Raw genomic sequence first — 144,179 nt, 5'->3', positions numbered from 1 at the left:
TATTCTGTGTGCATGTGATTCTTAAAGTGTGAGATGTCATGAAGATGTCATGAATTGAGGAACCCGTCAAGTTGATTTTCCAGAAGTGAATTCACAGAAGTCTTCAAGGACTGGGGGACACCTGAGTCCATCATGGCTCCTCACTAGACAGCTCGTGACCTCCCCCACCACAGTCTCCTTGGGAACAGCAGCCATGTCAACTTTATATTGCTTCTCCAACATCCAACACGGCACCTGGCAAACAGTGGGTGCCCAATAAATGCTTGCTCTTGAGCAGATGGGTTGTGAGCGAGCGCCTTTATCCCGCTCCGCATTTCGTTCCACAAGCATACTATTTCCTCAGCTCTTCATTGTTCTGTCGGCCTCTGGGAATATTTTGGCCTATTTTTAGTGTGGCAAGTCTTACTTCCCCATTAACTGATCAAATGGTGATACACCGAGCAGCCAAGGCCACATTTGGGAAGTCTTTATGACAAAGAAATGAGTTGGGTCTGCCTTATCTGACTCATAACGTGTTCACCATGAGCAAAACCCCAAATTTCATGAAATGATGTAATCAAAGCAGATTTTCAAATAGATTTTACTTCCCATAAAAGACTCCTGTGACAAGCACTCCTTTTCGTACATGGGAATCTACATGGCTTCAAAATACCCTCAACTTTGAAGGGAAACTTTTGTACAGTCAAATGACAAATGCTTTTTTTTTGCGAGATGTCACTATTATTCCAGTCTTAGGGGGTAGGCCCGGGAATGAACGCTGTTTGTCAGAGAGCAATCTGTCTCCCAAGTGACACATGGTTTCTTTGACAGACTCTGTCATCTGGCTGCCAGTGACAGGTTTGTTAAGGAAGTTAAACTGTGACTTTCCATGCTTCCTTGCCATTAGGAATCTGACAGTGAATTTGCTAATTTATTTTCCATATAAAACATTTATCTGCTCTTTACGAACCGCGGACTTCATTTCTTTCAGGCTGGCCTCTTTGGGGGATTAACAAACTGACAGTGATTTTCGGTACAGTGTTTCCACCTGCCAAGGTCTTGTTATGCTCAGAGAACTTAACACATCATGAAACTACCCGGCTCTTTTCACCTCTGTGATTGCTCAAAAGCAGTAAGTGGTGTTCCTACATTTAGCAAATATTTATTAGGAACATTTATTAGCAAGGCACCAGAGAGGACTCAAGAGAAGCGTATGAGTCTCTGCCCTGCTCATGAAGAGGAACGTAGTTCCGGAGCAGCGTGCAGTGAAACGTGTAGGTAGTGCTTGGAAATCCCAAGACCGGAAAGAGCAGGTGCGGCCTGAGTGACTGGGGAAGGCACCTTGGAAGGGGTGTATCAGATTTTCCTAAGTCCTGGGGAGCTGCAAGGTATCAGAGACCAGTAGAGACCCATGAGGAGGAGGAGGAGCCGCCCAAAACAGTGCATTTCATACAATTTTAAATTCAGGAGTGATGGCCTTGGGAATAAACCCGGCAACTAACAGGGTGCAACGTGATCTAAAAATAAATTAGCGGCCGCGATCCAACTGACGGTAAAGGTCATAAAGTGACTTCAGTTCACACTTCTCTGAATTCCTCGGTTTCAGCCCTCTTATCTTTACTCCATTCTTAATATTCTTTGGAAGGAGAACTTGTCAGGGGCCTGAAGTGATTCTAGGCCCAAACTCGGAGTTAGGCCAAATGGGGCCAACCCCGGTCCCACGGTTAGCAGCTTGAGAGTGATAAGCTGTGTAAGGCTCAGCTTCCTGATACTTAAAATGTGGGTAATGAGGGGGCGCCTGGGTGGCTCAGTTGGTTAAGTGCCCAACTCTTGATTTTGGCATCAGGTCATGATCTCCCGGTTGCGGGATCGGGCCCCGTGTCTCTCCCTCTCTCTGCCCCTCCCCAGCTTGCTCATGTTCTGGCTCTCTCAGAATAAATAAACTTTAAAAACTGTGGGCAACGGGGCCCCTGGGTGGCTCAGTCGGTTGAGCGTCCGACTTCGGCTCAGGTCGTGATCTCACGGCACGTGTGTTCGAGCCCCGCGTCGGGCTCTGGGCTGACAGCTCGGAGCCTGGAGCCTGCTTCCGATTCTGTGTCTCCCTCTCTCTCGGTGATGCACCTGCTCCCCTGCTTGCAGCCTGTCTTTCTCTCTCCCTCAAAAATAAATAAAGATTAAAAAAAAATTTTTTTAACGCGGGTAATGATAGCATAACTAGCCAGAGTGCTCGGAAGATTAAATAAAATCACGTTATGTAGAATCCTTAGCACAGAGCTCTACATAGGCTGAAAACATGGCAGCCGTGATGACACGGTTTGAGTCCTCTGGTTTAGCAGTAGTGTTCGTGACAGGAAGATGTTTCTTCCAGTGCGGGCATGCGACAGGCATGCAAGACATGTTTGCTGAATGACTGACTGAATTAATTAAACAAGGGTCCCGCCACATCATTTAAAAGCTGCTACTAGGGGCGCCTGGGTGGCTCAGTCGGTTGAGCGCCGACTTCGGCTCAGGTCACGATCTTGTGGTCCATGAGTTCGAGCCCCGCGTCGGGCCCCTGTGCTGACAGCTCAGAGCCCGGAGCCTGTTTCAGATTCTGTGTCTCCCTCTCTCTCTGACCCTCCCCCATTCATGCTCTGTCTCTCTCTGTCTCAAAAATAAATAAAAACGTTAAAAGCTGCTACTAAATCAATACGGCATTCATTTTCTCTTCCAGTGATTCTCGAGCTTTATCGTTCTGAAGAAAACCTGTGACAGAAACTGCTCTTCTCTACTTGACCTCAGAGAAGATGAGCGAGTAGCTCTGGTTCCGGTCTTCCTCAAACGCTGCCAAGAACTGCCGGTGAGGCCTTCCGTAAACGCGCAAAGCTAAAAATGTGCTCAGGAAAGCACAACGGCTATTTTGCCAGAACAAACAGTGGCTGCGGAATTCAAACACGAAGAATTAGGAGCTGTTGCCCTTTTTCCTCCGGCAGGATCTGTCTGGGGCTTTCCAAGAAGGGGAGTCTCTCTCCCTCCGAGTAGGAGCAACAGCAGGTAAATTTTTAAAAATGCAAACCATAAACGTGTTTAAGATAAATTTGCTTTCTTGCAAAGGATGATGCATCACCCAGCAGAGGGTACAGTTTCTGACTCTCCTTCTGAAAAAAAAGAGCTTTGTAAGTTGCTTTTTATACGTGAATGTTGAGAGTTTCAAAGAGGCATTTCAAGCCCTGGGCATGCTGTCACCTCATTGGCGCAGTTTGGGAAGAAAAGTATCCGTAAAGATGTCAAAAGAAGGGAGATGGTGGGGTGCCTGGGTGGCTCAGTCAGTTGAGCGTCTGTCTTCGGCTCGGGTCTGATCTCGTCGTTCGTGAGTTCGAGCCCCGCGTCGGGCTCCGTGCTGACAGCTCAGAGCCTGGAGCCTGCTTCGGATTCTGTGTCTCCTTCTCTCTCTGATCCTCCCCCACTCATACTCTGTATCTCTCTCTCAAATAAAACATTAAAAAAAAAAAAAAGAAGGAAGATGGAAGGCCAAGGGATAAATAGATTATATAGCACAGAGTATCAGAGTATGAGGGAGACAGAGACAGAGAGAAAGAGAACACGAACATTGGCAGTAAACCTATCCCAGGCCTGATTCCTTGGCATTCTGGATACCACGTGGGTCAAACGAACTTCCCGGTTTAAGGGATAGCCTGTTTTCTGAGTCTATTGTGCTGTGGCCAATTTTGGAGCGTCCACTGGAAGTAAAATATACCTTGTTCCAGCTCACTTGTATTTTTTGAACTTTGCCTCAGCAAGCAAAGTTCAACCCTTCAGATGGGTTCTACATAACCCATTGGCGGTGGTAGAGATTTGATAAAAGTTGATAGTCTCCAAGAGAAACAAGAGGCTTCTACTTCCAGCCACTTTTCTGGAAAGGAAGAGTAGTTGGGCAAACATTAACAGCAACCATCAGGTCCACAGGGCCATGACTGCCCCGCACCTCCCAGGAGCAGGCCCTACTCTGGAAATGTTCTATTTTCCTGACTTCTTTTCCTACTTAGATTTGTTCTCTGCACATTTGCAGCAAAGAAACTTTCAAGATGGCCAAAGACACATATTCTCCGACACGCAAGAGGAAGGAGTGAGGGACTGACTACCTTCTAATCAGGCCGCTTCTCTCTACCTAATGCGTGTGTTACCTCCATGAATGAGTTTTAAAGGATTCAGTGTGTGTGTGTGTGTGTGTGTGTGTGTGTGTGTGTGCGCTAAAATGCCTGACTTTAAGGTATACAATCAGAGATTACACCTGAGATTAGGAAAAAACAACTCGAATGTACACGGTATTTCCACCTCAGAAAACCTTTATAATTAGGGGACAACAGTCATGTGCAGTCCCCAGAGGCTGTCTGGCAGACTACCTAGTAAGATTACAAAAAATTTTTCTTTTCCCTTTTGGGAAAGTACAGGAAGAGAAAAGTAAAGACTAAGTCTGAGTTAACAACATAATTTACCTTTTAGGGTTATTCATGTTGGCCTGGATGAAATATCACTTCTATTCTTTGCTTTAAAATGTTATTATGGCTAAAAACATTAAAAAAAAAAAATAGAGATGCCTATGCCGGTTTCTGTTAAAATATGTGTAAGTTACTATTTTTCAAGAAAAACATAAAGCCTACATAAGCTGACTTTAGTTACATGATTCTATTTGCAGCTCTGAATTCCACGATAGAAGATGGCAGAAATGTATTCCCTATTCTACCCAAGCTTGAGCTTGACTTGTTAGAGTTGAGGAAATTCACCCCTAATTAATGTCAAATGATCAGCTTCAATTAGTTTTGATAAATAATACTGTATAATTAAATTACCACCAAGTCATCTGGCAGTCCTGCAAAATCATCTACAATGTGAAACTATTTTTTTAAATGTAGCCCGCAAAACATTTCAAGGTCAACCACAGACTTAGGAGAATAGCCATGAAAAACGAGGGTCTTCGTGTATAACATACAGAGAGCATTCAAATTCATAAAAGAAACCTTGATGCTGATAGATAAATGGGCAGAGAATATTAACCACAATTCACATATAAGAGGAGAGATGAATTCCCAAACATACAAAAAAAATATGTCCTCACTTACAATCAAAGAAATACACATTAGAGCACCTCCTCGCCTGCCATGATTTTTATACCTACCTGCCCAAGTAACATCTCTTGAAAGTAACAACATCCACTGCTAACTAAGGTGAAAGAGACTGGTTCTCTTCCTCATTGCTACAAAGATTATCCACCATTGCAACTCCCTCAGAAAGCAAAATGGCTGGGTATAGAAAGAATCATAAAGACTTTTTTCTTCTCTAGAAATTGAATAATAAAGGAGTAAAGGTAGGGGCATGGTAGCCTTCATCGTTATGTTACAGCAACTGAGAACACTTGGGGGCAGGACCACCTCCCTGTGTCTGCCCCCCCCCCCCCCCCATCAGACTCATACCTCAGTTTTCAGTCCGTAAAATGACATTATGAAAAATCCACCTTCTAGGGCTTCTGGATAAGCCTTAAGTGAAATCCTACATACTTAAAGTGCCTAGCATAGTTCCTGGCACAGAGTAAGTGCTTAATAAGTGGCAGACTGCATTATCATTACCAATTAAAGAGCAAAAAATAACATGGAAACAACTTAATTTTTCATTTGCAGATGCATGGCTTAATACATGGCGGTAAATCAGTAAAACGATTTGCACAACCATTTTCTTAGGATGAAGTCTACTAGAATCATGAGGTGTGTATACAATAACATATTGAGTAAAGTATAACATAACATGCGTACTCTTACTGAAACTATTCATGTGACTGCATTATTCGAAAACCAAAAAACAGTTGTATGAGGGTTGGGAGATTGTGGTCCATTAAACATTATTTTAATGTTGTTATACTTCTAGTGATAAAATTAAATAATGTACTAAAATTAGGCCACATGAGAACGATTCCACACTTTAACATGTGGTCAGTGTATTTAATAAACCAAATAAATGCACTGTGTAGTAAAGAAAAAAGACTAAGTCACTTTCCTCATCAATCATTCACAGCTACTTAATTCAAAATATTTTTACATTAAGAGGCACTCCATTTCTATCAAACGAGTTCTTTCAAAGTTGACTCATTCTGGCATAGATACATATGGACTATTCAGAAAAGGCAAAAAGAAAATCTTGGAGTTGCTTTGACCAGACATGGGGGCATAAAACTTTTTTTGGAGCTAGAATATAACTTTTCAGTCTAATCGGCCTTTTGCTTGTTAGTTCTAGTAAAAAGCACGAGAACAATGACACATTTTTTTCAGGAAATAAATATTTAGAATTTTACTAGCTAATTGACCGATCCTCCTGGATTTCAGTTTCTTGATCTGCAAAAAGGAGCTGATCATATCCATAACTCAGAATTATTCGGGAAATAAATAAAACACATAAAGCACTTAGTTCAGCTCCTGGCACTCAGAATAACTTTTCCTTTTCTTCCGCAATCCCACCAATTCCCTTTCTGAGAAAGGATAACATACCTCTAACTCTTTCGATGTGAGAAGAATAAAAGAAAGAAGTATGCAAAACCCAAACGCTTTGAAAAATAAAGAAGCACTCTCCAAACACAGGGTATTGTTACAGAAGCAAAAACAAAAGTAGAGTGCTGAGGGAAACAAACACGCATCTAAAAACACTTTGAACTCTAGCAAAGCTTTTAATAATCACTGAAAATAAGTAAGGACATCAGAGTCAAAGAGCTCTCCATGAAAAGCTTTCATTGCCACTGATGAAAAGCTATTTATATATTAATTTCCCCGTCCCCCTCTCATTCTCTCTTTCTCTCTTTCATATTTTGAACACATTATTTTCCTTTTGGTTTCACTTTGTTCACATCTACTTTCTCTGGTTTATGACCTGGATTTCAGTTAGCTTTATTTCTTCCGCCGCTCTCATTTCCTCCGGTTGAACAGAAAGATAAATAAGAAAGTAGTGCCGTGACAAAAGCCATGCTGAAGCTTGAGGCGAAAGGAAATGTCAGTGATACCATCTCTTATTTAAATTGTGGATTACAGGGGCGCCTGGTGGCTTGGTCGGTTGGGCGTCCGACTTTGGCTCAGGTCGTGATCTCACGGTCCGTGGGTTCGAGCCCCGCGACGGGCTCTGTGCTGACAGCTCGGAGCCTGGAGCCTGTTTTGGATTCTGTGTCTCCCTCTCTCTCTGCCCCTCCCCTGTTCATGCTCTCTCTCTGTCTCAAAAATAAATAAACGTTTAAAAAAAGTAAAATAAATTGTGGATTATTTATTCGCCATTAGTTTTCTGGTGTTAATTTTGATTTTTAAAAATATGACATCAAAGTGCGTCCCTTGATGACTGAGATTTTTGGCACCTGCCCCCGAAATTTTATGCACGAGGCAGACACCTCACTGACCTCACCCTAGTCCCAGCCCTGTAAAAAAGAGGAGCTCAGAAAGCTAGAAGAATTCGTAACAGAGGTGATGAAGGAGATGCGTTCACAAAGGGTGTGACGCACACGTGAACCTAACGTGATTCTCCCCCTTACATGAGGAAGCCTGTGTGTGACAGTCCCACTTTCTAGCTTGCCAAAGAGGAAAAAAGGAGGAAAGAGAGACAAAGATGGGCGAAATTCCTTTCCACGTCCTTTGCACATGCCTTTCTGGAGAAATTACTCGCACATCCTGCATTTGGTCTCAGGTCGGAGTGTCACCCAAGAGCAAAACGAGTGGTTCGGGGCACAAGAGGCAGAAAACCTCTGTGCTGCACGGTGTAGATCGGCCGCAGAGATTTGTCCCCCAACTCTGATTTGGGGGACAGGCTGGAGACAAGGCAGGCAGAACAAGACGGAATCTGAGCAAAGAGCACAGGCTGAAATGAAGGGAAACCTTGTAGCACAATGTCTGGGTCAAACGGCCTCCTTTTGATCCTAAGGGCGGAGTGTTTACACTTGGCTCCTTCATTTTTTTTTTTTAATTTTTTTTTTTTTAACATTTATTTATTTTCGAGACAGAGAGAGACAGAGCATGAACGGGGGAGGGGCAGAGAGAGAGGGAGACACAGAATCTGAAACAGGCTCCAGGCTCTGAGCAGTCAGCACAGAGCCCGACGCGGGGCTCGAACTCACGGACCGCAAGATTGTGACCTGAGCCGAAGTCGGACGCTTAACCGACTGAGCCACCGACGCGCCCCTACACTTTGCTCCTTCAGAGGGCACATTGAGTCACTCGGTTCTACTAAGTGGAGCAGGCTGGCCTAGCCTGGAATCTTTTTGAACCAGGAACACAGCCTTTCATTCCACAATTAGAGACAGGGCCCCAAGTACCAGGAGGAAATGTCGAAAATGAGAGGCCATGAGTGAATATGCTTCGTAGACTGTAAATAAATGCAACCCATGTAAAAAGCACCACTGTCATTGACCGAAGACACCTCAAATGTCCAGTGCTAATTCCAGGTATTTTCTTTGCACGCTTCAGCCCAGCTGGATTCGGAGCTGTGTGCGACATACGTTCCAAGGAGAACTTACGGCAACAGATCTTTCCATTTTTTTTTTTAATTTTTTTTAATGTTTATTTATTTTTGAGACAGAGAGAGACAGAGCATGAACAGGGGAGGGGCAGAGAGAGAGGGAGACACAGAATCTGAAACAGGCTCCAGGCTCTGAGCTGTCAGCACAGAGCCCGACACGGGGCTCGAACTCACGGACCGCGAGATCATGACCTGAGCCGAAGTCGGACGCTTAACCAACCAAGCCACCCAGGCGCCCCCAGATCTTTCCATTTTTAACCACAGTGCCACCTTCCTCTAGGCTCAACCACCGGAATCTCAGCTCAGGGGTGGGGGTGGGGGGCGCTGGACGCAGAAGGAAAGCGGAGGGGAGAAAAAAAACATTGGAAATGCGTTCTCGCTAAGACAGTGAAGGCTTACGTTCCAGAAGAAGCCGCTTGACATGAGTGACCACAACTTTGATGAAACCAGCCTCACCTGTTTGATTGACGGCTTGTGCTCATTCACAGGTGAACAAAAGTTAGTGAAATCCTGACTCCGCTCCTTACCAGCACTGTTACGGAGTCCCTCTCTCTGTTTCCTCGCCTGTAAAATGGGTATAGTCATAACGCCTGCCCCACAGTGTTGCCTCGAAGATGAATCAGCATGTATCAAGCGCTTAGCACAGTGCCAGGTACATAGTAAGCACTCAGAAATGTCAGCTATCGTTACCAAGTAGACTCACCGCTTTGGTGAAGGGCAACTGAGCACTAATTCTCATAAGACGTTTACAAAAGTCTTTAAAACCTCAAACGTGTATTAGCCCCAGCCCTACCCATCAAAGATACCATTTTCTCTCCTCTGATACACCTTCCTCCCTCACAGCCAGTATTTTCCAGGCTGGGGACATGAGCAACGCAAAGTGGCCAATAGAAAAATCTTAGCAAAAAAAAAAAAGAGAAGACTACATTCAATTCGCGCTCATTTTCTCAAGACCTAACCAAGTGAGAGGCGATAGCTTAGATAGGTCTTCACGACCACGAGTGACGGAAGCGTCCGAGTGTCTGTGCCACATAAAACCCAGGAGGCATTACAGGTCTGAGGCTGTTGAGTGTCTCGTGCTGACGAATGTCTCACACCCTGCAGCTTCTGAGGAGGACAAAACCTGTCCCAGACCATGGCCTGCACTGCTAATCAAGGCTGGCTGCCTGGGCCCGTGTCCAGGGGGTCAAACAAGGGTGGTAGGGAAGGAAGAGGAGAAACACGGGGACCCATTGCCTGGAGGGGGAAATCCCTGGTCCTGACCCCATCTTTGCAAAGAGGGGTTTCCACTTACTTGCGTTAACATCCCCAGCGGGAAGGCTTTGTCCTGCGGAAGGGCCTGGCTCCCACCTGTGTCTTTGGCTCTGTTGTCCGAACTGCACCCAACTTCTCGTCAGGCCCCCACTGGCCTCTCTGCCTCCGAGAGAGACACGTTGCATCCACTTCCTGCCCCAGGAGGAGTAAAATACCAATCAGAGCTCAAAGTGCCTACCGCTGACCTTAAAGTGACAGGTGTGTAAGCAAGAAAGAGCCGCAGGACAAGGCTCACCAGACCCCCCCATTCTCTCCCTGTGGCCTTCACTTGACCTCTCCAGGCTTCAGTTTCTTCGTCTATCGGATGCAGATAACAAGTTGCTGGAAGAAACCAGCAATAATTTTGTCAGCTCTAAAGTCTTACAAAAACGGAAGGTGTTGTGTTGTGATTCCTGTCACAGCTGCAGGGGTTGAGGGAAGATCACTCAACAAAGCTCTTGTCTGGTCCAGTCTGGCACCTCGAGGCCAGACTCAGCCGGCTGGTGACAGACCCAGCAGCTTTCTGGGTCCTGTTCTAGTATTGCATCATCTGGGGAGGAGGGAGGCTGAGCTAGGAGAATCCAAAAACAGCTTCCAGACTTTTACTGCCAGGAGGACTTACAGCATGTGTGGGGTTTCGGAGAGACAAGTTGGTACGTGGCTTTGATCTTTATCAGGCGAGAGAGTTTCACACAAAATACAAAAAGGGCAGATTTGCCAGTGTGTGTGTGTGTGTGTGTGTGTGTGTGTGTGTGTGTGTGTGTGTAAAAGGGCTGGGTGTAAGAGAGAGAGAGAGGGAGAGATCCCAACAGTGTCAACTAGCAAAGAACGAATTTCTAAACGCCTGCCCCAGCCTTGTGAAACCCTTCTTCGTAGAGATGAGTTTCCAAGACAATCAGAGAAATCCTCCCACTGAGAGATTTCCAGATGCCTTCTTTGCTCTAAGGGGACAGGAGGCCTTTGTATTTGCCCACATCCCACCACTGCCTGCCTCCAGCCACCGCAGCGGAAAGGACACTGGAACAGGACACATATTACCCCATGTAGGCTCTAGGCCTGATTGGAAACCAGGCAGCTCAGGCTGAACTCCCCTTTAGAGAAGGCCAACCCCACACTGTCTTCGTGCAGTTCTGGGTCTTTTAACATTCGCTCGACACCTGCTGGTGCAGGAATAACAACAAATAAAAGCCATTCCTGTCCGAATGCTCTCCACTTCTCCCACCTCCGTTTGTCTGGCTGCTCCTGGCCTCATCATCGCCTCCTCCTGGGCCACTGACCATAGCTTGCTTTCCCCCACTGCTGACCTGGGTGCTGTGGGAGCACTGACCTCCTGCCATGAACACCTGAAATGGGTGCCTCCCCCCCCCACCCCCCCCCCCCGGGCCCCAGTTACCCATTTGCTGCCAGAATGTGGAGCCTATGCTAATTTTACAGGAAACTTCCATTTGGTGAGCAAAAGAGCTGGTCCTGCCTCTGCACTGGCTTGCAGAAGCTGCCTGCAATTCTCACAGCTACTTTCCAAGTATCTGACTCCGTGGTGGATTGCTTTTTGTCATTTCAATGGACAGTTAACCTTCGTGACACTCAGTGACCACGACCGTCCAAGAGCTGACACTGGGGCCTCCAGAGCACATAGTTTCTTTTCATTGGGCCTTCCCGATGGATCTTGGGCTTCTAACGGAAATATAATGGGTGCTAATTTAACGGCTGTGGGTGTACTACCTAAATCCTTATTTTGCATTGTGGACTTTCCTCCTGATGCACTTTAAATGGAAATGTATCGAGTAAAGGGACATTAATGTTTTTAAATGATCACCACAATCCCTAGAGAGTGGACAGCCAGCAGCACCTGTCTGCGTGGGGCAGCTGTTTTCCTTGGCACAATACTTCAACAGCAGTAAGTGGGCAAGAAATAATTGGGCAGCTCCTCTTGGCCTACGATGTGAGCGACCAGATTGGCGCGCAGAAAGCAGGGCCTTCCCAAGGAGCCCACCCGCGGCGTGTCCTCCCTAAAGGGCTCTCGGCCTCCGCAGCTGGGCCTCCTCCCGTGTCGCCGGTGCCACGGCTCCGCAAAGCCTCCTGCAGGAAGCGAGGGGGGACCTCCTCTCGGCTCCCTAAGCCTGGGGGACACTCAGGGGAGGCGCGGGCGGGAGTGTGGGCCGGTGCCACTGAAGCCTGCGGGGCGGGAGGCGGGAGCCCGCACCCCGGCCCCTTCCAAGTGACCCCCGGCGTCTGCCCGCCTATGAGGCCGCCGGCGAAGAAGGCCTCGGGCAATGGGCGAGGGCAGCGCGGGCCTGGGCGCCCAGGCGTCCCTCGACCCCCCGCTCTCGGCTTTTGGGGCGCGGGGCAAGAAAGCGCAGAGAATTGCAGCAGCCCACGACCCCCACCTCAGCCTCCAACCCCCGGAAAGGGCCCTGAGGCCCAGAGCAGCTGCCCTCCCCTCCCTCGGAACCCGAGTCCTTGTCTACTGCGGGGGTGGGGAGCTCAGGGGCACAGGGAGGGAGCCCTCGGGGCAGGAGCGGGTTGGCGGGGCGGTGGGGCAGAGGGCCCCCGACATGGAGGGGCACCGGCTAGGCCGGGCCGCAGCGCCCTTCTGGGACCCTTCTGCCACCCGCAGGCCTCGCCCCGAGCCGCCACAGGTGCCTTCGGGTCAAAGTCAGGGCGAATCCCACCCCTTCCAGGGGCCACTCCTTTGTGCCGAGCTCCTCAGGCGATTGCTTTAGTAACAGGAGGTCTGGAAGGAAGAGAGGCGGGGTCCCCTCGTGGCAAGGAGAGACGCAGGAGCCCCGAGGCGGCCCGGGATGCAGGCGACCGATGAAAAAGCCAAAGGGCGTCAGCTCGAATCTCTCAGAGGGCGATTTTAACTCGCAGAGAGGCTCAGCATATGGTTTCCATGTTGGGCGGCGGATACAAAGAACCACTGGGAGCCAAGGGAATCTCCTGACATCGCAGGCCCAGCCATCCCGATCTATGGGGCCTGAGTGGCAGCGGGCTGGATGTTTGGTTGAGTTGCAATTAAATCGAGATCATTACGCCGAGCCTCTCAGCTTGTTAATATGTATCGCTGGGAGCGACAGGACTCCGCTCCCTCGAGGCGGACTTTGCAGGCCCGGGAGGAGCGGAGCCCGGTGTCTCTGGGCCTGGAGCTTCACCGGTGACCCGGGAGAAGAAAGTTTGGTGGGTAAAATGGGAGTCGCTCGCCTTCTGCGTTTCTGCTAATAACGTGAGCGGGGAAAAGTCTGGCGGGGATGCGGCCGCGTCCTGCGGGAACCTCTCTGTCCGTGCGTCCTGAGGGCGGCCGAGCGGCGCCCAGCACCTCGCAGGGCCGCCCGCCGGGTCCAGGGCGGCGAGCGTTTCGGAAGCCCCGTTATTTGCTCTTTATTAATTACCCAAACATTGCCTTCCTGCAATATGTTTCCAGTTCCTGGGACAGACGGCGTGTTAGGAAGTGTTCCAATAATTAGGACTCGGGCAGGATTTCTTTTATGCTGCCTCCCTTGTCTTTGAGAGCCTGTAGGGCAGGGGCGAGGGATTAAATGTGGCCCTCGCTCCGGGGAGGTTCCGCAAAAACGCGCACGTCGGGCCTCTTTCTCCCTCCGAGGGTCCCTGCAGGGTGCGGGGGCGTCGGCGAAATCCTGGACCCGCGGGAGGAGCGCTCAGCGCCCGGGATCGCGCCCCGGGCCCGGAGCGGCGGGGAAGGGGGGCTGCGCGGGCCGGCGCAGCGGCCTCCACCCGTGGCTGCGCGCCCGACCTCGGGGCTCGTGGGCTCGGAGCGGTCGGCTCCCGGCCGGCGGCCGCGCTCCCAGACACGCGGCAACGCTTTAGCAAGGGTCTGCAGGGCGCACACGCCGCTGCTTTCTGCTGTCCCGCAGGGGTGCTGGGGCCGGGGGCAGGGGCGGGGGTGGGGGGAGGGAAGGCGCGTCCCTCGGCCCCGAGGGCGGGGGCAGCGGCGGAGCCGGGGGATTCTCCGGTCACAAACGCGCGGTTCCGCGGGCGCGCAGCTGCGGTTCCCATGGCAACGCGGCGCCGCGAGGCAGCCGGCGAGTCCCCGCGGCCCGAGGCTGCGCTGCGAATGGAGCTCTTCGCTGTGGCCGCCGCGGCCGCCAGCCTCTTCCTGCTCCTGGTCTTCCTCATCTTCCTCTCGGTCTACGTGGGCTCGGGGCCTCTCCACCAGCCTCTGCCCCAGAACTGTTAGCCGAAGAAAGAGGAATTTGTAGTCGCAAGGCGTGTTCCGGATGGAGCTGCGCGCCTCCAAGGAAGGCTCCTGCTCGGTCCTGTGGGTACCCTGTCCCTGGCACCCGGGTCCAGATGTGGCGCCACCAGACAGCGCTTCGCGGATGTGCTCGGCCCGTCCGAGCCGCTCCGAGGGCGGGTTAGCACTGACCCCAATAAATGACGAGGGAGACTCCCTGTTTGTTAAAAGGGGGCCCGACGGGATTTGATTATGATGGTTTGGGGTTACAGCATAAAGGCGAATTTTAACCAAGAGACGTAGCTGGCAGTGGAAGCGAGTTTTCTTCACACATCTCTCTCCATACACACACGCACGCCTGGCAGGCACGAAATGATTCTGTTTATCCACGTAAAGAAAGTGTGTTCACCCACGGATGGTGGCGTTTAGCAGCGCGGAACCGTGGCCCTAGATCATTTACAATGAGGAAGAGGCGACCTCAGAACTAAAAGCAATCCTGTTTATCCAGTCCATTGCCATTGCTCTGTGTACAGCTCTTTTTGACGTTAGCCCAGTTTGAAAAAACAGTGTGGTCATGATGACAATCTTCAGTTTTATCACGGGAAAGTCAATCTGATAGAAGGGTAATCTATTAGATGCTGATTTCCGGTAGACAAAAACGCTTGCTGTTTGGGGCATATTTACACTGGCTGCTTCAAATCGATACTGTATACCGATATTTTCTTTTTCACTTTCTTGACCTTCCAGTAGTGTCTTGGGTAACTGCCATATTATCCATTCCCCAACCCCCTTATCCTGCTTGTTGCTATTTTTTAAAATAAGCTTTTTCAATTTCAGAATGGGTGTAGGCTTGCCGAAAAGTGGCAGAGTTTTCCCACACTCAGCCCCCAGTTTCTCCTATTAACATCTCACATCAGTGTGGGACATTTGTCACAACTAATGAACCAATACTGATATCTATTATTAACTAAACGCCATACTTCATTCATTTGGAGTTTCTTCATTTTAACAATTTTCCTCTTTCTGTTCTTAGATCCCATCCAAGATACCACATTACATTTAGTTCTCATGTCTCCTTAGGCAGTGACAGTTTCTCAGACTCGTTTTTGATGACCTTGAAAGTTTGAAGATCTGTTTAAATTGGGAGATAACTTACCTGTAGTGAAAGCAGAGACCTCACATAGTTTTATGAGTTTCAACAACTGTATACACCTGACACAACCCACCTTTGCATAAAGAACAAATCTTATATTGGAAATCTTGTCACACAAATATTGCAAATGTATCTGTATAGATACACAATTTGCTAAAAAATTTTCCCACAGCCTTTCAACTCTACCTTAATATTTTAAAATTTGCAGTTCCAAAGGATGTTAAAGAGGTATCAGCCTAGTGTTATTTTTAATGGTTTGTTGCTCATTTAGTTCAATAGTCTTTTGGACACAACTTAAGCTACTAATTGTTCTCTGTTCTAGAACATTTTCTTCTCTATGGAGAGTACGATGCAGGCATGCTCCTTAAGAAATCAGACAAATTGGGGGATGAGTCAGTCTGGGAAGCTTACTGGGGGTGGCTTAGCAATTTTAAAAACACTTTGTTTTTAAGTTCTTAATATCGAAGCAATAATTAATGCACTCATTCATGCCTAGCTCTTGGGGGAATTGTTTCTCAGCAATTTTGTCATAGATCACTGATTCTCCTAATTGTAAAAAAAAAATTGTTCCACACTTGAGAATTTGACACATGATGTAACCCCCAAACGTATCTTTTTAAATGATGTTAGCAAACAGGAAAAAGGAAACAAAGGTCTTACACCATTGTGAACGTGGATTCTATAACCGAGAACTTGGTGCACACATATATATTTTAAATCAGTGAGTAAAGCATTCAATTAATAGACTCTAATTTCCTCTTGCTTCTGTGGTGTTTTATCTGGCAGGCTCAGTGGATCACGTATTTATGGCTGGTAATACAGAGGTGTGGATAGGAGAGAGAAAATGTAAAATTTAAAGTCACAGTTCTCCTCTTTGCCATTCACCATTCATGCACAACTATTTTTGAGAAACCCACACACTTGTCCAGTGGGGTAAAGACCTTCGGACCGCATTTAGTTGATGCTGATCACATCCAAGGACACTTCTGTCCATAATTCCAGGACCGGCCTCTCAGAAGCAGTTTTTGGCTAACACAGCTTTTCAGGTCAGACTGTTTTGTGCCAACACAATTCGTGTTATCTTCCCTAGTCTACAAGTAAAACCCAAGTCAGTGAGGGTAGAACACCGTTCAAAAAGTGTGGGTGACAACAAGCAGATGATTATCGTTCTTCTATCACAACAAAAGAAGATTTAAAAAGTCTGTGTCATCAAATATATTTTCTGCCCATTGTAAAAAAAAACTCAGTCGCTACTCAAACCACATAATATGAACAAATATCAATCTAGAAAGATAACTCTGATAAGCATATTAATTTTTGAGGGGTAGTGCCTTTCTAATGAAGGCCACCTTTAATTACAGCTGAGAAAAGACAAAATGGTTAAAGAACTTAGCATGTGTGCTATTTGAAATTATTTGCCTGAGTTTAGGTGAGCTGTGACCATTGGCAAGGATGTCAGAAACAAAGATCTGTGTTTTGCTACGTGCGTTATGAATCGCATGTCAGCAGCTGTCACTCATTGGCTGAGGGCTCAGCCTGACTGAGTCACATCTGCAGTGTTCCAGGCAGTGGAGACGAACGAATGTGATCTCTGAAATTAGACAGCCAGGTCCATACCTGGTGCCATCACAGGCTCGCAGGTAACCTTAGGCAGGTCACTTAACTCTGTGCCCTCAACTGTAAAATGAGGATAATGCCAACTTTGTAAAATTGTTGGGAAGATTAAGTGAGATATACGGGGGTGCCTGAGTGGCTCAGCTGGTTAAGCATCTGACTTGATTTCGGTTCGGGTCATGATCTCACACTTCGTGAGATCGAGCCCCGAGGTGGGCTCTATGCTGACATCACAGAGCCTGCTTGGGATTCTCTCTCCCCCCCTCTTTCTGCCCCTCTCTCTTTCTCAAATAAACATTAAAAACATAAATGAGATATACATACCAGTCAGAATGGGAAGCGCATAAGGAACATTCAGCAAATGATAAATATCACTGTTTTTGTTGTTGCTAAGTTTTGACCAGCTACTGAAGCCTATTATATGCTGTATGTATATGTAGTATATTATCTGCTGGGTTTTCAGGAATGTGGAAAACAGAGGTGTTACTTCGGGGAACCTAAAAACGGAATCCCTAAATTTGTGCCCCGTTTGTCCTGTTTTAAGAAGCACTTATTTCTGACCTAGGATCTAACCATTCTGCTAAATGGTTCACGTTGCCGTGTTCTTGTTCATTATCACAAAAGAGTTACAAACGAAAAGGAAATGCAACTCTTGGCCAGCCTATCCAAGCCCCTATGTAATCACACACAGATCCTGACCAGATTCCCCCAGCAACACCAAAGACTGGATCGACTGTAATGTCTCCATTTACTCAACAGACATTAGCGAGCAGTAAGCAAGTGCCAGCCGCTGTTGGGCACTGGCTATTATTCATAAATAAGATCCAGTCCCCACCCTCCAGATGCTTAGGGTGCAGTGGGCAAGATACAAAATTGAACATACAGTTAGGGTTCCCAGATTAAGTGTCGCGACAGACGTGCAGGAGATGTTGTGGGAACACCTGGGGACACCTAGCCCTGACCGAGGGGTGCGGATAGGCAAGAGGAATCTCCCAGAGAAGATGCCTGATGTGAGCGTTGAGAAAAACCGGGGCCCTGATCCAGCTGAGGAATGAGGAGAGCTGAGCTGAGAATGGACTGCGGATGGAGAGAAGGGATCTGGTTCTATAAGGAGAAGAGGCAAAGCCTGGTTACCAGCTGGATGTGAAGAACAAGGGAGAGAAGACAGTGAAGGAAGATCCCAGGTTTCTGTTCAGGGGACTGGATGGATGGTGGAGCCATTGACCAAGAGGGAATTCTGGAGAAAGAGCGGGTTTGGGGAGGCAGATCTCTTATTTGATTTCAGATACAAGGGTTTGAGGTGTTCAGGGCACACGGCAATAGAGATGCCCAGTCTACAGACCGTTACAAGGTTCTGCAGGTGTGAGGGTCGATGGGAGGGCCGGTCAGAGTCCATCCCTGTGTCCATACGAATGAGGGGCCATCTACCCAAAGTGGTGAAGCAGAAGACATGCTAACGGGTGCCACCGTCATATGCAATTCCCAGTTCTAGAAGGTACAATAAATGTTCACTCCAAAGAAAAACCAGACTTTGAGAAGCCAACCAATCTTCTGGGGTGAAATCCCTATGGCCTAAGAAGAGGGAAGATACAACAGTAGGAAAATGGGATGGAGAGGTGATACCTGACCTGGGAACATGAAAGACTGCTACCAGATATTCTAGGGTGTCCTGTATGATCATTTCTATAATCTCAATCCTTTTAGGCCCGGATAATTTCCTGTGAAAAATAGACTTACAGTTTTCCATGGGAAATTAGCACTCACTCTGGCGAAAGTCACTTTACAACCAAATTGAACACATATTCCGTTCCTAAATAAAGGATGTACAGAACTATAGGTAGTTCTCTTATTTAGCTTAAACTGTTTATTACAGGGTGTCTGTGTGGCTCAGTCAGTTAAGCGTCCAACTTTAGCTCAGGTCATGATTTCACGGTTCATGAGTTTGAGCCCCACATCAGGCTCTGTGCTGACAGCTCGGAGCCTGGAGCCTGCTTCCGATTCTGTGTCTCCCTCTCTCTGCCCCTCCCCAGCTCATGCTCTGTCTCTCTCCGTCTCTCAAAGTAAATAAACATTAAAAAAAAAAAATTTAGGGGCGCCTGGGTGGCTCAGTCGGTTGAGCGTCCGACTTCAGCTCAGGTCACGATCTTGCGGTCCATGAGTTCGAGCTCCGCGTCAGGCTCTGGGCTGATGGCTCAGAGCCTGGAGCCTGTTTCCGATTCTGTGTCTCCCTCTCTCTCTGCCCCTTCCCCGTTCATGCTCTGTCTCTCTCTGTCTCAAAAATAAATAAATGTTAAAAAAAAAAAATTAAAAAAAAAATTTAATGTTTAACTATTATAAAATTTCTCAAGGAGTTTTAAGAATTGTGAAAATGGATTATAAAAAATACATATCTCCCCTGCCAATTCCTTTGTTTATCCTTCCTGGCACACTGCTAACCAAAATACGAAGTTCTAATACCTATGAACAAAGAAGTCATTCTCACTGATTCAAACGGCCTGACTGGGGTGGGTGTTGAGGGAGAGAATAATTGGTAACTTCGAAGAGATAATGTGGCATGGCAGATGAGAGCCTGGCCATTGGGGTGATGGGGAATTTGCATCCTGCCAGGCTTTCCCTCTTGGTAGCTGCCAGGCCTCGGGCCGGGTCATAACCTCTAAATTGGATACCACACCACACTTTTCACACTTGTTTTGAAGATTCAATCAGGTAAGCCATGTAATGTCCTTAGCACAGTACCTGCGACATAATAGTCTCAATACCTTTAGCTCTTAGTGATAACTCACTTAACCACTTTGGAGCCAACTGTTGTTAGCCTAAGTTGTTACTTCTCAAAGTCAGGTTCTTCCAACAAGCCACCCCAGGATTCGCTATTGTCCATAGACTCATGGCTGCACTTACGATAAATGATACCACAAGGAATGGTCCTTACCTATTCCGGGACCTGTAAGTTTTCGTCGGTAAAAACAAACACAAAGTTTTAGGTGTCGCTTCTTAGGTAAAACTTTAGGTAAAACTGAAACCTGCCTCTACGCTTCTCCCGAAAACTGTAACGGCTGCGGCAACATAAGCCTTTTTCCCTCTCTGATGAAGGCAGCGCTTTCTGGCTTGTGGTTCAGTTGACTTTTCCAACCGTCCTCCAAATGTTTCTCAAAGAGACCTGAAGGGTGAACACGGCAGACTGGAAAACTAGACTGGCCCTGTGTCAATGACTTGCTCTAGCATCACAGGTTTATTAGTGAAACGCATGTGTAAACGCTGCCTCTCTGAGGGCTCCGGAACTAGCACACTAAAACTCCACTGCGAGACGGAGCACAATTGTCGATGTTTCTGACAGGGGTTGCATTTAATCTAGCAGAAAGTTACCTTTGGCCAACATCCCGCCCTGCTCCTCGTCCAGCCGACAGGGGGTCTAGGGCCAAAGGCCAGTGGGAGGTTGTGCCTTGTAGGAAAGCTGTTAGAGCCTTTCCAGCGTGGGGCGAGCTCAGGAGAGCACCTTGGGGATGCAGGAGATCCGGGGAGGGTGTTGCATTTTGTTCTCAAGGCTTTTGGCATCAACACAGCCTACAGGCCTGTGAGCGGGCAGCAGACAAGCTTCCCCTCCGCGCTCAGGAGGCCGTCACTGTGACTTCTGCAGTTCCAAAGCTTTTTAAAAATATTTTTTAAATGTTTCTTTATTTTTGAGAGAGATACAGAGACACAGTGCAAGCAGGAAAGGTGCAGAGAAAGAGGGAGACACAGAATCCAAAGCAGGCTCCAGGCTCCGAGCTGTCGGCACAGAGCCCGATGTGGGGCTCGAACTCACAAGCCGTGATGAGATCATGAGCTGAGCTGAAGTGGGACGCTTCACCAACTGGGCCACCCAGGCGCTCCAGCCAAAAATTTTTTGTACACTCAGTATATGTATTTTTCAATTGCCTGGTTTTTTTTTTGTTGTTGTTTGTTTTTTCCCTTGAGTAAGGAAAGAACTCTACGGACGCCTGGGTGGCTCAGTTGGCTAAGCCCCAGACTTCTGATTTCGGCTCAGGTCATGTTCTCACACTTCGTGAGATCAGACCCCGCGTCAGGCTCTGCATTGACAGCACGGAGTCTTCTTGGGACTCTCTCTCTCTCTCCCCCCCTCTCTTTCTGCCCCTCCCCCACTTGCTTTCTCTCTCTTCCAATAAACAACAACAACAACAAAATTCCAGAGTGAATCAAGGGGTATGGGGTGAGGAAGGGAAGGGCTCAAGAACCTGGAATCACATCCACGGCTATTTTTTAGGCAGAAGCGTAAATATCAAATAAATATTTGCTGAATGCTGAACCACTGCATAGACACATGTCTGTATCTCCTAAGCATTTACTGTAGTGATGAGTCAACATCTTTTCCTGTGGGGAACCCTCATATATTATCCCATTTGGGGCAGGTTAAAGTGAGCCACACCGAATTAAGCAATTTCTTAATGACAGCAAAAAAGTCAGCTGAAATGGAATTTCAGATCCTTTAATCATGAGTTGCACCAACACACGTCACTTTCAGTATTAAAAATACCACTTATAGGGGCGCCTGGGTGGCTCAGGCAGTTCGGCGTCCGACTTCGGCTCAGGTCATGATCTCACAGTTCTTAAGTTCGAGCCCGCGTCAGGCTCTGTGCTGACAGCTCAGAGCCTGGAACCTGCTTCGGATTCTGTGTCTCCCTCTCTCTGCCCCTCCCCTGCTCACACTCTGTCTTTCTCTCTCTCTCAAAAATAAACAAACATTAAAAAAATTTTTTTGAATACCACGTCTAGAATCTTCCTTAACAAAAAATGCAGAAAACAGCTGATGAGTGACATACACGTTAAGTGTTAAATTGCTTCCTATGTTTTTATATTAAGTGAAAAGGGCAGAGCAGGTGACCAGAATTCTGATTTTTTTACATAGTGCTTGCCGAGGATTATTCTCGTTTCTCAGGAAACAGCTTGAACTACACTCACTACACAGTTGTGTTCTTCAAAAATTCATTTTCAGTGTAATTCTAGCACACATCTATGAGCTACTCACGTTTAGAAAGAAGCAGAAGCTTGTTAAGACGGACAAGTATGAAGCCAAGGCACGAGTCTAATACCGTTAACAGCTCATTATGTACATTATATTTTCCAAACCAAATCCTGGCATCTGATCTGGAAAATGCATGTGGGAACAATATGGCAAATATTTAAAACCAGAGCAGTTTCAGAGAATTTGGATGATCTTCTGACTGTATTATTAAACGTGAGGAACATATTTTGGGATAACTTGGAAATACATGAACATTCGATTAATATTGACCTTAATTGTACCTTTTCAGTCCTTGTTCTCATTTGCCCACCTCTTACAAACCTAAAATAACTATTAGTAATGACACTTCAACTTCAGAATGTTAAATATTAAAATATCGAATGTTAAACTTCACATAATAGACCCTTAATTTTTCCCACAATAAACTCCAAAGACTAGATCTATAAAGGCACTGGAAAAACATACGTTGAATAATGTCCATGTGGGCAGACCTACTGGAAAATCAGGCAACATCTTTCCCCTTGATTTAAAAATCTGTATTTTCTCTGATTTGCGGGGCAGCTTTTATTTATTCTGAATTTCCGTCACGGCCGGACACATCGTTATTTGCCTGATTTGAAAGAAAACGAAAAAGAACTCAGAGAATTACAGGTGCCTGGATGGCTTACTTGGTTGAGTGTCCAACTCTTGATTTTGGCTCAGGTCGTGATCTTACGGTCATGGAATCGAGTCTGGCGTCAGGCTTGTGCTGAGCATGGAGCCTGCTTGAGACTTTCTCTCCCTTTCCCTGTGCTCCTCGGGAAATTATAAGATCTGGAAAAACTTACTGAGCATTTACTGTCCGCCAGGGTCAGTTCTCAGATACAGAAAAAGAACCAACAGCCAAACCAACATATGGCCGATTGGCTCCTGGCCTCAAGGAGCCTCTAAGGAAACACACCAATAAGGAGGTAATTGTAATACAATGTGGCAAGGTTTGGATGGGGCTAGGGAACCACCAGGACCTGGAGAACAGCTACTTACCCTCCGTCCCACAGCCAGAGGTGGTTGGACAACATCATCCAGCATGGTGGGTACCTCTCAGCACTGCCTCTCAAGTAGTTTCCATTGAAGCAGAGTGCTTAGGATTTCACAGAATATATAGAACACTTGAAAATGCACTTATGGAAATAAGATCGGTAGTTGTCCTGAGAAGAAGTCTTAAATCACCTAGCATGCTTCACAGTGATCTGTGTCTGCTCAGTAAGGTTTAATGTCCAGTCTTATGAGTAGGTACAGAAATGGGGAACGCCTGGCGGGCTCAGTCGGTTAAGTGGCCGACTTAGGCTCAGGTCACGATCTCACAGTTCATGAGTTCGAGCCCAGCGTCGGGCTCTGTGCTCACAGCTTGGAGCCTGGATCCTGCTTCAGATTCTGTGTCTCCCTCTCTCTCTGCCCCAGCCCCACTCATGCTCTGTCTCTCTGTGTCTTAAAAATAAATAAAGCATTAAAAAATTTTTTTAAATTAAAAAAAGACTAGTGCTCGCTTCGGCAGCACCTATACTAAAATTGGAACGCTACAGAGAAGATTCGCATGGCCCCCGCGCAAGGATGACGTGCAAATTCGTGAAGCGTTCCATATTTTTTTAAAAAACAGAACAATCTGAGGGTTGATGGGGGGTGGGAGGGAGGGGAAAGTGGGTGATGGGCATGGAGGAGGGCACCTGTTGGGATGAGCACTGGGTGTTGTATGGAAACCAATTTGACAATAAATTTCATATTAAAAAAAATAAAATAAAATAATTTTAAAAAAGAGTAGGTATGGAAATGCAAAGTACAGCCAAGCTTGATAAGCTACAAATTGTAAGCTCACTGCACAGTCATTTCGATGGTGAGATTAACTCTGATTGGGAACGAACAACGATGCGTTTGCTCATTTACACATTCTAAGAGTTTGATGTTGGCCAAGTCACTAACCTCACTGTGCCTCATTTTCCTCATCTGTAAAATGGGATAATATTAGTATTGACCATTCAAGGCTGTTGTGAGCATTAAGTGGCATAATTTATGTAAAGTACTTGGAATTTTGCCTGCTACATAGTGCGATTCTAACTGAAGCCAAAATATAAATAGTGTCTGAAGTAGAGATATTAATGAAAGGGAACAGATTCAGTTTAAATAATTTGGTTTGAGAGAAAGGCAGAATTTATATTCTGAAACCTTCCTTTATGCCTAGGTTTTATTTATTATTCATGTGAGAATCATTTGTTAAAAATGGAGTCCTTAGCTTTCAGAGATTCATACTGAAATATTTGTGGATGAAATTATGTGATAGCCGGGATTAATGTAAAAATAACACAGTGGGTAAGGGCTGGAGAAGGAGGGAGTCTAAAAATGAAACATGATTGGTCGTACGTTGATCATTGATGAGGCTGGCAAGAGGCACATGCAGCTTAGTTAGACGTGTCTTTATTCTTGTGTATGTTCTAACCCATACAAAAAAGTCAAAAAATAATAATAAGGTCGGGATTCATAGCTAGTGTCTGTTCCTATGTATAGATTCTCCGGTGGAGATCGAATGTCCAATTTTTCTTTACAAATCAGGCAAGCATGAATTTATGTCAACCCGGTGCAGAAATCATGTTGCTACGGCAACTCTTCACCACATTAAATAACTGTAGAGCCAAAATGGCACCAGGTTTCCTTCAGGAGGTGATCTGAATATCAGAGAGAGAAACCTACCCCAAAGCCTCCCCCCCCAGCCTCCGTCCCCTGCTTACCGTAAGGGACTGAGGGGTGTGGATGCCAACCGAGTTTGGAGCTCAGAAGATTAGGGGATGGGGAGCCTACGGTACAGACTCCTGGAAGAAGTCACCTACATTCAGAGCTCTCTGTGACTGGACTTCCGGTGCAGTCCACACAGCCCCCGGCGGGGGGGGATGGCCCCTGGTTGTCAAGCAGTGAGATCTCCCTAGGAAGACAGACCATCCGCGACCATTCTTTTCTTTTATGACCTTTCCCAACATTTGGGAATGAAAACTGCCCAAGGACAAGAAATGGAGCCCAATCCCCACTTCCCGCACAGGGGACTGTTTCCAGAGAGGCTCACTGTGCGTTTTTAGGATCACAAGTGAGCCACGATGTGGCCAAGGACGTCTGGGCATCAGTAAGTCCATGCCCCTGGCTTCAGAAAGATCTTCTCTAAACATCCCATGTGGGGACTTGAACAGCAACGTGAGAGCAGAGGGACCCCGGCAAGAGGCACGTGGGCACATTCCACAAGGCACAACAGGCTCTCTCGGCTTTGATCATTAGGATTGGCTGTGGTCCCCACTCCTTCACCTGTTTGCCGGGTCATCCTGGGAAAGTCATTCAATCTCTATGTGTTCATTTCCTTGCTAAAGAAAAAAAAATACATATAAAAACTCTAAAATCCCAAGGTTCTGACAAGAATGAAACAAGATAAAATCTGAGGAATGTATGGGTGGTTGCGGAACCTGTGAACTGGGAAGCAAACCTCATTGCTTTTCCCTGTTTTCCTTCCTCCTTTCCTTTCTTCTTTCCTCTGCCTTCTTCCCCTCCTCCCTCCCTTTCCCTTTCTCTCCCTCCTTCCCACTTCCCTTCCCTTCTTCTTTTTAAAAAGTCCTACAGGGGCGTCTGGGTGGCTCAGTCAGTGAAGCGTCAGACTTTGGCTCAGGGCATGAGCTCACGGTTTGTGAGTTCCAGCCCCACATTGGGCTCTCTGCTGTCCACGCAGAGCCCGCTTTGGATCTTCTGTCTCCCTCTCTGTCTGCCCCTCCCCTGCTTGCACGTCTCTCTCTCTCTCTCTCAAAAATAAACAAACATTAAAAATAAATGTTTAAAAAAATAAACAAAACATGCTACAAACCAGCCTGAGATTTTTTTTTTAGCATGTGCCCTGGACACAGTCCTCTCACATTTCCAGCAATTAGTTTCATTTGAAGCTTCTGGGCATTGTCAGGAAGCAACTAGTCCACTGCACCCGAGCCCTTGGGTTTAATCGTCCAACACATTCCGGGATAGCACCTCGTACCCTAACTCCCAGTGCTGTCTTTCTCCTTTAACCTCCGTCCAGCCAACTGAATTCAACACTTTCTTATGCACACGGCTGGGAAGTGTCTCTGAAAAATTGCCTACACGGTACGACCTGGAAAGCTAGCTACCTGGAATCTCATCCGCTCGATCAAGAAGTTGTCTTTATTATGGGAGTAATGGAATGTTTATTTTGGCTGAGTCAACGTGGAGGGCGTTTTTTTGTTTTTTGTTGTTTTATGTTTTCCCAACACTTGGTGCTGGCTGCCAGAAGCCCCCAGCATCCTGCTTGGCATCAGGGATTCAAAACATTTTTAAAGTGACAGAACGTCTGTGCTGGTGTGTATTTTAATATAGCTCAGTGGTTTTGAACAGGCTGTTTTTCACGAGGCTGCTTCTGTTCTGTTTTGTTTTGTTTTGTTTTTCTTTTTTATTACAGGTAGAAATGCTGGCAAATGTAAACAGTCCTCATTTAAAGCTTTTTTATTTTTCCTTCTTTCCTTTCCACCCTTGAAAACGGTAATTCCAAAGCCTGTCTTTGGTTTTCAGAATGTGTGGTGCCCGTCAGGCCACTGAATGGTGTGTTAATTACAAAGTGATTGAGCGTGTCTTCATTTGGTTGCCACAGCGGGCTGGCTGTGAGAAGTGAAGTACATTTCACCTTGTGAGCTCCCCACGGGGTCGAGGCCCCTGGGCAGACAGGGGCTGAGGCCTGAAACGCAGCACTCGAAGCCAGGAGCCTGCGTGAGGGAGGGGAATAAAAGCGTAGGCCAAAAGTCTCAGTGGACTCAAAGGGCAATGGGGAGCCACGGCAAGTCCTAGAGCACGACACAATGACACCCATTAAGAACCATTTGTCTTGCAGTCTCTGGTTAGTCTGGTAGTCTATTAACCATCAGATCAGATCGTAAAGCAATCTACTTGATGGCCAAGCAGTCAAACGACAGATAATGGTCTAGATGGGGTTGAAACCTACTAAATCTGTGTCGGTATTAGACAAAGGAACCGACACACGGTGAACATACTTAACCCAAAGATTTAAAAATAGCTGTGGAACATCTTCCTCATTTCTAAGAAAAACATGCCAAGGATTTGTTAAGAAGACGGTCCTCTGGAATTAAAGAGCTTCGTGAAGAAGATCCCTATCTCTTAGCCATATTCGCCATTGTCGTCAAAAACAGGCATTGAAATGTATGCCCCACGTTGCAACATCCTACACGAAGAAACAGGTCAAATCTCCTCGTGAAAGAAGGTTAAACTCCAACTCGGAAAATACCTACGTAGAAGATGCAAGGCCCATCTATCACACATACGGACTATTCATATACCGTAAATGTAAGCCCTATTCCCAGGTCCACCGGCTCGGGAGGAAAAACAGTGTCCAATCAACAGTCACCGTCTCATATTTCTCGGGACACGGTGTTACTCACTCAGCGGGAGCTCTGGCCCTCCCCTCAGATCTCCAGATTCCTCGCAGACGCTTCCAACACTTGGGGAGGAAGGGATGGTTGGAGAGAGTGGAAGCTGTCTTCCTTGGTTTCCATGTCTCTGTGCAATGTGCCTTCTCTCCTGCCCCAGCTCACAGCAGGCTGTCATGTACGGCGGAGAGTGGGACAAACAGAGCCTGCCTCCGTCCCCATGGGGCTAGCTGAGGCTCCGTGTTAAGTGGAAGTAGGCCTCCCCCTCCACGGCCACTGGGACTGCCTTTTTGGCTCTCCGTGTTCCACGGAAATTTTAGTGAAGGTGGCACTTTGGTTTTTTTTCCTTTCCTATTTACCCAGTCTAATTATTATAAACAAGCACTCTGAAGTCAGACGCACTTGGGATTTGGGTCTCAGAGACTCTTCTCTCCAGCTTGGTGGCCTAGGACAAGTCACCGAGTCTCCGTTTTTCCAGCTGCAAAATGGGAATGATCACAATGGCACCTCTGTAATCGGGGTGTCCTCAAGACTGAACTAACTGATTTCAGGTAAAAGGCTAATCCTGGTCCTTGATCTTGGTCAGGCACTCAGTGAACGGGTTACCTGTTTCCATCAATGTTTCTGTAGTTGTCACGGTTGCTACTGTTGCCTACAGTCCCCTTCGTACCGGCATTTGGCCGTGAGTCCGTGGAGACAAGGCAAGGGAACGGGGTGCGTGATCCACACAAAGCTATTGCAAGAAAACCTGGCCCCGTAAAGAACCTAACGCAATGTCTGGCACATGGCACCTCTTCAATAGTGTGGCTTTCCCCTGTTGAAAGAGTCCTTCCCATCTTGAAACGCATGTCTGTCACCTGCGGTCTGAAGGGCGCACTTCATTATATCCTGTTCTTGGGTGTTTCTTGTGCTCATTTTGATCTGAAACAGTATACCTCTTAGTGTTGTTCTTGTAGTTAACCTTCGAGTGCCCGGGCGCACCTAGCTTGTTTCCCTTTCCACCTGTTGGAAAACTCCTCCCACTCCTGGACACAGACCCGCTCAGCAGCTCCGCACCGTGAGAGCCCCTACCTTTCTGCTCTGTCACCGTCACAGGAAACTCGAGGAGTCCTCAGCCCCCCCGGCGCGGACATCAGCTGCTCCCGCCTCTCCTCCTCCCCAGATTTTGTTCTGCTCAACAAGCCTCGAGAGTCTTCATGGCAGTGAAGGAGTGCTTAGACTATGTTAAATAAACTCTACACCCAACATGGGGCTCGAACTCACAACCCCGAGATCAAGAGTCACATGCTGTACTGACGGAGCCAGCCAGGCGCCCCTAGACTATTTTAAACATTTCATAAAATCTAACAATAGTCATGGGTGGGTCTGCTGTAAAAGTCCCCGTGTCTGATTAAATTGCCATGACCCAGAGGGGGCGCCTGGGTGGCTCAGTTGGTTAAGCGTCTGGCTCAGGTCATGATCTCACAGTTGGTGAGTTGGAGCCCCGCATCCCCCTCTCTTTCTGCCCCTCCCTCTCTTTCTGCCCCTCCCCTGCTCTCCCTCTCTCTCTCTTATAAATGAATAAAGTCATGACCTGTGGCATTAGGCAAGAAGTACATCAGCAGTGTGAGGCCATACTGCTGATCAGATGCTCTGAACTTAAAAAGTGGAAAACCAATAAATGACACGTCTCTTTTCCATCGTGCAAGGCAATAGAAAGAGTTCTTGGTGGTAAAAGGTTGGACGCCTCTGCCTTAGTCAATTCCATTTTACCAATAACACACTTGCATGAAAATTACACCGAAGAGGGCAAAACAGATTATACAAGACTGTAAGGATATTATGAGCCTTTAAGGGCCAATGCCTGGTTTCCCTGAAACCCAAAAGTCTGGCTCCTTTTAGGCTAGAGGCACCCAGGCAGCCATGCTTCACTTCATGAGGGCAACGCACTGGTGCTTTTCAAGAGAACCATACCCTAAAACCCTTTGTAGTTTTTTGACCACCCAACAGGTAAAGGGAAGAGACACCTGGAGGAATATTCCGGCGCTTTTCCATTGCTCTTCCACCCTAGATCCACTCCTGCCTCACTCTTTGCTGTCAGCAGACCCCTGTGATTGGCCACTTATGGTGAATGAGTAGAAATCCTCTTTTGCCCCAGAGCCTGTGGGGGGGGGGGGGGGGGAGTGGCGGGGCGGGGGGAGGGAGGGGGGTAGGACTAGACTCCTCATCCCTCCCTAAACCAAACAGTCAGGCACAGAATGAACTATTGTGACCAACTTGTAAAAGAACTTTCATTATATCTTTATATTTTTCCTGTGATGATTCTGGCCACACGGCTTCATGGGGCTTCCCAATCCAATACCACCCTGAACCCGCAGGAGAGAGGTGGAGCCTGGAGAGACTTTTTCACGGTTTGGGCGAGGCCTCATTAACTCTCATTCTTAAAGTTTATTGTTCTCTGAATCGATCATCTTAATACATAAAGCATATGGAGGGAAGAATCTCTCCTAAAAAAGGAGCTCACTCATCCTTGAAAGTTTTTGTTTGTTTGTTTGTTTTTTTTAAGTGCCTGCTTGGGGAAAATGCTGTGGTAGCATTAACAGACAAGACCATTTTAATTATGAATCTAATATATTTGTATCACAAAACCTGGCATTTTCAACCATAAAGCACCGTGATTACGCAAAGCATTTTCAGAAGTAATAAACCTCTGCTGAATATGCTCAGGAACCACATTAAGATTCAATTTCGGCTCTCATTGGTAATATCAACTAATATGGGTGGGCTGATTATTTTAAAATGTATTAAATGCAAATTGATTTTGTATTGTCATAAATAATACCGAGGGACGTTCTGTAGTCACTTTCATGCATCCTACCCCAGCCTCTGACCAGTAGGTTTCTTTCTTTTTTTTTTTTTTTTTTAATGTTTATTTATTTTTGAGACAGAGAGAGACAGAGCATGAACGGGGGAGGGTCAAAGAGAGAGGGAGACACAGAATTTGAAACAGGCTCCAGGCTCTGAGCTGTCAGCACAGAGCCCAACGCGGGGCTCGAACTCACGGACTGCGAGATCATGACCTGAACCAAAGTCGGATGCTCAACTGACTGAGCCATCCAGGTGCCCCTGACCAGTAGGTTTCTAATCATGGAAGATTTGAACAGCATTTTCATTGTTGTTATGTTATCCTGACTGCCTGAAAGCCACTTGCCATGCTTTGCTTACCACCAACCTTGGGTCCAGGATGGGCCAGGGTCCAGTTTGGGGATAAACACAGAGCACCAAGCCCAGGGCAGATCTTGGGGAGACCAGGGCAGCATCCCAAGTACAGGCTCATGAGGGAGCTGCGTCGTTTCCAGGTTTTTCCTCTTCCGGGACCACTGGCTCTGATACTACCGAGGCCGGGACCACGCCCCCAGTCACAAACATTAGCTTGTCATGCAAGAGTTCAGATGTTTTCGAATACGACTTTACTCCACTTTTGGCCGGATCATGAGGCACCGATTGCAAGGTTCCCTGGAACCTGCAGCAAGGGATCTGGGTACCCATGACTCCTTGGTTTGCTCATGAAATACATTTCAGGGCATGTTTAATAAATGTGCTAAGATAATCATATGCTTCCTAGGACATTTCATCTTCTGCCCTAGATGAACATGAAAAAAAAAAAAAAAGGAAGCACATGGAAAATTATAGCAGAATGCAAGGCCTTCACTGATTAGCTATATTGTGCAGAAAACACTTGTCAGGGAGGACTTGGGGGGGCACTGATGTGGAGAACAGAGAAGCATTTTCTGGGCAAAAGAGCAGAACATGCAAAGGCCTGGAGGCAGGATGTATCGGAGAGCAGGCTGGTCTGACAATAGCAAACCACTGTGGAGGTGGGAGGGAGGCTGTGCCTAGCTGGGAATTGCCTTAAATTTCAGGCTTTTGTCTAAGGACGGGAGTGGGGATTATCTCCAGGAACACATTTTATACATAGGTTGTTTTGTTTAAAACAAAACAGGGGGCGCCTGGGTGGCTCAGTCGGTTGAGCGTCCGACTTCGGCTCAGGTCACCATCTCACAGTCTGTGAGTTCGAGCCCCGCGTCGGGCTCTGGGCTGATGGCTCAGAGTCTGGAGCCTGCTTCCGATTCTGTGTCTCCCTCTCTCTCTGCCCCTCCCCCATTCATGCTCTGTCTCTCTCTGTCTCAAAAATAAAAAAAATTAAAAAAAAAAAAGTCAAAACAAAACAGAACAAAACAGAAAACCCCATAGATGTGGTTGGTTCTCCATACCCTGTGTTATAGCCTCTTTCTCACTTAGCTATATCTCATACACATGCTCAATGTTTTCCATTAGAGCCATTTTAAAGTGCAAGATGGCCATTCAACCATTCCCTTGTAATTACATGTTTAGATTTTTTTCAACATTTTTTATTACTATAAATTGGCGTAGTGCTGAGTAACTTGTCCATAAAGCTTTTCATCCTATTTAAAAGTGATTCTGGGGGCATCTGGGTGGCTCAGGTGGTTAAACGTCTGGCTTCGGCTCAGGTCATGATCCCACGGTTCGTGGGTTCGAGCCCCGCGTCGGGCTCCGGGCTGACAGCTCAGAGCCTGGAGGCTGCATGGATTCTGTGTTTCCCCCCTCTCTATGCCCCTCTCCTGCTTGTGCTCTGTCTGTCTCTCTCTCTCTCTCAAAAATAAATAAACATTAAAAAAATTTTTTAAGTAATTCTGTATCAGGATATGTTCCTAGACATCATACCAGCAATATGGAGCACTATTAATTTCCTTGCTAATGTGCCTAATTACGTGACGGGTGGAAAATCACTATCTTCTAATTTCAATTTACATTCCTTAGATGACTAGGAAGACTTAGTAGGTCTCCGTATGTTCCAACAAGTATTCTTAGAATGGTAGGTAAAGTCATAAAGTAATTTAGTGAGTAGATAAAGAGAACATCAGTTTGGTACCTCACCTCCCAGTATATCTATGGAATGCACAGACCAGCAAAACAACTTTAGACTAGGCTGAAGTTCTCTTTAAAGCTATATTATTGTTTTAAAAGCAATGTGCTTTTTAAAGGCTGAAGTATTCTTTGGAAGAAAGGTAGTAGGACAAGCTATTAAATTATATCTATAGGCGTGTACAGATAGTGAAATCCAGTATCCGCAAGGCTTAGATACCAGAGAAACCTGTTTATGTGGTTTAGGCACAAATCTATGCCTAAACCACTGTCCGAGCCTCTAAGAACTTGCCGTTTCTGTAAACAGAAACATCTTTCTACTTATTGGCCTCTGGACAAATCTGAAAAGATCTCATTGGAGGGGGGCGCTCCGGGAAACTCCAATGGTTTTATTTATTTATTATCATCATGACTATTTTATTACCATTGTGACCATTTTTTTTAAATTGAGATATAATCGACATATAAACCAACGGTTTTAAAGTAGTGACTTCAGGGGCGCCTGGGTGGCGCAGTCGGTTAAGCGTCCGACTTCAGCCAGGTCACGATCTCGCGGTCCGGGAGTTCGAGCCCCGCGTCGGGCTCTGGGCTGATGGCTCGGAGCCTGGAGCCTGTTTCCGATTCTGTGTCTCCCTCTCTCTCTGCCCCTCCCCCGTTCATGCTCTGTCTCCCTCTGTCCCAAAAAATAAATAAAAAACGTTGGAAAAAAAAAAATTAAAGTAGTGACTTCATCGAGCCACCCCACGCAGGAAAGCCGCGTTTTCCAGCCCATGAGGACAAACTCCCAAATCAATTTACAACTGTATTCACGAAAAGCTCAGAGCAAGATAGCTGGCGGAAGTCACTTCAAAGCTCCAGTTCTAAGAAGGGATTTCTCCCCCTCCGGCTGCCTCCAGGACTGGACCCTTCTCTTAAAAGATTTGTTTGAAATGTACGTCAGATCGGACCGGTTCTCCGCGAAATAATTACCACCGCTGAGCCCAAGCCGGGCCTCGGATGCCACAGACGCCTGAGGTCCGGCCATCACGGGAAAGCCTGTGGGCCGAGAGAGTTTCTGGCGGTGAGTGGGTCCATCCTCTTCCTCCTGGAGTTGTTGCCCACCGTTAAGCTGACACCCCCCAGAGGCCAGCCCTGGAGCCCTGGAGCCCGGGCACCGGAAGCCCCAGTAGACCAGGGCAGTTCTGGGCCCTGATGGCACAAGCTCTAAAACCCTGGGCATGGCCTCTCGACGGGGGGACTCGGTGACAGCACTGAGTCGTGGACACGGAAAGCTTTTGGAGTCCACAAATTGCCACCGCGCGACGTAGCCCTCGGCCCTGACATTAGCCCAGGCCGTGGAGAAATGCTTGTGCAGAAATCTCAGCGGGCCGTCGCCCCGTGCTGCCCGCTCCTTTCAGGTGGCGCGGGGCGGGGACTGCAGTCCCCGCCACCCACGTGTGCGCCCTGCAGTCAACGCCCAGCGTCCATTCAACACTTTGGGAAAGCCAGTCGTTTAAAACTGGTTTTAGAAAGGGCCGTGAGAACTCTGTATGAGCCTCCAAACGCCAACCCTGAAGGTAATGACTCCTCTAGGCCCAGCCGGCGTAAAGCCACTGGGGGGTAAGGTTTAGTTAGCCTCTTGGCCATGTTAGTTTGTTCTTACCTTGGAGCCTCCGACGTGCCGTTCTGGGCCACCTGCGCGTGCATCCGACGGCTGAAGGAGCAAGAGAATTTTTGCCAAAGCCCTCCTCGTGGAAAGCCAGCGTGACTAGACCCTCCTTGACTCAATTACTGTCTTCGGTATAGCCAACAAGTGGGGCGTGAGCGGAGGACCTGAGGAGGTATGAAAAGTCGCTCGAATGTACTTTCTGCCTCGGGACATAGGGACTGTTCATTTAGGGGACTTGTTCTCTTCCATACACCTGAAACTGGACACCGCTCTGGGGAGGGAGGAGCGTGGAGAGCTGGGGCAACACAAAGAAAAGGATAATTAATCAGGTCGTTCCTTGGCCCACAGCCATAGCTTCCTTGGCAACATGGATCCCTCAGCTGTAAGCAGTCAGACTACAGGCAACTTTCAATTATCAACGCTATGGGAGGGGGCAGTGATGTGGATAATCCAAAACAGCAGATAATCCCTCCAAATCATTTAATTTATCTTTTGAATGGTTTTCACACGTACACATATGCAAACACACGTGATTCTTTCCTTGCTCATTATGTTCTGCGCAGGCCAAAAATAAAATTGATGTGCTTTCCCTGGGCATACACCAACTGATAAGAAGGTTGACTGAAGGAAGCTAGTCCTCGGATTAAACTTTCTCTGTGGATCATCCACTCATGGATAATCAAGGGTTTAATATATTGATTTCATAGACTCATAGCACTGGAAGGAACCAGGAAATCATCCAATTCGAGCCCTTTGCTTTGCAGAGGAAAAAACGAAGTCCTGACGCATTTGCCTAAAACCCTGGGGCTAGCTGGATGCCCATGGGTTGTCATTATTCTGTTCACAAGACTTCTCCTTGACATTATTCTCTTCACAAGACTGTTCCTTTAACCAGTTTGTCGCACAACTGGGGACTATGGAGGAAGTGATAGGAACTGCTCGCGGCTTGCATAGTGTGATGCTAAGATGCCAGGCCCAGACCGGAGGCCCCCAACCCTGGCAGCTCGTTAGAATTGCCCAAGGAATATTCAAAAAAATTTCTGACCCGGTAAACTGGACCCTGGAATTGGGGTTAGGGGTGGGGTGGGGCACAGTGCAGGTGAAACCCAGGCATCAGAGTTTTAAAAGCTCTCCAGGTGAATCCAGAGTGTAATCGAGGTTGAGACTCACTGCCCAGAGCCAGGATCCTGACTCCCTCCCCTACCAGCTACATGACCTCAGACAAACCTTCTCACCAGTCTGTGCCTCGGTTGTCTCCCCTATTAAATGAGACAATGAGGATGAGAGTTTAATAGGGACCTGTCTGAGTTGTTGGCAGGATTAAATAGTTCCATACATGGAAAATACCTACAGCAGTTGTGTTACGGCTGAATGTATCCCCTCAAAGTTCCCATGTTGAAATCTTACCCTCCAATATGAGAGTATTTGGAGGTGGGGCTCTGGGGAGATAATTAAGTCATGAGGGTGAGCCCTGATGAATGGGATTAGTGCCATTATTAAAAGACATAAGAGAGGGGCGCCTGGGTGGCTCAGTCGGTTAAGCGGCCGACTTCGGCTCAGGTCATGATCTCGCGGTTCGAGAGTTCAAGCCCCGAGTCGGGCTCTGTGCTGATGGCTCAGAGCCTGGAGCCTGTTTCAGATTCTGTGTCTCCCTCTCTCTCTGACCCTCCCCCGTTCATGCTCTGTCTCTCTCTGTCTCAAAAATAAAGGTTAAAAAAAAACAATTTAAAAAAAAAAAAAGACATAAGAGAGCTTGTTGTCTCTCTCTGCTCTTTATCACGTGAGAATACGAGGCGAAGTCAGCCATCTGCACACCGGGAAGGGACCTCACCAGATACCAGATCTGTCAGCACCTGGGTCTGGACTTCCCAGACTCCAGAACTGTGAGAAATGTTAGCTGTTTAAGCCACCTGGTCTATGGTGTTCTGCGAGAGCAGCCCGAATTGACTAAAACAGGTTCCTAGGACATGAGAAACATCATGTAAATGTTAGTCGTTATTATGATTGTGGTGGTGGTTATTATCCCTACTGGTACTATTTCTGAGGCCCTCAAGAAGGAACATACTATGGCTACTTCTGGAAACCCTGAGCTAAAAGGAAACCCCTTTTGGAAAGTTGACTTGGAATCTTGAAATCGAAGTTGATTTCTCTAGTACCCAACATATCCCAGGAGGGGAATGTAAGTCACGGAAGAGAGAAATCAGCTTCTGGAAACAGATTTCCAGTTCAACTTGGTGGGAGAGGAAGAGCATTTAAACGGGCTGGATTTCAGTGCTGTCTCTGTTTTTGAGTTACTGCCGCATTTGGCCATTTTCACTTCACACTTAGCATATTCATTTTAATCACACAACGGTCTATGGTCAGAGTCTGAATTTAGAGCATTGCTGAGTCTGTTGCCTTAAAGTCACAGCTCCCTTTGAGTACCTGTGATGCACCTTGCATTGGTAGAAATGTCAAAATGAGTGTTTGCTTCCCAAGACCTACAGTGTCAGGGGAACAGTTTGCGTATCTGTTTACTTGTGGTTTTAAGAAGTTGTGTATTAAAAAATAATAATAATAAATAAATAAATAAAAAGAAGTTGTGTATTGTCATTTCACTCTGATGCCAGGAATTTTTCGATTTCCCATTTTATTAGCAAACTGACAGATTAGAAATTATCAGTGATTTGCCATCAGAAACGGACCTATTTACCATTCCCGAGCAGAGTGGTAATAAGTTTCGTTCTAAGGAAGTAAAACTCTAAAAGCAGTTTCGGGTTGGTGAAACTCACACGCTTCTCACTAAATGCTTCTTACAAAAATGCTGGCAAGTACGTTCCTTTTTAAACCGAGAACTACTGTTCTGTACAAGATTTTTGAGACAAATCGTTTCTAGTAACACAGAAAAACATCGTGATAGTTGTGTATTGTAAGTGCTACAAGGTTTCAGAATTTAGTTCCCTTCCCCTAGCAAAGAAGCAATGTCAGAGTTAACTCGTGATGGTGAAGACTTTTCTTTAAAGAGAAGTGTCACTCGTTGCCCATTGTGTTGGTAAATCATATTCATCTGTAACTTACATACAGAAGAGCAGACCTATCGTAAGTGCACAGCTTGATGAATTTTCACAAAGTGTACAAACCCGTGTAATGAACAGCTTTCTCAAGAAGCAGAAGGTGACCAACACCCCGGGGCCCACCATGCCCGATATTGCCCCCACATAATTATAATCCTGATTTCTTTAATTAATTAATTATTACTATTATTATTTGGGGTTTATTTGAGAGAGACAGAGACAGCAGGAGTGGGAGAGGGGCAGAGAGACAGGGAGCCAGAGAATCCCAAGCAAGCTTTCCACTGTCAGCACAGAGCCCGTCACGGGACTTTAACTCATGAAACGGTGAGATCATGACCTGAGCCGAAACCAAGAGTCAGACGCTTAACTGCCTGGACCACCCAGGCACTCCTACAATCCTGATTTCTAACACCATAGACTAGTTCGGCTTTAGAAAATGTTCTTCTTTTTTTTTTTTTTTTAGTTTATTTGCGAGAGAGAGAGCATGGGGGTGGGGGGAGAAGATGGAGAGAGAGAGAGAGAGAGAGAGAGAGAGAAACCCAAGTAGTCTCTGTGCTGTCAGCGTGGAGCCCAATGTGGGGCTTGAACTCACGAACCATGAGATCATGACCTGAGCTAAACCCAGAGGTCAGACGCTCAGCGGACTGAGCCACCCAGGTGCCCCAATGTTCTTCTATTTTAATATAAACAGCTACTTTTCTGGAAATGGAATCATGCCGTATGGATTCTCTTGTGCCTGGCCTCTTTTGCCCAACATGTGACAAACACACAGCCTTGTTGTGGCTGTCGAGTGTCCCCTTACAGGAAGATGCCACAACTTTCTTATCCATTCTGCTGTAGGTAGACATTTTGATCGCTTACAGTTTGAGGCTAATCGATTAGCGCAGGTCAGAGGATTCTAGTACATGTCTATACCCTTCCGTCGGCAATATGCCCAGGAGTCAAATTGCCGAGCCTCGGAGTATAGGGCTTATATGTGTTTAGTTCCAGCAGGTGTTCCCAGTTTTCCAAAGTGGTCACACTACTTTATACTCCTGCCAGCAGAGTAGGATCATTCTGGTGGTTCCACATCCTCACCGACCCTTGGTATCATGTACCTTTCTCATTTTAGCCATTCTCCCGCTGAATGTCTTGATAAAAGAAAACAACGAAGGATTTTATGAATGATGCTTTGGGGAAAAGCTGAGCCTGTCCTCACACTGGGCCAGATCCGTCAGCCTGCAGCAGAAGCGAGAAGGGCCTTGAACGGCATAATCGCAGCAGCAGGCCCGGCACGTTCCTGGCTGAGCTCCTTAGGCAACAGGAAAGAGAGAAGCTTACGAACAGGGCCCTGGTTCTCACTCAGGATGCCCCCTGGACGTCACACACCCTGAGCCGTGGAACAGTTCGCAAATATTTGCTTAGCTGCCCCCATGTTAGAGCCTTGTCAGGAACCCAGGACGTGCCCTCACGCAGTTTACGGTAGGTCACGTTGATGCCTTGGAAGGATGTCTCTGGCGGCCGGCCACGCTGGGCACGGCAGACCGGATCGGGGAGGAACTGAAACAGGGAGGTGGCACACGTCTAGGTATAGAGGAACACGTGCTAGAAACAGTGAGGCAAAATTTCCAATGGTTTCACCTACTCACTTTCCACCTCCCTAGAAGCGAGTTTCCTTTCTTTGAAAATTCAGACTCTCGCCTTAAAGTGAATTCACTTTCTTGGCTTTCTACTTAGAATGCTAAATACTGAGCTTCTCCTTAAAGACTTCTTTGGGGGTGTTGGGCCAGGCCTACATTCATGGTTTCCTCTACACCTTTCTAGGGTACGGCTCTTCGGTTAACGCTTAATGCTCCCCGACTTTTGCCACAGGAGCTCATTAAACACAAATCTACTTCCCTGATACTACTTACCGGCCATCCTTCCCTGGCGTAAAAACCTATGAGAACACGCCTGGGATTTGGAGTTCAGCAGACTAACTTCTGACACTTCCGTCTGCAAAATCACAGCTCTCTGTGCCTCGGGTGCTCCATTTGGTTCTCTGAGGATGAAACTAGATAAGTTGTGTAAAATATTTAGTACCGCCCCTGGCCGACATTGGGCATACGGTAAAGAGTAGATAATATTATTAGCTATTATTTAACATCTCACCAACAGGATGTATACAGAGAGAGAGACAGAGACAGAGACAGGGATGGAGAAATGGGGTGGAAAGGGGAGATTCATCATAACTGACTGGCTCACACAGTTAGGTAGGTTGAAAAGTCCTAAGAGCCACAGCCCGCAAGCTGGGCACCCGGGAAGGCCAATGGAGTAGTTCCAGCCTGATTCCAAGTCTGAAGGCAGGGGAAAACCAACATCCCGGCCCAAAGAGAGTCCATCAGAGAGAGAATTCTTTCTTCCCCTGCCTTTTTGTTCTATGCAGGCCTTCACTGGCCTGCATGAGGACCACTCATGCTGGGAAAGGCCATTTGCTTTACTCAGTCAACAGTTTCAAGTGCTAATCTCATCTAGAAACACCCTCACAGACACACCCAAAATAATGTTTAACCACATATCTGGCCCAGTCGAGTCGACACATGAAGTTAACCATCATATGCGTCAAATCAGAAGGCAGTTTGAATCAGGTGCCTCATTTCTGATGAGGCTGCTCTGACACCGTGGAGAAGGCCACCTCAGGGAAATACTCCGTTATGGCCACAGGAAGTCAGGCAGACAGCCGTGCGCCGGGGAAGGGAGTCCAAAGGAGTGGTCTGGTTGCATTTTTATCTTGGAAAATTCTGTCTTCCAGAAGCTCGGGTGTTGAGACTTACTCTCAGTATTCTAGGAATTTTCTTCCATGGCTTGTTAATGTCTCCACTTGTTCTGAAGCAAGACTGCGTAGTGAAGCCCAAACTGCATCAACCTTTCTGGTTGGCTTGTCATTTCCCAAATTTAAATCACTTTTTCTCAAGCTTGACCCTGCTCTTTGGCATCATTCCTTTTCCCACTCTCCCTGTGTAGTGGTTTTTTAAGTTTATCTATTTAATTTGAGAGAGAGAGAGAGAGAGAGAAAGAGAGAGGCAGAGAGAGAGGGAGAAAGAGAATCCCAAAGCAGGCTCCCATGCCTTCAGCACAGAGCTGGACTCGGGCCTCGACCTCACAGACTGTGAGATCACCGCCTGAGCCACAATCAAGAGTAGGACACTTGGGGCGCCTGGGTGGCTCAGTCAGTTAAGCATCTGACTTCGGCTCAGGTCATGATCTCACGGTCCGTGGGTTCGAGCCCCGCGTCGGGCTCTGTGCTGACAGCTCAGAGCCTGGAGCCTGTTTCAGATTCTGTGTCTCCCTCTCTCTCTGACCCTCCCCTGTTCATGCTCTCTCCCTGTCTCAAAAATAAATAAACGTTAAAAAAAAATTAAAAAAAAAAAAAAAAAAGAGTAGGACACTTAACCAACCCTAGGTGGTTAAGTCACCCAGGTGACCCTTCTTTGTGTAGTTTTAAGCCTTCAGCTGTGTTCGCAAACATTTTTCTTAAGTGGTTATTGGATAAGCATACATAATCAGTTCCAAGGGTAAGCATGGAAAATGTGGGCCAAGCACTTTCGGCTCCTGGCCTAAGGAGGTTACGACTCTATGACTCTGACACTTGGATGACTTGTTGAGATTATCTAACAAATATTTATTAAACATCCACTAGGATCAAGAAGCCATGAAGGCCCCAAAGACTAACGAAAGACTGTTCTTGCAGGGCTCACAATCTTGAGGAGAAAATAATTAAACGGGTCACAAGGGAAAAGAATATAAACCAGGGTAACCAATACTCATCGCCCTGCTGCCCTGCTTATAAGCTCAGTGACCTTGGACAAGTTCGTTTGTTTTTTTTTTATCTTCTCTGAGCCTTAATGTCCTCCTCTACAAAATAGAAACAGTAAAACTCTTCTTGACCGTGAATTGGGAGGACGAAATGAAAGAACATCTGAAAAACATGTTCACCGACATAGTAGACTTTCAACAGATGTCGGTTCTTACTCTCCACCTCCACTTCCCAGTTATACAGCAACATTCATGCCAACCATAAAAAAAAAAAAAAAAAAAAAATCTCAAGATACGTTTAAAATAGAAATCGCTCTAATTAAACTGAGAAATATTTAAGTTAAACTTGCGCCGGTAACATTGCTATATCGATCAAACGTACACACTTAATGTCAACCCTCGGTCCTGGGGACTAACTGATTCAGTGTCCATAAATCACCGGGTGAGAGTTCCAGGTTGGGGGTGGGGGCGGGGGGGGGGGGGGGGGCGAAGCGCAGGATAATAACCCCTCGTCCTCAGATTACATTGGGCAAGTCTGACAAAAGAAAACACAAGTTTTGATGCATAATCCTTAAGTCTTAGAAGATATTTATCAGAAAAAACAGCTCGGGCCATGTCAAGTTGAAGATACAGATGATAAAATATTCTTCCTACGTAACCCGTAGGGTGCAAACTGATTAAATTAAGCTTATGTTTTTTGGGTTTTGTTTTTCAAAAGCACTGCTTTATGGCTATCACCACACCTTGTTTAACCACACCGATAAGCACCCTTGGAAACTCGCTGTTTAACTCCTAGAACTTTGGACTTTGCGGAAACGAACAAACTTCAGAATCTACTTCTTGCTCACCCTGCTGGTGACTGTGTTTGGAAGCCATTTTCCCAAATTTGCTTTGTACCTAAAAGCTGTCTGCAACTGGGAATAAGAGTAAAATACTTAAGCTTATTAGTTGGTAGACAGTTGATAGATTCAACTACTAGTATACATGTCCCTTGGAAAAAACACGCGTTTCTAACAATTGGCTAAGAAAGGGAATGTCTAAATACAAAGACTGTTTTTCTAATGGGTTTTACTTATTTTTATTTATTTATTTCAAAAAAGTTTTTAATGTGTATTTATTTTTGAGAGAGAGAGAGGGAGAGAGAGAGAGAGCACAAGCAGGGGAGAGACAGAGAGAGAGAGAGGGAGACACAGAATCTGAAGCAAGTTCCAGACTCTTGAGCTGTCAGCGCAGAGCCTGACGCGGGACCCAAACTCACAGACTGTGAGATCATGACCTGAGCCGAAGTTGGACACTTAACCAACTAAGCCACCCAGGCGCCCCTATTTTTATTTACATAAAGATGTTCCTTTGGACAATATTCTGGCACAAATAAATAATAAAAGCGCGCACATGCACGCATTAAATTTTACAACTTTTTCACATTGGGGTGAGGAATCGTTTTAATTGTTATTAACATAGTTATTGTAGCATACGATGTGAATGTGAAACATTAAAGGTTTTAAAGAATGTTGTGTTATTTTTAAACAATGCAATAAAAATTCAAGCATACAGGGGCGCCTGGGTGGCTCAGTTGGTTAAGCGGCTGACTTCGGCTCAGGGCACGATCTCACGGTCCGTGAGTTCGAGCCCCGCGTCGGGCTCTGTGCTGACAGCTCAGAGCCTGGAGACTGCTTCGGATTCTGTGTCTCCCTCTCTCTCTCACCCTCCCCCGTTCATGCTCTGTCTCTACCTGTCTCGAAAATAAATAAACGTTAAAAAAAATTAAAAAAAAAATTCAAGCATACATAAAAAGAGGTATATGGGTGACTCTTCCTGCGTCCATCACTCAGCCTCAGCCACCACCAACCCCGTGGCGACCCCTGCCCATTCACACTCTCATCCACTTCCTCCGTCCTGTAGCATTTTGAAGCAAATCCCAGACATTATATAACCTCACCTATAAGCATCTCAGTGCTTATCTCTAAAGTAGAATGTCTATTCTCCTTGCAAGTAAACACACTATCATTATCACGTCTAAAACAATTAATAATCAGCCCTTAAAGTCATCGAATATCCCATCAATGATCAGATTTCCAAAGTTTCATACCTTTCATAATTGAATATTTAAAAAATCAAGATCTAAACGAAGTCCGTGCTTTGCAAGTGACCTGCTAGATCTTTTAAGTCTCTTATAAATTATTGGTCCTCCTCCATCTCCTTCTTCCACCCCCCCCCCCACCCCCTTGCAATTTATTTTTCAAGAAACCGGGCTTTTTATCCTAAAGAGTTTCGTCTCTCAGAATTTTGCTGATTATATCCAGGTGGGGGCCGGGGGGGGGCGGGGCGCGCATTTGGCATCTTTTTCTGCCCTCGATTTTCTGTAAATTGGTACTTGGAAGCTTGATCCATATGCATGATTTTTTTTAAGTGTTTTCTTTGGTTTTCATCCCCTTTTTTATTCATTCGGTTGTTACTGAATACCTACTACGTGTCCATCATCACTGGTTGTCATGGAAACAAAGATGCCTCAGGAATTTAGATGAGAATGGAGGAAATGCATGCAAACAGAATTTGAATCAATGTGTTCCGTGTTTTTTAAAAAGTGTGAAATAGCTGCTCAAGAAGCCCCAAAGAGGTAACAAGTAGCTCACTCAGGAAGGCTCCTTGAGGAGGTGACTTTTGAACTAGGTTTTGAAAGATGAGTAGGAGTTTTCCAGGTAAAAAACGCAGGAAAAGAGGAAGAGGAGGAAATTTCTAATCTAACACATCAGCACAGGTGAAGGTAGAAAATTGTATAAGAAAATAAGTACAACTCAAAGATCTACCTGGCCAAAGTAGGAACACTGAGGGCCGTGTTCCTGAACTGGACAAAATATCTTTAACTCACTCCCCCTATTTCTACTTCAGGAAAATCAGCTGCTAGTTCCTGCCTCCTCAGTCTCTGGAGAAGTTTGTGGCTTTTACAGAGTTGATCTTGCCCAAGGGGAGAAGGAGCAGTGTATGGAAAAGATGCCAAGAGCAGCAGAGAGGAGATAAGAGATGAGAGGTCGGGGGATCTGAGCACTCACAGAAAACTCTGGGTGGTGCCCAGCTAGCCTGGCCTGTGGCTGGGGCCTTTGGCATAATATTTTGTACACGTGTTCTGAGTCAGTCTTTGGGAAGAGGGTCAGGTGGGTGAAGTTTACTCTTGTCATTTCCTCAGCCCCCTTAGCACACTGTTCTCATCTCTTCTTGCTCCCTCCATCACCCAGCCCCATTAATATAAGAGCAGAGTCTGATTCACACCCGAATTAAAATAAAAAATAGAAAAAATAAAACACCTACAAAAAAAAGATATACGTATTCGAAAAATGGGGAAATAACAACCCCGAACTAAAATGAAGAAAAACCCAAGCTTCAGAAATCTATCAGAGTGATGTTCCCTTGAAAAAAACTTCTGTTGCTGAATCATTCTGGTGTGTGTGTGTGTGTGTGTGTGTGTGTGTGTGTGTGTTTTGGTAACTAATTGCAAATGTGACTTTATGTGAGCGAGAAGTCTGGATTCCATCCACAGTGGAAGTCCATAGTTCTCTGTGTAAATGCTCGAGATCAGCATTACTTAATAATACAGGGCATTATTGGGGCGCCTGGGTGGCTCAGTCGGTTGAGCAGCCGACTTCGGCTCAGGTCATGATCTCGCGGTCCGTGAGGGCTGTGAGTTCGAGCCCCGCGTCGGGCTCTGTGCTGACAGCTCGGAGCCTGGAGCCTGTTTCAGATTCTGTGTCTCCCTCTCTCTGACCCTCCCCTGTTCATGCTCTGTCTCTCTCTGTCTCAAAAATAAATAAATGTTAAAAAAAATTTTTTTTTAAATAAAAAATAAATAAAAAAAAATAATACAGGGCATTATTGGATAAGCATATCTGATAAATGTCTGGGACACTTTGGACAAGGTTTAAAGTCATTTTTTTCTGGGTAAAGACAGTCTACTAAAGATAGAGAATGGACTGTATTCACTTTTTCAAATTTTCTAGGTATGTTTTGACTTTTGCATATTAGCATAGGTTGCAATACTATGCATTACTATTTCAAGTCTATCTTACTCTACGGAGCACTTTATGAAAGCTAGCAATAATTTTTACTTCAGCCTGAAAGGTGGGTTTGTTAATTTAGAAAAAACCTAAGTAAATAATGTTTCATTTTGTGCCATAGCTCTCCTTGTCCTTGTCCTTTCCCACCGATACCCTCCTAGATAACCCAAAGATACTATGCGGACAACAGACGCTGTGACATAGCTCTTTTCTTTTTTCCCTACGGTGTTCAGTTCTCTTTATAAATATTGCTTCATCTACCTTTATTTTAGACAGTGACTTATGGAATAGTCATAGGAACTTGTCTATAGTCCCTCAGAACTAGAAACAGAGCACAGAACTCTTGCTCTTGACTTTTGACGCTGACTACTGGACCCTAGAATCTTCTGGAGTGCTAAGGGATGCTGATAGCTCTCATGGTCCAGCTCTCATTTCCAGACATACTCACATGTGAATCTCAGGGAAACAGAGGCCCAGGGCATCCTTTACCCCAAACTTCTAAGAGGCTGTGGGACAAGCGATAGGAAGACTCTGGTCAGAAGTCTGGGTTCCAATCCTGGTTTTGTCACTAATTAGCAGAGAATCCTTTGGCAAGTTCCTCTTTCCAGGCCTTGCTGGGCCATGGACGAGATGGTCTTCAAAGGTTCCATCAGATCTCAGATCTCAGTTGTCAGGTACAGCAGACTGTTTCTCAAGATAATCACTAAGTCTCTTCTACTTCCCATTTCCTGACCTTTTAAGACAATAATTTACCTAATAATTATACTAAAATGCACACATTTTGACAAATGTATACACCTATGTGTACACCACCACAAAGTATGGAACATTTCTCTCAACCCCAAAAGTTCCCTCATGCCCTTTTGTTGTCAGTCACCACCCTCCAGCCCCAGGCAACCAGCGATGGCTTTCTGTCACTCTAGATCAGTTTGCCTTTTCTAGAATTTCACATAAAAAGAATCATGCATAATGTACTCTTTTGTGTCAGTTTTCTTTCACTCAGCATAACCACATCCTTTTTGCAATGCGCCTGGACCATTCTCGCATCAAGAGTGAAGTCTACTTCCCAGTCTCTTGAATCCATGCTGGCCCTCTGACTTGCCTTGACCGATAGAATACTGTGAAAGTAACGCTGTGTGGTCCCTTTCGCACCCTTGAAAGACAGCCGCCGTGCGAAAATGCTTGAGCGAGGCCACTGAATTATGTGAGACCACATGGAGAGAGAGAGAGAGAGAGAGAGGCATGTGGAGAACCGGACACGTGGATGAGGCCACCTTGGATCGCCAGCACCAGTTGGTGCCCCAGTAAAGACCACATGGAGCAGAGAAGAGCCGTCCTCACTGAATTCTCAACCCACAGAATCATGGGCAAATAAAATGGTCTTTGTTTAAGCCACTACATTTGGGGGCTGGCTTGAAACACAGCGATAGTTAATGGAAATGATTGAGTCTGCTGCCCTGTTTTCTTTAAAGGTGCATCAGATTTCTTTCAGACTCTAGGACTATTTGCTAGCTATGCAAATATTTTACCTTTAATCGTTTCTACTTCTCTTACCCCCTTTTCTTTTTTTAAGATGTTTGTTTGTTTGTTTATGAGAAAGACAGCACATGCGCATGGGAGAGAGAGTGTGGGAAAGGGGCAGAGAGAGAGGGAGACAGAGAATCCCAAGCAGGCTCCAATATGTCAGCACAGAGCCCAACATGGGGCTCAGACCCACAAACCATGAAATCATGACTTGAGCCAAAATCAAGAGTCAGATGCTTAACTGACTGAGCCACCCAGAAACCTTCTTTTATTCTTTTTTTTTAACTGAGATATAATTGACATACAACGTTGTATTTGTTTCAGGTGTAGAACGTAATGATTCAATATTGGTATATACTGTGAAATAAAATGATCACCGTAATAAGCCTAGTTAACATCCATCACTACACACAGTTACAGATTTGTGTGTGTGTGTGTGTGTGTATGTGTGTGTGTGTGTGATAAAAACTTGTAACATTTACTCTCTTAGCAAGTTTCAAATAACCCATACAGTATTATTAACTATAGTTGCTATGATGTACATTACATCCCCAGGACTTACTTATTTTATAGCTGGATGTTTGTACCTTTTGACCCCCTTCATCCCTTGCCCCCCACCCCCAACCTCTGGCAACTACCACTTTGTTCTCTATTATGAACTTGGGTTTCTTGGGTTTTGTTTTGTTTTTAGATTCCACATATGAGCGCATACAATATTTGTTTTTCTCTGCATGACCTATTTCACTTAGCATAATGCCCTCGAGGTCCATCCATGTTGCTGTCTTGCTCCCTTTTCGTGTTATTCTTCCCTCAAGTATCATAAACTGCACTAAATTCTAACTACCTAACCCTGTTACTTCGATGGACTGGAAAACTGTAGGGTGTTTTGTTGATGGTGTTGTTTTAGATTTCACTTCTGCGGTGTTAAAGAAAAAAAAATCTCAAATTCCTTCCCTCTTCCCTTCGGATCCACTGTCTGGCATTTGATTTACAGCATGTTCTAGAGAAAAGAATGCAGAGTTTGGGAGCTGAGAGCACTCACTTCATACCTAATGAGCTGTATGGTTCGGGGCAAGTTTGAAAGCTTCCTGCACCTGATTTTCTCCATGTAAAATATTTCATGGGCTGGTAGAGAGAAGATAAACTGCCAAAACAGATGGGAAAGTTATTTGAAAGCAAAAGGATTTTTCATTTCCATAACTCTGACAAGGCCCTCTGCAATGGTATTTGTATGCCTTCCAAGTGTCACGTTCTCTGTTATAGGATTAAACATGCAAGATACATTCACCTACCTATCACCTGGAAGACAAGATCAACACTCTTTCTGCCTTATGGCTTCTTGTCAGGAGAAGTGAGAGATGTGCCCGTGTGTGTGTGTGTGTGTGTGTGTGTGTTTTACTTTGCTATTCGTCATATAATGTTCTGTCGTGGGCCACTATGACTTGTCAGGCAAAATCTGGTGAAGGAAACATTCTCCTGAAAGGGTGAAAGCTGAGGTTTACAGGAAGAGATGTATTGGTTTGTGGGGGACTTAACTATAAGGCTTAAGACTTTTAGAAGCCACCCCTAGCAAAGAAAGAATTAGGGGAGTCCCATCTCTCTCCCCAAATACAATTCTAAATCAAAAATCATATAAACCATAAAATAAAGGGAAAGAAGCCCCCAAAGTTTCTGATTTGCACCATGACAGTGAAGTTCGTAGTTTTGTTTGAAATAAATTCAATCTTTCTGGTTTTTCTCCTTTGTGTCATGGTGCCCTTGTTTTGGGGGCTGTTATCAGCAGCAGTAGTATCACCTGTGACCTTGTTAGAAGGGCTCATTCTTGGGCCTTCCCCCTAATCCACTGGATCAGAAACTCAGGGTGTAGGACCTAGCAACCTGTGTTGTTTTTTTTTTAACAAGCCCTTGCGGGTGATTGTGAAGTGTTACAGTTTGAGAATCACTGCCTTAGATACTTGAGTTGTCCACTGCTCTGTATGTCACACTGGCTTTCATTCACACTTCCTGAGAGCTTTATAAAAATGCAAGTGTTGGAACTCTCCCCCCACTGATTCTAATTCATTGGTCAGGGGTAGGCCGGAGAAGCCAGTATTTTTTTAAGCCTCCCAGATGATTCTACCATGCTAACCAGGGTTGAGAGTCACTAGCATGTTGGGGACAGTTCCAACCCCTAGATTTGAGCAACCGGTAGAGGAAGGCGAGGAAAGATGGGGAGGACGGAGAGGTCTGCTTCCTCTGTTTAGGTGAAGAGAATGAACAGGAATATAGGATAGCTCAGAAGAATGTTTAAGCGTGTTTGAACTACAACACATTAAAGTGTGAAGTAGGGAAAGCCATAGTTAGTAGTTAAGGCATAGTCTTCAGGGAACCTTTGGGCCAGTAAGCATTTTAGTCTGAACGAAAGGAAGAACATTTAGAGAAGATTGCTGCAAAAAAGCCGAGCTAGTACAACTATGATAATATAGGCTTGAAATTCCTTCTGGTACTCGGTTACGCGCTTAGAACCTTGTTATACGTTCATGTTCTGAGTCTCTATATTAACATTCAGTTTACTCCTTAAAAAACACAATCGGGGAAAGGAACGCCTGTGTTCTTAAAATTTTAATATTGCTATTCTCCATATCATGTTTTATTATATGCTACCATAAGACTGGTCTGGTCAGGTGCGGGCAGGCTAGGTGAAGGAAACATTCTCATAGAAGGGTGAAAGCTGATTGGATGGTAATTATCTTCACTTGTATAATAGCCGATTGAAGGAATGCAGGAAAGTCATTTTTAAACTATTAAAAACGATAGCCATAAAAGGAAAATTTGAGAGATGGATTTTTTTTTCCTTTGGCCAAAAGTTAGGTTTTTTAAAAGGACTTGATTTTTAAAAGATGTAGTGAAAGGATGGAAGGGGTTTGGAAGTGGAACAACATATAACAGGGGAGAGAATTTGGTCTGTTTTTCCCCCACTGCTATATCTGCAGCATCTGGAACAATGCTTGATACATAACATTCAAAAAATGTAGTATACTTGTTGAACGCATGCATGAATGATCTCCCAGGATACTTCCAGTCTTGCATACCAGGATGCCATGATTAGTTGATGCCTGAGGCACCGAAATTAGAAGATCCTAAACTTACTCTTTATGAAGAACTTTCCAACCCGTCCGCTATACTCTGACAGGTATTATAAACTTTCCTAGCCAAGGTGTGGTCCTTTCCTAATCAAAGTTCCAAAGAAAGGAGGTTGAGACAGTATATTTCCTAAGGAAATATACTGGCTATTCTGCTTCTCTTCACTCTCAAGCACTCCATTTTCATTTTCTTCGACAAGAATCCATCAGTTATGAATCAGCAGCCTGGGGGGCCATTTTTGAAAGGATGTTCAGGTACAAAAAGGATTTAGTCCAGGTATAAAAAGGATGTTCAGGTATAAAAAAGGGATTTAATTTTCATGTGAAACACATTCCCCACATGTGTACCGTACATGACCTAGACACTCCGGAACAGAAAAATATTTACGGAACGTTGACACGTATCTCGTGTTCTGAATGTCCCAAAGCCCCGTGTCGTGCTCAGCAGACAGGTGAGCATGTGCCGAGGGTTACATAGGAAAAGAAAAGGACTTCCATGTTCCCCACAGATTTTCGGGAGGCTCCCCTCACTCTCACAACCAATCCCCAGAATGGAGGGAAAGCGTCCTGGAAGCGCGAGCTCATTTATTTTCTTGTTCTTCTTTGGAAAATGGAACGGCGGTATGACTCTCTCTTGGCTGTCCTTATCAATTGTCGTTCCACAACGAAAAGGGTGGGTTTGAAGACATGGGTGCTCCTTGCGTGTCGGGCGGCTTTTGGTTTCGTGTTCCTCTTCCCGGTATCTTTAAAAAATGTGTCACGTCTGTTTCTTAATTGCCGATGTCAGTAAATAGTCACAAAGCCTCCAGTACTTTGCCAGGTACTGTACTAGGCTCCAGGGAACAACAGGACACAGCAACCCCCAGCTCTCCTAGGTTTGTATCAGGTGGGGAGAGAACCCAATAAATATGTGAAATACACATTATCAGGTGGTTATAAATGCTGTGAAGAGAAAGAAAAGGAGGGGTGTGGGAGATAAGCAGAAGTTGTAAATTTTTGGTGCTATCAAAAAAATACTCTTACTTCCTTCCCTCTTTTGTCCTTGCAGGTGGCGGACCGGAAGCCCCTTTCTTGGGTCTAGTTGCCTCTCGCCTTCTCCCACCTGGCATTTGCAGTGGATGTTCATAAAAATCACACGATTATGGGATTTCCCCCCCCCCCCCAAACTTTAACCTCCCACAGCCCTGCCCCCCCCCCGCCCCGCCTCCCTCCACACCCTCACCCGGGGCTGTTTCTGGTCGGAGGCACCAGGGTGGATTCAACAAAACAAACCATCCGTCCGTCCGTGTGAGCATCGCCCACCTCCACAGCTTTCCAATTCAATTATTTCTGAGACAGCAGAGGCCGTTTAAGGATTCAAAAAGCACTCGATTACATTAAAAAAAAAAAAAACAACTAGAAAAGCTAAAAAATAAAATATTAAAGGAGATCAAGTAAGTTAAGGCGGCTGGCAGCTCTTTCCTGCGGCCGACACTCAGGCTCCCATTCGAATGAAAAAGGTGGGGAGGAAAATGCAGATTTTGTCCTTTCTTTAATTGATATGGGGAAAAAAAAAAATCGCCAGCGGTCCCCTGCGCGGTCCCCGCTGAGGGCGGCCGGGCGGCCATTCAGGAGAGGCCGTTTCGCAACAGCTCTTTTACTGCAGACAAAGCCTCCTTGTAAGTCCCTCTGCTGCCCCCGAATAACCACGTTCGGAGTAAGAAAAATAGAGCTGCTGCGCCCGTCAGGCAGCCAGACAATAGCGGCGGGCGGGCCGCTCCACGCCACAGGGCAAAACACCATCATCTTTGTCTCCACTGCGTCCCTGAGATGAAGTCTCCAGATACTATCGTAGCGACGCGGCCGCGGAGGGGGAAACGACCGCGGCCCGCCGACCTCATCCGTTCCCTTCTGGGGGCAGGGCCGCGGCGGCCACCTCTGGAAGCGGAGGCCCGCGCGCTTCGCCGTCGCCCCTCGGGCGGAGGAGGCAGCGCGGCGGCGTCGCTTGGCGCCGCGCCCACGCCGACGACCCGGCTCCCGCGCCCGGTGGCCGAGGCGGGAAGTAGCGCCGTCCGCGCGCGGAGGGAAACGCCGGGGCGGCGCGGGGTGAAGCGCCCAGGCACGCGGCCCGATCGGCGGCCCGCGCGGTGACGCGGCCGTGGCGGTAGCTGCGGCCGCCCCTCCGCGCCCCCCGGAACTCCGCGGCGGTGCCGCCTCCGCTCGTGGAAGTGGCCGCGGCGGGCAGCTCAGCGGCAGCCGGCTGCTCCCCCGAGGCCGGCGGCTGGGCCGGGGGCTCCGACCTCGGGGAGCCTCCGCTCGGCCTCAGTCCCGAGCTGTCCGGCCCCAGCGTGTGCGAGGCCAGGCCCCATCCGCCCCCTGGAGCTGGACGGCAGGTGCCGCAGGTCGGGCTCCGGAGCGTGGTGTGCGGAGCCGCCGGGGGCTGACCGACCGGCGGGAGTCGGCCTGGGGCCCCTCCCCAAACTCCACGGCTGGGCTCCCTGAGCCTTGGGCCCCTCCACGGTGAAGCAGGATGGTTGTGAGCATTCCAGGTGAGATCATGCAGGTAAACATACCCGACCCTTAGCACACATGGTAAGTTCTCCAAAACGGAGGCAAGAGGGACGTACCGTTAATACATGCAGCAACATGGACGGAGCCGAAAAACCTTGTGCAGTGGGGGGAAAGGTAAACACGAATGGCCTCAGTCTGTATAATTCTGAATGTGACATTCTGGAAGAGGCAAAACTGTGGTGACGGAAAGCAGTTGCCTGGGATGGAACAAAGGAGCGGATGGGAACTTTTGGGGGTGATGGAACAATCCCACATCTTCATAGGAATGAATGGTGGGTGTAAGACATGTAGTTGACGTTTATCGCGCCGTAGCCTCCAAATGGGTGAATTGTATTATATTCAAATTACACCTCAAGAAAGGGGGAGAAAAGAGTTAAAGTAGCGTCGAGGGAGAGTGGAGGAATGAGGGACACGTTGGCTTACAAAATCTGAGACCTAAAATGTGTGCTCTCTCTGAATTGAGGGACTCCTCCTCCCCTAAGAATCAGTGAACACCACCACTAGGAATAGGATACCAGACCCAGTTTCTGCAACTCCCCAGATTTGCTCAGTACCCGCCCCCCCCCCCTCCAGCCCCCTTAGCCTCTTGCTCAAATGCAGAGGCCTGGCCTCTGCTTCTGTGGCTTCTTGGGACAGCAGCCCTCTAGTTAAGAGTCAGGCTTCAGCGCTGCCTCTCTCATACCTGGGTTCTGATGGTAGGAGGCTCTGGCTCCTCCCATCAGTCCTAGATTCCGGTGAAAAACCTTGAGGTTCAGCATGCTCTTGCTTCCCAGGCAGTAGCCTGCAGAGGTCATGTGGCATACCCAGGAGAGTGGGGGCATTGGAGCCCCATGAGGCAAACTTGCACCAAACAGGACAGAAAGCAAGAAATAGGCAGCATGTAAACTCCTATTTTTCCATAGACAGACGATCTCAAGATAGGATGGCTTTGTATGGTTTGTCTGGAAGCCCTCCTTTGGGACTGAGCAGTCAGCTGTACTTTCTTGTGAAGTTGTCTTCAGCCCAGTGATGTGCTGCCTTGTATTTGCTTTCTTTGCATTTCCCCTAGCCCTTGCTGCCCTGGGATTGTACCTCCTAATAAAATCTTAGCACTTAAACTTGGCCTCAGGCTCTGCTTTCTAGGTAATCCTTCAGCAGCATTTAGGCTTTAGGTCTGTGCTTTACTGAAAATTTCACAGCCACAGTAACAAACAAAATTGAGGTTATTTTTGGCTCTGGCTTACTGTCCTGTTAACCCTAAATTGTTTTAAAAGGCAACCAGTTAAGACCAATACTGAATACATAAATTTATATATACACGCCTCTGTTTGAAGTCCATAGAGATAAAAGTTTGCTTTTTCGTTTAGTGGTTCCTTAATGTCTCAAGAGCAAATTCCTAGAGTACAGTCACTTATATGTTTTAAACATTTGGAAGCTTAAAAAACTTAAAATGCAAGTAGGTGCAAAAGAAATATATATATATATACACATACATACAATGTATGTATGTGTATATATATGTATACATGTATGTATACGTGTATATATATACCTACACGTATATGTATGTACACATATGTACATATGTATGTATACATATATATAAACATGTTTTCCATCATGATCATAAAATTGTTCACTGGGGGTGTGTCTAGTTATATGTTTTTGGTTTATTCGTAAAGCCATGTTCTGTCTTACCTAAAATTTTATGTAAAAGCCTTTAAAGCAATTTTTTCAGGAATGCTTTCAAAACAGATTTTCTTTGCATTATTTTAAATATTGAAGACTTCAATAAGTTTGCATTTTTAATGATAACAGCCACTTGCTTTTGGCCTGTTTATTGCAACTCTGTCAGACCTTTCTGTTTCCTCCGACCTGCCTTGCCAACCATCTGTAACTTGGTCAACAGTTATTTGAGATGGGACTGGCCAGGTTCATCCTTTAAAAAGGACATTTCTACCTTCTTGACCACAAAATTCTTCCTTTCCTGGCCATTTAAATACTGTTACATAATCTACAAACACGTGGATCTGGTGATCTGCTACGTATGTTGGCAAAGGTCACACCTGCAAATCTGCGTTTCTCTAGGCACATTATTTTTTATTACTTCTTTTTATTGCTTATAATCTGGCCTATCAGAGTGTTAAAAGTTGTTTTAAAAAAATGTTCTGCCTTCATCTACATCATCATAGTGAATTGACTTTTGCAGAGAACACTTTGTCATCCTTTCATGTGAACACTTTTTAACCTTTGCATTTGAAATATCTACTTTTTTATTTGACGCTAACTTCAATTACAAGCAAGTAAGAAACCAGGCTGACGCGGAAGGCGTTTAAACACATTTTCACCAAACGAAAAATCATTTAAAAATATCTTTGGTTACAGATTGCCGTGTGAGAGGACATCCCATTAAGCAAATGGTGAGAGCTACTCTTTAAATCCTGTCACTTGATTCTTTTCAAATTTATGAGGGTAGATAATGTTCTAGCAAAAGCAAATGTACTGGTTTTATATGTACAAAGAGGTGTTGGCCCCTTCAGAATAGGCCACAAGCTTGCTGCAATTGTATTTCCATTAGTCAAACATTTAAAAAATTCTTTAGAAATTTGCCACAAGGGACGGAGTCACATTTTTTTAAATGCCATCATCACATCAGTGATAGAAAAACTTCCTCCTCTAAGAGTAGATTTAATTGTTAGAAATACCCAAAAGTCCTTTGAAACTATACCAACCTTAGTAACGCTGTTTAGCAGGGGGAAATCCAACAAGAACGAATAGAAATAAGTGAACTTAGTAATACTTACAAAAAATTAAACTTTGAGAAAAGGAGAATTAAGGAAGGATTGAAGGAGAAATCAGTGAATTAGAAAACAAAAAACAATTATGGAATCAATTCTAAAAGTAATTTCTTAGGAAAAAAAATGGGAAGAAAGAGAAATATCTGGCAAATCTATTTAATAAAGAGAAGATACAGATTTTTAAGAAGAGAAAGATATAATAGCTGTGGAAAAATTTTTGGTTTTGTTTTTTAATTATATGAGAATACTATGTATAGTTAGCTATGAGCTAATACATTTTTTTCTGGAAAAACATAAATCACCCAAACTGAATCAAGAAATAGAAGAAAATAAGTAGATCAGAATTGGAGAAGAAATCAAATAAGGCTCAGCCCTGTAGGCAAATCATTGCAAATTTTGAAGGACTTTCTAAATGCATAAAGATGTAAAAATTTAACCCGTTTTATGAAGCAACTATAATTATTGTAAAGCCTATCAAATATTACAAAAACACTCAAAAAATACAAACTCATATGAAATTCAATGCCAAATTCTCCTTGAATATATGAGCAAATTAGGGGCATCTACCTGGCTGGTTCAGTTGGTAGAGCGTGCAACTCTTGATCTCAGGCTTGTGAGCTCAAGCCCCAGGTTGGGTGTAGAGATTACTTAAAAAAAATAAAATCTTAGGAAAAAAAAAGAAAGTTAAATAAATTCAATGAAGTTCATTTTTAACATGGTCAGGTAGCTTTCATTCTAGAAATGTGAGGAATTTTAATAATAGGAAAATAATAGAAATAACATCATACATTTAGGTCACAGATGAAAAACATCCTATCTTAATAGATGATAAAAGTCTTAACACTTCTGATTAAAACAACAACAAAAATTTTAAAAACGTCTTAGTAAATACTAAATCGATAGCCAACATCATATCCTTTAATAAGGTTTTATAAAAATAATAAAGCTAATGGTAAGACATCCAAATTGTAAGGAAGAGGGGAAAATGTAGAGTTAACTCCTCAACCTCCCATTCCCACTCTTCATTCTCCCTCCCCGAGGTGACCTCTATTAACAGTTTCTTACATATCCTTCCAGAAAGTTTCCTGGCACATAAAAGTATCTGACCATCCCCTTTGAAAAAAAAAAAAAAAAAACCAGAATCATACTCTACATATTGTTCTGCACTTGCTATTTTCATTGTATAAAGTACCTTGGATATTTTTCCACATCAGCTTATAGGTCTACCAAAATTTTTCATAAAGCTGGGCATTATTATGTGAATATGCCATAATTTTTCATTTACCTATTGGGGAACATTTTGTCTATTTTCTAGTTTTTCACAATTATATACAATTACAGTGAACATTCTTAAATATCTATACCCGGGGCGCCTGGGTGGCTCATTCAGTTAAGCGTCCGACTTGGGCTCAGGTCATGATCTCGCGGCTTGTGAGGTCGAGCCCCACGTTGGTTTCTGTGCTGGCAGCTCAGAGCCTGGAGCCTGCTTTGGATTCTGTGTCTCCCTCTCTCTGCCTCTTCCCCAGCGCGCGCTTTGTCTCTCTCTCTCTCTCTCTCTCTCTCTCTCTCTCTCTCTCTCTCAAAACTAAATAAACATTAAAAAAAATCTATGTCCATTGGTGATATAGGATTAATGCTTAGCAGTGGAATTGCTGGACCCATTTTTGGATAGATATCTCCAAATTAGCATCCAGAAAGGCTAGATTAATTTATAATTGCACTAAAAGTGTATGCAAAAATGTTGATAATTGTTGAAGCTAGGTAATGGGCACATGAGAGTTCATTTTAGTATTCAGTCTACTTTTATGTGTCTTTTAAAATTTCAGTACTTAATGGTATGACAAGAGGTATGAAGATGCCTGCTATTAATACTGTTCTTTAAAATTATGCTAAAATAGTTCTATAATAAGACATGAGACAGAAATAATAGGTAAAATACTGAAAAGCAGAAGAAAATTTACTTTTATTTGCAGATGATACTTTTGCCTAGAAAACTCAAGAGACTTGATTGAAAAGTTCTTATTAAAAATAGCTATTACCAGAGCGCTCGGGGGGCTCAGTCAGTTAAGCATCAGACTTTGGCTCAGGTCATGATCTTGGGGTTCGTGGGCTCAAGCCCTGTGTCAGGCGCTGTGCTGACAGCTCAGAGCCTGGAGCCTGCTTCGGATTCTATGTCTCCCTCTCTCTCTGCTCCTCCCCCACTCACGCTGTCTCTCTCTCAAAAAATAAGCATTAAAAAAATTTTTTTAAATAACTTTTAAAAGTTACAAATCAGTAACTTTTCCAGTGATCCAGCAATAACCTGTTGGGATATATGTACATTTTTTTAAAGACCCCATTTACATATAAATAGTATTGACAGGAACTAGAAGGGATCTATACCAAAGAAGAGAAAAAAACCACAAAAACAAAAATATTTGAGTATATTGAGAAATCTATTATGCTTCTAGATAAATGTATCTATTCCTTGGGAGAAAAAAAATATCGATTAGATGGTCACTTCCTACTAAACAAATACATCCTAGATGGATTAAAGAGACAAATGTGAAATGAAGCTGTAAATGAACTAAAAATCTAAGTGGATATTTAAGTGATTTTTTTTTGATGGAAAAAGCTAACCACAAAACAATGAAGATATCCTATAGATACATTTGCTTAAGCATTGAGAACTTCTATATGTCAAAAATGATAAAAGTACTAAATAATAAGTTGAGAAGTAGAAAGGCATTTGTCATAAATATCATAAAGTGGCAGAGTTAGTATTTGCACAAAGGTCCTTAAAAGCCTTTTCAAAGAAGAAAATCCCAACACTTTAGGCGACAGTAGCATCATTGTATTATGAGTTATGTGCTACGTATTACAGATTCAGATGGAACCACTTTGAGGAAGAAAGTTCATTTGGAAGAATCATCCCATTTTCAGAAAGCCAGGTTTTTGTTGTTTGTATGTTTTGTTTGTTTCCACGTCATTTCGTGTGATGATAGTTGGATTACAAATGCTTTTTGCTCCAGTTTCTTTTTCAAAAGCATCCCTGTCTCCTCTGATAGATACTTTTACTGTCCCCATTTTCCAGAGTAGGAAGGGTTTATCTTTGTGGCTTTAAGTACAAATAGGCAGCAACTGAAATAGCAAGATAAACAAATCATTCAAAATAACGTCATCAGAGGAGAAGCCAAGGCGAGTGAACAGGACTTAAGAAAGGGGCAAAAGTTAAAAGTGCCTGCCAGTTACACGTGTGCTCAAGATTCTTACGTCCTGCCCCATCCTTAGCTGTCTCGGACCATGCCCAAGGGATATAGCCTGGCTTTCCGCAGTGCCTAAATGAGGACAGGTCCCGAAGGCCCAGGGCTGGAGAGAGACGAAGCTGTGTGGAATTAGCTGATGCCTGCATTTGTGCTGACACTTACCGGGGCTTAAAACCGGGACTGTTCCAAGCATGTTCTGACCTTGTAATACGCAGGAGTTGTCTCCTGTAACCATCACCGAACAACCCCAGGATTTAGGTACATTTATGATGTCCAGTTTTCACATTAAGAAACTGGAGCGCAGGAAAGTTACGTAGCTTGCTAAAGTTCTCATAGCTAGAAAATGGTATTTGAACCCGGCAGTTGGAGCTGGAGCCCAAGGTCCGTGGCCAATGTAACCATGTAGAAAGCCCTTTCATCCACAGGAGCTCATTTGACCCTCACAACTTTGTGAGCTCAAGAAAAATTCTCCCCAGTTTACACTAAGGCCGTGGGAAGCCAGAAATGGGTTATTGGAATTAGTAATTTTTTTTTTTTTTTTTTTTTTTTCCAGTGATCTTAAAGAAGCTGACAGCAGAGCTTGGATGGGCATGAGATAAGAAATGACTGCAGGGGAAACAAGCCTTAGAAGGCTTGGATCAGGGAAAGAAATGGCCTGGACTTGTAGAGGAAGCACAATCTGCATGGATGGGAAGGGGGCTGGGGACAGGCCAGGGGAGGTTATCCTGAGCCCAGGCAGCTCCGGAGCCCTCAGGTTCATAAGGATGCGAGGTGATAAACAGGGAAAGAAATCACACCCATCGTGTGGAACTCGTCTACCCTTCCGGCAAGACTAGCTCCCTACTCCACGTCACCGTTTGTCTAAGAATCCTGTTGTTAATTTATGCCTCTGTTTATGTACGTGGCCTTTGCCGGTGCAGGTAACAAGCTAGGAGTTGTGGAAATCGCCAAACACAGCGTCCATTGCACGATAGGATTTTCACCTAGTTTTTAAGTACCATCATGACCACAAAGTTTAGACAAATAGCTTTAGAATTTCCTTACATATAAGCAAAATAGTATTGGTTAACTTCTGAACTCGTTGCTTGCTTTTTGATTACATTATTTTCTTTTTCCTGCAATGTTGTGAATACAAAGGAACTTGACAAGAAACATGCATGTCCTGAGAAACTTTAATAAAATAATCCAGTTAAATGCCCTGGAAGTCTATTTAAAAGCAGAAAAATAAAGAATTATTTTGCTATATGACTGTCACCTACTCACTTATCTGCTGGGGAGGCGGGGCAGGGGCAGGGGCGCCTGGGTGACTCAGTCGGTTAAGCATCTGACTTCGGCTCAGGTCATGATCTCACAGTTCTTGAGTTCAAGCCCTGCGTTGGGATCTGTGCTGACAGCTCAGAGCCTGGAGCCTGCTTCAGATTCTGTGTCTCCCTCTCTCCCTGCCCCTTCTGTGCCCTCTCTCTGTCTCTCTCTCTCTTTTAAAAAAGTAAACATTAAAAAAAAATTTTTTTTAAGTATTTATCTGCTTGTGTTCAAGTCTGAATTGATAGGTATCAAAAAAAGAGAAATACATACTCATTTCACAATATTCTTAAAGGCAATATGCACCATCACCTCCAATGGAAATTCTTTTACCTACTGTAAATTACAGCATTAACCTAAAATTTAATGTAATGTTATATCAGTATCATAAGATTCATCATAAGAACACTGTCCTTACATTTTCTTAAATAAATTTGCATCTAAATCATCTCTCAAAAGTGAGTAAATTCCATGTGATAATCCTTCCAACTTCTCTTTCCTACTCCAAACACACATTCTTGTATAATTTTTGGCCATCAAAATCTTTCGGTGACCTGTAGCAACCAAACAGGTTTCCAGTATTTGATCTCAAATAGTTAAAGATAAAAAATGGGGGATTGTTCAGGCTGAAATATTTGGCTATGCCTCAGGGGGAAAAAATAAAAGGTGCTCTTAATCCACGGTTCTAACAACATTGTTCTGATTTTTTTTTTTTTTATTTTTTTACTGCTGGTGCTGGCATGAATGAAATGTAGGCTGATTCATCTAATGGGAATTTGAATGCTGGTGGAAAACTGTACAGAAAATCCAGGTGAGTTGAAGGAGAAAGAGATCGGGGATCTGCGAGGAAAATTCAGTCCGAAAATGGGGACAGGCTCTGTGAATGCAGGAAACAAACGCAACCGGTTTGGACTCTAGTATTTGAAGCCTGCGAAAGGCCAGGGACCTAGGACCCCAGGATGGGAGAAAAGCCGAGGGTGAAAAGTTTCTGAGCTGACTATTAAATAGATGTAACTCACAGGCTAGTGTGCCCATGTGGGATTTTAATTACTCAGACATCTGTTTGGCGAAGTGTACTACTAAATGGGGATCAAATACAGAGATCAAATTACGTGGGGAGGAGAGTGGAGATGCGAATCCAGACTCAGAAAGGAGAGCTGTCGGCCAGGGAAAGACCAGTCCCGGCTTTACATCTCCCCAACAGAGAAGCAATTATTTTAGATGTGGGGCTGGTTAGCATCTTAGGTCATGAATTTAATTAAATAACCCTCGAGTGGCAGAAAACAGAACAAACCACCGTATTTAACTGTCAGTAAGACATGCTGCAAATAAATGGTCCAGATTCTTCTTCCTTCCCTCCTCCCACATTAGATTTGGTGTAGTTTCTTAAATTCACAACTCACCTCCCTTTCCCAGTCTAGCCCTTCCTTCCCGGGGGCATCCAGTAAGCTCATCGAAGTAGATGGCTTGGGCCAGAGACAAGATTTGACTTCTAACGTTTTCATGATGAGATACTTGGGAAGGTGGAGAGAAGGGACGAGGATTAAGTCACCATTTGAGTTCCTTTCTTGGGCTCCCTGCAAATGGCTGATACTTCAGAGAAATATCCTGGAGTCAAAAGACTCCACGGCCCTTTTGTTGGCAGTTAGCACCTTGGAAAGAAAAGAAGCTGAGGGAGGGAGACTCAAAACAAGTGGTTGGAGCAAGCAGAGAAGAGAGGAAGAGAAGGCATTCAGCTTTTAAAATGAATATTTAGGGGCGCCTGGGTGGCTCAGTCAGTTAAGCATCTGACTCTTGATTTCAGCTCCGGTCAAGGTCTCAGGTTCATGAGATTGAGCCCCATATCGGGCTCTCCCATCCTCTCTCTCTGCCCCTCCCCTGCTCTCTCTCTCTCTCAAAATAAATAAGCTTTTTTTAAAAAAATGAGTATTTAAAACCCACCCTTACTCGGCACTGCCCCTTGCAGTCCTCTGCACGGCTCCATCAGCAGCCCCCTTGCCTGTAGCTGAAGAAAGGGGATTATTTTTAGAGCCTTCACCCGAACTCTCCACTCAGCTGTCCTTCCCACCTCCCGCCACTTTCTTCAGCGACGCCATAATTCTCCACGCAGCCAACTTAGAGACGCTGGTTTCCTCTAACGTGCATTTCTTCTGTTTGCAAATAACAGAAACCAGCTGGAGAGAACCTAAGTAAAAGTGTAAATTTACTGGAAGGATACTTAGGATCTCGTGGAATCCAGGGAAGAGTCGAACAACCACGCCTTCCTCCGGGAGGGTTGGCCCAGGAAGTCCACTGGTTCCTGCAAAGCACTGCCATCAGTGGCTCAGCTGCCACCTGCCACTCACTGTCTCTCTGTCAAATCCGAAATTCCCTGGAGAGTTCGAGACACACACACACACACACACACACACACACACACACACACCCCCCCCCCCGTATGTTTTCAGTCTTGGGCAGTTTAATAAACTCTGAAAATTATCCATTCCTTTGAAACCGGCCCTTTTTGCTATCATTTTAAAGTCCTAAGAAGAGGGGTACCTGGGTGGTTCAGTCGGTGGAGCATCTGACTCAGGATTTCGGCTCAGGCCGTGATCTCATAGCTCACGGGATCAAGCCCCACATTGGCAGCACAGAGCCTACTTGGGATTCTCTCTCTCTGCCCCTCCCCTGCTTGTTGTCTCTCTTTCTCTCCCTCTCTCGAAGTAAATAAAGATGAAAAAAAATAAATACATAAAGTCCCAGGAAGAACTAGTTGAGGCAGTGCTAACTTGAGTGACTGGCTGCCAGTACAGCCAGATTCTGACGCCCAGTGTGAGTGAAGTGACAGCCAGCAGCCCTGACAGGACAGAGCTCGAAGGGAGTGTATTGTTGCTCGGGCAGGCTACTTTTAAAGTGTCCTGGCCCAAGTCCCTGGTGCCAGCATCCAGGGTGGCTCAAGGAACTCTGCAATAATTATTTATTGACCTCCTACTGGGTGCCAGGCAGCCGTGCTAAGTGATACGCTGGATACAAAGATGAGTGGTTCCTGCCTGACCTGATGGTGCTGAAACCCAGACCTGTGTCTCTTGTGTGAACAGCCACCTAAAGACTGCTGGGAGGGGCGCCTGGGTGGCGCACTCGGTTAATCGTCCGACTTCAGCTCAGGTCACGATCTCGCGGTCCGTGAGTTCGAGCCCCGCGTCGGGCTCTGGGCTGATGGCTCGGAGCCTGGAGCCTGTTTCCGATTCTGTGTCTCCCTCTCTCTCTGCCCCTCCCCCGTTCATGCTCTGTCTCTCTCTGTCCCAAAAATAAATAAAAAAGGTTGAAAAAAAATTAAAAAAATAAAATAAAGACTGCTGGGAATAATTTACCCCATGAACAATGTTTTTTTAACTCCCTCCTTCCCTCCCCCCACTCCCACCCCCAGCAGTGGATGAGAAACCCAAAGATTCTGCCCAAGCAGTGAGGACATCTCATTGTAAATGAGGTTAAGATTTCACTGCTCATGTTCAGAGCCTCCATTGGGCTAAATCCTATGAGAACTGAGGTGACTTTACAGGTAAGCACAGCCACGTGTCCTGTATTTGTATGATGTGATTCGGAGGGTATGATGTCGGGCGGGTGTGGAATTACTTTTGGAAATAGAGGACTGATGTTTTCTTCCCCATCTGAGTAGAAGCTTCTGATTAGCAAGAGCTGTTAAGGCCAAAGAGAGGCTAACCGTGGTTGTCTGTGCCAAGCGTCTGAAACTTTGGGTTTAGACCTGAGAAATTTTGATGTTCTGGTTTGGTTCGATTCCAATTTAAACTAGTTGCCTGAGTGTTCTTAAATTTGGCGGGGGGAGGGGGGGTTCAACTTAAGGTGTTTATTTTAAGATGTAGCAAATTATTAAGGCTCATTCTGGTTGCGGGGTGAGGATTTAACTCGGTCGTATTTGTGGTAAGGACATGAAAGGTCTGACTGGAAGATGGCGGCAGCTGGAGAAGGGAGGCCCTTGGCCTTGAAGAGGGAGTAATATATAGGTGGAACACTAGAGTCCATTATAGTTCATCCCTTGTGCTGTTCAGATCCAATTGCTTCTTTTTTCTTTTTTATTGTTGACCCACAGTGTTAGTTTCAGGTGTACAACATAGTGATTCGATCCCTGTATATCTTATGTTGTGCTAACAACCATAGTTACTGCCTGTCACCATACCCCGCGATTACAATACCATTGGCTATATTCCGTATGCTCTGCCATTCGTCCCTGTGACTTCTTCATTCCAATCTGGAAGCCTGTATCTCCCACTCCCCTTCACCCATTTTGCCCATCCCCTCACCCTTCTCCCTTCTGGAGGCCATCAGTTTGTTCTCTGTATTTATAGGTCTGTTTCTGCTTCCTGTATGTTGCTTTGTTCATTTGTTTTTTAGATTCCACATGTAAGTGAAATTGTATGGTATTTGTCTTTCTCTGACTTATTTCATTTGTCGTAATACTCCACAGGGGGACCTGTAGGTTAAGCATCAGTCAGTTAAGCATCCAACTCTTAATCTCAGGGTTGTGAGCTCAAACTCTGCCTTGAGCTCCACACTGGTCATGGAGCCCACCTTTAAAAAAAAAAAAAAAAAAAAAAAAGCATAATATTCTCTAGGTCATCCATGTTGTCATAATTGGCAAGACTTCATTCTTTTTAAGTTTAAAAAAAATTTTTTAAAGTTTATTTCAAAAGAGACAGGGGAAGAGGCAGAGAGAGACAGAGACAGAGAGAGAGGGAGGGAGGAAGAGAACCCCAGGCATGCTCTACACTGACAGCAGAGAGCCGAATGTGGGACTTGGAACTCATGAGCCATGAGATCATGACTTGAGCCAAAAATGCTTAACCGACTGAGCCACTCAGGTGCCCCAAGACTTCATTCTTTTTCATGACCAAATAATATTCCAGTGTGTGTGTGTGTGTGTGTGTGTGTGTGTGTGTGTGTGTACATACACAATACCATATCTTTACCCATTCATATACTGATGGACACTTGGGCCGATTCCATATCTTGGCTGTTGTAAATAATGTTGTTATAAACATGGGATGCATATATCTTTTCAAATTAGTGTTCTCATTTTCTTTGGGTAAATACCTAGTGGAATTACTGGATCATCTGGTAATTCTATTTTTCATTTTTTGATGGTGCTCTGTACCATTTTCCACAGTGGCTGCACCAGTTTATGTTCCCACCACAGTTCACGAAGGTTACTTTTCTCCACATCCTCACCAGTATTTGTTATTTTTTTGTCTTTTTGCTTCTGCTCATTCTGACAGACATAAGGTGGCATCTCATTGTGGTTTTGATTTGTATTTCCCTGATGATGAGTGACGTTGAGTATCTTTTCATGTGCCACCAACTGCTTCTTTAGAGCAAGTCCACGCGCCTGATAACCAGGATTATAACCCAACTCCAAGGATTCTGGTTGGCCTGTGTTGCCGGGGAAGCTTATAAAAAGGTTTGTGGGGAAACTACAGTTGCTACAGCGGCAGTGGGTCTCAAGCCTCCAGTAACTGATACTTTATCTCCTTCTCCGCCGCCCGTTCTAGATTTGCCTCAGCCAGGGCCCATGCTGGTCCAGGCGTATTGCCTGGGTGACCCAGACCCTCATCTCCCAGCGGCTTAGGACCTGGTCACTATGCCCGTCTTAGGTCATGGCCTCTGTTCTTGTCTGTTCACTGTTAAAACTGGGCACAGGAGCCTCGGGAGACTCCATTGGGTCATTTGTGTGCCAAACGTTCTTCCCTCTCTGCATTCTGTGAGAGAGCTCCACTTCTGCTGGTGATCACGACCGATGATCCCTGCTAGTGTAGTGATTCCTTTCCTGCTGGTTTCTTGGCATAAGGAGACCGAAGCGCTTTGAGCAGTAGCTGTATTGTCAAGTACAGTGGGACTCTGTGTCCACGATGAAGTATTACCCCTCTGGGAACAAGGCCTTTTGTCCCACAGAGCCTAAGATTTGGGGGACAGAAAGCACCAACTTGCCAAGGGTCCCACTGGGAATGCCATCTACTTTTCCCCATAGTTCCTGGACCCAGCCCACCTATTGGGAACTACATAATGGTTATTGATTTAGGGTGGCATCTCAACTTCAAGGTGTATCATCTCCAAACTGGTGCCTCCCCTGTGTCTTTAGGAGGCCATTCCACCATTCTGTAATGCCAGTGGCTTAACAGTGATGCAGTATGGGACTAGACTAGTGTACTCTTTGGCCCAAGGCAGTATTGTACGGGATCTTGTGTCAGTAGATCAGACATTCTTAATTCTCAGTTGGTGATGTTGGCTGGGTCCTGTGGAGAGGAAAGGAAAACTCAGAATATATAATAACCCTAGTCAAGATGAATTCCTGCTTCCTCCAGGGTAGAACAGGCCCATCGTAGTCAGTTTACCTCCAAATGGTTGGTTGGTCACCTTGAGGGATTGGGCTGTATTGGGGAGTCAGCACTCATTTCTGCAGTTGACAGGTTGGACATTTGTTAGTAGCAGTGGCTGGACCAAGCCCGGTGAGCCAAAGCCCTATTCGTAGCCACCACCCCCACCACGATGACTGCTCCACTGAAGTATCCGTTGTGCCAGAAATACAGCCGCTGATTAGAGAGACTGGCAGATGGCCATGGCTGACTCACGGATGTTGTTTAATGTCTTTCTGATAGTGGCACTTTGCTGTGCACGAACATGAGACACAGAATTCTTCAAACCTGGGTCCACACGTTATCTGTGATATTCTAATATTTCTCCTTCCAAGCCTCTGACCGAATTGCCACCCCACCTACCACTGTCTATGAGCCTGTGTATATTCTTACCTCGAGCTATTCTTGTTTCAAAGCGGACAACCAAGTGCATCGCCAGAAATTTCTCCTCCCCGCTCTCTTTCAGGGTCGCCCCAAGTAGAGGTGCAGTGTGACAGTATCTCTTCTTGGCTTGCACTCTTACGCTGAGCCAGCTCATCCAGGAACGAAGGTTGGCCTTTCTCCTCTTCTGTCAGCTGGCCATAACAGACACCCCCATGCAGCCTTGGTTGTGAGCCAGTTGTGACCCCATAGCCGTGAACGCCGGAGCAGTAGTGGTGGATGATGCGGAGTTGCGGGCCAACGACTGGAAAAGCCGGCGTGTGCCCTCTGGCCCTCCTGCTCACGCGTGGCCCTGCATCTTACACTCCCACTTCATGACGGATTCTTGCTGCTGGGCCTGGCAGAACCCAGCTCATGATTATCTCTGCTTGCAGAGTTACTTGATGTCCCGTGGTCATTTGGTCTGTCTCAATCAGGGCCATTCATCTAGAAGAACTTCTTTTCAAATGCTGTAAAGTTCTTTGCTACAGAGGATGTGTCCTTGCTCCAAAGTCCCGGGAGCCTGTGCTGCACTTCTTCTGGGATTACCAGTAACCGTGCACACTTTCCCACCACGGGTCCCTCTAATACCACGGGGCCTGCTGAGTGATCGGGCAGGTCTCCTTGCACCGGGGCCTCGACCTGCTGCAGTGCTCTGTCACCCAGTAAAAGGGCCGGGGCAGTACAGTATTTTGAAATGCGGGGGGGAAATAGCTACTGAGTATACTTAGTGAGGTATTTCAGGTTCCATCCTCATAGCGACCAGCCTGTCCTCTGTCAGTTGGTTCCTGATCTGAGAAACTGGGTAAGTGTCTGTGACCAAGCTGCCCTAAGCCTACTGACCATCCTTTTTGGTTTTTTTTCTATCTTTATTTTACAAATTGATACTTTTTATTGACCGCCTCTGGAAACACTGAGTTCTGTCAACCGTGCTGATGTCTGTCTACGCATGGGACCCCTGGTTGCCATTCCAGTTTTGCAACCCCTTTGCGATAATTGCACACACCTTGCTTCTGACGGTTAAGTATTCACCTGGCCTCTGTTATTTCGGGATCCCGTCATCCCTGTTGAGGAGCACAGTTTTATAACAGAGTCTCCACCAGTCAACCGTGGCATATGGAAGAGCATTCCCAGTGAGATTCTCGCGGGTTGTGACCCTCTTAACAACGCATGTCTTACCACTATGGTAAATGGCGTGTCCTCTGGGCTTCTCTTAGGACAGAGTCAGCTGGTGGGTTTTCCAGCCCTGCATAGGTACACCCTCTGACATGCCCACCCCGAGGCATTTGGTATCTTCTGCCGTGGCCAGTGCAGCATTTCTACTTCACCTGGTATGTGATGTTGCTTTCTCCGAGCTTCCAAGAGCCGTCCTAGCACCTAGGATCCTTGCCAGGGAGATAAATCCTGTATTCTCGTTACCAACTCTCCCTCACCCAACGGTGGTCGGTCTTCTTCATGATTGTACTGCTAGGTATGAAAATGAGCCACGTTTTTGCCTTTGGTGTACAAAAAGGTCAATAAAGGCTATTTGGTTAGAAGAGAGTCGCCCATCATATCCCAGCCCAGGTTCCGGGATGAAGAAAGGGGAACAGAGCCCCAGCAGGGTTGCTTTCCAGAGGTCTGCCATATTGCAATAACGATGTAATATTCTGGATCCAATTTTTAAAATCTAGATTAAAATGCTATATGGGTTGGGGCGCCGGGATGGCTCAGTCGGTTGAGCATCTGACTTCGGCTCAGGTCATGATCTCACGGTTCGTGGGTTCGAGCCCCGCGTCAGGCTCCGTGCTGACAGCTCAGAGCCTGGAGCCTGCTTCAGATTCTGTCTCTCCTTCTCTCTCTGCCCATCCCCCACTTGTGCTCTATGTCTCTCAAAAATAAATAAATAAATGTAAAAAAAATTTTTTTAAATGCTATATGGATTATTACAAAACATTACTTGATTCTGTATATGTATATCCCCTGTTTGTTCTTTTGGTTTTTATAAATGCCAGAATAATGGCTTAATTAGTAGCTCTGCTAACTTAAATTGCGTATTTTACTGTAGAACGTAGTTTTCTGTGTGGAAAGTGGGAAGTGAGGGAAGTAGTAAGCCCAAATGTTTCCAGGCTTTGTAACTAGAGATTTACATTTATAGAGATAAACTTTCACTCCTTGGTTTTTTTGAAATGAATTGCTTCATACAATAGCATTGTTTATCTTGGCTTGTCTTCTAAACCCCATTTACAAAAGTGAAAAGAATAGTAGCAAATATGATCTACTGAGCACTGATAGGCACAGTTGTGCAGGTTGTGTACTACACAAGGGCACCAGCACATCTAAGGGGATGTGGTTCACATCATAGAAATGGATTTGCATATTTATTAAGAGAATTTTCCAGCAGATGGCAGTAAAGTGTCTTGGTCTAAAAATCAGAATATTACAACAATTTCTGCTAGATGAAAGTAAAGTATCTTGAGGACCGTGCACCTTTTTCTGTCACACAAAGACACCATATAGGTGGTGGCGTTACCGCTTACTACATGCCGGGCCCTGTGCTCATTCACCCTGTTTAATCCTCGGGATCCTATAAAATGGGTACCATTGGTAACTCGCTGAAGGCCACTGAGTTAGGGTGTAGCAGTTTTGAAATTCTGATGTGGGTCTCTAACTCCAGAGCCTGTGCTCTGCATGATGGCATTTCAGGACACTAAGGTGTAGGGACTTGAAGAGACGTGACCAGAGAGCTGTGCTGCCCTGATGCCCAGCCGGCTGCTGCCGATACTTCGTGCTTTCGGCAGTGCTGGGGGCCCCTGGGGCCGGAAGACAGCAGGGCACGTTTCGTCCAAGAGAAAGGACATATTTGAGTTAGTGAAGGGAAAAGTGGGAGAACCACGACATTCTCTTGGAATTTTAATTCCATGTGTAGGATTTAAACTACCTGCCGCAGAGGACAGAGAGCTTGATACAGCTGATCACAGTAGTTCTCAAAGGATTGGACTTGTTTATATCCAAAAATACTTTGATACTTATCAAATACTTATCAGTATACATTTTGTATTTTAGTATAAATTTTAGCAGAAGTGCATTACCACAAGTTCTAGATACGTGGGAAAAATTACAGGCTTTATTTAATGTATAAGTATCTACACAAACCCCCCTTGCAAAATGATATCTTTTTAGTGTAATATTCTTGACCCAGTGTTATAAAAGTGATAAGCCATAAATAGCATTCAATTTAAAATCTGTATACCATTCACAAACTCGTAGCTTCAGGATTGAAGAGAGAGGAAAAAGACGTACATTAAACTTCATGGTATGTTTCATAGAATCAGTTATGAAAAACAAGGTCTTTTAAGAAAACCAAAAAATATAAAATTTCTCTAGCAAATAGTAGTCAATCATTAATAAAAGGAGCCCATTTATAAATACTTTATATTGATCCTTAATTTAGCAGGAGACCTTTTCCCTACACCCACTGAAATAAAAAAAAAAGCATGGATAGTATGAATACACTTTTCTAAATTTGTTTTATCTGTACAAAGGCTCAGAGAGGTATCTGGAACTATGTCCACTTGTTAATGACAATTATTTTCTGGGATGTGAGATTTGGAATGATATTTTTGCCTATATTTCCTTTCCTATATTGCCTAATTTTTTTTTTTAAAAGATTACTTACTCATATACAATAAAACTTACCATTCTCTAAAGCAGTATCACGGAATATTGTCTAATTTTATGTCCTACGAAGTCTTCTTGAAAACAAAAGGATTCATATTACTAGAAAAATAATTGCATAGACAAATTGTATTTTGAAAGTCCAGAGTCCCTTAACCAACTGGTAAATACAACAGCTATAGTAGTGAGTGTCACTTAATCTTTTTAATCTCTGAAACAGAATAGCCACAAATCAATATTTTCTAGACAGTGAATTTTGTGGTAAAATAAGCCACAGTATACATAGGCCTCAACACTCGCCAGCACCTGACTTAAAGAGTTGGTGATTTGAAAACAGACAAATCCTTCATTCTTTCAAGGTCAGTTTTTGACCTTGACGTCTTGGAGTGGAGATGACCTCCCCGAGGAATTTAAGGTCAGGGTTTATGTTGTGCAGGACCTCAAATCAAGATTAGAAATGAGCAGATCTTTAATCCTTTCTTTCAGGGGGTAGTTTTGAGAGGAAAAGATTAGAAGAAAAGGTCAAAACCAACTGGAATTAAAATAAAAACTTGAAAAAAAAAAAACCCAAAAAACCACAGGTCAACCTCCTGTAAATACGAGGTTGTCATTTGCTTTTACATGAAATATGCCTGTGTCTCATGCCTACTTTACTTCCTGCATCTGGGCAAATGTGTTTATACTAGTAAACTCCACGAGGGCAGGCAATGTAGTTTTTTTTGAATCATAAATCATCTGGTGTCAACTCTGCTTACCTAAAAGGATGGGGACTGGAGTGCCCAGTTGCCAGCCAAAATGTGTAATCTGTTATTGACTGTCAAGTTCCCCTTAAGTCACATGTCAATTTGCGCAGAATGGAACAGTTTACAATATTGTTACATGCATCATTGCAGGTTAATTCATAAGCATCTTATGAGTAAGCTGAGCAAGACTATCACCCCTTCCTATTTAACAGGTATGACTAGAACCCAGATTTTCAACATCTCTTTTCAGCACCACTGATAATGCACCTGTTTTCACAACAGCTAAACTGTATGAACGATAAATTTCAACCAATAAGATTCAAGCATTCCATTCCTGACCTGAAGTCCTAAAACTAAAGTGCCAGTCGTATAAGCTAAATGAAATATCCTAATGATAGTTGAATTTTAAATAAACTGCAGCAGAGAGAGAGAGCAGTGAGACAGGGTTGCTCTGCTCAGAGACTAGGAATTGACAAAATTCAAACCAGGGGCGAAAGTATTAAAGAGAATACCACCAATGAGAGGTATTATTTTGCTCTAGCACAAATAGAAAATATTTTTTTTTTTAGTTTTTAAAAAGCCTCATGATCGTGGGGCACCTGGGTGGCTCAGTGGGTTAAGCCTCTGACTCTTGCTTTTGGCTCAGCTCATGATCTCACAGTCCTGAGATGGAGCCTTGTGTTGGGCTCTGTGCTGGGGGTGGAGGCTGCTTGAGACTCTCTCTCGCTCTCCGTCTGCCCCTCCCCAGCTTGCACATGTGCGCTCTCTCTCAAAAAAAAAGTCTCATAATAGACTTCTCTAAAAATAAAGCAAGCTTAATTTTAAGTGTTTTATAGTAAGAAACATTTCACAGCATGTATTTTCCAGATTGCGTATGATAAAATTATAGCACGTATCCAAACACTACTAAATGTGTTATTTCTTTGATAAGTATGAAATGATGTATGAAGTGAAAACCTACATCAACACACAGTGGCAGGAAGTACATGATCGGAAATTCACCGTTCCCATAACTGCTGAGGGGGTTTCATCCCAGACACGCTGGTTTTTGTCATTACCAACATGGCCATCAAAGAAAAATGGTATTAATGAAGAAAGATGAGAACTACCTTTATGTTCTCAGGTGGTCGACAGGTTCACAGGAGAAGCTGGTCAGGCATGAAGGAGAGAAAGGAAACCTACACAACTGAGAATAAAAATTATTTTCTTATGCAATAAATCAAAGAAACAAAGTAGGCCCCAGAAAGTTTTAAAAAGTCAAACTGGGGGCACCTGGGTGGCTCAGTCGGTTAAGTGGCCGACTTCGGCTCAGGTCATGATCTCACAGTCCGTGAGTTCGAGCCCCGCGTAGGGCTCTGTGCTGACAGCTCAGAGCCTGGAGCCTGTTTCAGATTCTGTGTCTCCCTCTCTCTGACCCTCCCCCGTTCATGCTCTGTCTCTCTCTGTCTCAAAAATAAATAAACGTTAAAAAAAAAAAAAAATTAAAAAAAAAAAAAGTCAAACTGCAAGCAATCCTAGGATGATAGAAGGCGAAGAGAAATGGGCCCATCGTGGGCATGATGGAGTTTATAAAGACGCAACAGGGGCTCCTGGGGGGCTCAGTCAGTTAAGCGACGGGCTTCGGCTCAGGTCATGATCTCGCGGTTTGTGAGTTCAAGCCCCACGTCAGGCTCACTGCCATCAGCACAGAGCCCGCTTCGGATTCTCTGTCCCCTTCTCTCTGCCCCTCCCCTGCTTGCACTCTTTCAAAAAGGAATAAACAATTTTTAAAAATTAAAAAAAAAAAAAAAAAGATGCAACAAAGTTATGCCCTGTTAGGAAATGATGACAGATGAATCCAGAAAATACCAAAATTAAATGGGTAGGTTCTTTTTGGGGGGTGGGGGGAAAGAATCCAAGATGGAAAGCTGAAAGCTGGCCAGGTTGGGAACACGGTGGCCCAAGGGCTGTCTGGTTATCATTCACCTCCTCTGCAGGCCTCCAGGGTAGATCGCTGTAAGGAATCTCCTTTTAGATCAAAAGACAGACTGACAGAGACACGCACACAGACACACACACTCACACGCCAACTAACCAAGACTCTTAAGCCTACTTACGTATTCCCCAAGTTCAGAATTAACATGCGGGAAACATGCAGAGGACAATTCTAATGTTTTTGTTTAAAATTTTATTGAAACCCCCTGTCACCCCCTTTCAGCTCCCTAAGTGAAAATGCATGCAAAGTCCAAGCCTGGAGGTATTCTTTTTAAACTATTGCTTAAATCCCTGGAAATGTGATTTTTAAAACTTGGGGGGAAAGTGAAGCTGGGACAGGGTATACTAAGGACCCATTTTACTTGCCTGCTTCCTTGTTTATTCACGAGCAGGGCTGGACTCAGAAACCCTTCAATGAAATGGGAAACACGTCTGCAGTGGAATAATGCTTAATACGGACTTCCTCCAGCCCCATGAAAGGTAAAGGAACTGTTTCAGTGAGGCGAAAAAAGAGCTTAGAAAATTTGGCGTCAAGAGGAGGAGAGCTTCCTAAGTTGTTAAGAAAACCTGACAGGTTATCCATAGATTCCAAGTTTTGGTTAATGCATTTAGGTAAAGAGCATCAGAGTCTCTTCAGGTGCCTTCTACTTCTGTCATCAGTTTCCTCTTTGGACATCTCCCTTCAATGTCCTCCTGAGGAATCTGCAAGGCCACTTTCCTTGCCTGTGTCTGGGAGGAACTGGCCAAGATAACTAAGAGTTCTCAGCATCATTTTTCACCTATATCTGGTTGGAGGTATGTGTGTTTAGGGGCTGGGGATGGTTAATGGAAAAATAACAAATGCCGTAGCACCCTTTAATGTCTTTTTACAGTTCACCCTTCGAGCAAGTCCTAAGCAAATGACCAATAGTCATTCCTCATTCAGGCCACTAATTTTTTTTTACATAAATTTAGAAAAGATTATCCAAAGGCATTTCACGCTGAATAAATCTAGAATGCACTCAGTTCAAATATTTGGCAAGAACGTTATCAGCTACCGTTCATAATGCCCTGTGGTGAATTAGAGTACGAAAACAGAACTTTGTTTAATTGGCAAGTGGTTGGTAGCTGTCCACTCTCTGTAGAAGTGCATCAGAATATCCAGGGGAGTAATACCTGAAAAAGAAAGTTTTCTATTAGATACTTGTGAAAGGATTCATCACAGTAGGCACAAAAGATTCAATGTAAGATATTTATCTAAATTAATTCTATCAGTGAAACCTCAACTGTACCCTGAATAATTAAGCTCCAGTAATGCTTTGTGCATAAGATGAGGGACTGTGAAGGAAGAAAACACCAACTCACAAGACTGAAGGGCTATTAATGCACAGAACTATTTTCAAAGCAAGATACCTGGGTCCAGTGATAGCATCTTCTTATAGAGACTGTTATTCTGTTAAATGATTGATGTTGCCTCAGTGAGGACAGCTAATAGGTTTTTTCATAAGTTACACGATACAGTCTGTCATTACTGATCATTGTCTGCATTCTGATTGCCTTACAGATTATTCTCACTGTATGTTTTAATCAGATATGGTGACCCATAAAGACAAAAATTTCTGGGTTTATAATTCACATTAAAGAACTATTTAACAAATGGTTTACAAATATCCTATCGTACATACTTAGGAAATTGGTCATTTTCATTGATTTGGGGCATCTGTAGTACTTAAGTTTATATTTACCAATTGAACATTTTGTAAAATATATACTATAAAAGTATTAAATATATTGATTAATGCATTATGGTATGCTTCGTATCTCTGGAAAGAATTTACGTGCACATAAAAGTATGCCAAATAAAATTTGGCAGGCATTCTAGAATAACCAGATTAAAAAAAAATAAGTAAATGTAATTCACAACTGTCCAAAACACTCAAAATAATTAAACCTCCTAAGGTATTCTCTCCAGATAAAATCTGATGTTCAGGATTTGCTTTGTCCTCGTTATCTTCTATCTTCAGAGGCGTGACTTAAAAACTCACAATTTATATTACACTAATTTCTTCTACAATTTGTCCAGTTAAGGTGGACAAGACAGAACAGTATTTTCTCAACAGTGTATTTATAGGCATAATTAAACAGACACCTGCATACATAAAAAAATATCCTCAAAAATGTTTCTTCTCTCAAGGCATCCTGGCCTTGAAAAAAATTGTCCTTCAACAGTGGGTCTCTTTGAAGTACTCTTACACTGGGGAAGTCACAACTGTTTCTGAGTTAGTCACAAATTTTAAAACAGGCCTCACCTTCCTAGGCCTCATAAACGGGTCAGACACAAGATATGTACTTTATATATTAATGGTAAGAAGTAGATTTAGAAAACCAAAACTTAAAAAATGGTGCTGTTTCATATGGTAGCTACCAGCCACATGTGGCTATTGAGCATTAGAAATATGGCTGGTGTGGGGCAGCTGGGTGGCTCTGTCGGTTAAGCATCCAACTCTTGATTTCGGCTCAGGTCGTGATCTCATGAATCAAGATCTCATGGTTCTGAGATCAAGCCCCACATTGGACTCTGCATTGAGCATGGAGCCTGCTTGGGATTCTCTCTCTCCCTGTGTCTCTGTCCCCCGCCCCCCTCCCCTGCTCGCTCATGGGCACGCATGCTCTTTCCCTTACTCTATCTCAAAATAAGTAAAGAAACTTTTAAAAAATATGGCTAGCAGGACTGAGGACCTGAATTTTTATATTTAATCGTAAAAGCTGATACTCCGGTTATTTTAGGTGAAACTTTTAGGTGTCTTTGGAACAACTTGTGAATCTACTTTTTCAACTGTAAACTTTATATAATCTAAATACAGCTAAGTACATCTAATAAAATTTAGCATCTGAATTGAGATGCACTGGAAGTGATAAAATAACCCACCAGATTTCAAAAACTTAGCATGAAAAATGAAATAGCTCATTCATAATTTTTTATATTGATTATAATATAGTCTAGTCTAGGCAAACATCCCGAAGACAGAGGAGTTCCAAAAATACCTTCCTGCTGTGGAATGGGCCAGGATTAGAACTCAGGCCTTCCAACATCTAGCCCTGAGCTTCTTCCTTCTCATCCCACCAACTACCTTCATTAGAGATTTTTAAATATGGCAGTACTTTAGGCTAATAACAGCTGGAAGAACGTATCCATTGATAATCTGTATTATAAGGAATAATTAGTTCTAAAATAGTCACCCAATGATTCTTGAGAACTATACGATTACAAAAATAAAACCATTCCGAGTTTATATTTGTCCATTTTCATAGACAATGTTTCAAAAATTTCTACAAAACACCTTTAAGTTCTATAGAACCTAATTCTTTACAAAATATAACAAACGGGGCGCCTGGGTGGCTCAGTCGGTTGAGCGGCCGACTTCGGCTCAGGTCTGATCTCACAGTCCGTGAGTTCGAGCCCCGCGTCGGGCTCTGTGCTGACCGCTCAGAGCCTGGAGCCTGTTTCGGATTCTGTGTCTCCCTCTCTCTCTGACCCTCCCCCGTTCATGCTCTGTCTCTCTCTGTCTCAAAAATAAATAAACATTAAAAAAAAATTAAAAAAAAATATAACAAACATGAAGAAGCTAATTAGAATTCTTCATGATAATTAGCCAATTTTTAAAAATGTTTGAGAGGGAGAATGCAGGCTGCGGAGGGGCAGAGAGAGGGGGATAGAGAGAAAAACCCAAGCAGGCTCCACGCTCAGTATGGACAGAGCCCGATGCGGGGCTGAATCCCACAACCACGAGATCACGTCCCGAGCCGAAATCAAGAGTTGGATGCTTAACCAACTGAGCCACCCAGGTGCCCCAATAATTGGCTAATTTTTAAAATGGAATCCCAGATCACAGATTTGAGGTTAATATTGTGAGGTTAAATGTGAGGTTAAAATTTTACAATGGTATTATAAGCTAAATAGAATGGGAGGTTAAAATTTTATGGTGGTATTTTGACAAAGCACCAGATTACATTCTAATATGACAGAGTTTTCATTTTCCCTTAGTGCTCTGGAAAGTGATTCTGGAAAGGAGTAAAAAGAAGACTGCTATTCAAGAAAGTACCTTACTTTTGGTTAATTCTAAAAGGCCATTCCATTTTGGGCCCTTCAGTTTCTTTTTTCCTTCATCTTTCTATAATTTTGTTTATGTATTCAGTACAACACCCAGTGCTCATCACAAGTGCCCTCCTTCGTACCCATCGCCCATCTAGCCCATCTCCCACCCACCTCCCTCCATCAACCCTCAGTTTGTTCTGTTGTTAAGTCTCTTATGGTTAGGGGCGCCTGGGTGGCTCAGTCGGTTGAGCGACTGACTTCGGCTCCAGTCATGATCTCACAGTTTGTGAGCTCAAGCCCGCATTGGGCTCTGTGCTGACAGCTTGGAGCCTGGAGCCTGGAGCCTGCTTCAGACTCTGTCTGCCCTTCTCTCTCTGCCCCTCCCATGCTTGTGCTCTTTCTCTGTCTCTCAAAAATAAATAAATGTAATTAAAAAAAAAAAAAAAAGAGTCTCTTGTGGTTTGTTTCCCTCTCTTCTCTCCCCGCACCTTCCCATATGTTCATCTGTTTTGTTTCTTAAATTCCACATGAGTGAAATCATATGGTATTTGTTTTCACTTAGCATGATAAATTCTAGCTCCATCCACGTCATTGCAAATGGCAAGATTTCATTCTTTTTGATGGCTGAGTAATATTCCATTGCATATTCCCACCATACACCGCATCTTCTTTATCCAAAACTTAAAGAATGTATGCAAATTATTTCTATTTTCTTTTCCTGATAAAAGATATTCATATTTCATTAATTTAATGGTTACACACATATTTTGTTTGTTATATTAAGCTTTTTGTATATTATTTTATTTGTATATTATATATAGTAGATATACATTTATGATATACTACTCCTTTGATATACTTTTTTAAATAGTAATATTTTTAAAGCTAACTTACTGGAACTCTTTTAGTCAAGCAGTCATAAAGCTCACAAAAGTACCTGAATTGTACCCCTAGAAAGAACCTGCTGGAAGAATATATATGAAAAGAAGACAAATTTTAATCTTAAAATTATTTTGTGATTTTACAATGAGTGTTACCACATATTGATATTAAATAGGAAGAAGTATATTAAACATTGGTTTAAACGTTGCAAATTTATATTCTCTAATATTAAGTAGAGAAAATAAGAAATGAAAGGATTAGACAAATACAGATAAATATGTAGACAAATATTAGACAAATACAGATAAATACAGATAAACATTCTTGAATGTTTATGGGCATTTTTCAAAACTCAGTTGTTTAAATCATTCTATCTTGGTAACTTTGCTCTTATTTATTTTGGTATTTGTGGTATAGTACTTTCGACTTAAAAGGACTGAGGCTTAGGTTTAATGCTCTACAAATCAATCTTATTAAAACAATTAATCTTGAAGAGAACTAACTGCTACATTACTACGAGGCACCTGCAAATCACAAACATGATTTTTTTTTCAAATATAGATAGGAACTTTCTTTTTACCACTCAACATCTCTTTTCTATTTGTTAGACTCCTATTAATATAAATGTGAGCCTAAGGCAGAAAAATAATATGCAGGAAACCATGAAAATCAGAATCCATAGACCCTTCCTAAATCAAGCTCACACTAAAGACTGTTAATTTAACTTGGGCTCTGCATTTGGGTGCTCTTTAATAAAGCATGTGTTAGTATAGATATGTCTCAAATGACATTCCAGTGTGACTTGGAGATGTGTGTGTGTCAATCAGAACATTATTAAATTTGAGGGGGGAAAAGAGATCAAGGTAGAATTAAAGGTACACGTTGGTCTTATGTAGTATTTCCAAGACCACGTGTTGACACGGTGGATATAAAATCCAGACCTCAAAACAGAAAGCCCGCATTGTAATTTTGAACTTCTCAAAGTCCGTTTTTCCCACCTTACTATCTCCTCCGGGTAACAGCTGTTAATACTGTTGATGTATTCTTGGAGCAGAGAGCCGGGTCCTGCCTTTATCTCTTGAACCTTTTTCAGTCCACCACTTGTTACGAAAAGTCGTCGAGCTTTGCTGTCATGTGGCAGTACCTTGAAAAGTCAAGCACGTAAAATTGTCAGCTTTCCTTTTCCAAGTGGGATTATTGCTAGTGAAAAGAAATAATACAGCTGAGGAAATGTAAAAGAGAATTTATGTGCAATAGATCTGTAACATAATGAACCTAAGTTTGCTGCCAGTTAGAAGTAAAATGTAGTCTTTTTAGAAATGTGTCGGTTCCTAGGAGTCTAGTGCTCTGGTATCGTTTGCTTAAGAAGACACAGGGGCACCTGGGTGGCTCAGTCGGTTAAGCGACCGACTCTTGACTTCAGTCCAGGTCATGATCTCACGGTTTGTGAGTTCAAGCCCCACAGCGCAGGACCTGCTTGGGGTTCTCTCTCTTTCTCTCTCTCCCTCTCTCGCTCTCAAAAATAAACAGATAAACTTAAAAAAGAAAAGAACACAAAATTCTGCCTGAAGCAAATACTCCCAAAGGCACATGTTTGTAAGAGTATATGCTATGCGGTACCTGTCTTTATTTTAACTTCCACAAATCCCATTGGTTTAGTGGATTTTGAACTCAGTTTTATTTTGAACTCAGTTCAGGTCAGTCTTCATTTTCTTAGCAAGTTCAATAAAACCAGAATACCTCACTCTAGACCATAAAATAAAACGTTCAGAGATAATGTCAGCTGTTCCTTCTCAAGAGGTGATGACTCTGTAGACGGGCCACTCAGCAACCCACTCCCTTCCCCTTTTAGTTGATCAAAATCGCTGCTCAGTTTCTTAACTAGTACCCGGGGCGGGGGGGGGGGGGGGGGACGGATTTGGCTTATTTTTTAGAAGTGGAAGCAGAACATAAGTGTTGGACACACACAACCATATCCCGAGGCAACCATATCCTGAGGAATGTGAAACCTTCCGCTGTCCGGTGACTCAGGTGCTTGAGGGTCAGCCAAGCTGTTGGAGATCGTGGAAGACAGAGAGAGAACTGAAGGCTGTTAAAAGATAGTATTGTCTTTCAGGTGAATACCTTAAACTAGACCTAAGCAGGTACAGGACCTAGTTTAAAAGTTGTAACAATATATAGTTTTCATTCGTCATTGTTTGGAGAAATCTAGTATGCGAAGAGTAGTACCTCCTTTACGTTAGCTTTATAACCATTCAGAGGAATTTGGCCCCCATCTGTGTGCATTAGTTTATGAAAGTCAACCTTAAGTACTTCCGTGTTTCATTTCTTAAAAACATCATGTGGTTTTCAGTGGCGGGAGGGGGGGGTGAGTGTTTAATATGTGCCTGAGATTAAGCTAAATTCTTTACGTATAACGTCTCATTTAATCTTTACAATGACCTTATAAAACAGGAACTCTTGTTACCCCCTGTTTTATGGGTAAGCCTACTAAGGTTTAGGGAGGTCAAGAGTTTGCTAAAGATATTACAGCTGGTAAATGGGAAATCCGGGCCCTCCAGCTCCAGAGCCTGAGCTCAGAACAACTCTGGGATGCTACTTCCAGAGACCCCGTTTTCTTAAATGAAATCTCCTGAGCACCATTTAATCAGTTCTTTACAGCCTGAGTTACCATCCTGGCCATCAATGGCCGTGGGAACACCATCATTCTTTCTCGGCCTTTGCTAGCGGCAGTCAGTCCTGCTGGCTAAGCCCACGTCCAGCAGCTTGACCTTTCTACCTTACTACTTCTAATCTGCAATGATCTAAGAAATATGGTGGCTATATTTGTTAAAAACCGTTCGTAAAATGAGTCAATAAACTCTAAATGACACTCTGAAAGCATCTCCAGAAGAGTGCACAGACTTTGTCATAAGTGGGTCGGAGACCTTTTTATTTTTCTTTAGAAGATCTTTGCGGTGTTCCCAGATGAGTGAGACCAACAGACACCAGGATAATTGCTAAATTACCTATCACTATAAACTGTCTGTATTATGGGGTTTTTATATGTTGACATACTGTCTTCTCCCCAAGAACACTAAAAAGGACAGTAGAGGCTGTGAGGAAAATGTGAAGGAGGAAGTATGAATTATTTATGTGTGAATCTTTTTTGACTTATGTGAATGTTATTAACCTATGTTGCCTTCCCTGTCGCGATAGTCAGTGAGAACTAAGGAGTAAAGCCCTGCCCCCATCTCTCGGAAGGAGACATTGACCCAACCGGAGGAAAAAGAAATTAACCAGCCATTGAAATGTTCTTCCCCCACTTTCAGAAAAGAGAGCATCTCTTACCTTACTGAACTGTCCAACCACGTGCTTCAGGATATTGGGGGGCGCATCATACAGAAACGGCTCAAGGGCCGGTAAATAGGTGCATTTTTGTAGGATACTCTTTATGGCTTTCTTACTCTATTGAAATGCAAAGCAAAATACAGACCAAAGTAATAATCAAAGCTTGACCAAAATTCATGGTTCATGTTCCTAGAATTTGAAAATACAGTGAATTTCCAGTCCAACCTGCAGGTGTTTCATTGTTTAAGATGGGTGTCAGAAAAATTTCTATCTGGCATGGGTTTCACCTACCTGCCGGTTGCCTTCATGTTAAATTTATAGCATGTGCGGTGTATTACTGATCTCTTAAAATAACCAATGAGCAAAGTAAAATTAAGCATAAAGCTATAGACTCTAAATTAATATGTATTATATCTTATTCGTGTAAAACTTTGTATATGTTAAGCCATGAGAGCACCAATATGTCCTATTCCTTCCAACCAACAAGTAGAAAACACTCAGTTCATTGTAGAGAGTCATTATCAAACAGTCTGTGTTCTCTAAAAGGTTTCATGACTTCTAGGTATATAGTCAGAAAGGTTCTATGTGCGTAATTCAGTGAACATTTGCAGATGTGAAACTGCCCCATTCACAAAGATCGACCCGACCATACGGGAGAGGTCCCCTCGGCAGCAGGGAGGGTATTATCCACAAGCTCAAGAACAGATACTTCCCCTCTGCCCCCAGCACTTTGTATTTCACAGTGACACCAAGTGTGGCTGAAGAAGGGTCCTGATGTGACTGTAGCGCATCCCTGAGGCCAGCTCTAAGGCCACGGCTGGTTGTGATTCTGTTTCCCTGTATCAAAGCCTGCCCCCTTCACTTCGGAAGGCCCCCCAGTCAGGTTGGCCCACAGCTGTTTCCCCCTGGAATCCCACACCTGCTTGTATGTGGTTTTGTGCTTCCTTCCTCCGATCGCCCATTCTCTCTCAGGCCTTAGCCAACCTGGTCTTCTGCGATCCTACTACTGACTGTTTAACAGTGCTTTTGAAATGTCAAGGAGCGTTCTGATTCTCACATCATGAATTTTACAATTGGCAAAACTGTAAACTCAGGGAAAACTTTCATCACATTTGTGCTATCAGTAAAGGCCCTGTTAATTTTATGGTTTCCCAGAACCCCGGGCTAAGCAGTCCTGCATAACTTCTCTCTCGATACGTTTGTCCTCAAACGTTGTTTCATAAACTAGATGAAATAAAGCAAGGAAGGTAAGAAACGCAACCCAACTTTCTTCCACAAGTAAGTTGGGACTAAACTTTCAGTCCCCGACACACCTAGATATATCTTTGCGAGCCGTCTTAGGATCATGGTGACCTTAGCAGGCTGACAAATTTCACTTAACCGCTACTGGTGATAAGGTCTACTAATTGTGTAACACAGATCACAACCACCGTACCATGGTGATATACTATTGAGTTATTAACTGAGAATTCTAGAAGAGTCTAATGATCCTAGAAATTCACTGAACTTTACTATCCTTTGTCAAGAAGTATACTTGATTTATGACTCCATACTTCTAGAAAGTATATCAATTAATATTTTATTAACTTGTCAATTTCTGGGCTTTAGATTTTTTAACAACCCTTATTGAAATATAACATGTACCGTAAATTCACTCATTTTAAGTACATAATTCAGTGGGTTTTTAGTAAATTTACAGAGTGGTACAACTGTCACCACAACCTAATTTTTAGAACATCTTTATCGTCCCAGCAAGGAACTTCATTCCATTTGTAGTGACTCCCCTACCAGCCCTGGGCAACTTCGAACCTACTTCCTGTCTATAAATTTTATTTTTCTGGACAATTCATGTAAGTGGAATCATAAAATCTGTGAACTTTGGAGTCTGGTGTCTTTCACTAAGTGTAGTGTTTTTGGGGTTCATCCATGTGAAAGCATTACTATTTCGAGAAATTGCCAGACTGGTTTTCAATGTGACTGCAACATTTTACATTTCCACCAGTAATGTAAGAAGGTTCGAAGGTTCGAGACTCTCCAAATAATGATCAACACTTGGTACTGTCTTATTAATTGTAGCCATTCTTGTGGGTGTGAATTAATAGCTCATTATGGTTTTTTGACTTCCATTTCTGTAGTGACTAATGAGGTTGAACGTTGTTTCACATACTGATTGGTCATTTGTTGGTAAAATGTCTATTCAGATCTTTTGCCCATTGTTTAAGTGGGTCATTTGTCTTCTTATTTTTGAGTTGTAAGAGCCCTTTATGTATTTTGAATACAGGTATTTTCTTGAATGTATTATTTGCAAATTATTTTTTCAAGTCTATGGCTTTTTTTTTATTTTCTTAATGGTGTCTTTGAAAGCGTACACGCTTTCCATTTTGATAAAAACCACATGATGAATGTTTTTGTTTATCACTTGTGTTTAGGTGTCATTTCTAAGAAATTAATGCCTAAACCAAGGTTTCTTATAAGAGTTTTGTACTTTTATACGTAGATCTATGATCCATTTTTAGTTAATTCTGGTATATGGTATGAGATAGGGGTCCAAATTAATATTTTATGTTTGAGGATATAATAATTGTCTCAGTGCCATTTGCTGAAAAGACTTAATCCTTTTCACATTAAATTGCCTTGGAACCTTTGTGAAAAATCAATTGACCGTAAAAGGGTCTATTTCAGATTTTCAAAATTCAGTTACATCGATATATGTACCATATATCTTGATTACCATACTATCTTGATTGTTGTAGCTTTGTAGTAAGTTTTCAAATTGGGTAGTATAAGTCTCTTTACAAGATTGTTTTGACTAGTCTGGTCCTTTGCATTTCCTTATGAATTTTAGGATCAGTTTCTCAAGTTCAGGGGAGAGGGGAAGCCAGTTGGGATTATGACAGAGATTGTATTGAATATATAGATCGATTTGGCCAGTATTTCCATCTGAACAATATCGAATCTTCCAGTCCATGAACGTGGAAGGTCTCTCTCCATTTATTCTGACCTTCTTTAACTTTTTTCAGCAATGTTTGGTAGTTTTCAGTGTAAAAATCTATACTTCTCTTATTAAATTTATGCCTAAGTATTTTATTCTTTTTGATACTACTGTGAATGAAACTATTGTCTTAATTTCATATTTTTTAAAGTTTATTTATAATCCCTATACCCATCGTGGACCTTGAACCCATGACCCCGAGATCAACAGTCGCCCGCTCCACCAACTGAGTCAGCTAGGCACCCCTCATATTTAAATTGTTTATTACCAGCATATGAACCTATGATATATTTTAATATACTGATTTTATATCTGGTGATCTTGAACTCTTACTAGTTCTAGTATTTGTGTGTGTGTGTGTGTGTGTGTGTGTGTGTGTGTGTGTATTCCTTAGGATTTTCTACACACAAGATCATGTCATATGTTGGGTTTAAAACTGATTAGCCTTTAGAAAATATGCCTAATGGGGGCACCTGGGTGGCTCAGTCGGTTAAGCGCCCGACTTCGGCTCAGGTCATGATCTCATAGCTCGTGAGTTCGAGCCCTGCATCGGGCTCTGTGCTGACAGCTCAGAGCCTGGAGCCTGCTTCGGATTCTGTGTATCCCTCTCTCTCTGCCCCTCCCCCATTCACACGCTGTCTCTCTCTCCACTTCAAAAATAAATTTAAAAAAAAATTTTAAAAGATTAAAAAAGAAAATATGCCTTATGTTTGGTTATTTATGGCAGTGAACAAAATAAAATAGTTCTTACAACAGCATACTCTGAATTATAGAGAATGTATATGGTGTCAACAAACTCTATTATTTCAGTAAATCAAGTAATTTATTACTTTGAAATAATACTAGATTATGGATTTTTCTAATTGTCACAGCATTTAGTAGCTAGTGTTTGTCCTTAAGCATACATAATATATGATGATATCAGAGAAGGAGTCATGAGCTGTCTATTTAGGGCAACTTGGGTTTGAGCCAGGTTTTCCTATAAAGTAGCATACCATGTACAGGTCTATATTCATTCATTTTTCTGTCATCTCTACAAGCTGACTCTGTCCACATTAATAAAAACTATTGTAAAACCCACAGTAAGCGACTAGCAACACTATATTTTAATCTCTTAACAACACACATAAGAATAGGAATGAACAAGATGAAATTATCAATACTTGATACGACTTCAATTGTTTTTCACAGAAAACAAAAGAAATAACAAAAATTATTGTTGCTCTCCTTAATGGATGATCATTAATGAAAACTGCCTAAAATGAATAATGTTTCTTATTCAAAAATTAATTTTGTTCTGAAAGCACTGTAGCCCAAAGAGTCACAGTTATTAAAAGGAAGGGGGAACATAAATCTTCATGACCTTGTGTTAGGCAAAGTCTTTTTAGATTGGGCTCCAAAAGGGCGAGCAACAAAAGAAAAAACAAACTGAACCCCATTAAAACACTGTCAATAAACTGATGACCACCCATAGAATGGAAGAAAATACTTGTGAATCATACATCTGGTAAGAATTTGTATTTGAGATATATAAAGAACTCCTACTCAGTAATAAAAAGGTAACAGCCCAAATTAAAAATGGGCCAAGTGTCTGATTAGACATTTCTCCAAAGAAGATATACAAATGGCCAATAAGCACATCAAAAGATTTTTCAGCGTCATTAGCCATCAGGGAAATGCAGATCAAAACCACACTGAGATACCAATTCACACCTACCGGGAGAGCTATAATGAAGAAACAAAGGTAATAACCAGTCTCAACAAGAATGTGGAAAAATTGGAACCCCATACACTGCTGGTGGGAATATAGGAAATGGTGCAGCCACATTGGAAGGCAGTTTGGCCGTTCCTCAAAGTGTTAAAAAGAGTTATGATATGACCTCGCAAATGCCACTCCTAGGTTTATACCCAAGAGAAATGAAAACATACATCCACACACAAACTTGTACAATATGTTCACAGCAGCATTATTCATAATAATAAAAGAGTAGAAGCACGCCAAATGTCCATTAACTGGTGAATGGGTAAACAACATGTAGTGTGGTGATGCAATGGAATATTATTTGACAATGCAAAGGAACGAAATATTGGTATGTGCTACAATATGGATGAACCTTGAAAGTTACGCTAAGTGACAGGAAGCCAGGCACCAAAGACCACATACAATGTATGATTCCGTTAAAATTTTTTTAACGTTTACTTATTATTGAGAGACAGAGAGAGACAGAGCATGAACATGGGAGGGACAGTGAGAGGGGGAAGACACAGAATCCGAAGCAGGATCCAGGCCCTGAGCTGTCAGCACAGAGCCCGACGCCGGGCTCGAACTCACCAACCGCAAGGTCATGACCTGAGCCAAAGTCGGATGCTTAACTGACTGAGCCACCCAGGCGCCCCTGTGTAATTCCATTTAAATGAAGTGTCCAGAAGAGGCAGATCTCCAAAGACAGAAAGTAAATTAATGGTTGCCTGGAGCTAAGCAGGGAGGGTATGGAGTGATTCCTAAGGGGGGGGAATGAAAACGTTCTAAAATTAGATTGTGGGGACGATTGCATCTGTGAATGTACTAAAACCATTGAACTGTATACTTTAAGTGGGTGAATTATATGGCATATGAACTATATTTCAATAAAGCTGCTAAAAAACGAAGGGAGACCACTGTGATGGGAAGAACACAATAATTAAGTCATGTTAGAAATACTTTCGTAACGAAGGTAATCGAATGAACCTACTCAGATGCCAACCTAAGATGGACCATTTCAGTATGATGCCCCTAAATCAAAACAGATGAAGAGGCAACTGTGTGAATAGTTTCAAAATGTATGTAGGTGAGCTTGTTAGATAAAAGTTAGATATTTTTTTGCAGCTTTTAATACGGCATTTGAAATAACTTAGGTGCAGGCAGATAGAAGGCTCTGTGTGAAAACATGCGAGCAATTCCAAGGGACTGCTCATTGGTTCTCCTGGATCAGAACCAATTAGAGAATGCTTACAGAAGCTGACCTGCCTTTGGGACAAAATGAACTTCAACGTGGCCTTTAATGTGAAAGCTGCCACAGAGTAACAAATGAGAAATGCCATTAGACGGTTCCTAAAGCTCTTGGATACATTTTTCCCTACTGAGATAATGTCAAATCAAACAGACTTGGACTTTCATTGTAAAGCCCTTAAAACAGCCAAGGTTAGAATCCAAGAAACCTTGGGGAAGCAAAAATAATAATCAAGTCCCTACAATAAGAAAATATTTGGATGGACTTAAAAGGCCTTGGAAAGATTGCTGACAGGATAATGATTGATAAAGATCGCGCTTTTTAATTTAATACCCACTGTATTTCCTGAAAATAAATATTGTATCAAACATAGACAAAAGGAACCTTAACTTCTATGAGTAAACCTGAATGTTTGAATAAAACTAATTTTGTGAAACTTACACACAATAAAAACAATCTTATTTCAAAAGGTGAAGTTCTCAAACCTATTTTACTCTAGTGATATTTATACAACCTAACATGATAACAATTCATGAAAAACCAAGTTGTATAAACTTAGTAGCGTGTAAAAAGTATACAGTGCTACCTAAGACACTATTTATAAGGGTTTCTCAAACTATAAATGCTCTTGACTCCACAATTGATTATTCAGTCTATAGCTAACATATGCCTTTATTTCTAAAACTTAAAGGCAAATAAAAGTTGTTCAGTGCAGGAATCTGAAAGTGATAGATACTGCTAATACTTTATGTCTTGGTAATCCAGAAGTTGAACATGATTATTATTACATATCGGGCACAGCTTGTACCTGTGGAGACCCTGCTAGGGGAGGCCGTAGTCTTTGGACCGCTAGAGGTCAGGGTGGGAAGGGTAAGAAATGAGGAGGGAGGTGGGGGGGGGGGGGGGGAGTGGAGGTGCGAATGAGAGAAAAGAGGGAGGAAGAAAAGGCAAGCAGGGTGATGGGTTAAAAAAATATGAGGCAAAAAGAGAACTCCCATACATAGGTTGAAATGATACATATGTAAATCAGCTGTACTTGGACAACTCAAAACTGGAAAGTCGATTGTGGTTTCTCACCAGAAAGCCAAAGAGTCACAGAACTGTTAGCCAGGGAAAGGCCTTGGCATATTGTCAGTCTTCCTCTCTACCAAGCACTGCCAGCCAGCATCCACTCGACGCTGGAGAAATGTAAGGGAAGCCCTGAATCTATCAAATCATTGCGGTGATCTGGAAAGTCTTACAAAAATTGAAAAACTGTTAGTCTTAGAAGTAAACTTCCCTCAATGAATCTGTAGTGAAATAACGTGTAAATATAACCAAACAAACATAAATTCACTTTTAGAAGTTTATAAAGCCAATAAGTGATTCTGTAACTTTCAGAACCCCTCAGCTGTATCGTTCAAGTAAATTTCCTGCCTTGTTACACCATGTAAAGTTGCTTCAGCAAACATGCTTTCCGATTTGTTAATTTATTGTTTTAACTAAAATTTAAATGGAATTTAACTTACTATCGTTAGTTTATTTTGAATTATTATCTTTTCTGTGCACTTTCCTCAGTCCAAGTCGATTCTGCAAACTGCTTTCAGAAAAGTATAGGGACTATCCTGGGAAACATTTTTTCTTTCTTTGAAATTCTAAAACTATTAAACAACCCATCCTAATTAAACTCATGCTTTGTGACTCTTTCTAGTAGCTGGTAATATTTTTTCAGAAAGCTTGTCTTTTTTAAAAATACATGATTTAGGGCACCTGGGTGGCTCAGTTGGTTAAGTGTCCAACTTTGGCTCAGGTCATGATCTCACAGTTCTTGGGTTTGAGCCCCTCATCAGACTCTGTGCTGACAGCTCGGAGCCTGGAGCCTGCTTTGGATTCTGTGTCTCCCTCTCTCTCTCTCAAAAAAATAATTAAAAAAAAATAAAAAAAAAAATTTTAATGCATGATATATAAATGTTTAACTTAGTGAATCTTATGGACATTTTTCTTTTAAGGAACAAACAAAACATATAATTAAAAGATCAAGCAGACTTGGAGTTAGAAGAGGTAGATCATGGCTTCAAGAATACCCTCTGACCACTTGTATTATACCTTTGGAAAGCACCTTAAATTCTTTTCGACTCAATTTTTTAATGTTAACCGGACCAAAGTTCTAACCAATTCCACCTCCAGAATCCTATTATTCAATTCTGATTCCATAAGAAAAGTCAACGTGTTGGGGCGCCTGGGTGGCTCAGTCGGTTGAGCATCCGACTTCAGCTCAGGTAACGATCTCACGGTCCGTGAGTTCAAGCCCCGCGTCCGGCTCTGGGCTGACAGCTCAGAGCCTGGAGCCTGCTTCCGATTCTGTGTCTCCCTCTCTCTCTGCCCCTCCCCCGTTCATGCTCTGTCTCTCTCTGTCTCAAAAATAAGTAAATGTTAAAAAAAAAAAAAAAGAAAAGTCAACGTGAATGCAGAATGCAAAACCCAGTCATTCACTTTACAAACCACACTGCACCTATAGAGAACTTTCTTTAAAATACATCACTGACTTAAAAAAAAAAAAAAAATATATATATATATATATATACATACATATATATACATGATATATATATCTATATACATATATAGATCATATGTATAGATCATACATATATAGATATCATATATAGATATATGATATAGATCATATATATAGATCATCACATATATAGATCATACATATATATATCACTGACTTTTGGAGATAAGGGCAACTGATTTTCAAAGAAAAGCCACCTCAACCTCAGTTCTTCTGACAAGTTTGTATTTCTTGACTAATAAGATCAGCATGATCCATAATGATAACTTAACACCTTTAAAATGACATTATTTTTAAGAATGGGTCAGGTCTAGCAAATTTTCATCCAGCTGTTAAAAAGGAAGCGCTTACTTTTGTCTGAAGATCCTCTGAGCTCTCCGTGGACATGTACAGCGAAAGCAGTACGGGCAGGGTGTTTGTGACGGCAACGGCCCGCGCGTGCTCCGGGGTATGTCTCCCAATCTGTCCCAGGGCCCAGGCGGCCGCAGCCTTAATGTGATCTTCTGGCTCTTCGGACAGGCAGACCGACAACTGGGGCACAGCCTGCAGCGTCCATCAAAAGAGCGAGTGGTATGAATCCAGAGCAGGATTAAAGAGGCTCCCGTGTCTCCCAAACATGAGAAGGCATCATTTTGGCCTTGATCCTTTTTTTCCTCAACGGTTCGATAAATGAGCACATCACAGGGGCTGTCATTTTTCAAGTCGATAAAATGACTAGAACTAATTTACCTTAATTATCTGTAACAATCCAACTAAACTAAGAACATCTCTGCTAGCGTTTCCTCCCCAAATAGGCATTTAACCAAACAACAGATGTCCTGGGCTAGCATATTACAGGCAAAACCAGATTCCACTGTGACAAAATAAAAGTGCTCAGGGTTTTGAAACCTTTTATCAGCCTTTGTTTAAAAAGTTAATTTAGAATCCTTTAAAAAATCACCTTTCACCAAGTATAATAGATCTGACAACAAAATAACTACTATAGATCCAAAATTACAAGAACGAGCCAGAATTCCATTTAAGTAACATTTAGATGAAGTACCTTCACTAAAAACTTTCCTGAATACTAAATAATTTTCACTTATTTTGGCTAACTTTTAAACGATAGTTTTTTCCGTTTTAACATGATTAAATGTCAAAGTAGAAATGATTACTTTTGTTATACAGATAGCATGTGCTTATATTTCGCTCAGGCTTCAGTTTTATCTCGATACTCAAAGCAGAATTAACTAACGGGTCTCAAAGACACCATAGTTTATATACCCAAGGAAGACTCAAATAACCAAATCGATTTATAATTCCAAATTCTGTACAAGCATAACTTCCTAACTCATTTGAGACTATAATAATTATCACCTCAGGGCACCTGGGTGGCTCAGTCGGTGAAGCATCTGACACTTGATTTTGGCTCAGGTCACGATCTCACGGTTCATGGGTTCAAACCCTGCATCAGGCTCCGCACTGACAAGTGCAGATCCTGTTCGGGATTCTGTCTCCCTCTCTCTGCCCCTCTCCTGCTGATGTGTGTGCTCTCTCTCTCTCTCTTTCAAAATAAATAAATAAAACTTAAAAAAATTTAGTCATAAAAAAAGGATAATTATCACCTTAAATTTAGTATCATAAAAGCCAATCTTGTCACATGGTCAGGCTACCATAGCAAAGGCCAAATGATCATGTATACTTTCTTTTTGTCTGCCTGTATTTTTTATTTATTTTTTTAAAAGTTCATTTATGTATTTTGAGAGAGAGAGGGTGAGTGTATGAGCAGGAGAGGGGCAGAGAGAGAGAGAATCCCAAGCAGGCTCTGCCCTCTCAGCACAGAGTCCGATGCGGGGCTTGAACTCACAAATCACGATCTGAGCTGAAACCAAGAGCCAGACGCTTAACCAACCGAGCCACCCAGGCGTCCCTCGTCTGCCTTTAAATTTGGTTATTAGTAAGACCAATTTCCTGAAGAAACCTGCCATATCTCTTCATTGGCTTCCTTCTTACAACTAAAAATGTGCATCTGCCAATACGAAAAAGGTCAGATCTGTCTGCAGAGTGAGGAACCTTTCCAGAAACCCCATACTTCTGGGATACATCACGAATGAAGCAGCAAGAGGGAGAGAAGGCACCTTCTCCCCATCCCCCCAAATTCTGACTTACTGGCCTCGGTTGTTATGAATGTGCTTTGAAAATTACCAAGTGTTATTTGAATGTGAGTTGTTACTAGGCCCTGTACCGCGGAGGAAAAGGAAAGAATAACGCGGCTCTGTGTGGTTTGCCTCAAACTGCGGCTGCCTCCACCCCGCTCTTCACTGACTGAAGGGCAAACTAGGTGGGAGAGGACAGCGGCGACCCTAGACCAAAGGAGGGGAGCGCCTCCTGGTTAGTTTGGGGAAGAAACACGGGGAGCAAAAGTAATGGCTTCTTACATGCTTTCCTACGTGTAAGCTTTCTGGCTCTGCGCAGAGAACTGCAAATCGAAAATCCCAATAATATCCCCACGGTGACCCTTCAGAAAGCGGTACCACCGCTCTAGTCGCTATCACAGTCTTTGGTAATAGAAGAACAAAAGGAAAAGCGCAGGATAAAAAGGGAGGGGAGCAAAGAATTATCAAGGAATAGGTAGAAAATAAAGATCTGAGGTTCCTCTTTATTCTGAGGATTAGCAAGGGATATAAAAAAAAATCCACACTTCTGTTTAACATACAGCAGCAGGTTTTCTATGCTGATAAGAAACCCACACCCTAGAGGGTTGCCAGAGACACTGTAAGCCTACAGCTTTTGAAGCATTCTTTGGGAGATCAGTAGTTATTCATTCAAGAAATATTTTTCGAGCACCTACTACGTGCCAAGGCGACACTCCGTGGTGGGTCGATACCGAGCTGAGATAGGGCCAAATCCCTAGAGCAAGGAAACAAAAACATTACTATCTGATGTGTCCTCTGAATTGCCTACCTCTGAGAAGAGAAATTAGTTCACGAAAGCTGACGGAGAGAAGGCGGGTAAAGAAGGGAAGACCTAGTCTTGTCATCTCCTACCCAAGTGACGGGAAACAGGATAATGTGTAGACGTCAGAGAATAATAAAGACGACCACCAGGAATGTTGTTTATAACAGTTGTTTCATACATAATAAATCAAAGTGTGCTTTAAGTGTCTGTAAATGTGCAGTCAATCCTTCAAGATCCAAATACACTCAATATTTTTTCAAGCTTATTTGTTTTTGAGAGAGAAAGAGCGCTCAGGGGAGGGGGCAGAGAGAGAGGGAGAGAGGGCATCCCCAGCGGGCTCCACGCTGTCAGCGCAGAGCCTGCCACGGGGCTCGAACTCACAGACCATGAGATCATGACCCGAGCCGGAACCAAGAGTCAGACGCTTAACCGACTGAGCCACCCAGGGGCCCAGTACATTGGCTATTTAAACACACAAAATACCAATACTCAGAGGCATTGATAGTTGGCTGCTACTAAACACTGGCTACAATTGTAAACTCCTGCAGAGTAAACTTTATTTCAAGCGTTGCTTTGGGACACTTATTCATTAGCCTCAAAAACATTTGTTCAGGTAGTTCTTTTACTCCGGTCAGTTATACTTTATACTCTGTGGGAGAGCATGTGTCTGTGGCTCTGTGTTAGAACACGTCCCTGCAGTAACTAGACGAAATGACACAAGCACAGACCTTGGAGACGATCACCGCCATCGCCAGGTTCTCAGAATGAGCCGCGACATAGCCGAGCATCATGATGCCAGGCAATCTTATGTTTCCTTTGCAGGACCCGATACAGTCAGTCACGGCAGCCACTCCTCCTGTGTTAACTATCAGCTGGGAAAGCTAGGAGACAAGGAGAGCCAATCACCGTGACCGTGGAGCGTAAGGTGGCCTGCAAATATGACTTTAGTCTTGCCAAATTTTTTTTAGGGAGGACCTAAAAGCCATCTAGTGAAATCTGAAGTATTTAGTGAGATTATTGTATTCATTAAGGAAACGTACAAGTATGATAATCCCGCAGTTTCAAAAGTGCAGATAGACTCGTGGTGAGGAGCCACTCGGTGGTTTCAATTTTTCATGCATCGATAGCACACCTTTCATCCTGATTTTAATGGATGTCAAAATTCCTCACCTAGACACTAAGCCTAGGGCTAGTTCATAACCAGCTAACTACGGAAACCCCCAGTCACAATGCAGGAGTCTGGAGCACATTAATCACCGGATGCCAAAAGACAATGTCAGACTGGAAATATTCTAGCCTAATTATCCCCCCTTCGCTAGCAATGATTACTGGCTGATTGCCAGTCTTCAATCTTGAACCATCTCAACCAGATGAAGATGTGAGGTGACAAAAAGAATGAGGACTTGAACTAAGTTTAGTGAAATGAAATTGATCCGTCAAAATATACACGGGAGAAAATACAACTTGAGAATCTACCCGGACTTGCTTCGTCGTTACTCCTTCAGCATCTGAGAACTCAAGCAGTTAGTAGAGGGGTGATTCGAGGCTGTGGGCCTGGCGGTCTCTTCACACCCAGAGGCACACTGTCTCGCACTACTCCCAGCTGACCTAGAATGGCCTGGATGTCAAAAGCCCACGGCCCCCACAATTTAGAAGTGGAAAGCAGGAAATTATTAAAAAACTGAGATTTTAGGCTCAAACTCCTTTGACATAACCCGGTGGTTCTCACCTAGGGGCACTTTTTTGTCCCCTGGGAAACATCTGGCAATCTCTGGAGACATTTTTGTCGTGATGGGGGTAGGGGTACTACTGGCGTCTAGTGGGGAGAGGCCAGGAAGGCCGCTAAACATCCATCCTATGGGGTACAGGACAGGCCCCGGCAACAAAGAATCACCCCGTCCAAAGTGTCCATAGCGCTGAGGATGAGAAGCCCTCACCCAACCAGATCATGTGGCACAGCACTCGTGCCCTGTAAACAAACCGATGTTTTACATAAAAACGAACTACGTGTTCCTGTAGCTTAAAACCCTATATATACGTATACATATATATATGTACACATATATGTGTATGTATGTATGTATACATATATATGTGTACATATATATGTATACGTATATATATGTGTATATATATGTATACGTGTATATATGTGTATATATATGTATACGTGTATATATGTGTATATATATGTATACGTGTATATATGTGTATATATATGTATACGTGTATATATGTGTATATGTATACGTGTATATATGTGTATATATATGTATACGTGTATATATGTGTATATATATGTATACGTGTATATATGTGTATATATATGTATACGTGTATATATGTGTATATATATGTATACGTGTATATATGTGTATATATATGTATACGTGTATATATGTGTATATATATGTATATGTGTATATATGTGTATATATATGTATACATATATATGTGTATATATATATGTATACGTGTATATATGTGTATATATATATGTATACGTGTATATATATACACGTATATGTATATATACGTGTGTGTGTATATATATATATATATATATATATATATTTTTTTTTTTTTTTTTTTTTTTTTTACCTCCGGTGTATGTTTTGCAATCTCTCTAATTAAAGTAGAAGCATTTTTCTTCACGTAGTCATCTTTGTCCTTCAGGCAGGTGAGTACAACTGGGAAAATCTCTGCCTCAACCACCATTTCTGCCAGGTCCACGGAGTGCTTCGCAATCTGACTGAGAGCCGAAAGGACCTGACGCTGTGGAGCGAAACCCAAAATGAAACGAAACGTGACACAGAGCTTGTTGCAGAGCTCCGATCTGAACAGCTTTACGTTCAAATTCCTGGATAAAAGGGAAAAGACAACTACATTTCTAACACAACCTTAGATTTTAGGAGTCTTGAGACCATCAATTCCTACTCTCTTATACCTAAATACTCCATTTCTTAAATTCCCTAATCTCCAAGTTAAATGTCTTCATCCTTCTGTGGACTATTTAAGTCTCTTTATCCATGCAGATGATCAAAGAAGATGACCTTTGGATGAATAATATTTCTTAATTAACACTCACATTATTAATTTATGACACGGGCGGTAATGTAGTACAAAAATGATCAAGCCGAAGTCACCTCTTATTTTGGGCATCATGCTGATACCGTTTCAAAGAACTTTCCATGACTGAGTTAACATTAACTAAGATTTTAAAATCTTATAGAAAATAACTACTAGAATATGCAAGTATAGTTAGTGACTATTCACTGAAAATTAGATCGTAGAAAGCTGTAAAAAAAAAAGACATAGAAATAAATCTCGATACAATGAAGGAAACTAAAAACAAAATGACTAAGATAAACACGGCAATTTTCATAAGAAACTTAAACATAATAGTGGTGGGCTAGAAAACCTTTGGGCCCCTGCCCACCTTGAGATTCAGTCATTGTGTAATTCCTTATTTAATAGTGTTCATACTGATGCTACGTGCAGTCTACAGCATTGCGCATATTTTAACCAGATATGTCTATCGTCTAATCTCTACAGCAGAAGGTCCACATATTAAAAGACCAAATACATAACATACCCATATCTGTTTTCAATAACCTCCTAATTATTTTTAAATGTACAATATTAAGCTCCTCCCATTTCCATTTTCTTAGGTAGTCAGAAGCCTGATTCGTCTGTTTGTTTGTCTGAACTTCATTTTCGAGTACCTTTAATTTGGAATCGGGGTTCAGGATCATCTGGGCTAAGTGAGCGATGGCCCCCACGTCCACTACGGTCTGTGCTAACTCTGGAGAATGCTTTGAAATATCACTGAGGGCCGAAGCAGCAATCCTTTTCAAAGCAATTTCTGGCTCCTGGATACAGAGGACTAACAGAGGAACTGCTCCCGCGTCCACCACAGCTTGTGACAGTTCTGTGGGTCCAAGAAAAGTAATGAAGTGAGGATGGGTGACTGACCCTTGTGCAAGCCATTTTTCACCCTGACAGATACAGCAAAGAAAAAAGGGGAGGGTGTACTTCACTGTGTCGACATCTGCATTTCAAATCAGCCTTCCCGGTTTCATAAACCATGTGGACCAATCCTGAGCTGAAAAGAATACAGGTCAATAGACGGACCTCCATTTACATGAACACATTTGAGGTAGATTAGGCTGAAATGGCTTGTTATTCTTTTTTTTTTTTTTTTAAGAGAGTAAGCAGATGTCAGCTGTTTAAGCTCTGACAATTCTTCACTTCTCAATAGGCAAGCATTTTATGCATGGTTTACAATAACAGAGAAAATTAAAGTACCAAAAATTTACCAACCACACTAATTACGCAGTATTTTGTGCTATTTACATGAGTAAACATTAACATGAATCTTGGGCCAATAATGTCAATTTTTAAATTCCTTTCATCTGACAGTACTTTTTAAAAGAATTTAACTTGTTCAAAATTAAAAGATGTGTTTTCACTGTACGTGTAAAATGAGATCCACAACTGAACATGCTTTAATACATAAATGTTTATGTTTACACAAAGGAAAGCATTTCTCTTAACCATTTTGCATGTCAGAAGTAAAACCTTTTGAATATACATGCCGATTTACTTGTGTGTCCAAGAAAAACAGCTGTAAAAATAACCCATCTTAAATTATAGAGTGAGGGAAACAAGCAGGCAGACCCATATAATATATAATATACAATATATAATATATATGTAAAAAATGTCTTTTGAGAAGTATAAAACACCATACATAGTTACGGATTCTCCTCTCGTCGTATTCATGCCCTCTCTTACTGAATCACATATACCCATTTCTATAATCTCTTCCTTCCAGATTATGTTCTCATTTTCCCAGATTTGTAGTGCCTTGGTAATTTATGTCTTAATAGCCAAGCTAAGATACCTATTTAGCATATCACTTAAAGTCTTTCATTAAGAAAAAAAACACAGTGTTTAATTTCTCAAAAGATTGGTAATATCACATTTTCTAAAAGGAAATAATGTTAGAAAATACAGGTTACAGTGTCCAATATTTGTTTTCCTTCAATTATTATAATTATCCTAGAAGTTCCAATATTATATAAATGATGCATTCCTTCTCTCATTAGATGAGTATCAATGGAAGGTTATTATGTGTCAGACGCACATCAACTCTGGTGCACATGACCCACTTCTACAAATTAACACTACACTGATTAGCAAACATGTTTCCATTTTAAAAATCTAACATGAAATATGAAATACAATGGGAAGTTAATATGTAATCTCAAGAACGAGAGGCAGATAAGAGGAAGATGGTTAAAAAATAAAAAAAGGACAACAGCAACAGACTGGAATATCAACCTCCCAATATAACAGATTCCCCAGAAGCTTCTCTGGGATTCTACTGCAATTACCTGAAGACCCATGGAGACAGCAGGTGAAATAGGTGATTACTGTTATCTGTCGCACCCGGGGAAAATTGAAAGAAAACGTAAAGTGTGATACCGTACGTGATTTACGTAAGAATTTTCGTATTTCGTTAATTAGTAACATGTTACTTAATTCGATTCAGTCCAAATAATCCAGGTGCTGTAGTCATGTCAACTTTATGTGTACATATTTAAGAGCACCTGGAATGTATACACAGTCCCGCCTTGGGATGATTTGGCTTAAGAGTTTGCAGCCTGATGATGGTGTGAAGGCGATATACGTTCAGCAGAAACCGTGCTTTGAATTCTGAGTTCGGAGCTTTTCCCAGGCCATCGATACCTACACAGGCGCTAGGCTGTCTGCTGATGCTGGGCAGGGACGGCGAAGCCTCAGCTCCCGGGACAGCCGCGCCGTCACCAGGCGGAACAACCGATACACTCACAACCGCGCTGCACCCACGCGACCCTTCTGTGTTCCGCCTTCCGTGCCGTGCTCGCTAAATTACGGGAGACACTCAGCACTCCGTTACAAAGTAGTCTCTGCGTCTGATGATTTTGCTCAACCGGAGGCGAATGTACGTGTTCGGAGCACGTTTAAGGTCGGCGAGGCTAAGCTGCAGGTTAGGTGTGTCAAACGCGTTTTCGGGGGCGCCTGGGTGGCTCAGTCGGTTAAGCGTCCGACTTCGGCTCAGGTCATGATCTCGCGGTCCGCGGGTTCGAGCCCCGCGTCGGGCTCTGTGCTGACAGCCCAGAGCCTGGAGCCTGTTTCGGATTCTGTGTCTCCCTCTTTCTCTGACCCTCCCCTGTTCATGCTCTGTCTCTCTCTGTCTCAAAAATAAATAAATGTTGAAAAAAAAATTTAAAAAAAAATAAAAACGCGTTTTCGACTTAGGATCTTTTCGGTTCACAATGGATTTCTCAGGACATAACCCTGTTGTAAGTTGAGAAGGTCTGTAATGGGCTGCACATTTTGTTTCGAAACAACAGAAGGATCAGTTCATCTATGTGAATGTTCACTTTTTTTTTTTTAATGTTTCCTAAGAGTAACGATATGCGGTAAACCGTTAATAAACACTGAGGGTCTTTTTTAAAAAAATCTATTATCTTTGTAATTCCCATGCATTTTATCCTTTTCTTGACTTGCTGTTAGAGTGCCATACCCTCCGTTTCCTCAACTCTATCGTGTTAATAATGTTAATAATAATAATAAAAGTCTATAATGTTAATAATAAAGCAAACTCTGTTCTTCTGACTTGTTACCCAATCCCAACCAAAGCTATTCTCTTTTTTTTTTTTTTTTTCTGAGGGGGGGTGGCCTGAGTTGGGGAGGGGCCAAGAGAGATGAGGGACAGAGGATCTGAAGTGGGCTCTGTGCTAAAGATTCTTAACCAACTGAGCCACCCCGGCGCCCCCCAAGCTGTTCTCCACTCTGTCCACAACAGTGATGTTAAATGTGAGGAAGGCCAGGGATGGCCCTGGAGGAAGACTTCCTGTGAAGGTAGCAAGCTTCCCACAACATGGATGGAGCCGACTCATTCTGTACTTGAGACTTCATATACGTCACGTCTCCAAGTGGATATGGTCCTATACAAACTGGGATCAGACACACGTCGTTATTTGCGAATGCTATCATTCTACTACCTTCATAGACACAAGGGATAAGGCAGTGCCTAGACAGGTAAGAACGCAGTAGGCCGGGGGGCACCTGGGTGGCTCAGTTTGTCAGTTCGAGCCCCGCATCAGGCTCTGCGTTGGCAGTGAGGAGCCTGCTTGGGATTCTCTCTCTCTCTGCCCCTCCCATGCTCACTCTCCGTCTCTCTCAAAGAAACAAACATCAAAAAAACACAGTCGGCCTAGAGGATGCACACTGTACCATATTACACATGCTACAGACGATTTCATCCTGCCTCTGTCACTACTCTTTTTCCTATGGCATATCCTTCTCCTTTCCCTACTCCTGCTGTCTCTGGCATTTCTGTGCCAGTCACTGTTGGTGTCCACCCGGTAGCCTTTGTCAGCCGGGGCCTGAGGAGAAGTCAACTAGAAGCATCTGTGAAAGGTTTTTCTCTGTCATAAATGGAAACACAGGAGGAGGAAACACCGACTCTTTGCTGGACATGGGCAAGTGTGTGAATGACATCTGGAACTCCTACATCCATCTCGCAACTATAACGGAAGAAATCGCCAATATTCTGAGGATGGCTGAGCACAAAAATGAAAAACATCTGGGTCCTCCCTGATGCTGTTCGGCTGCATAACCAACCCCGGAATTGCCCTGACTCTGAACTTGTGTGCCACGGAAACTAAAAAATGTCCTTATCGGTTAGGCCATTTGTACTTGATAGTCTGTAGCTTAGAGCCAAAAATACCCTGGCGTAATCCCGTCCTCTCTCCTCCTCGGTAAATGTACGTATTTTCCTCTCTTCCTCTGGTCGTCAGGTGTTCATGAAGTGCTCACTGAGTGAGAGAAACTTGGCCGGATCTTGGGGAAGCAGTATAAGCCACTGTTCTGTCCTAGCAGACTTAGCCCAGGGCAAATGCACGAACAGACCCCTGCCAGTGCGGAGCTAGGAGTCAAGTCTGTGGTGTGGCTGGGGAAAATGTACACGGGGCGTCCCAGGCAATGCCTCCCACGTCACCTCCTTCTCCCCTTTTCTTTTGTCCTGTGCTTTTCTACCCTGAAAAGAGCAGCCTTTGTAACCAATGCACAGCGAATTCTGGTACATTTAAAAATCACTTCCCGTAGGAGAAATGTCATGGGTTCATTTTTAAGTCTAATTTGAAAATGAATTTTGGTTCAATCAATTACCCTACTTACAAAATCAAAGATTGATACATATAGCCTCAGGTGCTCATTAAAGGTGTGACCAGAAGAAAAGCAGCGGGTCAAGAAATGTATCTTAGTGCCTGAGAATAGCCTCATTTAAAATTTTAACTAAATCTTCAAAACTTAGTTTTTAAAAAGTAAATCGTCTACTAGGCAGTAACATTCACCATAATCATTACCGTTAGATAACAAGCGAGATTGGAAGCAGTTATACAAAGAAAGATGCAGAGGGACACCTGGGTGGCTTGGTTGGTTAAGCGTCTAACACTTGGTTTTGACTCAGGTCGTGATCTCACAGTTCGTGGAATCGAGTCCCGCGTCAGGCTCCTTCTGACAGCGTGGAGCCTGCTTGGGATTCTCCCTCTTTCTCTCTCCTTCTCTCACTGCCTCTCCCCCACTTGCACATGTTCTCTCTCTTAAAAGATAAATAAACTTAAAAAAAAAAAAGGATCATGGAAAAACTGAGAGGCAGAAGTGTGAAGAGTGACCCACACCGGCATCCCCACGTTGGCAGCACGGAGCCCGATGCCGAGCTCGATCCCATGAGATCACGACTTGAGCCAAAACGAGAGTCAGATGCTTAACCAACTGAGCCAGCCAGGCGCCCCTCGTAGTCATTTCTAGTAACATGTATATATGTGGCTGATGTGCATACAATTCTTTAAATATTAACAACATGAAATTTGGGGGTGAGAACTCCTTGCTTCTTACACAGTTGCTTTTTCTTAAGAATTTCATTCCGTGCTGTTCTCAGGATCTGGGGTTTGTTTCTTCTTTTTCCCAACAAAATAAAGGCTGAATTTGTAGTCCTCTCTCACTGACAGATGTGAAGTGTTACAACTTAAATGGGTCAAAATCTTTTTTATAAGATTATTCATTTATTATTTCTGAGAGCGAGAGAGAGAGAGAGAGAGAGAGGGAGAGAGCGCTCACACAAGTGGGGGAGGAGCAGAGAGAGAGGGAGACACAGAATCCCAAGCAGGCTCCAGGCTCCGAGCTGTCAGCAGAGGGCCCGACATGGGGCTCGAACTCGTGAACTGAGAGATCATGACCTGAGCTGAAGCCGGACGCCTAGCTGACTGAGCCACCCAGTCGCCCCTGGATGAAAATCCTTCATTTAGAAAAATCAAAAAAAAGCTTAGTACACTTTAATATTAAGACAAAAAGGGACACAGCATAAAGGGAGGACTTCCAAGGATGACAACATTCGTAAAATTAGTGCTGTCTCGAGTTGGCCGAACGGAAGACTAGAAATGGCTTTATGTTGTGGCCAGAAGAGGACAGGAACGCCCGTCAGTGTATATAACAGCCATGGCTGTTACAGGTCAAATAGAGAAATCAGGGAGAAGTGCTCACAGTGGCCTCAACCCCTCAACTTGTCTCAATTGCGGCGGCTGGTTGTTTGTTTAGATCTGGGGTGGTAAACTCACGTGTCCACAGGGCCCAGGAAGGTAACTAAAAGAAATGAAGTCAGAGGGGTCAGAAAAACACGGCGAGGGGAGGCAGCAGGAAAGTGGAAAAGGCTATGCACTGACTACAAGCAGCGGCGATCCCTTAGCCTCCGCCCAGCGTTGCCACGTAGGGATAAAGGCCTCCCGTTGTCAGATCTCGGGATTTTTCGAGAGAGGCCAGAAATCTGATTGTTAATGTGAAACCGCCTGGTTTTTAAGTATTGGCAACTTTTTCTTTTTTTCTCCCCCCACTCTGTGAGACAATCGGGTGCAGGCCAAACAAAACACATCCGTCCGTGGGCCAGCTGCAGCCTGCAACCATCATTTCACAACCCTGGGCTTCAACTTTGCACCCTCTAAGACGATCTGTGGGGGGCCTCCTGGATGTGGAACGGTAATGTTGTTTCTACCTTTGATTTTTGAAGTCGTATCTTGGAGTCATAAAAGAACCACTGGAAATGAGGTGAAATGAAAATTTCAGAGGTGAATTCCAAGAAATCGATGAAACCCTAAAAACTGGCCTGCAAAAAAAAGAATTAATCTAAATATATGTCATGATATTTAACTAATTTTCTGCTCTTAATGCGGACACAGGAGAGAAGAGTTTGAGCAAAATTAAGTGTTCTATCAGGTGAAGTCATAAAAAGGACTCAAGAGGCAGGGGCACTCCAGAAGGAAAAAATAAATGTATTTATTTAGCACACTAATTGAGAAATTATTAGGCAAACACCTCAGGAACACTGATTTCTTTGAACTGTATTGCTTTTTAAATTACTTTGCAAACACCACTTTTAAATCACTGTTTCTAAGCCCTACAAAAAGTTCCATTTTGTTTCATTTAAAAAAAAAAAAAAGAAAGTCATGATCATCATTTCTTTGCACTTAGGTGGCTGTGTTTCTCCATTTAAAGAGAGGAGGGTTTTCTTGCATCTGGCTCTAACATGTATCATCATCTCTTCAAAACCTTTTTTTTTTTAATAAAGCAGGTGAAAAATACATTTAGAATTTGGCCACCACTTATGTTAATCTTATGTTGTAATAATCAGTCACCCCCAATTTTTCATAATTTGGTAAAATTATAGTAAAAGCAAATACGGTGTTGCAAAATTGCCAGAGCTGGTTATCTACTGACTCTACTCCAGTATGATTTGAGGAACGTCACTTCCAAAGTAAAATAAACTTCTCCTAGTTTTGGTCTAGCCCAGCTACTCCACTGCTTACTTAGTTATCTACTGCTGTGTAACAAATCACACCAGCTTAGCCGCTTAAAGGAGAAACATCTACTGTGTCCTAGTTTCTGTAGGTGGGGAATCAGGGAGTGGCATAACGGGGCGGTTCGGGCTGGGGCCTTTCACCGGGCTGCCGTCGGTCAAGAAGTCAGCTAGGCCTCCGATTATTCGGGGCTTGATTGGGTCTAGAGGATCTGCTTCTAAGCACACTCGTGGGGAGGTTGGAAGAAGCCTTCATCGGTTCCTCCCCATTTCTGGGGCCTTTCCAGAGGCTGCTTAGGAGGAGGCCTCTCCCAGAGCGAACGATCCAAAAGGGAGAATCCAAGACAAAATGGCAGTAGCCTTTCATGCTCTGACCGTCACTTCTGCTATGGCTCACTGGCAAAATGTGGGAGGAGGCAACGCAAGGAGGTGAACAGGAGGAGGTGGGCATCATGGAGGGCTGGGGGTGGGGGGCCTCATGGAGGCTGGATTTATTCCTCATCAGTGCATCTGAGAGAGACGACATCCCCCCATCGGGAACAAGGCTCATGATAACTAGGATTCCGAGCTGAGAGACAGACCTCTCCCATTGGAGGTGGGAGGGAGAGAAAGGTGCAGAGGGAATTTGCATGTTATTATGAAAAGGTCTAATATATGATTTTTCTTTATCTTCCCCACCGCACAGACGATATTTTTCCCACTCGCGTTACTTCCACACCACTTCTTTCCAATCTTCAGAGCCACTGGTCTAAACTGTACACATGGGTTGAGCGTTTGAGAGATGAAGGGTTAACATACATACACATGCTTTGAAGGTTAAATAATTCTGGCTCCTTTAAAAAAGTCAAGTGAGTCAAATAAGCCATTGATCTGGAGTTAATGGTGCCGTAGAAAGAAATTACAATCAGCTGGGATGGATGGCACACTCACAGGGCTCCAACATAACCAGCAGCTTCAAAATAAGGCAAGGAAAAGGACTGGAGACAAGAGAAAGAGAACGTGGGAAACAAGACAGACTCGGGTATGGCCTTGGAAGTTAATAGGTAACATAAGATTTAAAGCAATTTTTAAAACCCCCATGTTGGCAATTTTTAGTGTTTGACTTATAACTACTTCACAGCTAGGACTCAGCCGAGTGGAAGAAGGCAAAAACTCCATACAGAGGGGGTTTGCAGTGCTCTGTCCGTGAAGAAACTGATCTTAAGTTACTTAGATATTTTACAAAATACACTTTTTGTGTCTAGCAATGGATTCATTTGTTTCCCAGCGGTTGGATAGGTATGTACTATTGCACGCGTGGTCGTAGTCTCACTCTGCCTACAATTTTGCCTCCTGCATCACCAAGAGAAAACTGACACGGAAAGTGTGCATCTTGTTATCCAGACTCCACTGGCGTTCTTTCTTTGCTCCAGCCCAGTTTTAGGTAAGCGCCTGCCTTCGAGGAGCTGGGGCTGACAGAGGAGGCCAGAGAGCAAAGGGCTGCTGGGGTGCTGGTGGACTCTCTCCAAGAACACGCAAAGAGGAGACAGCAGAGGGACACAAACGACATCCTGGGTGATTAGAAGGTTGCCTAGATGCTTTTGTGAAAGTGGTCCCTGGTCCGTAGCTCTTGGCGTGGCTCCCTCTGGGTGGTTCCTAGAAGCTGCCCGTGGGTGCCCACTGCTCACTTTTACTCCTGAGGATCGATGCAGCCCAGCACTTTTTTTTTTTTAATTTTTTTTTTTTTAACGTTTATTTATTTTGGGGACAGAGAGAGACAGAGCATGAACAGGGGAGGGGCAGAGAGAGAGGGAGACACAGAACCAGAAGTAGGCTCCAGGCTCTGAGCCATCAGCCCAGAGCCCGACGCGGGGCTCGAACTCACGAACCGCGAGATCGTGACCTGAGCCGAAGTCGGACGCTCAACCGACTGAGCCACTCAGGCGCCCCAGCCCAGCACTTTTAATCAGTGCATAATATCCCACTGAGGAAATACATGCCATAATTTACTTAACTATCCCCCTGCTTTGGGACATTCGTTCTGCTTGATTTGGGTTTGGGTTGGGGCCATTACAAAGCACAGTGTGGTGAACCCCTCTTTGTGCATTAAGCTTACGGATTGGTTATCTATCGCTGTGTAACAAATGACCCAAACTCAACAGCTTCAAACAACATCATCCGCTATGCCCCATTCTCTGTGGGTCAGGAATCCAGAAGCAGCCTAGCCGAGTGGTTATGGCTCCAAGTTACTCAGAAAGTTGCCGCCACTCTGTCAGCTGGGGTCACGGTCATTTGAGGGCACAGCTGGGGGACGGTCCGCTTCCGAGCTCACTCAGCGGAGCGTGTTTTTGGGGAAGCTCCAGCTTCTAGCGGGTTGTCGGAGACCTCAGCTCCTCACCATGTGGCCCTTTCCCGAGGCTGGCTGTCCAAGTGTCTTTGTGTCACAGCAGCTGGCTTTCCCCGGAACAATGGGATACAGAAAGGGAGAGAGACCCTGGAAAGAAGCCTCAATCTTTTATAGCTGGTCAGCTATTCTCAGAAGTAACCTACCATCACTTCCACCATATCCCAGTGGTCACACAGACCCATCCCACAGACTCATCTCCCAGCAGGAGAGAACTACACAAGGGTGTATCAGGACCCACGGCCTCTGAGGGGCATCTTGGAGGCTGGCTACCACTGGTCACACGTACGTCTAGAATTCCACAGGATATACAAACACACATGCATGCATAGGTATGTGCGTTCATGTGTGTATTTACCTATGAGAGTGGCCCAGGGGTGCAATTACTGGGGGGAAGAGTGTTGACATTTTTTCGGGTTCTTGGTATTTTTGGCTTCACCACGTGAAACTGCTGTTTTTGTTCCGTCAGCACCAGTTGAATATAGGCAATTTCATCCAGGTCAACCTCATACAAGCCAACCTCGAATGCACCGCAATCTTATTTTACAGGTATATGTCTCCACCACCCTGTCTCACCATGTGGGAGACTGGCAGTCTGGCCACTCATTTTATAAAGTGCGTTGTAGTCCCTTACATCGAGCAAGTGACTGCTCAAAGTCGAATCATCATTTACTTCTCCCCAAGTGGTATTTTTAGTTCCAAATTCCTAACTTACTGCATACTACGGTTTAGTTACACTGATTAAAAAACATGAAAATTATGGATGACTTTTTCAGACCACATGTGGCATTGCCACTATATTGCCTTTTAACAACCACAAAGCAGAGGCACGCTAATTCTAAGTCAGCACTGTCCAACAGGAATGCGGACCATGTATATAATTTAAAATTTTCTAGTAGCCGCATTTAAAAAGCAAAAAAAGAAGTAGGTGAAATTAATTTTAAAGAAATACATTATTTAACCCAATATATCCAAAATATTATCATTTCAACATGTGGTCAGCATTTTAAAACTTTAACAAGATATTTCACATTGTTGGTTTTTTTTTTTCCATATCAAGTCTTGGAAATCTAGTGTGTATTTTGCACTTACGATACATCTCAGTTCAACTACTAAATTTTCACTAGAAATACTCGATCTGGGGGCGCCTGGGTGGCTCAGTCGGTTAAGCGGCCGACTTCAGCTCAGGTCATGATCTCACAGTCCGTGAGTTCAAGCCCCGCGTCGGGCTCTGTGCTGACAGCTCAGAGCCTGGAGCCTGTTTCAGATTCTGTGTCTCCCTCTCTCTCTGACCCTCCCCGGTTCATGCTCTGTCTCTCTCTGTCTCAAAAATAAATAAACATTAAAAAAAAAAAAAAGAAAGAAATACTCGAACTGTATTTAGATTTCAAAAAGTTTACGGATGAAAAAGTAGATTTATATACCCAAGTTGTTTCAGTCATGCCTAAAATATTCCCAGTACTTGAACTGGTTATCAATTTTTTAATTTATATTAATTAGAAGTAGATAAAAATTTAGTTCCTCAGATGCCCTAGCCACAATTCAAGTATGCAATAGTAGCCTGTGACTAGTGCACTACCATATTGGTAAACCTGTAGTTTAAAATCAAAGGATGGGGCGCCTAGGAGGCTCAGTCAGTTAAACATCTGACTTTGGCTCAGGTCGTGATCTCACGGTTCGTGAGTTTGAGCCCTGCACTGGGCTTTGCACTGACAGCATGGAGCCTGCTTGGGATTCTCTCTCTCCCTCTCTCTCTGCTCCTCCCCTGCTCGCTCACACACACACACACACACACACACACACACACACACACACACAATCTCCCTCTCTCTCTCTCTTTCTCTCAAAATAAATAAACTTAAAAATCAAGTCAAATCAAAGGAGATATAGAGAAATGGCCAGTAATAGAATTATCACACAAATAGTTAAACAACTGCAGTTAATAGCTTCCCAAGGCCAGAGGTCCTATCTCGCGCAAAATGCTTTGGTGCAATTAACTTATACTACGTCTTTATAGCAAGCTGCTTCATTTATCTAAAGGCACAGATGAGAGCAAAGTGGGCTAAAAAGTTAACTGTGCAAAATCAGCCAGACAACATGGTAATTATACAGTAACTATTTTCCCTGTAGACAATGGATTTTAAAATTTATGGTAAGATAAGATAATGAACATGACTTATTCAAAGTAGAACTTTTTTTTTTTTTAAAGTAGGCTTCACATCCAGCACAGAGCTGAATGTGGGGCTTGAACTCACCACCCTGAGATCAAGGATCAGATACTTAACTGACTGAGCCACCCAGGTGCCCCTCAAAGTACAATTCTTATGCTAACAAAGCTCTGAGCCTTTAATAAGTGAACTCGTGTAGATGTTTGTGAAATGCTTAATTGCAGTACTTGCAAATATCAAATACACTATGACTAATGTACTTCTAGAAATTCAAATGTAAATAAAAGAGTGTTTTTACCCTCAATATCTAAACGGTGTTAGAAGGTTTCATACACTAGTGATTGGAAAATAAACCAAGTTCGAAAAACAATTTTGTTCAAACCTAAAAAATAAGTTCTGATATACTGTTCAAACTGGTAAGATACAAATACCCTTCTCTCTATCCACTCAGCACGCAATTTCATGACATTTCTTGTGCAGGTATTTGTAACGGATAGAAAACAAAGCCTCAGACTAAAAGAATATTAGGTGGAATCAGGTAGAGGAAGTATTCTGGTGGGTAGAGGGCTTTCCTTTCTCCTGAAACTGTACTATCAATGTTACCTTTTTCTTATTTCTATGCCCAAAGTCTGTCCAGTGCTTATCTGGATGTAACAATGTTCTTAAGAAGGATATAAACATTGCCCTTTCCGCAATGGTACAAAAAGCATAACTTGTAATTCTTTTCCTTGGTCCAACTTAGAATCACCCAGTGTGTTATCTGTACTCTTAAGACCGTATTGTACATTTCTGTCCAACGTGCCCAGCTGTCTGCATGACCTTTATGCTCATCTATATCAATATTTCTATCTTATCATAAGCTCCTACAGGTAAGATATTAGCTGACTTACTTTACTTTGTATAGTCAGGAAGACGCCTAACATTCCACATAAGTGACTCAGATACTTTTCGATGATTATAGTGATGGTGATGGTGATAAAGAAATTGTTCGCTAGCCTCATATATGAAGTTATAGGTCTCAGTGACTCAGGAATCTGAGATTACAGAATTATATGGTATTGTTCTATATTCTGAATTCTTAAAAAAACACACAAAAAAATCTCAGAAGGTTTTATCAACTAAGAGTTTATAACTTTAAAAATTTAAATAAAAATACAGGACCTATTTTTTCACAACCTATTTTTTCTTTTACTAGCACACACACTAACCCTAGAAATGACTAACAAATTAGGTAACTACTGAGTAAACTTATAATTAAAGTGTTACTTTAACACATTTGGCCTCCGTGCCAAAAGAAAATACACAAGACATTTGTTTTTGCTTTGTCTTTTTTCACGACCACTTAAATAAATAGAAAAGTTATTTGTGGAAATCAATGTTAGGATCAAAATAGTTGTAACATGTAATGCATATAATCCCATATACATCATTTGCCTCCATGCACATATGTTCCTCAACCCCTCCAAGATAAAATAAGTTGTAAAAAGCAAAAGTACAGAAATCAACATTATTATCTACAAGCATCAGTAAAGACAGTTGTCTATAGGGTTTTTAAAATAACTTTTAAAAATTTAAATCCAACGTAGTTTACATACAGTGTGATAATGGTTTCAGGAGAATTTAGTGAGCCATCACTTACATATAACACCCAGTGCTCACCCAACAAGTGCCCTCCTTCATGCCCATCACCCATTTACCCATCCCTCCACCCAACAACCCCGCCAGCGGCCCTCAGTTTGTTCTCTGTATTTAAGAGTCTCTTATCGTTTGCCTCCCTCTGTTTTTATCTTATTTTTTCTGCCTTTCTCTATACTCATCTGTTGTGTTTCTTAATAAGTCAGAGAAAGACACAGAACATAAAATAATTTTTAGTTACCAGGCTTTAGTCCCCTTCGCCGCCCCCCCTCCCCCCCCCCCCCCCCCGCCCACGGTACAAAGTCCCTAGTTGTCGCAGAGATGTGTCCCTAACGTGGATTTTTCAAAGGTAAATTACCGCTGCCTGAGCCTGTTCCACAGGATTTAGCCTACGGGTATTTACAGAAGGGTGACATGAGCGGCATTTGCAAAAATTTTCGATTTTTAAAATTCTTTTCTCTCTTTATCATTTCGTCATTCTGCACAAGACGGAAAAGAATCAGGCTGGCCAGCTTGGTCTGGATTCCTCCCTCATATCATCTGCTTAGCAAATAGGGGATGATCTACTAAATGTTTCTGTAGTGCCCAATCCAGCCAGTTCCTGTCAGCGCTGCTCCTCTGGCCGCCACGGTCCCCTCCCCTGACGGCCACTGAGCTGGCATGGAAATCTGTCATCTGATTTAGCCCTACGGACATCAGTCAAGTCTATCAGAGAAAGAGGAGTCACACATGTGGAAACCAGCCATCGGGGGATTAAAAACAGAGGTATCTGGCAAGACTTTCAGATCCAACAAGGAGCTGACAATGAAGAGTGACGGGCTCTCATACGCTTCCTCACACAATAAAAAGGAAGAATCTCTGAAAGGTGTTGAGTAATTGCCACGCTGTTCCACCATCGATTGCTGTCTGGCCAGAATAAATCCTTCACCTCTCTCCTTCAGTTGCCTCATCTAGATAATTTAGGAATTTATGTGAATCCTTCAAGTGTTCTAGAACACCTAACCAAATGTACTCTGTGCCTCTTGGCCAGGCCTGAGAACCAAGTTTGCTCCAAGATGGCGGGAGTTTACGGGAGACGGCCTACGTATCTAAAGCTCCCCAAATAAACACTTACCGCTTACTTTTGAGCCCAAATGGGGAAAACCACTCCTATAAAACGCTTGCAGGGCTCCTCCTTCCTGACACTTGCAGCCAGGCTGTTGCTCTCACCTCGGTCCCACGTGCCACCCTCACTGCTGCCACACCCTGGACACGAGGTCACGGGAAGCTCTCCTCCACGAAGCTGCTGAACAGTGAGGAGGCCAGAGAGAGGCCGCCAGGGGGGAGCAGGGAAGCGGGGCCTGCCTGAGGGCCTGCGGGGAGCATGGCCAAGTGCCCTTTTGGGCCCTTCCGTGTAGAAGCCCTGCCCCTCAAGAGACCCGTGGTTCTTTCCTCCTCCCCCCTCACGCTCCCCGTCCACACAGGCCGTGGGCCCCACTCCTTGTATCTCCCAAAGCAAGACTAGTCCTTGGAAACAGCGAGAGGGTGACGCCGATGAGGAAAATGTGTTAACGGAACAGTGCTGCAGAGTGGGAGAAACTGGCAAGAAGGAAGAAGAACCAATCTGAGAAGAATTTACCTCAGCTTTTACTAAAGAGCAGGAAAAAATATAAAGAAATAACTTATCTTCAAAGTGAGAGGTACATGCATGTATCAGGTGTATTCAATAACTGGGGATTCAACCACAGAAATTTAATGACAGGATTTATACAGAAATAAAAACGAAAACACCATTTCACGTTGTTCATCCCAGTTCCCTTTGAATTATCTGTAAAATGCTTCCAAATCTACATATAGAAGTCACTTTCGGAAATTGTATTTTTCAATTTGAAAAAGTCAGATGATGCCTGTTTGACTAATTGTGTGCTTACTTTCTTTTTGTTTCCTAGACACAAAGTGTTTTCCTTCTATTGCCCTTAAAGGTACACTTTGTTTCTCTTGTGTCTCCATGTAAGGTGTGTATTTCCTGAACTGCCTAATAAAACATTTTACCGCTAATACTAAGAAGAAAACACTGAATGAACGCCCTCCCGTCAATCTAACATATTCTATTTTTAGGAGATCATTGAAAAAGAAATCAGGTTATTTAGAGGTACACCATCTATTTTCACTGATTCAGGATGTGAATGATGACTTATTTTATTGCCTACTGGGTAACAATTCCCTTTCCTTCTGAGAAATCTATGCAGTAATCTCTTCTGGGAGCTTCTGGGTCCCAGGCCCCTAACTACTGTGAAATACTGAAATTATAGTGGGAATGCCATGTGGGAGCCAGATTATAGCAAGAAATTGGAATGGAATCCCTAAGACAGATCCTATTTATGAACTATAATCATTTAGCCTCAGACTCAACAAAAGGGAGAGATGAAAAGGTTGTCTATAGGCACCTGCCTGAGAGTATATCTGTCTGACTGTCCCTCAAAGCTCCTTTGTATCACGTTTTCAGATACTCATGTTAGAAGCCGTTTGCCGTAAGTTCCTCTGAACAAACAAAACAAAACAAAAACAAAAAACACAACATAAAACAAAAAACAAAACCCCAAACCTAAATATATGCATATAGTTTCCCCATGATAACCAGCTTCTAATTTAAAACACTGCCTTAGTTTCTTCAGTCAACATATATTAAAAAATAGTCCTAATGAGAATCTATTTGGAAAACCAACATCCATATATGGGGAGGAAATAATTTTAATATACGAATTCAGAATCATTTTAGGCATGACAATAGTTTTTTTTTCTTATTTTTGTATAATTTTCTTTCCTTTTTCTAATAGTGTCAGCATTTTAAGAACCAAATTACACATCACCATGGGAGAGCCTCTTCCTGTTTCTGTTTTGAATTTCTTCTTCGGTGCTCTTTTAAGAAATATTTAGTGAAGCTGTTTACGGGCAGTGGCTAATACGGGCTTTGGAGTCAGACAGATGTAGACTCAAATTCTGGTTCCACAATTACCATCACTTCAGGTATCCTTTCTAAGTCATATTTTCTTCCTCTGTCTAACAGGGAAAGTAACACCTACCCTAGGGGTAGCTGTAATCAAAACAAGATGATGTATCTGGAGCACACTGCACAGAGCCAGGCACACAGTAATTACTCAATAAGTGATAGCCATTATTTTATGCATGCATACACACCGAAAAATCTGGAAAACAAAGAAAACGTACCTTGAATCCTATCACCCTAGTAACACAAACATGTATTTCTTTGTAATTTATGTCCACATAAAAACTTACTTTTATATGATTATAACTGCAGTACACAATTTTATAGCTTTTTTACATTACAATCATGTTTCCATGTTACCATGTAGGATTCATAATTACCTTTTTAATTTGCCAAATGAAATTCCATGAGGTAAACTACCATAATTTAACCACTAAATTCCTGCCAAATATTTGAGGTTTTTTGATATTACAAATACTACTACAATAACATTAACACGAATATAACTTTTGCATTCTGTGGAATTCTTTCCTTAGGATGAATTCCCAAAGCAGGCTTTTTAGAGTAACCACAAACTCTTTCATGGCTTAGATTAATCTTGCCAAACTGCTTTGCACAGGTTTATACAATTCATAGTATCTCCAGCAATGGGCATAACCGTCATCTCCTCTCCAACCTTCAGTATTAATACTAATATCTTAGATTTATTGGATATTTACCATGTGCCAAGTACTGGCCCAAGTGTTTTGCGTATATTATCTCATTGTGCTCACAACAGATCTCTGAAGTACCTACTTTTAGGTGCCCTCTTCTGCAGATGAGGAAGTTAAGGTTCAGAAAATTTGAAAGCCATGTCCAAGGTCATGCAGAAACTAAATGGTGGATCTTGGACTCAAACTCAGATCCTGTCTAATGCCACAGTGCTCTTGACCGTTTGGCTGTAATTCTGATTTACTCTTTTCCCCTCCCTAAGTAATAATAACTGGGAAAAGACATTTTCATTGATGTTTTAATATGCAGTTCTTTGACTACTAGAGAAGTTGGTCATTTTTACATATGTTTAAGACTGTGTTTTCTTGTTGTATTATTTGTTCATATTATTTGGCATCTTCTGGAAAGTGGTGGGGGCAATTTTATTCCCCATATAATCTTCACCCATCGGGTCTGTCAGCATAAACTTCACACAAGAGGTCCAGGCCCCTTCTTGATGATGTCATTAAGCTGTCAGTTTATGAGAGAAAGTACTTCTCTTTCCCCTCCTTCCTGCCCAGTATGGGCTCAATACACATATGTTCTAGAAAGTTATCATGTCCATATCTTTTCAACATCACTCATTCACACAACGTGTCTCCCGCCTAGTTTGGAGCACCCCATCATCAGAGAGAGTAAAGATCCAAAATCCCCTGAAGGATGACAAACTAAAATTTTTTCACTGAACCAATTTGCCAGGGTCTTTGAGAATCTGTCAATCTCTCACTCTCCTCATTCCCCACTCCCTCTTTCCATGCTCACACTGCTCTTCAGCTGACTGAAGTAAAGACTGAAATGGGGGGGCGCCTGGGTGGCGCAGTCGGTTAAGCGTCCGACTTCAGCCAGGTCACGATCTCGCGGTCCGTGAGTTCGAGCCCCGCGTCAGGCTCTGGGCTGATGGCTCGGAGCCTGGAGCCTGCTTCCGATTCTGTGTCTCCCTCTCTCTCTGACCCTCCCCCGTTCATGCTCTGTCTCTCTCTGTCCCAAAAATAAATAAAAAACGTTGAAAAAAAAATTTAAAAAAATAAAAATAAATAAAAATAAAAAAATTAAAAAAAAAGACTGAAATGGGTAGGTTTTTTGTGAATTTATGATCTAAACAACTTGGCCATCATTCAAAACCTATCTCCCATAATGTATGGAAACATCATTAAAACTGCAAAACCCGATTTCCCTAAAAAAAATCTAAATGTTAGTAATCCTGTTTTCAAATATGCTCCGTTACCTGCATTATGTCTTGCGATGTAACCCAGTGCCCAGGCTGCAGCTTCCTTGACTCCAGGGTCAAAATCTTCCAGGCATATCACCAGTGTATCCAGGGCTCCGCAATCCACGATCGCCTGAGCTAGTTGAGGAGAATGCTTCCCCACTGCTCGTAGCACAAAGGCGGCTGCTTTCTTGTAAAAACGCTACGATGATAAAACAGACAAAACTCAGAGTGAATGAAGCGCTTATTAAACCAAAAGTTAAAATAGACGAAAACCAACATAAAAATGACATTAAATAAAGCTCAACAGCTTTTGAATACAACAGATAAAAAAACATCCTGCAAAGTCACTTTTTTGGTGTTCCCTGATTGCTTTTTGTTCAGTGCCAAACTGAAACAACGTTAAGTCTTAAATTTCGTTTCAAATGTTTTATTCTGCAACATGCATTTGGAAATTGTATAAAAGAAAACATAAACATTGTATTTCCTACAAATGCCTAAAATGATGAGATTTTCTGTATCTGCGTTACACTGAAAAGTAGTTGTTTGACCCAGGGGAACTCTTAGATTGTTAGCATGTGCAACAAAACTGTCCGCTGACAAATTCATTTCCTTTACTTGCCCTCAGTCTCTAAGCGTGGTAGGCCTTTCATGACCTCAACTAATCTTTCTGGTGTCCCAAGTTATCCTGAAATAACAACCACGGTCTGGGACGCACTTACCAATCATCAGATAAACATAAAGGTGAAACACTCGTGATACATTTTAAAACTTTTCCTGGTAAATAAACTAGCCAAACAAGAGGATGTGTGATTTATCTCCTCTGAGGAAAAAAAAAAAAAAAAAAAAAATATATATATATATATATATATATGTTAGTGATAAATACAAATGACTTGGTATTATGTGAATTTTAAGTAATGCTTCATATTTGTAATATTTTCTATATAAAATTTTATCAGATTAAGACATCATAAAATAAAACTGAAACACAAGGCTAACGCTTTTCTTCATATAGCTAAAAAATTTAAATGTATAGGAAGTATTTGGCTGTAACACTCACTGTTGTTTCATGGTTAGCCTGACACATTAATGGTCTCTTTCTTCTATGAATAGAACCCAGGTAATCCCCTGTTTTGGATTCCAAGTTTCTATTTCTTTACGGTGACTACTGAAAGTGACCAGGTGACTACAGCACCTGTTTTGAAAGCATGCTATTTACTTAGGCTAAAAGATTAAGATAAAATAAAAATTATAGGAGAGGGAGAAAATATACCAAGTATATTTTAACATATTATCTTTCAAAAATTGGCCTATGTTGATGATATAAGAAATATGCTATGTTAATAATGATGTTTTGACTCCATATCTTTCTTTAGTTTCTTAAAGGTTAACAGAGAGAGAGATTAAAATGTGTTATAAAGTCCAACTTTATGTCAGTGACTGATTGTAAAATAGATTATAGATTATGAAATAATACATTATACTTAATTAATAGATTTATTAGGCCATCGATAGTCACTGCTAACTACAGTGCCTATAATTCACACCTTCTGATCTCATTTCCCCTTTCTCCTAATTTCCGCTTCTCCAAATTCCTCTCTCTTCTCTCCCATTCCTCACCAAAAGAGTTGCCTTAAAAAAAAAAAAAAAAAAAAAAAAAGCTACACCAGAGGACTTTGTACCTCATAAAGAAGAGATTAAACCCTGTGAGAAGTGAGTTAAAGGACTGGTAGGTGAAGTGAATACTGCTTCACATAACTCAGTTTCTCCTCACCTCTGCCCTGGCACTTTTTTGTCGCTTTACAGCTAGTGCACATTCATTCGCATCTAGAAAACTTCTACTGAGGACCTTCTTTGTGGGATACCAAAACACAGACCCTGCCCCAAAAGAAGGAGCCAAGAATCCAGGAAGAACAAAGTCTAACAGTGTTCGATGACAGAAGGAACACCTGTAGGAAAAACAAAATTTCTGAGACTCCTTGTAGAGATAAGACAGGCAGGAAATGAGTCTCCAATCTCTAAAAAATAAGGCAAAAATGTGAACAATTGGGATTTATTTTTTATTGGGATAAAATACACATATTATTTGCCATTTGAACCATTTTAAAGTGTAAAGCTCAGTGGCATTTAGCACAGTCACAGTGTTGTGCAAACATCACCATCTAGTTCCAGAATATTTTCCTCAGCCCAACAAGAAATCTCATACATGTTAAGGAGCCACTCCTCATTCCCCTGTCCCCACAGCCCCTGGCAACTGCTAATCTGCTTCTGTCTCTATGCATTTGCATATTCTGGATATTTCCTACAAACGGAGCCATGCAATACATAGCCTTTTGTGTCTGGCTTCCTTCTCTTAGAGCAAAGGTTTATCCATGTTATAGCCTGTATCGATACCTCATCCCTTTTTATGACTGATAATATTCCATTATATGGATGTACAACATTTTGTTTATCTAGTCATTCTTTTGTTCTAGTGAATAACGCTGCGGTAAACATTTGTGTACAAGTTTTGTTTGAACACCTGTTTTCAATTTTTTTTGGAAATCTGACTAGGAGTAGAACTGCTGGGTCATGTGGTAATTAGGTTTAACTTGACTGCTTGACTGCTTTCTATAGCAGCTGTACCATTTTACACTCCTATCAGCGATGCGTGAGGGTTCCGATTTCTCCAAATCTTTTTTTTTTAATTTTTTTTTCAACGTTTTTAATTTATTTTTGGGACAGAGAGAGACAGAGCATGAACGGGGGGAGGGGCAGAGAGAGAGGGAGACACAGAATCGGAAACAGGCTCCAGGCTCCGAGCCGTCTGCCCAGAGCCCGACGCGGGGCTCGAACTCACGGACCGCGAGATCGTGACCTGGCTGAAGTCGGACGCTCAACCGACTGCGCCACCCAGGCGCCCCCCGATTTCTCCAAATCTTCGCTGACCACTTGTTCTTTTCTTTTCCCTTTTTTAATGGCCATCCTCATAGGTAAAGTGATATCTTGCCGTGGCTCGGATTTCCATTTCCTAATGACTCATGTTACTGAGCATCCTTTCATGTTGGTTGGCTACGGTATGTCTTCTTTGGATAGATGTCTGTTCAAGTCTTTTGCCCATCTTTAAATTGGATGGTTTGTTTTGGTTATACGAATAGGAATTGAATCTTAAAAATGTGTCAAGAAATATATGTCCTGGGGCACCTGGGTGGCTCAGTCCATTAAGCACCTGACTCTGGATTTTTGGCTCAGGTCATGATCTCACAGTTGTTGATTTCACAGCCCCTGCATCAAGCTCTATACTGACAGCACGGAGCCTGCTTAGGATTCTCTCTCTCTCTCTCTCTCTGCCCCTCCCCTCCTCATGTTCTCCCTCTCTCTCTCTCTCTGTCTCTCAAAATAAAGAAATAAACTTTAAAAAAAGAAATATATATCCTTAGGTTATAAGAAACTAACAAAATGGAATAAACATACCAAGACCCTACCTATAGAAAGATCCTTAACTATTATCAGGTGGCAGAGTACAGAACAAGATAGGAGGGAAAACATTGTGGCACTCGTGGATGACCCTGAAAAGGACTGACATGCTTGCATACTTGCTATAAAATGCTTTATCAAACCTTCCATTACACATATCCTCCTTCATTTTGTATGCTTCTGTCCCCCTGCTCCCAAGCTGTCTCTTACAGTGTCCACTAACTAGATTTCATCTGCATTAAGGATTGCTGAAAACAACTTTCCATTTGCCTAGGGGGCCATGCACCTCTCTAAGACTGATCCTACAAATTGAAGACGTCCATACACAGAAATACTGCCTTATATACAATTCGTTTAAAAACTGTGTAATCTGTTTTCTTATATTAACAGTAATGGGAGAAAAACTGCCCATCACTTCCAAAGTAAAATACCCTAAAGGTATTATTTATGTGCAGTTCAAAGAATTGAAGGTTATATTAACGTCCTAAAATTCTAATGCCCACAAGCTTGCAACTGTGCCCAAACTAGCAGATCTTTTAAATCTAAAAAAAATACGTATAACTTATTTTTTTTAAGTCTTACATTCTGTTCTGCCAATGAATAAACAAGCTGTGGAAGAATGTCGCCCTTCACGACTGCTTCTGCTAGGTCACCATTATAATTCGCCAGTCTCCCAAGAGCCAATGCAGCAGTCTGTTGAATTGTTGGGACCACATCCAGAAGAAGAGGCCTCAGCAAAGACATTACACCTGAGTTAAGTTATGAAAGAACAGAAGTCAGCAAAACTTAAATGAAAAAGCAAATATACAATTCAGCATTTGTGCAGATAAGAAAATTATGGGGGAAAAAATCAGTAAAAACACACAAAAACTTTTCACTAAAAACGAATGGGATATTTAGAGGCCTCTAACTGGCCCGGACGGAAAGTAATACAACCTCTAATTATCAAAGCAACAGCACAGCATGAAAACAAGAAAGGCTTTGGACTTAGGTTAAGAGTTTGAATCCCTGATTTGGCAAATAGTAGCTATGTGACCCAGTAGGACTGTCATAAGGAATGTAGAGAAAGGCTGTGGAGTATGTAGTCTGATGCCTACCTAGCACATGGTAGGGCGGTGGGGAGGGGCGGGGGGATAGGTGTCCCCCAGCCTTTGTAAATTCTATCTTTTAGGGCTCAGTTCAGGTCCTGTCATCTCTGTGTAGTTTTCCTTCGCCCCCCCCCCCCCCCCCGCCTCCATTCCAACTGTTGGGTCTTTTCTGTGATTTCAACTAAACTTGAATGTATTTCAGAGATTTTATCAGGATGTATCTCAGAGCCAGGAGAGCTAGGGGGACCACTTGGCTGGGGCCTCACACTCATGAGGGGATGCAAATTCAGATTTCTGATACTACTTTAAAGAAACAAATTCTTGGGGCGCCTGGGTGGTTCAGTTGGTTAAGCGGCCGACTTCGGCTCAGGTCACGATCTCGCGGTCCGTGAGTTCGAGCCCCGCGTCGGGCTCTGTGCTGACAGCTCGGAGCCTGGAGCCTGTTTCGGATTCTGTGTCTCCCTCTCTCTGACCCTCCCCTGTTCATGCTCTGTCTCTCCCTGTCTCAAAAATAAATAAAACGTTGAAAAAATTAAAAAAAAAAAAAAAAGAAACAAATTCTTTGAGATAAGGAAGTATTTTGTATTACCAGCTCTCATAATATTTACTCTAGGGTTGAATACACAGTAGGTATGTCATCATCACAGCAATCACAGTAAAAGTTAGCTTGTATTTATCCAGCACTTATTATATGCACACATTGTTTTAAGGATTTGTTTCCATTCACTGAATTCTCATAAAAAGTCTATGAAGTTGGCCCTATTAAGTATGTCTATTTTACAGATGAGGAAATGACGGCTGAGAACGGTTAAGAAATCATCACAAAACTAATAAATGGTGGAGCAAGGTTAGAAATTCAGGCTTTCTTCATTGATAATTGCTGAATAAATGTGCGCTGAAAGTTGAGGAGGTGAAGAAAGAGACATAAAAAATAATTGCATTTTGGTCATCTGCTTGGATATTCCAACTCTTCATATTACCTTTGCCTTACTGTAAAATACCCAAAATAGGTAACTGCTATTTGGGCTTTAATGACGCCGTTTTTTTTAAATTTGTTTTTACATTCATTTATTTTTGAGAAACGGAGTGAGACAAAGCGTGAGCAGGGGAGGGGCAGAGAGAGAGGGAGACACAGTATCTGAAGCAGGCTCCAGGCTCTGAGCAAGAGGTCAGCACAGAGCCTGATGCAGGGCTCGAACCCACCAACTGTGAGATCATGACCTGAGCCGAAAGTCAGATGCTCAACTGACCGAGCCACCCAGGCGCCCCGAAGCTGTTTTCATCTAAGGTTACAAGAAAGGTAATGACAGAGTTCAAACTGGAACAAAATGCCCCTTGACTTTGTAAACTTCACTTAATTTGCAGCAGGCGATTTAACTTGATTTTAATTACATCTTTTCTTTTAAAAACATACCACGGTGATCTAGAAAAGCAAATATTCTCCATATTCTTTTATAAGGTTATATATATCCAGAAACACTTGAAATAGAATAAAAGGAAAACATTCATGATAACACTTAGGATTAGCCCAAATTAAGATAAATAGTACTACCAAATAACATCGGCAGAGAATAATGGCACTGATCACAGACACATGTCATGATGTGATCCGTGACTTTTCACAGTTTCCACTTTCATTTCGTGATCACTTTTCTGGCTAGGGTGGCTTGGTGAGGTCATCCTGGATGAGACCACAGTTGCAAGTTTGAGTCCTACTCAGGCTAGTTAACTTTGCAGGCACACAGCACGTCTACTCATGCCTCGGTCATAGTTCACGTTCAACAAATCAACATGCCTATGCTCATAGCTGTTGCTAATACTACCAGCTATACTTTGGATAGAGGGGCGCCTGGGTGGCTCAGTCGGTTAAGCGTCCGACTTCGGCTCAGGTCATGATCTCTCGGGTTGTGAGTTCGAGCCCCGCAGCGGGCTCTGTGCTGACCGCTCAGAGCCTGGAGCCTGCTTCGGATTCCATGCCTCCCTCTCTCTCTGCTCCTCCCCCGCTCATGCTGTCTCTGTCTCTCAAAAATTAATAAGCATTCATTTAAAAAAAATTATACTTTCTATAGAGGTGATTTCTGAAATACCTCACAACAAGAAGTTTAAAGTGCAGAAAAAGCATTAGGACTACCAAATGCTAACATGGGTTCTTTCTAGAAAGTTGGATTTAAAACAATTTGCTGACCTCTTCTTTGTAGTTGCTTTCCTACAGAAAGCTACACCACTTTACATTCCCATCAGCAAAGTACAAGGATTCAACTCTTTCTACATCCTTACCTATACTTGCTTTGTTTTTTGTTTTCAAATAATAGCCATCCTAACAGGTGTGAAGTGTGCCTCAGTGCAGTTTTGATTTTCATTTCCCTAGCACTGATGACGGTGAGTGTCTTTTTATGTGCTTAGATTGGTCATTGTACATGTTCTCTGTTGAAATGTCTATTCAAGCCATGTGCCCGTTTTTAAATTGGGTTGGTTGTAGTTGTTGAATATAACTTGATTTTTTAATAACAAATATGCATGGTTTTCAGTAAAATAAGGCAATACTCTTAAAAAAGAGCTAAATTTGTTAACATATATTTGAGGTTTCATAATAAATACAGTAACAAGGCCAAGAAATATAAAGTGTACGTATGCTTTAGAATAGTTTTAAAAGAATCACAATTATGTTTCATGTTATTTTTTTCCTGATGATTCTGGTTATTTCCTTTTTTCCTCCTCCTTGGATATATATATGTGAAGGCAGTGGCTTACTGTCTTTTGAAATATAATTGGAACAACTATACTGGCTTATTCATCCTAGAGATTTTGAATGAAATCTTAGAGAACTTTGAACTTTTATGTTGAAAAATTAAAGAGTGAATTCATCTATCTGGGCCTATAATATTTAATTTAGTTGTGATTATTATAGTATTTAGCTACTGTACCATAAGTCTCCCCATTTCAGAAATTTTCAGTTTGTAATTTTAGCAGTAAAATATTTTACCCCCTACAGGTATTTCAGCCGCCCATATATTCAAAAGAATTGTTTGCTTTGTGTATTTTCTCCTCCGTCCTTCTACCACATCTGGCCCAGGAAAAATAAAATCAATAAACTGACACACCATTCCTTTCCTTCTATCCCTGTATTTAATATCCAAGTTAGGCTTCTATGCGGATGCCTCTGCTCTATCACTCTTTTCCCATATTCCTTGGTTCAGACAGTAGCACGATGGGACTTTTGAAAATTTTTACATCTATACACCTATAAAAGTTTAAAATATCTTTGTTTGAATAAGGTCATTTTTGTTAGAGAAAATATTGCCCCAAATTTCTAGTCCTTGAATTGCCTCTTAGTGCTTCATAATCATCAGTCCCCAGGGACATGTTTTTTAATCCCTTATGCAGGTTAAGCATGGAAACTTCGTTATTCTAATTACAGGTCTGTCCTAAAAACACAGATAGTGATGCAAGAGGAACTAAGGAAGGAGGTAATAAGGGAGGGAGAAAGGAGAAAAGAAGCACATACAACATAAAAAGAAATTTTTCCTTACCTTCTTTTCCATTAGGAATCCATGGTGATTGGTCCTTGGTGAATGAATGCATGAAAATTTAGAACGCATAAATTACAGCAGTTTGAATAATGGCTGCAATATCTGATAAGCAAGGTCTCTAGTGACAGCTAATGACCTCCCTGAGGTCTCTACTGAAGGAGCCAACAGGTACTATATAATATTAAAAATAATTCACATATTATACTCTAATCTCTATAAAACGATTCTGTCTCCTCTATAAAAGCTGATTAAACGGTGTGAAATGTTTCTAAAATTTATAGGATAAATCTGTACAATCCCTCCCCTCCCAACTTTATCGCTTTGAGTTTCTTTTCTATTTTTCTTGTTCCAGTGCCATACTGTCTAAGCAATTAGACATTGCTTCAATACCTACATTGCAATTCCAGTTATGCGAAAACAACAACAAAGACAACTTTGCTGATTGCCCACAGTCATTGGTTCAAAACATGGACCAGGGTTTACCACGGGCAAGTGCTAGGATTACACATATGAGCAAAGACAGCTCCTCCTCTTAAGGAACTAATAATCTAGGGGAGCACATGGTAAACTAGACTCAAAATAATCACAGCTCTTTGTTTTTTTAATTCCTTTTAACACAACACAGGCCTAATGACTTTGACTTTGCACACCAATTACAGATGTAAACCGGGACAGAAATGTCAGACAAAAAAAAAAAAAAATCCCATTCTCTTATTAAATGTATATAATGTATATACATATCTGATGTGCTTTATAAAAATATTTAACATCCCAACTTTGTTCCTTTAAAAACAAGTACCTGCAAACTGGGCCTTTGGGTCCACTGTTAAGCCCTAGTAAAGATTTCTGGTTACCCTAGTTACCTCTCACCTTCTTTGTGTTGCTTTTCAATTTTTAAAAATTTTATTTTTTTATTGTGGTAAAATATACATAACAAAATTGATCATTTTAACCATTCTTAGGTGTACAATTAAGTGTTAAGTACAATTGTGCAACCATCATCACTATCATTTCCAGAACTTTTTATCATCCCCTAACAAACACTCTCTAACTTCCCCTTTCCCCCTACCTCTAGGCTCCTGGTAACCTCTATTCTACTTTCTGTGTCTTATTTGACCTATTTTAGGTATCTCATATAGGTGGAACCATACAATATTTGTCCTTTTCTGTCTGACTTTTTTCACATAGCATAATGCTTTCAAGGTTCGGCCATGTTGTACCGCGTTTTGGAATTTCTTTCCTTTTTAAGACTGGATAATATTCCATTGGATGTATAGACCTCATTTCGTTTATCTGTGCATCTGTTGACAGACATTTGGGCTGCTTCCACCTTTTGGTTATTTGAATAATGCTGCTATGAATGTGGATGTACAAGTTTCCATTTGAGTCTCTGTTCTCAATTCTTTTATGTGTGTGTGTGTGTATAGTGTGTGTTTCTGTACATATACACATATCTATCTATCTATCTATCTATGTATCTATCTATCTATCTATCTAAGTACAGTTGCTAGACCAAGTGGTAACTCTATGTTTAACTTTCTGAGGAACTATCAACTGTTTTCCATGGTAACTTTCTATGCACCATTTTATATTCCTACCAACAAAGAGTTCCAGTTTTCCACATTCTCACCAACACTTGATATTTGTAATTGTTGTTGTTTATAATAACCATCCTAATGGACATGAAATGGTATCTTGCTGTGGTTTGATTTGTATTTCCCAAGTGAATAGTGATGTTGAGCATCTTTTCATCTGCTTATTGTCCACTTGTATGTCTTCTTTGGAGAAATGTAACCTATGTAATCCTTTTGCCCTTGTTTTTTTAGACTTAAAGTGAAATGATTTCTACCATATATACTCTTTACTTTCCAACTTTACTCAAAATTACCATAAGCACAAAATGTTAAACGTTATAAATTTTAAAAAGCTTTAAACATTTAAATCCCAACAGTAATCTAAAACATCTTCCTACATGACCATTTACTACGAAACTGCTGCTATAGTTCATTTAAGTTTTAGAAGTGATTTCTACATGCAATTAACGAATACACAGTAAAGGATTCACCTTAGACTGTCAACATTTCCATCTGACTGGGGCATTCTGTTTGGGGTCCAATAAGAATGGAGAAGAAGCTTCATGCTTTAGAAATAGGACTCTCTTGCCCTGCTTGTTACATGACTGCCTATGTCGAGCCAGGTAGTTAAAAGTATGTATCTAGAGGGAGATTGTTTGGGTTCAAATCTGGGCTCTGCCATTTCTCAGTCCTCAACAAGGTTACTTAACATCTCTGTGTTTCAGTTTCCTCATGTAAAATGGTGACAAATTCCAGAACTACTTCATAAAGTTGTTGTGAGAATTAAAATGGGTCAAAGATTCTAAAGTGCTAGACAGATTAGTTGGGATAGAATAAACACCAGTAAATGCTTAATAAATAAAAGTGTAAAAGGAATCAATTCCCTATGTTGACCATGTTTTTCATCAACATGTTATTATTATTCATGCATATGACTCATTAATTAATCAATTCCTTTCATCGTGAAGAAATATTTAAAGTTCTGTGGCCCCATAGATTGAGCTTTTCTACTATGTGTTTTAGAATTACTATGGAATGAATAATTATTCACCATTAATTCAAGAAATATCTATTAAGAGAGGTGCCTGGCTGGCTCAGTCAGTTAAGCCTCCAACTTTGGCTCAGGTCATGATCTCCTGATTCATGAGCTCAAGCCCCACATCAGGCTCTCTGCTGACAGCTCAGAGCCTGGAGCCTATTTCAGAATCTGTGTCTCCATCTCTCTCTGCTCCTCCCCCACTCATGCTCTGTCTCTTTCTCTCTCTCTGTCAAAAATAAACAAACATTAAAAAAAAAAAAAAAAGAACATGCAAGGTATTGAAAACAGAATTGTCCTTGACCTCAAGGAAGCTATACAAGGGTCATGAGAAGTAAACAAATAAAACATTATGATATATGCAACTAAAAAAGAAATAGAGGGGGAGCCTGGGTGGCTCAGTCGGTTAAGCATCTGACCTTGGCTCAGGTCTGATCTCACCGTTCGTGAGTTCGAGCCCCACATAGGGCTCTGTGCTGATAGCTCAGAGCCCGGAGCCTGCTTTGGCTTCTGTGTTTCCCTCTCTCTCTCTGATCCTCTCCTGCTCACACTCTGTGTCTCTCTCTCTCTCAAAAATAAATAAACATTAAAAAAAATTTTTTTTAAGAGAAATAGAGGGTGCTCTGCAGAAATATAGTGGAGCATCTAACCCTGGCCTTGAGGAAGGCAACCCAAGGAAAGGGACATCTACATGGAGGTCTGAAGGCTCTCAGGCAGATCAAAGATTATTTGCTGAAATAACTGGAGGGAGTGGGGAAGGGAAGGACTGGAGAGTTTTCTAACCAGAAGGAACTATATAAATGAAGCTCAGAACCAAGAGAGTTAGGGGGCACTTGGTGGCCCAGTCGGTTAAGCGTCCGACTTCAGCTCAGGTCATCATCTCAATGTTTGTGAGTTTGAGCCCCAAGTCAGACTCTGAGCTAACAGCTCAGAACCTGGAGCCTGCTTTGGATTCTGTATCTCCCTCTCTCTCTGCCTCTCCCCTGCTGTTGCTCTCTCTCTAAAATAAATAAACATTTAAAAAAGAACCAAGAGTTTGACAAAACTTGGAATGCAGTATGACTATAGTACAAGAGGGAGCAAAGAAAGGGTTGGGAAAAGAGGCCTAAGAGATTAACAGAGACAAAAGTATTTAAGAGCCCAATCAACTATTTTAACTGTTTTGAATTTAATCTGAACATTAGCGGCAGTGTTTTTGTACTTTGTAACGAAGGATCACCAATCACACTGGGGAGAATGGATGAAAGGAGACAAGATGGGAGGCAGGAAGACCACTTAGGAAGCTACTGTATGAGTCTAGGCCAGATGTGAAGACAGCCTGAAGAATACTAATGGCAAAGGGAGAGAGAAAAGTGACTATCTAAAGAGATATCATCTAATATCTAATATCTAAAGAGATATTAACCAGACTGATTATTGTGAAGAAGAGGGAGGAGTCAGTGATACTTCCAAGTTTCTGGCTTGGACAAAGGATGCATGATTGTCTCAGACTGTTGAAGAGGCCATGATAAATTCATACTGGCCTGAAACGTTGCGTGGGAGGGCTGATCTGGCAAGAGACAAAGCTGGAAAACTTGATTGGGGCCAGGTCAAATTTGGCTGTAGATCAAAATAAGATTTTGTGATGTTATTCTAAGTGAAATGGAAAGCCATGGGGAGCTTATTGTTTATACCACTTACTCTCAGGGAAGCAAATAAATGAGAATGAAGACATTGAATAATTCCAAGGTCTAACATGGATGGCTGGGCAGGCTGTATACTGCACAAATCCAGGGGATGCCAGTCACATAAATCATGATATAAAAGGTACTTCTAAAGTTGTGCAAAGCGCAGCAGCCATCCTTGATGGAGCATGTTCCATGGTTCTCTCATTTGTTTTACGTGAATAAATGTCTTATCTTCTCAATAAAACAATAAACATCTCTAGAGCAGTTTGTTTTCCTTTTTTAGGATTTCCACAATCAGATTTTTAAATGCCATACACCAAGAGCTCTTATTTTATTAATTTCTTTACATCCAAGTTAGTTAGCTTATAGTGCAACAATGATTTCAGGAGTAGATTCCTTAATGCCCTTGCCCATTTAGCTCATCCCCCCTCCCACACCCCCTCCAGCAACCCTCTGTTTGTTCTTCATATTCAAGAGTCGCAGAGTTGGTTTTATACTTCTTTTCTATTTATCAAATTACCTGGCACAGGTCTGAATATACAACTAACTCTTATTGAAGCGCTTGTGATCTTGACTCTACTGCAATTTTACTATACTAAGCACTACCTACTCTATCACAGAGTAAGTCTAATTACACTTGCTGATTTCAGCAATTTTACATGTTTTTACTTCTGCAAGTTATTACACGTACATGACTATATTTTCACTCAAGCAATTTCCATCACACTGATGCATTTGATAACATGTTCTCATTTTCCTTCACTGGTCATTTTTTACTTGAAAATATCGAAGTGTTCCTCCCTTGATTTTTTTTTTTTTTTTTTTTTTTTTTAGAGCTAAGAATTTTCAGGCCTTGATTTGGTTTCTCCCAGTCTCTGTGATTATATACCACTGACTACTATTCCTTCATTTGGTTAAGAAATCATAAAATTTCAGGGGCGCCTGGGTGGCTCAGTCAGTTAAGCGTCACACTTTGGCTCAGGTCATGATCTCACAGTTTGTGGGTTTGAGTCCCACGTGAGGCTCTCTGCTGTCAGCACGGAGCCCACTTTGGATCCTCCCCTCCCCTTTTCTCTCTGCCCCTCCTCGCTTACACTCTCCCTCTCTCAAAAAATAAACATTTAAAAAAGAAATCATAAGTTTCGGTACCGTATCTCTTTGCCCTGCTTTCTGCGAAATACTTCTTTGCGGCTACAACTATAAAATCAATTATGATTTTAAATGTTATATCCCTTACAACACACAGAGAGTCCTGTAATTTATTTAAAGGGTCAGAATGAATTGTGAAATGTATGGATAGTCTTTTTGCACAGAATTCACCTGTAATGATAAGTAATTCAAGAAAAATCTATGTTCTTCTTTTTATTTATTTATTTTTTTTAATTTTTTTTTTCAACGTTTTTTATTTATTTTTGGGACAGAGAGAGACAGAGCATGAACGGGGGAGGGGCAGAGAGAGAGAGGGAGACACAGAATCGGAAACGGGCTCCAGGCTCCGAGCCATCAGCCCAGAGCCCGACGCGGGGCTCGAACTCACGGACCGCGAGATCGTGACCTGAGCTGAAGTCGGCCGCTCAACCGACTGCGCCACCCAGGCGCCCCTATGTTCTTCTTTTTAACGTACTCTCATAACTATAGTATCCTCTGAATTTTGTTTGGTGAGTCACTGTTAATTCAGGTGTTTGTGAGTGAAGGGCTCCCACATCCGGTATGTCATTAAGTGGGGAGGGGTGAGAAGAAGCTGGGACCAAGACCACTGACTCCCACAGGCAGCTAGCAGCTCTTCCAAGAGGGCACAAAGCACACTTTACCATGTACCAGGGACTCCCCTAAGAAATTTACAAATATTAACCCATGGGGCGCCCGGGTGGCTCAGTCGGTTAAGCGTCCGACTTCGGCTCGGGTCATGATCTCATGGTTTGTGAGTTCGAGCTCCACGTCGGGCTCTGTGCTGACAGCTCAGGGCCTGGAGCCTGCTTCGGATTCTGTGTCTTCCTCTCTGCCTCTCCTCTGCTCATTCTCTCTCAAAAATGAATAAGTTTTTAAAAAATTAAAAAAATATATTAACCCATCAGTCATTATTACAATTCTATGAGGCATATACTATTTTATAGCTCTAGTGTCTATGCTCTCCTGTTTCTCCTCCCCAATATCAATCACAGCCCATTTGCCAATGAAAACTGACCTATATGTGCATACCAAAGGGTATAATCTGTTGCGTTCATTCTACCATTAACACATCTGTAGCTCTCTTCCCTGATGACTGTATTAAACCAAGATTTCAGGGGCGCCTGGGTGGCTCAGTTGGTTAAGTGTCCGACTTTGGCTCAGGTCATGATCTCGCGGTCCGTGGGTTCGAGCCCCGCGTCGGGCTCTGTGCTGACAGCTCAGAGCCTGGAGCCTGTTTCAGATTCTGTGTCTCCCTCTCTCTGACCCTCCCCGGTTCATGCTCTGTCTCTCTCTGTCTCAAAAATAAATAAACGTTAAAAAAAATTTTTTTTTAAATAAATAAATAAATACACCAAGATTTCATTCATTCTTCCAGTGCCAACTCTTTGACTCTTAACTGGGTCATGGCCACCACTGTCTATATGAGAGATCTGAACTGAGTAAGTACACAGAGCATAAAAGTTATGGCAAGTTCAATTCATAATACGTGAGATAAAATGATTGGAATTAGAGGGTTTATAATTACATGAAAAAATATCAAATGGGCTTTTAATAGAGTTTTCTTTTTTTTTTTTAATTTTTTTTTTAATGTTTATTTATTTTTGAGACAGGGAGAGACAGAGCATGAACGGGGGAGGGTCAGAGAGAGGGAGACACAGAATCTGAAACAGGCTCCGGGCTCTGAGCTGTCAGCACAGAGCCCGACGCGGGGCTTGAACTCACGGACCGTGAGATCATGACCTGAGCCGAAGTCGGCCGTTTAACCGACTGAGCCACCCAGGCGCCCCATATAGTTTTCCAATGAACATGCGAATTCCATGTATCCAAACCTCTATTTTCAGCTAAGCTCACTCTCTTGAGTCCCAGAGCCATATATATCCAAATTGCTTACTACAGGCATGGACACATAGATATCCCTGACACTTCAACTTCACCACTATTACAGAAATCACCATTTCCTTCTGCTTTTTGTATCCCTTCTCCATTAAGGAATGGCAACCAGAAGACTGTGACTCACCTTGAACTCCTCTCCCTCCGGACCTGCCCCTGCCCCTCCTACAAAGTCACAAATCCTACAGATCTGTCATGCAGCATGAGTGCTAAAGCAAAAATGGGCACATGGTCTTCCTGATCCTGTTTTAATCCCCTCCAGTCTGCTCTCCACACTGCTGTGAAAATCATCTCTCTAAAACCCCAAATTGGGGTGTCTGATGGCTCCGTCAGTTAAGCTTCCGACTACGGCTCAGGTCATGATCTCGCGGTCTGTGAATTCGAGCCCCGCCTCGGGCTCTGTGCTGACAGCTCAGAGCCTGGAGTCTGCTTCAGATTCTGTGTCTCCCTCTCTCTCTACCCCTCCGTCACTCTCTCTCTCTCTCTCTCTCTCTCTCTCTCTCTCTCTCTCAAAAATAAACATTAAAAAAATGTTTTTAAATAAATAAAAATTTTAAAAACACACACACACAAAATGGATCCCTTTGTTCCTCTAATGAAAGCCCTTCAGTGGCTTGCTACCAATTTCAGGATAAATCCAAACTTTGGATGAGGTCCTTTATAATTAGGCCTGTTTTCCTCTGCAGCCACGGACTTTCCTCTCCCGGCCGTATTATCTCAAGAAGCTCCTGCCAGATCTAAACATTTGTCTTTTCCATCAAGTACCACCTTTTCTCTTGCCTCTGTGCCTTTGCACATAACATTCCCTCTACCTGAGCACAGTTTTCCTCTCTCCCATCTTCATCTGGCTGTCCTAGGAAACTCAGCTGGATAATATCTCCTTCTAGAAGTCTTCCATGAAAGCACCCTTCATTTCAAAAGCTTGAGTTAGATACCCTTCATAGGTGCTCCGTATGTCTATATATTGGACACTTATCAAATAGCATTTATATATCTCTCCTGTAGCAAATAAGCTCCTTAAAAGTATCGTCTCTGCCTTCTATTTTTGCATGGCAAGCATCTAAGCATGCACCTGGCCCTTGCATACTCAATAAATGTTGAACGATGAATGAACAAGCTGCAAAATTTAATGTGCAACTTTCTCTTTTTAGGCCAATTTTAGTTAAAAGAAAAACAAAATAAGCTTCTGTTTGGAGTCACTTTTTAAAAGGTTTAGAGATAAATAGTGGTGATGGCTGCATAACATTAGGAATGTAATTAATGTCGCTGAATTGTGTGGTTCAAATGGCAAATTGTGCTATATTTTACCACAGTTTTTAAAAATTAACAATGTCCCGGAGTGCCTGGCTGGCTCAGTCAAAAGAGCAAACAACTCTTGATCTCAAGGTTGTGAGTTCAAGCCCCATGGTGAGTATAGAGATTAAATAAAAAACATTTTTAAAAATTAACAATGTACCAAAACCCACTGAATTTTACACTTATATGGGTGAATTGTATGGTATGTAAATTGTACCTCAAGTGATTTTTAGAAACTATTTTTAAAATGAAAAAAATGGATTCTAAAATATATGGATAAGCATATAGTTTTTTTTTTAAGTTTATTTATTTATTTAGACAGAGAAAGTGTGTGCATGTCAGCAAGGGAGGGGCAGAGAGAGAGGGAGAAAGAGAATCCTAAGCAGATTCTGTACTGTTAGAGCAGAGCCTGAGATGGGGCTCAAACCTACAAATTGTGAGATCATGACCTAAGCCGAAATCAAGTTGGATGCTCAACCGACTGAGCCACCCAGGAGCCCCATGTTCATAGTTTGTTTTTGAAATATATGGGTTATCCAAACTGTTCCCTCACCCCACATCACCCCATATAGATATAATTCTATTTTAATTTGAAAGTCTTCTGGAGTGCTGCATACACTAGATTAGTCTTGTCTTCTTTCGTCAATGTGTTTCCTCTTTTATTTTTTTATTTATTTATTTTTGGGACAGAGAGAGACAGAGCATGAACGGGGGAGGGGCAGAGAGAGAGGGAGACACAGAATCGGAAACAGGCTCCAGGCTCCGAGCCATCAGCCCAGAGCCTGACGCGGGGCTCGAACTCACGGACCGCGAGATCGTGACCTGGCTGAAGTCGGACGCTTAACCGACTGCGCCACCCAGGCGCCCCATGTGTTTCCTCTTTTAAATTGGTACCTTTGATACCCACTTGCCTGCAGAAAATTGGAATGTCCATCAATGGGGTCAGTAGAGAGTAAATAGGTTATAAAAGAATTGTCTGTTCCAAGAGGTGTCAGGGGTAATATTTGGAGAGGGCTCTTTGGAAGGTAATCAGCTCAGAAGTCTATCTTTAGATAAACTGTTGTATTTTATTCATGCTCCACTTACTTGAAAATTTTTTGAGATAGTTTACTGTAAAAGATACAGATACAAAGATAACGATGAAGAGGCATGTAGGAGAGAGGTGGGGACTATTTGTCAGAAATATAGGGTATAATAGCTGCTGCAGCTGAACTCTAAATATATCACTGAGTTTCCTGGCAGCAAAGGTAAAACTGGAACTACTTTGTAAAATGAGGCAGGAACAAATTTTTTTTTTCCTGAAATTTCCTACGTAGGCCTAGCTTGACGCATAATAGTTAATAAAGATTGGTTGAATAAAAGAGTGCATCTTTACATTAAAAAAAAAAAACCTTGAACAACAAAATGGACAATGTCTTCAGTGGGATTTAGATTTAAAGAGGCTATGGGGAACTCTAAGTATCTGTTTTTAAATAAGCCCTCAAAAAAAAAAAAAAGGCATACTATTAGAATAATTCTACAAAGACATTTCTATGGAAAACCAATGTAAGCTACTCTATGGATATAAATTAGTGGTGATTCTAATGACACAGAGATAGAACTTAGAATATACAGAAAAGTGGACAGAGATAATTTCCTCTGAAGACACATGCACGCACACATAATTCACCTGGACGTAGAACCTGAATAAGTAGTAACTTTAAAAATGAGGCGCCCTTACGACAGAAAATGGGGTATGTGGCAAAACCAAGATTTCACCTGAAAATTAGGGAAGTCTGACACGTTCAGAGGAGCCGTTCCCACCCACCGCAATGCAAGACCAAATTTTTCTCAAGTTGTGGCCCTGGGTTTCTCCTAGAGCCAGTTCATCTCAGTAGAAACCCCGAAGATCTGACCTCAATGAACATGGAGTAAAAGTCCTTCACACAAAGCATGGCCAAATAAAAAAAACAAAGGCAAGCGTTAAATACATGCTCACATTGACCAGCCGACAAGTACCAAGTGCCTGCCTCTTCCAGTGCTCTACCTCCCGTGTTGTCTGAAGGCCCAGGGGAGCAGGCAGGCCAAGGCAGCCAACCACCTCCGGCTCTGGTGAAGTCTTTCCTTTGCGCTCTCCCTCTCCCTGATCCCAGCAGGGACTCACTCCGTCTAACAGCTCTCAGAAGTGCTATCTCGGTTTGCAACCTCCAGTGGATTACTCACTTTTCCTGGGGTGCTTTTAAAGAGCTTCTGGCTTGATAAGGCTTCCCTTAGAAGCCCAAGGAAGCCGAAAGGTCCTCTAGCATTCTGAGTCCAGCATAAGCCCTAAATCCAACTCCCACTCCCTCAGACTTCTAGGTACTTCTCAATTAAAGTTACTCTTCTGCGTCTGGCCTCCAGTCAAGCTCCCATAATGGTCTTCTAGGAGACCTCAAAGCCAATTACACACAATTACTAGACAGCCATTGGTACCCAAAGGCCTAAACAGATGACTTGTTTTAACGGTGGTTAGGAACTCCTAGAACCAGCCAGAAATAGCTAATACCTACAAGGTACGCAGAAAGAGTGCAATGTCAGGCAACAATTAAGAAACATGTACTAGTCTCAGTTTGGCCAGGACTGACTTTGTCTGTGATGAAGGCAATTATCCGACCATTTGGGGGCTTAAGGATCCACACTCAAGAGTCGTACTCTACCTACCTGACCTGTTATAACAACAAACCTTTAAAGAGATGTGAAAACACTTAGAAAAATAATTATTCCTTCTTTCATTCTATTTAAATATGTTGAACCTCTGCTCCATGCTCAGTATTATGCTAGGCATGGAATTTACATTTTGTGGAGAGAACAGAAACTAAATCTATCGTGATGAGTATCATTAAAGAGAAATATTAGGAGCAAGGAAAGCATAAATCAAGAGACTTAACTTACTGTGAGGGCTCAAGGAAGGTTTCCCTGAGGAATCAACATCTAAACAGAGCCATGAAGAATGAGCAGAAATTAATTAGGCAAAGAAGTACAGGAAAAGTTCTAGTCAGAGGAGCAAAAGCCATGAAAAAACATTGAAATGTAAAGAGGAGTTAGGAAATATTTAAATAACTTTTCAAAAACATTGATTTGTCACATAAAATTTGCCCACACAAACTTGCCATTTCTAAGCATTTCTAAGCCCCGCTCTTATAGGATCATCCATAGCCTGGATTTTTTTTTTTTTTTTTAATCATCCAGTTTTTCCTAAGAAAACTATGAGATCCTAGCCCTGGTTATATTATTTTCTACTTATATACCAGTGGTTAGATAACAAAGCAGATAAATGTCCATGAAGGAACAAGGGTTTGGAACACAGAATAAAATTTGGAATAATCTTGTTTTTAGGATATTATTGCATATTATTAACACATATTATTAAGTGCACACAAGTTCAGAATTTTTATAGTTCCTGAAATGTTTTCCGCTTAAGCAAACAAACAAAACACAAAAAACCACTATCCCTATCCTTTAAGAAAAGATCAGTGCTTTAATTATCATGCATTCACATTTCTAAGACTCCTTTTATATTCATGAAATTTAAATAGCATGATTAGTTAAGGGGTTTTGTTTTGTTTTGTTTTTTTCTTTTTGTTTTTTGTTTTTGAAGTTGCTCTACTCATTATCTTTTCAGTTTCAATATCCTTTGGAACAGAGAATCATGGTACTTGTACCTACCAGGCTGTTTTAAACACATTACAAATGCTTACTACAGGCTTTTCCTTCTCAGCAAATTGAGATGCTAAATCATTAATCTGAACATTTTCACCTGGCCCCAGACACAGGACATTGAAAATCATTTTGTGTCAACACATAAGACTTATTTCCTTGAATTCTAAACACATCAAATTGCCTAAATTTGCAAATTAGCTTCAGGCAGATGCCTGTTTAAAGTGTGAAGCAGTTCTCCATTCCTGCTCTACTGAAAACGGGCATAACTCCTGATTAGGAATGTTTATTGTTTTGCAATAGGTTACATGTTAAATATTACAAAGTATTACTTTAAACTTTACCCCCAATTTTTCTTACATAAATCCCTGCTTCAGAAATAGTTCACATAGCTAAGCAGGTTAAAAAGAATTTTCTGGGGAGTTTGTATATTAGCTTACCATGAAAGACAGAATTTCTAAGCAACCTAAGAGTGGCCTGATATTCCCAAATGCCACAAAACATGTTTCTTGTATTTTGCAACTAAACAATCACCTCCATTTGCTGAGATTCAACAACTGGTAGAAGTAACAGTGTATTATCTCTACTAGCCACAATGTGTTACATGTGTTACTGCTTATTCAAGATGGGGGGGGGGGGGAAGTATCAAAATTCATTTTTAAATAGCCGTACAGATGTATTATTGGTTCTAAGTGCAGAGTTGGCGGGTGCATAAAGAGATTTTATAACAAACATTAAACTTTGTAATGTTTTCACCTATGTTTCTGATTTAGAAGGAACAAAATCTCAGTAAGGAAAAAGTAACTCTAGGTTATAGACACATTGTATACCATTTTTTCTAGCAACAATTTTGTTTAGAAATCAAAATCATTTTTTGTCCAAATACTCTGAAGATGACACCTTGCAGCCCTTTGTTTGCTTTAGTAATTAACTTGGGACATAATATTCTTATTAGCACATCAGAGATGTAATGAAAAAGATTAGAGATTTAAATGAAACAAAACTCCATTGAAAGTTTTTACCTTTAAAGTTCCTTCCACAGTGAATGAATTCAAAAATTCTCAACAAGTGAACTAATACTGATTTATCGTGATGTCTATATGGGAAATATTTTTCACCTTATCTTGGATCCATGATACGTATTTAGTAAAGCAGTTCATTAAAGGAGAAAAGTGAGAAGACAAAAGAAAACAAAACCTTCTGGTATGCAGAGTGTATGTGAAAGTCAGGAATAAAATGCATTGGTATTTTATTCTACCAAAATGAAGTCACTTGACTGGAAAAAAAAAAAAAAGAAAGCTTGGCAAGTGATGCATATATATTGTGGCTCTTTCGAAAGGATTTTAAAATCCATGTTGATTTTTTTTAAAAGAACAAACCATTCGAATGGTTTATAGACCAGTAAGTGCTCATAAAAAAGCTTGCAGATTATGATTATTTTAATTAAAAGAATAAATACATTGGAATATCCATTAGCTATCTTAATGTAAAATTATTAAAGGAGTGCTTAAGTTGAATCTACGTAACATGAAATATGTTAAAAATATTTTTCCTCAAGAAAAACAATCTTAGCATTCTATCAACATTGCAGACAACTTCAAAACACTGTTATATTCCTTTTGTATTCCATTCCTTCATAAGCCAGACCATGAGTGGAAATAGGTGGCTATTTAAGATGTCATATCTAAGTCACTTATACTTTGATGATCACTTAGCCTAATGATTAAATTCCATAACATATTCTACATTGTACACATACAGGAAGAGATAACCTGCCACTGTTATACTAAAATGTGATGCTCTGTATCTTAAGTGTTATTTATACCCCTGTATTTCAGTATCAAATTTTTAAAATAATGCCAATCATTTTCCCTTTCAGAAAATGTTTTAGTTTAGCTAAAATATAGTATACACATAGTTCAGAAATTACATATGTGTAAAAAGTAAGTGCCCATTCACAAAAGCAACTGAGTAGGACTGAGAGGGGGGAAAAACTAAAACTTAAGTGCATTTAAAAATATAATATGCTCTTATAAACTTATATTAGTCACTATATATGAAATACTGTGTCCAACACTGCTATGGGTACTTTGAGGAGTACATACTCTTGCTCATAAGCACACACACACACACACACACACACACATGCAGAAGACAATCCACATGAAACAAACACAGAACAAAAGATTACCAACTTTGACATTTTCAAAAGGAGAACAGATTGGTGGTTGTCCAGGGTTAGGGACAAGAAGAACGTGGGTGTGGTTCTAAAAGGGCAAAAAAAAGTGATCCTGGCAGTAAGAAAGTGTTCTCTATCTGGATGGATACACACGGGATAAAACTGTATAGAACTAAACGCACACACACAGACACACACACACACACACACACAAATAAGTACAAGCAAAACTGGGGAAAACCGAATAAAATTGATGGACTTTTGTCAGTGCCAACTGTCTACCATACACACTTTTGAGGCACAGGGGAGCTCTATTATTTCTTACAACTGCATGTAAATCCACAATTATCCCAAAACAAAGAGTTTTAAAACATGATTATCAAATACACTTTCTCTATTCCAAATACAACCCCTCCCCCTACAAAAACATACACGGAATAAACACCCAAATCCCTCTCAGTGACAGAAGAAACTGCCGTCTAGGTACAACAGTCATTCCCCTCAAAGAAGCCAGAGTAAACGTTATGTCTCAACATTCTTGCCTTGTCAATGCGTTCTTAAAGTTCTTTTAACTCCGTGTTCATTTGAATGAGTTTTAAAGATCACGTCCTATACATTGAACGCTTCTTACAACACAGTAGCGATCAAATGCTACCTTAGTTTGAGTTCAGATGGTGGTGGAATCGTCCTTAAGCCTCCATTATCTTCTCCATCTGCTTATGTTAATTGATAAGAAGCAAACCTCCCTCTGCCCCCCTCCCCCCTTCCTCTTTCTAGAGGTTGCCTGAGCTCGGGCTGGGGGGGGGGGGGGGGCGGTGAAATGACAGCACCACAAGGACCTCTCAAAGCTAACACTCTGCCTACTTGGAATGTCTTGGAAATTATTCAAGCAAACCTCTGCTCTGTCACTAATGCAAGACGAGAAATAATGTGTCCACGGCTCTGGAATTCCTTTGGTGTGAGGAAGTCGAAGGTGATCAAAGGCAGGGTGACAGGCAACGGCACCCGCCTAAAATGGGTCTGATTAAGGCGGATTCCCATTCGTGTAAAATGACTTCCAGGCAGTTCGTACGGCCTTGACTTTCAGCCTGACACTTGCCTGGTTGTGAGAAAGATGCAAGGGGGGGACGACGGGCCCCTCTCGCGCCCGTCTGGAGGCTCTGCCCTCTCGGCCTCACACCCAGAAAAACCCGCTCAAGAGAACGAATCCCTCCACCTACAGCGTCCGCGGTGGGCTGTTGGAACTTAGGGACGCCGCCCTCCCGTCCCCACCCTGCTCCTCTCCCAAAGCTCAGCCGGCAGGGGAGCGGGGCGACGGGGGAGCCCGGGGTTGAGGCAGGCGGCCGGGGACACTGGCCGACAAGGGCCCCGGGATCCGGGGTGAGGGGAGGGAGGCCAGGGGGCACCGCGGGGACCAGGACCTCGAGGTGCAGGGGCGAGGCCGGGGGCGCGGAGCGACGCGCGGTCAGGGTGCGGGCTCACCCGCGTTCTGCAGGGTCTCGATGTTTTGGGGTCTGGTCGCCAGCTCCGCCACCATCTGCACGAACTGGATCCGGGCTTTCTGGTACTGCTCGAACACTGCGGGGGTGGGGGGAGAGACACGGTGCAGCCGCCGTCCCCGCCGTCCCCGCCGCCAGCCCCGTCGGGGCGCCCCGGGCCCTACCTTGCAACACCTGCCTCTGACTCATGGCGACAAGCCCGGCGGCGACGCGGCCGGTCCGCGCCCGGCCTGCGAGGACGCCGAGGGGGCGACCGCCGCGACGCCTCGGCCTCCGACGGGAGCCGGGTCTCTCTGTGTACCCGCGTCTCCCGGGCAACCGACCGGAACCGGAACGCGACCGTCTCGCGGCAACGGCCGGCCCGGGCGTGACGTCACAGCCGCGGTCCCGGGCGCCGGCGGCCAGCCCCGGGGGAACTTGCGCCTGCAGGGGCCCCCGGGGGGCCGAGCCGCAGTCGCCCAGTCGCCGTGGCAGTCGTGCACCGTGGATGTCGCTGTGCTGCGGGCCACGGGCGTCCGCCAGGAGTGCGGGCGTCCGTGCTCACCGAACCCCCAGCCGCGAAGCTTCCAGACTGCGGCGCCGACTGGGTCCCGGTTGGGGGTGGAGGGGAGCCCCCAAGAGAACCCCGAGAGGCCAGAAAGCTACGCCAGGGGAGTCGTCTTGGCTCAGACGGTCAAGAGACGTCTCACGTGTGACCTTGTGTCATCTGATGCAGACATTGTCAGTGCAACCTTAAAGCCAGATGGTTTTCCCCTTTAATCCAGCTTTCATGTCACCTGGCATTTCTGGCTTCAGGATTCCCGGAGGGTCGAGACCAACCATGTTCATAACTTTAATTATACTGCTTTAAAAGTATGTGATGAGCAACTCCTAGAGATTCGATGAGAAAAGTAGACGGGAAACCAGTAGGATAAATGTCCTGTCCTCCGTGACTTTCTCCTAGTTACTACTAACTTTGCGGTTTCCTCACTTTTGTGAGTTTTAAACGTTTGTCTTTGTCTTTTAAATGCAGCCTTCATTTTGTTGCCTAAATGATCTCTCCAAAAGAAAGAGAGAGAGAATCTTCCCCTGGAAAGTCTTGATTCTAATTATCTTAACCAGACTTCCCTAGCTTGTAGAACTTTAATTTTTTTTTTTTTTTTACCCAGTTTCTTTCAACAAAAATTAAGCACTTAGTCTTGTCACTGGTTTCTAGCTTGCCTGAAAACTGTATAGGAAATGTTTCAATGACGGGTGTCAATTTTAAATGTTTCTCCATCAGAAACTACAATTTCTCCAGGTGTCAGTGGACTAGATAGCCACGGCTGCTGCTGAGTAGTGACAAGGCAAGAAACTTCCTGATATCTCATCCATAGAAGGGAGTAGGCAGACTTAGCTGCTCTCATATTTGGGGTGCGTCCTCTATAATCTTTAAGATCTCACCCTGACTTGGGCTTTCTGACGCAGTCCTGATATTCAGTGGAGCCGCAGGTAGTTAGGGAAAGGACCAGTAATAAGAGAGAAGAGCAAGTGTGTTCACTCAGGTCTCCGCTCTGCCCCGAGCAGGTGGAGGTCTTTTGCTCCGCAAGTTCAGAAGTCAGTGATACTCACGATCCCTCCACCTAACTCCAAAGTCATCAGTTTCACAATGATCGCCACACTTCTCCAAGGAAAGAGGTCCTTTAAAATTAAAGTTTCAGTATGTTCCCATTTAGAGACATAGGGGAAAACAGATTGAGCAAATAATTAAAATGGCAAATAAAACCTTCACTGTAATTTTGTTTTCAGTTCCTTGTTGCATTATGAAAAAAAAAATCCCCGTAAAACTAAAAGGTTCCATATTTGGTTTCAGTCCTTAAATAATTCAAACTCCCAAGCTACCATAGCTGCCATTTTTAGTAATTGTTTTAGTATGATTTCTACTTTAAAAGTGTTGAGATAGGAACTTGATAGTGAAAAAAATGTCTAAGTCTTACAGTACGTATACAAGTCTACTTATGGAATGCTACAAAGTTTAAAAGCTTCAGTTCAAATGGTACATAAATTATTTTTAACTATAGGTTCTGAATATCTGTCATTAACAATGCCTCTGGGTTAAATTGTATTGTTTCTAATAAAACATAGTATAGGATTCCTAGTTTATATCTGAAATTGGACACATTAAAGAAGTAGATATTTGCTCTTTATTCTAGATTTTTTTTGAAAAACAGTCTTTAAAATTAAATGGAGAAATGTAACAGAATGATTATAATATACATATAAATGAAGTATCAGCAATTCAAATACAAAATATGGCAGCAGGTTACTTTTACTGACAAGAAAGCCAATCTATATTTTCTGACCCACTTTTCAACTTACTGACTTCAAAATAAAACACCTTCTGTTTTTCAAAGCTAATTGAATGCCCCATGATCACATACACACCTGTAACAGTTAAGTAATGAGAAAGAAAACTGTTCAAAAGGATAGTTCAGGTTTTAAAAAAGTGCTATTTAAGATGACTGTTCTTAAAGTACCATCTGACCTTAAATACAGATATACACTGTACTTGATCTATTAAACTCTACATTTGATTGAGGATGAAACATGTTATCTGAAGAAATTGCAAAAGTGTTTCTATGAAAGATTTTTTTGGAAGCCTGTGGCTCCTTTTGTAAAAAGCTAGTCATGTGTAACTTTAAATTCACTTTTGCATTTAATTTTTTTCCTTATGAAAATTAGACTTAAAAAGACAACATTATAAAGCCAGTTTAAATATCCTGTTCTTTTTCTCTAAAAATCTGCTTAGGGAATTCAGAAAAATCCCATTTTCATGGGAATATATTCCACCCATGCCTAAAAGAAATTTTGCTAATTTTAGCATACATATATTTTTTTTCTTCAGCTCCTAGCCGAATTTTAAAAGTTAAGGCTTTATGTGTGCTAATTAGATATTAACATCCACATTTAAAAAATTGTGGAGGTGAATCAAGTGTGTGTGTTCCTCTACCAAGCCAAACACATATTAAGTATCAATGTGTGCCAGACAATTGCTAATAACAGAATGTGCCTGTCTCCTAGCACATGAAATCAGGTAGGAGAAAGACATGTAAACAAAGTGTTAATTCATTCAACAAGTATACCTTGCAGCCTGCCCCTGTTTTAAGAGCGGTAATTGCTCTAAACCACATAAGTGCTTTGGAAGCAAAGACAAGGGACTTAGGGGAACCTAGGTGAAGAAATGAGAATATCTACATCACCTAAATAATAAAAGCCTTCTTGGCTTTAAGAAAAATTAACTGGGTTTTATCTAGATAGGAAATCTCCCTCTCCCCTCCCTCAAAGGATTAAAATACTGTTAGCATTGAAGTAGGCATTCACTTGGCAATTGCATGTAATCATTCAAGTTATAGAATACAATAATCATTTTCCCAACAAATCTAAAATTACTGAAATAACTCCATATTTGCATAATTGAATTAAAAATAAAAGCACTACATACCCCATAACCAAATTAGGGGACTCAAAGTATTATCTATAATGATGAAAGCAAACATATGACTCTGAAATGTTTCTCGGGCAGTCTTTTGGGGGGAAACATCAGGATTTTACACTTAGGTCTCAACAGACCTTCCATTGTGCCATTAGGTTTGTTGGCAGTGCAAAAGAGACTCGGTCACTCCTATCCAGGAGGAGAAGATTAACATTTCTATGCTTATGTAGTATTTGTCTTACCTATTCTTTGCTTTTCAAGCCTTTCAAAAGTCAGTTCTTTACATTTTAAACTTTAAAGTGTTTACGTTTCAGGGATAAGGTCAGTAAAATATTAAGATGACAGTGGTTGAACTGGCCCAAAGGATACACCTGCACATGTCTTTCTTTTCCAGTAATTCAATGGATGCTGAGACTGGACTCATCTTTTCCACTCCCAAAGTAAACCGTGGTTAGGGGGATTCCACACACGAATAATTTCGCTTCCAAAGGCAGCATATAGCACAAAGTGATTGATACTAAAAATGGATGTAGACTTCTGACATAGGCACTGGGACATGCATAAAAGTGTGTGTGTGTGTGTGTGTATCTTTAAAGAACTGAGTTTTCTTTAAAAATTGTACCCCAACCCCCCCCCATCACCAGATAGAGATCTCTGGGCTCCTTGACACAGAGGTTAACCACTCTCTCAACACTTCCCATGCCCCCCACCTCTTTAAAACCTTGGCGTTGTTGGACTTGTCTCAGGGAAGGTAGGTACTGTTCCCTTCCCATCTTCTTATTAGTACAGGATACAAGAGGCAAAAATGGAAGGGAAGGTGTCACATAGGAAACGACCCCTGGAGCCCACCACGCCTGCATCCGGTCCCAGACCTGGGAGGACTCGGTCCCCGCACGCCTCAGGTGCGGGTCCAGCGCCACAGCTGCGCGGGGCTCCGCCAACTCCGAGCCCAAAGTTCTCGGCCGGCTCCGCAAAGCTGGACGCAGGCGGGTCTCAGCGCCGGGTGGACACGGGGTTCCCGGCTCGACGGCGCTGGCCCCGGCCGGCAACTGTGTTCAGTGCGGAGGGGGGTGTTGGGGCCCGAGGGGAAGGGAAGAACGTAGGACTCCCAGACGTCCTCAGCTTTTCCTTTAGTTCACAAGTTCTCAAACTCCAACGAGCACCTCCGCGCAGTTTCTAACGAGGGAGGGGGCGCCGGGAGTCGGTTGGGGCCGGGGTCAGGCGGTAGTTTGGAAACCCTCGAGGGCCCCGCCGCCAGGCCACGGGCTAGGCCGAAAAGGGGGAGTCAGGGTCGGGGGCGCAGGCAGGAAGAAGAGGCGGGGGCGCTCGGCCCGAAGGCGCGAGTGCGGAAGCGCGGCGCAGGCTCGGCCCGGCGGCCTCCCTCCCGCGGGGCCTCCCCGAGCTGGCTGTGCGCTCTGCCGCTGCGAAGCCGAAGGGTGCGAGCGAGGTGGGGTGCGGGGGTGGGGGGGGGGGAAGTCCCACTCTCCGTGCATCCTCACTGCCCCGAGGCCCGCCGGCCTGGGGATGGTGAGGGAAGGGGCCGCGGGTCCCGCACAGCCGGCGTCTGCTGAGGGGCGGGTTGCAGGAAAAAGAAGGCCTCTATCCTTTCGTTTTGCTTTCCCGGGCCAGGCCTCCAGCAAGAACCGCACCGCCACACGGGCTCTCGCGGAGAGGTCCCGGCCCGAGCCTCCCCGCGCCACAGCTGACCCGTGGGCCCGGCAAAGGTGCGGCCAAGTCTCAGGGGCCAGCCCGGAGCGGGCGGAGACCAGGACGCCGGGAGCCGAGGTCCCGCAGCGCTGGCGCAGCCAGAAATACTCGCCGCGGCCGCTCCGGTCGGCCCTGCTTCCCCCTGACTTTGTCCAGCCAGGAGTTATAAAGAGAGCCCCGTTAGCGGGGGGAAGCCAGGAGGTTCAGACTCTCTTTGCCGGGGTGGGGAGGGAACCCCGCACCACCTTACACCAGCCAGCTCCCTAGACCCCGCGGCACAGGCCAGATCCCAGAGGCGGGGTGAAAAGCCAAAAGCTCACTTAAAAAAAAAAAAAAAAAAAAAAAAAAAAAGGCCCTACTTCACTGCGCATGTGCGAACCTCAATTTTTTTTTTTATTTTTGACGTCATTTTGTTATATCAAGTCCCAACCCAAAACTTCTTGCTCAATGATTACTCTGAATAACAACTGACTTTATGCTCTGACCCCTAGGAAACAGTGCAAAAGTAATGAGAGAAGAGTTTCAAGGTTTCTTTTACAAAAAAACGGCATAGGCTGTTTATCCACTCTGCATGTGGATTTCCCCCACCGAGATTATCAGAGCCGAAAGTGAGCTCCGCTAAAACGTAGACTAGGATGCAAGGCGCGGCGGCACAGCATATCTAAAACCGGTATTTTAGAGGAAACATCTGAATATTGCTAAAGCTGGATTACTTTAATTTGTCTCCTGCTCCAACGTTACCCCATATTTATTTTTTTGGGGGGGGTGTGAAGAATA

At 43.0% G+C, this 144,179-nt stretch overlaps 2 protein-coding genes, 2 long non-coding RNA genes and 1 other non-coding gene across 10 annotated transcripts in view; 3 read left to right on the top strand and 2 right to left on the bottom strand.

The window, feature by feature from the left end:
* LOC132660392 (uncharacterized) overlaps positions 1–5,748 on the top strand; it is a 9,120-nt gene extending 3,372 nt beyond the window's left edge. Inside the window, exons 2-3 of the long non-coding RNA XR_009601750.3 lie at positions 2,693–3,012; positions 5,634–5,748. This is a non-coding gene — a long non-coding RNA (uncharacterized LOC132660392). The remainder of the gene's footprint in view (positions 1–2,692; positions 3,013–5,633) is intronic.
* A 17,538-nt stretch (positions 5,749–23,286) lies between these two features.
* Positions 23,287–23,393, top strand: LOC132660422 (U6 spliceosomal RNA). Its single transcript, XR_009601773.1, has one exon. It is a non-coding gene; the product is annotated as a U6 spliceosomal RNA (small nuclear RNA).
* A 25,298-nt stretch (positions 23,394–48,691) lies between these two features.
* LOC144616969 (uncharacterized) lies at positions 48,692–51,106 on the bottom strand. The gene is made up of 3 exons (XR_013556947.2): positions 50,537–51,106; positions 50,338–50,416; positions 48,692–50,185 (listed from the first exon to the last, which is right to left on the bottom strand). It is a non-coding gene; the product is annotated as an uncharacterized LOC144616969 (long non-coding RNA).
* Positions 51,106–61,670, top strand: LOC132695029 (uncharacterized). 3 transcript variants are annotated; one of them, XM_078450359.2, is made up of 5 exons: positions 51,106–51,842; positions 54,229–54,263; positions 57,505–57,584; positions 59,944–59,999; positions 61,356–61,670. In XM_078450359.2, the coding sequence occupies exon 1, from the start codon at positions 51,124–51,126 to the stop codon at positions 51,442–51,444; it is 321 nt and encodes a 106-aa protein (XP_078306485.1). In that variant the 5' UTR covers positions 51,106–51,123; the 3' UTR covers positions 51,445–51,842; positions 54,229–54,263; positions 57,505–57,584; positions 59,944–59,999; positions 61,356–61,670. The 3 variants fall into 3 exon arrangements, with proteins under 3 accessions (XP_078306485.1, XP_078306486.1, XP_078306484.1); XM_078450360.2 differs by lacking the exon at positions 57,505–57,584; XM_078450358.2 differs by lacking the exons at positions 54,229–54,263; positions 57,505–57,584.
* A 10,892-nt stretch (positions 61,671–72,562) lies between these two features.
* SPAG6 (sperm associated antigen 6) lies at positions 72,563–138,568 on the bottom strand. Of its 4 annotated transcripts, XM_060659179.3 has the most exons (11): positions 138,409–138,567; positions 138,228–138,323; positions 118,223–118,389; positions 114,200–114,383; positions 95,875–96,080; positions 94,751–94,924; positions 92,878–93,030; positions 89,564–89,755; positions 80,674–80,790; positions 78,342–78,487; positions 72,563–73,541 (listed from the first exon to the last, which is right to left on the bottom strand). In XM_060659179.3, exons 1-11 carry the CDS (start codon positions 138,431–138,433, stop codon positions 73,472–73,474), a joined length of 1,530 nt encoding a protein of 509 aa, XP_060515162.1. In that variant the 5' UTR covers positions 138,434–138,567; the 3' UTR covers positions 72,563–73,471. The 4 variants fall into 4 exon arrangements, with proteins under 4 accessions (XP_060515162.1, XP_060515164.1, XP_060515165.1 ...); XM_060659181.3 differs by lacking the exon at positions 80,674–80,790 and having other exon boundaries at positions 138,409–138,568; XM_060659182.3 differs by lacking the exon at positions 89,564–89,755 and having other exon boundaries at positions 138,409–138,568.
* Positions 138,569–144,179: the final 5,611 nt, after the last annotated feature.

Source organism: Panthera onca, chromosome B4 (assembly GCF_046562875.1).
Source record: "Panthera onca isolate mPanOnc1 chromosome B4, mPanOnc1 haplotype 2, whole genome shotgun sequence".
NCBI classification, from domain to species: Eukaryota; Metazoa; Chordata; class Mammalia; order Carnivora; family Felidae; genus Panthera; species Panthera onca.
The sequence above is the reverse complement of the archived record's forward strand: the minus strand, read 5'-3'. Positions and strand labels throughout refer to the sequence as shown.

Coding starts and splice junctions, on each gene's coding strand:
- LOC132695029 (XM_078450358.2), top strand. CDS start 51,124: ATGAAGTCTCCAGATACTATCGTAGCGACGCGGCCGCGGAGGGGGAAA.
- SPAG6 (XM_060659179.3), bottom strand. CDS start 138,433: ATGAGTCAGAGGCAGGTGTTGCAAG. Junction 118,390..138,227: donor CGAGACCCTGCAGAACGCGG/GTGAGCCCGCAC, acceptor AACTTAACTCAG/GTGTAATGTCTTTGCTGAGG. Junction 73,542..78,341: donor TACCCGGAGGAGATAGTAAG/GTGGGAAAAACG, acceptor TTTCTTTTTCAG/GTATTACTCCCCTGGATATT.